The following is a 130,173-nucleotide window of genomic DNA, read 5'->3' on the forward strand; positions in this document are numbered from 1 at the left end:
CTACCGATCCGGAGGTACACCTCAATCGGTTTGAAGGGTTGGTTACGCTGCACATGTACACAGAGGGCATCAAATGCCGCATCTTTTCAACTACGCTTACTGGACCGGCTCAGTTGTGGTTTGGGACGTTGCCCCCAAATTCCATTCACTCTTTCGAAGAATTACAGACTCGTTTTTTACGTCAGTTCGCGAGTTCACGGAGGGTAGGGAAGTCAGCCCTTTCGCTGATGGATATTAAGCAGGAGCAGGGAGAAACGCTACGGGAGTACACAGCGAGGTTCAATCTCGCTGCTCTGGAGGTGCCAGAAGCAGAATCGCAAATCAAGAATTGCGCCTATGTCAGAGGACTCAGGCCAGGAATTTTCTTTGACGAATTGCAAATTCGTCCAGCAAGGGATTTTGATGACATCATGGCAAGGCTGCCGGGTTATCTACAATTGGAGGATGCCAAAATGGCGAGGAAGGTGGAAAATGAGAAACACAGGGTCAAGAAAGCTGAGGAAGCACCCGAAAGACAGAGACATCAGGATAGGGCCCCATTCAGAGGGTTGCCTCCGAGAGTACTCCCACCCCAGGGAGGAATGCCGCCCCAACAACAGCGCACTGTGAATGAGGTTACGCGGTTCACCGAATACACGCCCCTGAATAAACCACAGGACGAAATTTTTCACTTGATAAAAGATCAGCAGTTCTTTCGGGCACCAGGAACCTACCGGACTGGGCCGCCACAGGAGGGGCCTAATAATAAGTTATGTGAGTATCACAATTATTTCGGGCATTACACAAAATACTGCGGCCATCTTAAGCACCAATTAGAGCTACTGGTACGACAGGGATACCTCGACCAGTTCATTGATAGAGGAAATGAGGGTCAGAGGCGGAATGATCAGATGGATCAAAGAGATCAGAGGGATCAGCGGGATTAGAGGGATCAAAGGAATAATCGTGATCACCGACACGAGCAGGGGAACAACAGGGATCGCAGAGCGGATGATAACCGCGATAATCGCAGAGAGGGGGCAGATAGGCAAGCGCCTCCTCCTCCCCCGTTTAGAAGGGAAGTTCACATGATTTGTGGGGAGAACGGGATGCCCACATCAAATAGGGCTAAAAAGCAAGTCGTCAGAGCAGTCAAAACAGGGTATTATTCTAAAAGGGTCATGGAAGTCACCAACGCGGCAGAGGAGCCGGCGATCACTTTTGGGACAGAGGACATACGTACATTAATGTACCCGCATGATGACGCACTGGTCATAACGGCAGACATCGCCGGTTGCATTATCCACCGTATTTTTGTGGATTCGGGCAGCGCTGTAAACATCTTGTATAAGGAGTGTCTCCAAAATATGGAAATTAACGCTCATATTGAGCCGACAAATGCTCCTCTGTTTGGGTTCGGGGGAGAAATGGTCATGCCTCTAGGATACGTAGAGCTACCATTGATTCTTGGCAGTACAGTTGCGGGCAACAAAACAAGGATGGTACGTTTCTTAGTGGTGGATATGCCTAAACCCTCGTACAATGTCATACTCGGCCGGCCTGCCTTAACGGCGTTCAGAGCAGTTATTTCTTTGTTTCACCTAAAAATGAAATTTCCCATCGAGGGAGGGAGAGTGGGAGAAGTTTGTGGTGATCAAACGGCATCAAAAGCATGCCATGTACAAATGCTGACACAGTCAGCGGGGCAGAAAAGGGAAAGATTGACAGAGGGGGCGGATAGTCGGAAGAAGGGGAAGGTAGGTGAAGTGCATGCCCCAGCCGAGGAGCGCCAAGAATTGACAGATTTACTGCAAAGCAGAGACTCTACAGGGAAAACCGCGCTGGTATCCACCAGTGATATGTGCAACATGATCGAGTTATTTCCAGGGAAAGAGGGTTTCCAGACTAAAGTTGGATCGGCCATGAGCGATCAGGTCAGAGAGGAGCTCATTGGTTGTCTTCGACGAAATGCGGATGTGTTCGCTTTCAGTACCTCAGATTTGAAGGGAATCGATAGAGGGTTGGCGGAGCATTGCCTCAACGTGGACCCTAAGGTCAAACCGGTAAAGCAACGGACAAGGAATTTTGGGGCTGAAAAGGACGCTGCCATCAGAGAGCAGGTCTATGAATTATTGAAAGCTGGACATATTGTGGAAGTGCAATATCCGGAGTGGATTTCAAACGCGGTAATGGTACCTAAGAAAACAAACACCTGGAGGATGTGTGTAGATTTCAGAGATCTAAATGCTGCCTGCCCAAAGGACCACTATCCTCTGCCGAGGATCGATCAGCTAGTGGATACCACTTCCGGGTGTGCCTTATTGTCCATGATGGATGCATATCAAGGATACCATCAGGTCAAGATGAATAAGGGAGACATCGCCAAAACAGCATTTGCCGTCTGTTGTGGAGTATTCGGATGGAAAAGTATGCCTTTCGGCTTAAAAAATGCGGGAGCTACATATCAACGGATGATGGAGAAAATTTTCAAAGAACAATTGTCAAGGAACATTTCAGTTTACGTGGATGACATGCTTGTGCGAAGTGTCAGGGCAGAGGATCACGTGGCTGATCTGGAAGAGATCTTCACAGTAGTCAGAGATCACAAACTCATGTTGAACCCAGCCAAATGCACTTTTGGGGTTACAACAGGGAAATTCTTGGGGTATAAAGTCACGCCAGCAGGGATTGAGGTCAACGCCGACAAGGTCAAAGCTATTTTGGAAATGACACCGCCCAGAGGAATCAAGGAGGTACAGACCCTGAATGGACGTATCACTGCTCTGAGCAGATTCATCTCGCGATCAGCAGAGCGGAGCATGCCGTTTTTTAAAGTGCTGAGGAAGGGCAGTAAGTTTCTGTGGACAGAGGAATGCCGAGTGGCATTTGAGGATCTTAAAGTGTACCTAGCGAAACTCCCTACTCTGACCAAGCCGGTCCCGGGAGAAACGTTATATCTATATATAGCGGTGGGAGAGGATGCGATCAGCTCTGTGCTTATCAGAGAAGAAGGAAGCCATCAGAAGCCCATTTATTTTGTCAGCCGAATTATTCAAGGTTCCGAATTGAATTATACAGAGATCGAGAAGGCTGCTCTGGTAGTCATGATTACGGCAAGAAAGCTGAGGCCTTATTTTTTGTCGCATCGGGTGGTGGTGCGCACTGCTTTACCTTTCAAACAAGTTTTGGGACGCCCGGATTTGTCAGGGAGAATGGTTAAGTGGGCTGTGGAGTTAGGAGAGTATGATGTGGATTATGAACCGAGAACGGCGATCAAGGCGCAAGCGCTGGCAGATTTCCTACAAGAAACAACTCGGCGTCCCGTGCCAGAGTTCTGGGTTGCTTTCGTAGATGGATCAGTAACAAAAGAAGGGTGTGGAATTGGGGTTTATATTACTTCGCCGGGTTATGGGACATACCAGTTCGCCATCAAATTCACCTGTCGATTATCTAACAATGAGGCGGAGTATGAGGCCGTGGTCAGAGGGGCTCAAATCCTTTCAGAGCTTAAAGCTGAGTGTGTCATTATAAAGACAGACTCCCAGTTGGTTGCACAACAATTCTCGGGAAGTTACAGTGTCAAGGATCAGAGGATGAAGGCGTACCATACCAAAATTAGCGAAATGAAAGAAAAATTCATGGAGTTTAAGCTCGAACAGATTTCTCGGGAGGAGAACACGAAGGCCGACCTACTGGCGCGCATGGCTAGCGCAGTAGAGCAAACTTGGAGCGACGAGATTATTTTACTCTGTGATACCAGAGAGATGGAAACTTCGCAGGTGTTCTCGGTAGAGATCAGAGATGATTGGCGGGCTCCGATTATACACTTTCTGAAGACAGGGGAACGACTAAGTAGAGAATCCAACCAAAGGGCCCGCTATGAAAATTATTGCCTAATCAATGATCAACTCTTCAAAAGATCTTTTACTCAACCTCTGCTAAAATGTTTATCGCCAGAGGAAGCTAACTTTGCTCTGAAAGAGATTCATGCAGGTTGCTGCGGCGGGCACACCGGATTTCGAGACCTTGTACGCAAGATCATTCGGGCAGGTTTTTATTGGCCTCACATCAACCAGGAAGCCAGAGAGTTTGTCCGCAAGTGTGAAGCTTGCCAGCGGCATGCCGGGAAAATCAACATACCAGGGGAGCCCATGGGTGTAATGTACGCTGCTTGTCCGTTTGATAAATGGGGCGTTGATATAGTTGGGAAGCTGCCTACAGCACCTGGAGGGAAATGCTTTCTCATTGTGGCAGTGGACTATTTTTCCAAATGGGTCGAAGCTGAGGCCGTGAGCAAGATCGATGAAGTTACAGTGGAACGTTTTATCTGGAGGAATATCTGTTGCAGATTCGGAGTGCCACGCATCATCGTGTCTGATAATGGGACTCAATTTACAGGGCAACGGGTTGCGGACTTCTGCGATCGAATGGATATCACACAGCGGTTTGTCTCGGTGGCTCATCCACAGGCAAATGGACAAGTGGAATTGGCTAACAGGACCATATGTGAGGGCATCAAGAAGAGGCTAAATCAGAGCAGAGGGAAGTGGGTGGAGGAGCTGGATACCGTTCTTTGGGCTTACCGAACTAGTCCAAAAACGGCGACAGGGGAGGCACCATTCACACTGGTGTATGGATCCAATGCGGTGATACCAGCAGAGGCACGACTAGAATCATACCGGATTACCACGTATGACACTGAGCACAATGAGGAGCTCCGCCGAGCAGAGCTGGACTTGGTGGAGGCACAGAGGGAGGAAGCCCGTGTCAGAGCGGCCAAGTACAAAGGCATTATCAAAGCAGGATATGACAAGAGAGTCAGAGTGAGGAAATTGGCAAAGGGTGATTTGGTTCTCAAACGAGCTGATGCGTTGAAGGCGGTGGGCAAGTTCGAAGCCAATTGGGAAGGGCCATACATCATCACAGAGGTCTTGGGAGGCGGTGCATACATACTGTCGGATTCAGACGGCAGAGCTCTCCCCAGGCCATGGAATATAAACACACTTAAAAAGTTCTATGTATAACTGCTTCTTAGCAGGAATGACCGCTTTGTAGACCGGATACTCTTTTTCCCCACAGGGGTTTTAACGAGGTCCGGGGCCATAATATCAATAAAACAGATATGTGGTTCTAGGGAATTACCTGGTGTCGTTTTATTTACTTTATTTATCGTTTTCTTACATTACAAATGCCACTTAACATGTTCATGCAGAGCATTGCACATGTCACCAGAGGGGGGAGTAGGGTGTATACCCGTAATCCTCAATTTACAAATTCAAAATAAAAAACTGCTTCTTAGCAGGTCAGAGGGAAAACAAACATCAGGGATGAACACCTTTTCTTCCACGATCCAACACTCCGAGTTCTTCTTCGTGGCTGGGACACGCTCACCTCTCAGATCTACTTCAACTCCACTTTGTGTCTGCAGAATACCAAGAAAAACAACAAGTCAAAATGCCAAAAAGAAAGAATACAGAGGAGGAACAAACCAAAGGCCAGATCTGAGGAACCAACGCTCAAATCCGGAAACCCAACGCCCAGATCTGGGAAATCAACGTCTAGATCTGAGAAGCCTGGTTATAAAACACTCAAGCAAGGGAACTCCACTCGTTACAACCACAAAGTTAGAGATCTACACCAGAAGCACAGGGGAAAAGGCGGAGCCCTCAGGGATGTGAGTGTTTAGAGGGGAAATTCCCTTACTTGAGTGCCTTACAACCGATCTAGGGAGGCAAAACATCAACAGATCCAGGGTTTGAAGGATCGGAAGAGGATATATATAGAGGCGATACTGGGCTTAAGAAATGGGCTAAGGGGTAATGGGCCCGCATGAGCTTATGGGCCGGAGAAGGGAGTAAGAAATAATTGGGCCAACATGTTCATAACAGAGTATTGCACATGTCACCAGAGGGGGGAGTAGGGTGTATACCCGTAGGTCCCAATTTTTAAATTCAAAAATTGCTTCTCAGCAAGACTAGGGCAAACCAGAGGAATTACGCTCCACCAGAGCAGAGGGGTCATGCTCAACCAGCGCAGAGGTTGCTGACAATCGTAAGCCGCGAAAGTTGGTTGTGCCACTCGGGCCCTCCATGCTCCGCGCAGAGGTTGCTGACAATCGTAAGCCGCGAAAGTTGGTTGTGCCACCCGGGCCTTCCATGCTCCGCGCAGAGATAGCACTTAATCGTAAGCCGCGAAAGTTGGTTGCACCCCCCGGGTTTTCCATGCTCCGCGCAGAGGTTGCTTTAACCGTAAGCCACGAAAGCTGGTCGCACCCCCCGGGTCTTCCACGCTCCGTGCAGGGTGTTCCTGACAATCGTAAGCCGCGAAAGTTGGTTGTGCCACCCGGGCCCTCCATGCTCCGCGCAGAGGTTGCTGACAATCGTAAGCCGCGAAAGTTGGTTGTGCCGCTCGGGCCCTCCATGCTCCGCGCAGAGATAGCACTTAATCGTAAGCCGCGAAAGTTGGTTGCACCCCCCGGGTTTTCCATGCTCCGCGCAGAGGTTGCTTTAACCGTAAGCCACGAAAGCTGGTCGCACCCCCCGGGTCTTCCACGCTCCGTGCAGGGTGTTCCTGACAATCGTAAGCCGCGAAAGTTGGTTGTGCCACCCGGGCCCTCCATGCTCCGCGCAGAGGTCCCTGACAATCGTAAGCCGCGAAAGTTGGTCGTGCCATCCGGGCCTTCCATGCTCCGCGCAGAGGTGGCACATAATCGTAAGCTGCGAAAGTTGGTTACACCCCCCGGGTCCTCCATGCTCCGCGCAGAGGTTGCCCTTAACCATAAGTCACAAAAATTGGTCGCACCCCCAGGGTTTTCCATACTCCGTGCAGGGTGTTCTATTAATCGTAAGCCGCGAAAGTTGGTTGCACCCCCCGGGTCCTCCATGCTCCGCGCAGAGGGTTACTATTTAATCGTAAGCCGCGAAAGTTGGTTGCACCCCCTCTGGGTCTTCCATGCTCCGCGCAGAGTGTTCAAGCTGGGATGGCAAGCAGCTCGGATGGGAAGCAGCTTGGAAGGGAGGCGCAAAATCATTGACAGAGAAATCAACCAAACCCTCGTAAGAGGAGGCGGTGAAATCCCTATCATAAAGGTCAACCAAGTCCTCGTAAGAGGAGGCGGTGAAGCCTCCACCATAGGGGTCAACAAAACCCTCGCCAGAGGAGTCATCAGAACCCTCGCCAGAGGAGTCATCAGAATCCTCGCCAGAGGAGTCGTCAAAATCCTTGCCAGGGGAGTCATCAAAACCCTCGCCAGAGGAGTCATCAAAACCCTCGCCAGAGGAGTCGTCAAAACCCTCGCCAGAGGAATTGTCAGAATCCTCGCCAGAGGAGTCGTCAGAATCCTCGCCAGAGGAATCGTCAGAATCCTCGCCAGAGGAGTCATCAACAAGCAACGAAAACAATATAGGCAACAAAGATAAAAGAGGCGAGGAAGGGAAAGAAATTTCATTAAAAACGCGCCCGGAAGGCAGAGCTATACATCAAAAAATGAAGGTAAGTGTTTAGCTGGTACAAATTAAAAGAGTTACAGAAATTTCTTTTGGGTAAAGACAGGAGCATCAAGAGGGAGGAATAGAGGCAGCTTGGGCAACAGCAGAGGAGACAGGAGCAGAGACAGATGGAGCCGGGGAAGGAACACCACTTGCAGAAGCATGACCAGAAGCGGTTTTCTCTGTGAACACGGGCAACAGGCCAGTTTCCTTCACTTGAGGAAGACGAACTCCCAAATCCAACAACTTTGCAGCCTCCTGCACATACAGATCCTCATTTTGGTACAGGTCGAACAGCTGTTCCACTGCAGCGGGGGAAGAGGCAGAGTCGGTGAAGACAGAAGCCGCTAAGTCAGAGGGCAGGGGAGGCTCCAAAAACTTGTTCGCTAATATTTTCACCACGCCGCAAGTATACGGGTAGTTGTAATATATGGAAGCAAGGTCGTATCCCACAAGGATTAGTAGTTCAATCTAGTGATTATCCTAATTCATTTTACTCGACTATTTAGACTAAACGATTGAGTGATTGGTTTGATTATCTAACTAAATACTTAACAAGTGCAAAGACAAATAAAAATCAAATAAGCAAAGTGGATAAATAAGATGATTAAGGCGATTTAGGGACTAGGCATCGATAATTAAGCAAAAGACTTCAATTATAGCTCAATATTAATCTTGACAATCCTAATTATCTAGAGTGATCTCCCAACTAGTTCTAGCCCCCTCCCGGACGACTAGAACGGTAGATTACGGGTCATAGTTGCCGTCCCCGGTCAACTTCTAACCTATAACTCCCAAAAGCACACAAAGATCGACATACTCTCACCCAACTCTCAACCTCCCGGTTATCGAATTGATATGTTTCAAACACCTTATCTATTGCAATTATTCTCTCCCGATTCAAATTGCAAATTAGAAATGCATAGAATGTGGCCAACAAACCATACAAGAAATAAAACAAGGGTTTGAAAAGATAATGTGCAAAGGAACAAACAAGATTTATATTGAGCACAAATAATCAATCCATTACAATAATCATCTAGCCTAATCCCCAAATCAAAGAGAAATTTAGCCTATCATGTTCAACAATAACATACCCAATGAAAAGAGAAACATAAATGAAAAAGAGAGAAAGAATGAACAAATCCTATTGAGAAGCTTGCTTCAATCTTCTCTCATCTTCAATCCTTCTTCAAATGGGTAGGAATGAGTATGAATGTTGGGGATTAGGGCTTGGATATGGAGGTAGGAATGTTGGGGATGATGAATAGTGTGAGGAAAAGGGGGAGAAAGGGGTTTAAGGGCTGAAAAACCCGACTGGGGCCCACTTGGGGAGTCTCCGCTCTTTTCCCGCGGTCCTGGCCCGCGCCCGCGGCCGGCAAACGTGGGGGAGAGTCAGGGGACCCGCGGTCCCGCCCCGCGGCCGCGGGTGGTGACCGCGGGTGTCTCCTGGAGCCGGGAACAGCTGACCCGCGGTCTCACCCCGCGGCCGCGGGTGGTGACCGCGGGGTACTGGGCGTTTTGCGCAGTCCGCTCGTTTTGCTCCGTTCTCCCTCGTCCGGACTCGGATTTGGTCGCCGTTTGCGCTCACGGATTCCTATCGAGACGTACTTCAATCTCATATCTTCAAAATCCTCCAATTAATCCTTTATGTTTCCTGAAATTACTCTAAAACTACACCAAGATATCAAATCTTCATAAAACTAAATATTCGGGCACAAACAAGCATTCACAAGCAAAACATGAAGGGAAATGACAACAAAACATGTGGAATTAAGGTGTGAAAACCATGTTTGTCAAAGGCAGAGCTATACATCAAAAAATGAAGGTAAGTGTTTAGCTGGTACAAATTAAAAGAGTTACAGAAATTTCTTTTGGGTAAAGACAGGAGCATCAAGAGGGAGGAATAGAGGCAGCTTGGGCAACAGCAGAGGAGACAGGAGCAGAGACAGATGGAGCCGGGGAAGGAACACCACTTGCAGAAGCATGACCAGAAGCGGTTTTCTCTGTGAACACGGGCAACAGGCCAGTTTCCTTCACTTGAGGAAGACGAACTCCCAAATCCAACAACTTTGCAGCCTCCTGCACATACAGATCCTCATTTTGGTACAGGTCGAACAGCTGTTCCACTGCAGCGGGGGAAGAGGCAGAGTCGGTGAAGACAGAAGCCGCTAAGTCAGAGGGCAGGGGAGGCTCCAGGCCGAATTGGGAAAATGTTCGGGAGCTCTCGCCAGAAGGATCCCGCAGCCGGTTCACAAAGCGCACCAGGGAAGCAGAGAACGCAGGTGCATACACGGGAGTAGAGGGCAGCGAGTCAAATCCAATCCCAAGAGAAAAATAGGGAATGGCTTTCTCTAGTACTGGGTACCACCACTCTGGCTTCTCTGGAGAGTGCGCAGGGATCCCCATCCGCTTATTTATCTCCTCATCCTGGAGGTTATCCATCAGGGCTCTGAAATTCAAAGTGGCAAGTTGCTCTGAGGTGGCCCCCGCCATCTCCAATGCCTTGGAAGCTGTTTGCTCTATCACATAAGCAAAGAGGGGTCCAAAATCCTCCAAGTATTCGGGAGTCTTTTTGAAAGCCTCCAGAGTGCCTTCCAACATCAACCCCAGGAAGTGTTGACCCCGCGGAGACAAGAAATACTCCAGGCGTTGATCTCGAGCCCCCAGGACGAACGCGCGGTTCTGAGCTTCCACAAGTATCATTTTCCAGCCCCGCCTGGCTTCCTCGTAGTCTCTTTCATAACCAGCTTTGAACCTGGCCAGGCATTCATGGCCCTCTTTTGTGGCCCTCGACAATTCGGAGGCCAAGGACGCTTTCTCCACCTCCACCTGAGCTAATTTAGCTTTCAACTCAACAACCTCCGCCTCAGCCTTGCTCAAGCGCTCCACAACTCCAGCAACAACATCATCGCGCTTGGCGACCTCTACCTGCTCTTTTTCTCTTTCCTTCTCTGCCATATCATAGTCATGGATGCACTTAACAGCACCCCATAACCGTGATTCCACCTGCAAGCAAACAGAAGGGGGCCCGACAGAACAATAGAGAGGTTAGTAACTCGAATTTTTTATGGCAAAGATATAATATGCAGGGTACCTGAAGAGCCAGCTGGCATAGCTGAGTAGCCAAAGACGCCCGAGACAAATTCTCCACTTTCTCCTGGTCCTCCGAGTGGACACGAGCTATCAGCGCATTAATTAATTCCTTACCCGATAAACTCGAAATTGGCCCAGGAACAAGATCCTCTGACTCAGCAGCCGAGGGCACCACAACTTTGCCCTTACCCTTTCCACCGGCAGAGGGGAGAACCTTGGAACCACCAGCTGACTTCTTCGCTGGCCCTTTGCCCTTGTCCCCAGCAGGAGGGAGAATCTTCACACCACCAGCAGACCTCCTCGCTGGCTCTGAGGACTTGCCAGCCTTTTTTAGGCCCTCATGTCTCTCCTTCTCACCCACAGAGATCAGGGAACCTCTCTTCCTCTTCTTCGTAAGATCGGCAAGGGTGGCATCGGGAGCCGAATCAGGTGAAGGAACCTCATCGGTAATATCCACGACTTGGATATCTTCTTCACGGGTGCCAGCGGCATCACCAGCACTGGAGTGCCTACCTCTGTGAACAAGAGCCCCCGCATCAACTTCCTCCGCATCAAAGGGGCGCGAGGCTTCCACATTCCCCTCTGGGATTTCAACTACAGGGGGAATGGGGATCAGTTCGGACCCAGCAGGCTGCTCCGAGGGACTTGTTCCGGAAGCAGAACCGCTTGGGCCAAGTGCTCCGCTGCCAGCAAGAGAAGGGGTGTCAGGCAAATTGTCCCCACATTTCGATCTCCAAGACATATCTGCAAACCAAAATTTCACATCATTAAAAGCAGGGTAACAAAAGCTAATGTGTTTTCTAATGTATATTTTTTACCTATTGATCTCTCTGGATACAGGGGAAACAGACCATTATATGCCAGAGAAGAATTGTTCTCGGCCAGGTACCTACAGTCTAGAGGCTGGGCCTTATTCATAGCATTAAGGTGAGCTATAATACTCTGGTCACGGGTAGAAGGGACTTCGAGAGAGGCTGATTTATAAGTAGTGCGACTTGTATGCCATTCCAGCTCCGAAGCACCATAATCGCGCCAGTTGCCGAAAAGGGTGCGCACATAACAATAATATTCCAGGAAGCCCTTATCCAAGGAATTCAGGGAGGAAAGAAAAGTAGTAGGATATTTAGGGTGAGAGGCAAAACTATACAAGGGACTGCCATGCATGCTAAGGGTCTGGGTCTGACAAAATAGCTTGGCGGTGTCCCCAACACCGTTAGCCCGGCACAAAACATGGAAGGCATATAACCTCCGGATAGCAGAAGGAGCGACTTGAAAAAAGGGGATGTGAAAGTAATTACAAACGTCAACCAGCAAGGTAGGGGGAGGGAGCCTTAAACCAGCCTCTATCTGGGCTTTCCAAACAACTATCAACTTGTGATGGTGAAGGCTCTCGGGAGGCGTTGAATCCTTAGAGAAGGCCTCGAACTTCAAACCTTCAGGACGTCTACATTTGCTTTTCAATTTTTCCACCTCCGCGACACTAAGGCGGGATGGAGGAACACTTTTGGGGGGTTGGCGGGGCTTTTTCCCTTTTTTCTTAGGTGGAGAAGGAGGGGGTGCAGTTTGAGATTCGTCAGAAACAGAGGGGGAAGGAAGATTTTCAAGATCTTGCCGCGATGGGGAGGAAGATGAAGGGTCTCGGGCAGAAGGAGAGGGCGAGCGAGAGGGTTGAGGGGCGGAGGTGCAGGCCATGATGGGAAATGCCAACCCTAGGGTTTCTAGCACGCTCAATCAGAGCACCAACAGTTATACCACTACACTACGATTAAACACAAAATTGCAGTGAAGAGGATACGCGAGTTACCTAGACCGGAGAAAGATGGACGGTAAAACCTAGAGCGGAAGGGTCGTGGGAGAATGCCGGAACAGTGAGGAAATCGCCGGAAAATGCAGAAAATTCGCTCGGAAAACTTGGAGAAGAAGAATAGTGAAAAAAGGGGAGTTCGAATCGGCTAAGTAAGATTGTACGCGGGTAACCACCAGCACGCGGGATGAACGGCACGTGGCATACGGAAGAAATCAACGGATGAGAATTTCTACGGAAAGGCGAAAGGACGCAAAGGTTAAAAAGTAACCTCGGGGTACGGGGAAAATACTGTAGACTGGGCAGACATTTAATGCGGATGACGTCATCCACGCGGGCGAGTCCTCTGGCTGGTTGCATCTCTCCAGAGTGAACTAGCCAGACCAGGGGGCGGGAGTAACAAAAACGCCAGAGAACAATTTACAGGGCTTCTTTTTATTTTCTCATAATGTCAAAATGCTTATGTCTTTATGATTTACAGGGGTCAAGGAAAACAACAAAGTGTTGATGCTGATAACACACCACTGGTTGAACACGAAGAATACCCGGTTCAACCAGACTAGAGGGGGGAGTGGTTGGTGAGGAGCAATATATGCAGAGTAGGGAGAGAGTACAAATCAGAGGAATCACTCTCATCAGAGGAGCCGTATGGGTCAGAAGAACCATTTTTACCAGAAGGATTTCATCCATCAGAGGAATGACTCTAGCCAGAGGAATCATCCGCACCAGAGAAGTCATTCTTGACAGAGGAGCCCTCTTCTCCAGAGGAGTCATCCGCGCCGGAAAAGTCACCATCGCCAGAGGAGACGCCTTTACCAGAGACGACGTGTTTACCAGAGGAGTCCTTCATGCCAGAGATGTCAACATCACCAGAGAAGACGCCTTCGCCAGAGAAGACATTTCCATCAGAGGAGCCAATAAACGCGCGGGAAGGTCTCCCGCGTATTATCGGAATTACCATTGTACCCTTCCATCACGCAAGACGCATGCGCCGAAGATGTTTTTACTATTTTACCCCTCTGCTTGTAAATCTATAAATAGGGCCCGAGCTCGTGTATTATTTTTTACGCTATCTCACATTTTCAAATACAACTGATATTTTCTCCTTTCGTGCAAGATTTCCAATTGTTCTTTACTCCGTCTGCTTCCAGACATCACACTAGGTATAGTTCATGGTTTTTCTCCATAGTTTTAGGTGTTGGTTTCATTAAACACCAACAACCATTAATATGAACTCTAATAAATAAAATTTATATATATTGTGATATAAAAAACAGTTATAAATGACATGGTACTATTATCCGCCAGTAAAAAGTATCCGCTAGAAGTAGCCGCTTAGGGTTTCTTTCAAGCGGCTAATTCTAGAGGATACGTATGTGGTAGGCTCTATAATATTTTACTATTTCATAATATATGATTATATATTTTTTTTATCCAACATTTTCTATTATTTTATGTGTTAGGCTATATTAATTCATGTTAAATAAAATAAAATCAAAAATTCGAGACTTATTACACCACTATGATCCAAATTTGTCTAAATACAAGCCTATTATGTATTTCTACTTCATAGAATATATTTTAAAAAAAGAATACAAAATTAAGGTAAGTTTGTGTATAATAAAAAAGTAATAGGAGGATGTAAAAAATTGTACTTTAAGTATATTTGAAAACAAAAAAAAATTCTGAGCCTAATGTATATATTATCCGCCAGTAAAAAATAGCCTCTAGAAATAGCCGTCAGGATAAAAAACCAGGCGGCTATTGAGAGCGGCTATTGTTTACTGGCGGATAATGTATACATTAGGTTCAGAATTTTTTTTTTGTTTTCAAATATACTTAAAGTACAATTTTTTACATCCTCGTATTACTGTTTTATTATACACAAACTTACCTTCATTATTTTCAAACTTAGGGCATTATACGTCAATCATCTTACAATAATTGCACATTTATCTGGTTTTGTGCATTTTTAACTACCTATCTTACACATTTTCTTACACAATTGTACTTGTGTAAGAAAAGTGTAAGAACTTTTACAAAAAACCAAGCAACCCATCACCATCAAGTGTACTTTTCGGCTTTGACTTTCAAAGTGGGTAGTTTTGCAAGACATTTTATTGATGTTGGTAGATTTAATTCCACCCCTAACTTTTATATATATAAATTCATCAATATTCAATAAAAAATTAGTAATTCATAATCAAAATTATAATTTAATCTTCATATATATAAAAAGCAAAGTAAATGTAAATAAGTTCAATTAGAAGGATATAATTGGAATTGGAAAAAATAGTAGTTAAAAAATAAAAATAAAATTCAATATATTGTATCTATTTTAAAAAAAAAATTGCCAACAACTAAGAATAATTAGAAACCGTCAAATTCCATTTCAGAAAAAAAAGTAACCGTCAAATTCAATTAATCTTTTATTTTTTATCTTTTTTTATTTTATAAATGGAATACATTTTTTTAAAAAAAATTAAAGCAATTATGTATTAGATAAAATATGTAATTGTATCTTGAATGAAAGCTCACGAAATGACCTTTAATTTGATATATAATATGTAAAAAAATAGATTTAAAATAAGCAAGTTATGAAAATTTAATTAAAATAATAATACATTATATATATATATATATATATATATATATATAGTTCTATGGAGACCACTTCTTATATAGAGAATGAAGACCAAATCTTGTGCGTCGATCTTGCTTAATCTAACGGTGATCATTCGTCCATTAATTATTGTAATTTTTTCATATTTATTTATTTCCCTAATTACAACTAATCAAATCTTTTATTTATGCTCAAATCTCTCCCTCACTGTTCCGTCCCTCTCTCCAAACTCACGCTCTCTCTCTCTCCCCCACACGTTTGTAGAAAATACTAATGAACATACTAATGTTCGTTGATATGTTCGTAGAAAAACAAACGAACATACTAATGTTCACATAGAAAATACTAATGAACGTACTAATGTTCGTTGCTATGTTCGTAGAAAATTTAGTATGTTCGTTTGTTTTTCTACGAACATATCAACGAAAATTAGTATGTTCATCAGTATTTTCTACGAACGTGTGGGAGAGAGAGAGAGCGTGAGTTTGGAGAGAGGGACAGAACAGTGAGGGAGAGATTTGAGCATAAATAAAAGATTTGATTAGTTGTAATTAGGGAAATAAATAAATATGGAAAAATTACAATAATTAATGGACGAATGAAAATAAGTTAGATTAAGCAAGATCGACGCACAAGATTTGGTCTTCATTCTCTATATAAGAAGTGGTCTCCATAGAACTCCACCCTATATATATATATATATAGGGGCGCGCTCCAATGAGACCCCCTATTTTTCGTGTAACATGAGAACAATGAATAAGACATATAATACTAATGAACAAGATGTATATACTGATGAAAAATTAAATTTAAAAAATTCGTAATGAATAAGACATATATACTGATGAACAAGCCGTATATACCGATGAACAATGCAGTATATACTGATGAATAACAAAATTTAAAATATTCTGCTCCCTCCAGGATTCGAACCCTGCAAAAAAAAATCACCCTCTAAATACAATATCAGCCATAGGATTGATAAAATAAACGCATCAGATCGTGCCCTATATCTCACTAAAATTAGGGGGTCTCATTGGAGCGGCCCCCTATATATATATATATATATCACAATAATATTTCTTCAAAATGTAATGTTATTTAACTTGAAATCAGAATCGCATTTGAGTTTTATAAAATTGGTTATTGCCATAAAATACATCAAGTTTGTCAATTTTCTGATTTATATCATCACTTTTTTTTTTGGCCAGAAAATACATGAATTTATAATTTATTCGCAATTGTCCCATCATTTTTAAATTCGCCCAAATTAATCTGAGGTAGCAGTCGAATTGCCAACGTGATCGCCGGAATTGCCAACGTGGCTGCCGGAGTTGCCAAATTCTCTCTTTCTCTCACATACACACGAGTCACAGACTCGTCGCCCTCATTCACCAACAGATTCGTCGGCTTTCCCACCAGCAGAGCCGTCCCTCCCCCCTTCGCTGCCCTCCTCCACGAACAGAGCCGCCGACCTCTTCTCAAGCGGTGGCGGCAGCGGCGCCCTCTGCAAAACCACATCCCCCAAATCGCCTCATCTGCTCTAGGTTCTGCCGCCGCCCCACGCGGCGCCGTCCCCTTCATCAGCGGCGGTGAAGCCATCGCCACACCCCCTCAAATCTCCCTCAAATAATCACTCAAAGATTCCACCAACTCCACCTCTCCTGCTTCGATTACCCGGCAAAGGGCGTCACCTCCGACCACCGCCCCTAAGCCATCTCTAAAAAATCACAGAAAACCACAAATCTCTCTCAGAAAATCACAGATCCGGCCAACCTCTTCCCCTTTGCCAGCCGCTCACCCAATGGTCGTAGCCCCTAAGCCATCTCTGAAAACCCTAGGCACCAACAGTCGTTCTTCCCTCTTCGAACCCACGACCATGTCCGCCACCGCGACGGCCCCTCTTCCAGCGAGGGCAGAAGTCTGAACGGCGCCGGATGCCGCTGTCGGTCAACGGAGGGAATATAATGAGATGGGGAAGAGAAAGATATTTCCCTCTCTTTTCCTTTGGCTTTTCGAATACATTGAATGGGTTGGGGGAAGGGGAGGCTCCGCTGGGCTATGGGTGCGGGCAAGGCCGAAGGGGTAAGGTGGGAGAGGGGGGTCGATATGTGGGAATTGGGATGGGTGGGGATGTGGCAACGCATCGTCATCAATCTCGTATAAATTAAATGCCACGTAAGCCACGTAAATGACACATAAGTTTCGATTTCGCTGGAGTTATTCACCGTGGAATATTTAAGAATCAATCTTAAATTCATGTATTTTTTGACAAAAAGAAAAAGTGATGATATAAACCAGAAAATTGACAAACTTGATGTATTTTATGGCAATAACCCCTTTATAAAATTATCAAACTATGCATTTTTCTTTAATTTATAACAAAAAATATTAATAGCATATTATGTAATTATCATAAAATGATAATATATTATATATTATAATTTATTTTAGGGAACACTAATGCAATAATCTTATGTAATTAATTGAATACTAAATAAATTTTAAAAGTATAAATTATAATTAGAGGTACACGATCTTTCTCAAATTCTTATCAAGTAATTCTTCAAACTGTATGTTTAAAAAATGTATGTACATGTACTTTCAAGATAAAATATTTACTGTCTCCAAGGGGACGTACACCAAGCGGTGCGACCTCCTGTCTGTGAACAGTGAGGTCTCATATATATATATATATATATATATATATATATATATATATATATATATATATATATATATATTAATGTATGTTATTTCAAAAATTCAGATGTTTTAATTTTATTTGTTATTTCTTTCTTTATTATATAAAAAAATGCAGGCCTTATTTTTAATCAAATGTTATATTTTTGCGTAAATTACATTGATTATATTAAACTATTAGATCAATTTGTAAATAATAAATTTGATATTAATTTTTTTTTTACGTTATACTAATAATTATTCTCTACGCCCACAAAAATAGTCTATTTTTGCCATTTAAGGACGTCCACAAAAATTATTCTCATTATAAGTTTGGAAAGTTTGCATCAGGTGATGGATTTGATGAATTTTTTTCTTCACTCACAATATAATTAATTATAATTATTTACACTACTTTTTAAGTATGATCCTTTATTCATTCACAATACACTAACCATTTTTATTAAAATTTGTATCATCTCGTTCTATGACTATTTTTTATGAAAAAAGAAAATATAAATTATATAAACAATTTATGCAAGTCTAAGATCACAATCACCACGCATAGCACGGGAGATACACTAGTAATGGCTAATGTACGATGAATGTATCGGAATGTATCTCCTTTTCTACTACTATTATTATACATTTGTATTGGCGCCATTGTCGCTGCTAGGACTGAGCATTTGGACAATTTGGATTAAAACCAAATCAGGTTGAAAAAAATCGAACTCGAATCACCCATAAATTTTGAATTTAAACCAAACCGTTTTAATGGTTAAAATCGAACTAAATCAAACCGTAATTTTTTTATTCGAGTCGACATAAACCGTTTCTTTTTTAATATATATTTATAAATTCAGTTTAAAAATTTATAATTTAAAATTTCACTATATATATTTATAAATTCAGTTTATGAAATTGGATGAAATTTAGTTTATAATTTTAAATGTTTAAAAATTATATATATATATATATATATATATATATAGTAATATTTAATTCGGGCGAGTCCGGATTAAAAATCGCACCGTTTTTTCAAACCTGAAACGAACTAAATGATTTTTTAAATTTCAAACCGATCCGCATCATTACATGTATAAAAATCGAATCAAATCGCTATTTTTGATTTGGTTTGGTTTAATTTGACTGTTCTGGTTCGATTTTGCTCAGCCCTAGTCGCTGCTGCTTTCCCTTCTTTGTGAACCGAAGTTAGAATTATTGAGTTTTATATATTATCAATTTATCACTTTCATGACACAGTGCTAAAATTCGTTATCATGTTACTCTTATAAACCGTTTGACATAAAATCTAACTTGAGAAAGCATTACGTTTAATACTTCTAAATTTATATGTTTGATCTAATTTGAATGTAAGAATCTTTTCATTTGAGAACGACAATAGTACAAGTTTGTCATTACCGTCCTAAGGTAGGTATATTGATTATTTTAAAAAAAAAATCATACTATATGTGAAAATAGAGTATTACTAATACATCGTGAATAAAATTAAAGTTTTAGAATTATTTGATTGAAAAAAAATTGAGTTTAATATTTATAAAAATTAATGATTTTTCAATTTCGGCAACCCATATTAGTTCTTTTAATTTTTTGTAATTCAAATTCTTGAGTTTTACAGAAATTACTTAAGCTGTTTAGGAGCTTATAAGCTTCTTTAAAGTGTTTGGCAAAATAAGCTCCTCGCCAGCTTATAAGCTCCCCAAAAAATAAGTTCCTCCACCCAACTTATTTTTTTATAATCTTATATGCAACAATCTTTTTACAAATATTTTTCAACTATAATTTATTATTTTCATCATATATCATTTAAGTTCATTTTTCTTCGATTTTCTCTCTCTAACAAAAAAAATTCTCTCTCTAGCTTATAAGCTCAATTATCCAAACACTTTGACAACTTATAAGCTCTTAAAAATGATATCTTATAAGCTCTTGAAACATCTTATAAGCTCTTGGAGCATATAAGCTTTTTAAAATAAGCTTAGGCAAACACCCTCTTATAAAAGTTAAAAGTGAAGTTTGAAGTTAAAGAGTTGATTTAAGAAGTTGAATTCGATTCTCAAAGTAAGCGAATGAATGCGGATCAAAATAGCAGACGTACATGCGCTACGATACGATTGGTAGACAAATATGTTTTTTTTTTTTTTTTTGAAGCTGATTGGTAGACAAATATGTTAATTAATCAAATAATGTACCGTCCCAATAGTAGTGCCGTTGAAGAAGCAAGAATTTACAGTATTTTATTTTTAGAAGAACCAAGAATGTTTACTAGTACTACATATAAAAAGTGGAGTGACACGCAAACCGAGGGGCTCTCTCTCTCTCTCTCTCTCTCTCCGTCTTCCACCACCGGAAGGAAGTTCCTCCGCCGCCATTAGCTGTAACTTGTAAGTGCTGACTGCTGCTTCACCTCTCTTTCCTTTTCATGTCCACCTCAGGAATTAAATGCTCCCAGATTGGTACACTTAAATTCTTTGTGACTTAAGGGAACATTTACATTTGATCCTCGATTTTCTTCTTGAATTTATGTTTTTGATTTTTGAATTTATCCTTGAGAGATATCATTCCAATGACAGAACCACCTACTTTCCTCAACTATTTAATTCAAATTTATTGAATAATGAAAAGTCTGAGTCATCATCGTCGACTTTGTCTCACTTCAAACTTACTAGTAGTATTTGTTTACTTTATGATTAGAGAGAAAGAGGGCGTGATGAGTCTGCGCAGTATCTCAAGGCGAAAATGTTGGAATGCATATCTCATGATGTTCTCACCCATCGCTCTCCTCTTGATCACATCTTCATCCATTTGGTCGCTGCGCCCTCAAATTCCCGACCTCAAGTCGTCTCCTCCGCCTCCGAGGAGCTCTCCTTATCACGACTGGGAATTTTTCAATGCAGATTACGAGGAGATGTTGAGCAAGCTAAGGATCTACGTGTATCCTGATGCCTTGAACGCCAACACTTCATCATCTGCTGTATTTCTCCCCCACCCCGACCCCCTCAATCCCAAAATAGGGAACTACTACAGCGAGCACGCCTTTAAGCTGGCGCTGCTGCGGAGTTCCCTCGTCACCCAACGCCCTAACCACGCCCACTTCTTCTTCATGCCCTTCTCCATCAACATGATGCGCTATCACCCCCTCCTCCGTTCCGAGTCCTCCATTTCCACCTTCGTTGCCAACTACGTCACCAAAATCAGCTCCCAGTCCGCTCACTGGAACGCCTCTGGGGGCGCTGACCACTTCTTCGTCTGCTGCCACTCCGTTGGCCGCGAGGCCACCTCCCAACACTCCGCCCTCCGCAACAATGCCATTCAGATAACTTGCTCCTCCAGCTACTTTCAGAGGCTCTACACCCCGCACAGAGACATAGCACTGCCTCAAGTCTGGCCTCGACCTGACCACCAAACCCTCATTCCTCCACATCAGAGGTCAGTAATAATCTCCAACTCCTTGCTTCATTGTTTCATTCAGTTTTGTGATGTTATGAATGCGTGATGCAGAAGCAAGCACGTCTTCTTCGCCGGTAGAGCTCAGAACTCTGTCGCTCGGCAGGAGGTGTTGCGGTTGTGGGGGAACGATTCTCTGTTCCGTATATTCTCGGGGCATTCGTCGATGCCGTACGAGGAAGGTTTCATGAGAAGCAGATACTGCCTCCACATCAAAGGGTACGAGGTGAACACAGCCAGAGTTGTGGATGCCATCCACTACGGCTGTGTGCCTCTTCTCATATCAAATTACTACGATCTTCCATTTGCTAATATTCTGGACTGGAGCAAGTTTTCTATCATAGTTAACCAAAATGATATTCCTCAGTTGAAAAACATCATAACATCCGTGCCCGAGCAGACGTACCTTGACCTCTATCACAACTTGTGCGTGGTTAGGAAGCACTTCAGGTGGTCTGCTGTGCCTCAGAGTCAGAGCTACGACGCCTTCCATATGACTGCTTACCAGCTGTGGTTGAGGCGAGGCTTGCACCGCGTCGCTTCATGACTTGTATGTGTAAAAACCATGACATTTCTTGATATTTTTCATGATCACCGTGTGCATTTTCTACAGTGTATAAATACAGTCGCAGTGATATAATAACAACACATGACAAAGATTCTTCATAGAGAAACTATGCTGGTACGGTTAGCACCATTTTCATGTGAACAGAAATAACAGATTGTACATATGTCTGATACCAAATTCCAAGCATTACATTTCTGTTGCACACACGTAAAATAATTTTTCAGACACGTTAGCAACCAAATAAAAAGCAAAGGTTTATATTACATAACTTTTAAGCATGAGCTCAACAAGTATAGATGAGGGAAACAACAGCAATGATTTACATTGGGTTTTCAGTATTATTTGGTTGGTAAGTGCGGCGTCTCAACTGTGACTCTGCGTTTGGCTGCTGCAGGAAAATTCTAGTAGGGTCGCTAGGATCAACGTATCTGCAACATACATACAGTTTCTTCTCTCATTAGCAGAGCATGATGTAAAAACTGCAAAGACAGCGATAGTGTGTAACAGGAAGAAAACATACGCGTGTCTCATCATCTCATCAACAGGAGTTTGTGCTGCTTGGAGAGGATCCACTCGAGGCTGTGCTGCAAGATGCTGGTTATATTGTCTGACAGAACTAATCAAGTTGAAGAAGAGTGGGACGAATGTTCCACAACCGCCATCCTTGAACAGAATCTTGAAAGAATGAGTTGAATAAAGGGCCCTATGCTCATTATCGGGCACAACCTGGAAATGGTAGCAGAAACTTCAGACCCGCTCAAGTGAAACAACAGACCAGAAACACAAGTTCTAAAGCTTACAGGTTCCACACGACCAGCGATGTTGTTACAGTAGAAAATTGGCTGGTGGAATTTCTCATCATGAACATGGAGCTGCATTGTAAATCCCAAGTTGAAATAAGTGCAATCCATTCTTAGAATTCATCTACAAATTTGCAGGAAGAAACATGTAACAACTAACAAGTAACATAATTCATTCAAAAACTATTTCCACAATAGAGAATGTAGCTCTTGATCGCATTCCTCGTTAACAATCTTATTATCCTTCCCTACTCATTTTATTTGCAATTTGGTCGGATATCTTGGAGCTTCCAAAACCTATAACTACTAATGTATAGTGGTGTGACCTATATCGACTCATACAATTTCCCACTTTATCATAGGGAAGCAAAACCCAAATCCACCAGCCAAAATGAATAATAAATGAGGTAGATTAACATTTCAGGACAGCTCCGACTGGCTTTTTTTTTCCAATAAATGAAATCCCTGAAACAAAATGTCCAGGACCATCAAATGAAGATTGACGTTGATATGCGTCTCCTACCAAAATTAGCAGAGTTAATGACCAAATGGTTTGACATACAGGTTAATATCCTCTAGTTTTGGCAGAATCCTGGAGGCAAGTAGTGAGGAAGGAGCTATTAGGTAGAGGATTGTGTGCACAATGTCACACTCACACCGTGACATCACACTTCAAGGAACCCCAGGATAGATATTCCATCATATATTGTAGAGTTCAGGCATCAAATAACATTCTTCCCTTATTATGCCACATCATGGTGAAATCTGATTCAATCCCACTATCTCCACCCCTTCCCAAGTGATGAAAAATTTATCACTAAAATAAATAAACAGAGCAACATCAAAACCGTCATTTTAGAACGATATATCAACCCATATTGACACTTAGGAAATCCCAGAAAACCATGGATGGATGTGATGATAGATGTAGTTCTTTGAGCACTTTTGTAAAAGCAGGCAAACAAGTAGAACTTATGCATACCAGGGGCATATCAAAAGCAAAAAGATTCCCAACAGGTTTCTTTGCAACGAACACCATGCGGATATTTGACAAGTAAATAGTTCCTTTTGCTTTAACTGTTCCACCTTGAGTGCTGCGAGTGTGAAACATGAAAATTGAGTGCTGTTGTGATTGTAAACCTCAATAATTCAGAATTCAAGTTGGCACAATAGAATATGAATGGTGCAGGAGCTTGCTAATAAAGATTGGAGGCATCAAATAGCATATGAGTAGATAATAGATCAATCAACCAGGCATAACCAAATTTATTGATAAAAAAATGTATCTCAAATTCTGGATGGTTCACAGTTTTGAACTACATTAAGCTAAGCAACAACAAAGTCGGTGGTGTCTCTTATTGAGTTCTATTCTTAAAATGCATGCTTTTCTTTCTGCAGGAAAGTGCCTCAATATTCAAAACCAGAAACATAAAGATATAATACTACTATTATCTAGAAATACACCACCACGCTGTTTGAACTGTGACTCCGTGAGGGAAGAAGATAACCCCAACTCAACTCATAACTTGTTATACTTCACCTTAGCCTTCACCACTACTCTAATTGCACTTTATCTGCATTAATTCAAGTCCCCCAAAAAAACTAAAAAATAAAATTCCCAAACATACTTTCCCTCCGTTGGACCCATAACAATATCTAAGCTAACAACTGATCCTAAGAATACTGGGGAGGTTCCAAAGTAAAATGATGGACTACGAAAACCTCCTATGGCCACTAGACTAACAAAATGATGCAGAGAACAAAAGAAAGGCATCAAATTTTGGGCTCATCAATCAGAAAGAGATCGTTCTCGGGTATCCCTTCCATAATTGGCAACGTAATTCACATTAACTGAACGACAGTACACGGCCATCACCACATTAACGCGAATTGAACAAAAGAATCTTAATATAAAAAAATCAACTCCTAAACAATAAAAGTACTTGAAAAAAAAGAAGAAAAAAAAAGTGGCAATTCCATACGACGTGTTATCTGATCAATCAATACCACGATCATGCCGAGAATTAAGACTCCATTCATCTACCATTCAATCAAAATCATAATAGCAATTCAAAATTGGTCCGAATTCCATATAATATTAAAAAAAAATGGGATAGGAAAGAAACCCGGGGATCTTGTCGATCTCAAATTCGACGCCGTCTCTAGCCAAGACGAACATCTCGTTGATGAAGGGCACCGGCATCCCATTGGGGAAGAGTTGAGGATTCAGAGCCATGCTTTCTGTATCTAGATTCAACTCCAAGAGCTTTGGGTGCAGGGTAGATTATGAAGAATTTTTGAGTACGCAAATACGCGATGATCTCTAACTATAAAACGCGTGGGCGTCGCAAACTACTACCATATTCTCGAATTTGTAGAAAGAATATGTAACATCTCCTTTTGGGCTTTAATTAAATTAATTGTTAAAGATGGCCCAATAACAGATAACCCAACCGACTACGCTAATTCAATCAATTCTATGATAATTTCTCCACAATTTCTCAATATTTAACAAACCTAATCATTTTTCACATATAAATTTACACGGTAAATTTATTTCTTTCTAGTCGGTTGTCATCTGATGTAGTTTAATCGGTGAGATCCACCGTCATCCGGCCCTTTCCTCTCCTCCTTCCTTGACGACAGCCAGGCATTCAATATCAATTTCGTTCATCATTTACCATTAATTACGTTGATGTTTTATTTTGCCAATTATTCTACGACTCCACCGGTCACGGTAAGAAATTAGCTTGTACAAAGATTATAAAGTAGGTACTAATATTCCTTGCGATGAAATTGGAGTATATTATTACAGACAGTACTATAAAGTTTAAACACAGTATGGAGTGGTGTGTAATTATGATCTGATTTTAGTTTAGGCATCCAAGTAAAATATTTTAGGCTTGGTAGGAGGGGTGATCTCGACCGTCCCTTCAAGCATCTTGGCGACCTTCCCCATAGACGGCCTGATCTCGGGCCTCTCCTGCAGGCACCACATGGCTGTCTTGACCATCCGATTCACCATATCGAAGTGCGCCCTGCTGTCGTAGCTGTGCTTGATCCGCTGATCCAGCACCTCCTCCACGTTCATCTCCTTGAACACCTTCTCGTACGCCCACCCCGGCAGGAACCACTGGTCGCTCTCCACCTTGGAGTCCAGCTGCGCGAAGTTCCTCGCCCCGCTCACCATCTCCAGCAGCACCAGCCCGTAGCTGTACACGTCCGCCTTGGACGTTATCTGCTCCGGCCTCGTCCACTCCGGCGCCATGTACCCCGGCGTCCCCCTTACCCTCGACATGCTTATCATGTCCTCCTTCTTCTTCAGCTTCGCCAGCCCGAAATCCGACACCTTCGGGCAGAAGTCGTCTCCCAGCAGTATGTTCTCCGGCTTGATGTCGCAATGCAGCACCCACTCCAAGCACTCCTCGTGCAGGTACGCGATCGCCCTCGCCACCCCCAACGCGATCCTGTACCGTATGTCCCAATCCAGAATCGGCTTCCTCTCATCCTCCTCGCTTTGGAACAAGAACTCGTCCAGTGATCCGTTCGGCACGTACTCGTACACCAGGATTCTACTCCCCTTCTCAGCGCAGAACCCCCACAGCCTCACCAAGTTGAGGTGGTGCATCCTCGCAATGATGGTCACCTCCGCCCAGAAATCAGCGTCCCCGCCGCCGATGTTTTTCAGGGTCTTCACGGCCACCACGCGCCCGTCGCTCAGCTTCCCCATGTACACGATGCCAAACCCGCCTTTCCCGATCGGATTCGAGAAGTTGTTTGTGGCATCCTTGAGCTCGGCGTAGGTGAACCGCTTCGGCCCGCCAGCCGGCATCACCTCCAGCCCGAACATCCTCGCCATGTCCCTATACTTAATATACTTGTTCAGGAACGTCCAAAAGAAGAATGCGCCACACAGAAGCTCGGCCACGAACAGAGTGCACACAATCGCAATGTTCCTAGTCATAGCCCTCGACTCCTCCGGGGGCTCGGGGAGACTTATCCTCACCGGGCACATGGTCTGCATCAACGACGTCATCCCATTGAAGCCCGACACATCGCTCTCCGACTCATCGACCCTCAAGAACATGGCCTTCTCCGCCCCCGGAGACCAGTATCCATCATTCATCCTCCCCAGCTGCAGAACACAGAAATTCGTCCCATCGTACTTGAACATGAACCCCAGGCAATCAGGTTTCCGCAAACAAGAAGCCTGGCACGTCGTGAAGTTGGTAGTCTCGATGTCACTTTGGTTCAATCCACCGGTGAAATTCACAAAATCCAACCTCAAGAACTTGGTCCTCGCCAAACTGCTCAAGGGGGTCTTCAACTGGCACGAGTCCCCGGCCCCCCTCGTGTAGCCCGGAGGGCAAACGCAGGAAGTCGAGAAGTTGGATGCATCGTATATGCATATGGAGTTTGCACCACAAGTGCCATGAACCATACACAACTGGAACAAAGCTTGCCACCTAACAATCCATTGACTCAACCCCACATCATAGCTATACAGCCTAAGGTTCCCATCATCGTCGAGGCTCAATTTTCTCAGCTTCTTGACTCCGAAATCGGAGGCGTAATACATAGCATTATTACCATATGCAATCACCCCCAAATCATCCAAACTCATGAATGTAAAATTTCCAAGATTAGTCCAATAGTTATCGTTCCTACCAATGAAAACAAGCTGCCTAGAATCAAACTTATACTTCCCGTTGCTCGAAAATAGGGTAGTCCCGTTTATCTGTTGATTAGGGAGAATCGTATTGGTCGGAAAATTAAAGCTTCGAAAACTGCCGTAAACGAGATTACCGTTGGAAAGCAGCGAGAGACCGCTTCCGTTCACGATCGCGGGCCATAGATTTGTGGAGTTAGCAGAAGAGCTGACGAGGCGGAGCTCGCCGGAGCGGGAGATGAGCAGCGAGGCGGCGGCGGAAACGGGGGAACGGGTGGCGTTCCAGACTACGGCGTTGAGGGAGACGACGTTGCGGAACCAGACGGAGAAGGTGTAGAGGCCGGGGGAGTTGGGGACGGGGAGGAACCCGGCGGCGAAGGCGGCGTCGGGGGAGAGGAGAGTCTGGTTCTGGCCGGGCAGCCATGGGGAGTTGGAGGAAGAGAAGACGGAGATGTTAGTGGGCTGTGCTTGAGAGTGAGATACATTGAGGATTGAGAGCGTCAAGCAGAAGAAGAAGAAAGGGAGAAGATGGGTGAGAGAAGACATTGTGGTGGAATGGGGTTGTTTGAAGGTGGGTTTGAAGAATTTTAATGGCGGCTTTCATGTGCCGTGTGGAATGGAGGAAGACAGTCAGCGTTGACTTCCATAGAAATAAACTGTAAATGGTGGTCGTTGGAACTTGCAAGTTGGAACAAGATTTTTTTCGCTAAATTTTTCTCCTTACTATACTATACGAATTTACATTTAATACAGAATTAATATTGTAGACAATTAAATTTGTCGTCGAATTAAATCGTGCCACGTGTAAATTCATGAATTAAATATTCAATTATATTTTCTATTTTATTAAATGGGATTTTATTCCTAAATTAAATGGATATATATGATTAATATTTAATAAAATGAATTAATAGGCTTATTGGCCACTTAAAGCCCTAAGGCCCATGCATGGAGGCCCAAAGCCCATAAAGCCCACGAAGCCCATCTCTAAAATCTATAAATAGAGGTGTTGGGAGCTCATAAATGACAACGTGAAGGAACGGAAAATCGAAGAGCACAAAGAATTCTCTCTAGTATCACAAGTAGAAGAGGCGGAGAATTGGAGAGTTCAAGTATTCTTCCAAGTATTCAAGTATCTTGAAGAATTCTATCTAACGTTCAAGTCTCCTTCAAATCTTCAATCGTTTGAGTATTCAAATCTTCAAGTATCCTTCGAATCTTCAAGTATTTGAGCATTCAAATCTTCAAGTATCCTTCAAAATCTTCAAGTATTCAAGTATCTTCAAATCTTCGAGTATTTCTTCAAATGTTCAAGCATTCCTGCGAATCTTTGAAGTGATCTTCAAGTATCCAAAGAAATCAAGTTCAAAAGCTTCAAGGCGTTCTTACAAATTCTAAGGACGTTCTTCAAATCAAATAAAATCAAATCAAGTTCGAAAGCTTCAAGGCGTTCTTACAAAATTCTAAGGACGTTCTTCTCAAATCAAATCAAGTTCAACGTTCAATCCAAAATCACGACTTAAGTCCTTTGGATTGGCGTCACCAAAACAAGTATTTCAAGAACCTTCGAGCTTGTTCAAGAATCAAATGGAAGAGAAGAATCAGAGGATTAACTAGAGATTACAATCCGCCTAAATCTATCTTCAAAATCTATCAAATTATCTTTGTAACGCGTTTTGTATTTTATCAAATTGAAATACAAAAAAATTTGTGTTTACAAATATATTTATAAATATAGAAATACTATTTTTGCATTTAATTATATGAATTAGCCTTAATTCATTATTGAAAAGTTTGTGGTGATAAATTAATAAATTATAGATAAAATAGATCAATTCGTTATTAAGAATTTTCGTAGTTATAAATTATACTCCATGTGATCAATTCATTATTAAAAAATTTCGTGATTGTAAACTGTAAAAGTATTAATAATGACTATTTTTTATCTTAATAATTATTTTTTGTCAATAGAAAAATAAATATATTTTTTTTGCAATAAGAAAAAGAAATATTTTAGTAGTTCAATTTCAATGAAACGGGATATACATGATTTCAAATATTTTAGTATTTCCATTTGGTTTACTAGATATTTACATGGAAATTATATGTTAAAAAAAAAAAAAAAAAACAATCGCAATTTAATCAAGAAAAAAAAAAACAATCATAACTGTTTTTTTTTTTAAATCCAAAACAATCATAATTGTTGTGTATGCATTAACTGTTTCCAAATTGTCATAAAGTAATACAAGTGGAGCGATCACTTTTGACTAGTTCAAAGTCGACTCGCATAGTTGTATTATTCTTTAGGCATTCTGGACCGTAAATACATAAGTTTTTATTTGGAGGATGTCTTGAATATAATTGGGTGTATCGTATAATCGAATTACACTTTAATTCATATTCTGATTCGAACCTGCATTCTGATTCGAACCGTGTAATTAAAGATTATTTTGTATATAAATGACACTACGTATAAATGATACTTTTTTTTTTATCAAGTAAAATTTTATTAGAAAAATGACAAGGTACCAGCAGTACCAATGCTAGAACAAAAAGGGGATCTTGTACTCACAGGAGCACCAGGTAGAGAAAGAAACATTTTCTCCCACAATTTGAAACCCCTTGTTCCAACTCCACAAACGACCTTTGATTTCTAAAACAAGAAGATGAACTTCCCAAGCCTTACCCTCGAACCTACTCTCATTCCTACTTTTCCAGATCAGCCAGATAGTCCCAACCCAAAGAGCCTTAAGAAATTTTCTGTTTTTTTTTTCCCCTTCCACTGTGAATGAACGAAGTAAAGTGTTGAGATAAACCTTGGGGCTTCGCGGTTTTGATGTTGATCCACTGTTGAATTTGATCCCAAACTAACTCAGCCTTCAGACAGTGTAAGAATATATGCTCTGCCGTCTCTTCTCGTGTCACGCATCCGTTGCACCACTTCTCTTCAATTCCGATGCACCACTACGTATAAATGATACTATAACATTGTAAATGACACTATGCATAATTGACACTATTCAGAAATATAAATGACACTTCCTGTAACTGACATTATAAAATTGTAAATGAGACAATAATATTTTAAATGACACTATAAAATTGAAAATGACACGATAACATTTTAAAATATTACAGTTTCATTTATATAATCGAATAGTGTCAACTATAGGCAGTGCTATTTATATAACCGAATAATGTCATTTACACGATTTGAGTCAAGATGCGGGTTCGGATCATAATGCGGGTCATGATTTGGGTGCGGGTCAATTCGATCATATTCAAATTTTTGTGTTTAGTTAATTCATGAACTATACATGAGTTTTAGTTTTAAATCACGAATTGAATTTTTTAAATTTAAATCAATTTCAAAGTTAGTCAAACTAAAATTCACAATTTTGAAAAAAAAAAACAAGCTAATACATGGGACAAATTCAAGCTTAAAAACAAAGTCAGTCCAACTATATGAGTATCGGGTACCGAATACCCGCTCGGATATTGGGTCCGGATCGAGAATACTCGATGCCCATTTTGAGACCCCTAGATTTAAGAGCACATGATAATTTTAAATTCTACATGACACTTCAAAATAATTTTATTTATAATGTTCTAATTTTTTTTTTTCATTTTGTATCTTCTTAATTTCTAAAAGATAAAAATAATAAAGATATTTTTAAACGCGACTTTACTTTTATTTGGTATCATTCTCTCCAGTTATTTGTTTCGTTAAGTTATTCTTAGCTTACTCAGTGCTAGAATATTATCTGATTAATTTTACAAATTATTTATATCTTCTTCATATCTTGCATTCATATAACATTAATCTTAAGACGAAAAGCTCTCTCTCTCTCTGAAGGTCCGAAAAAAGCTCTCGGTCTCGAGCGATGAAAAATTGAGGCGGAGCTTCTCCGCTCAGTCGGCACCGTCCTCACCTTCTGCGCGGCACGGCGGCAGGCCTCCCGACCCTCTCACCTCTCGGTCTCGGCGTTTCTTTCTCAGCTCAGGCGCGGCGGCGCCCTCACCCTGCGCAGCTGCACGTCGCTGCCAGCCCTCTCCGGCTTCCAGGTCGGTGTCGTGACCTGAGGAGTCTCGTCAGCCTTGAGTCCGGTGGCAATCGAAAGCTGCTGCAATCCATCGGCGGTGCAGCAAGTTCTTTCAATTTTCCGGAGAGAGGAAAGGGGATCTGGCGACTGCACGCAGCCGCCGCCATCGCCGCTGCTCGCCTCCGTCGCTGATTGGTGTCGCCTCGCCGCTTTGGCGATCTGCACATAGAGGAAAGGGCGAGCACAGAGAGGAAAGGGGATCTGGCGAGCACAGAGGAAAGGAGACTTGGCCAGCACGCAGCCGCTGCCTCTGCTCGGCTCCGCCACAGCTACTCGCCTCCGTCGCCGCTGCTCCCCTAGCCGCCCTAAATCCTAAACTGTCGTTCTCCTGTCGGTGATGGATTCGAGCTCGCCGGAAGTCCATCGTGACAAGGGGGCCCTCAATCTTCCCCTGGTCTCTTCTAATTTTGACAGGTCCCCTGCCAATGTTCCGTCTCAGCACCCGCCTCTCGTAAAGCCGGGTTATTCTTCTGGCGCAGTGGTTGTTGGGCAGCGCTCGTCGGGTTTTTCACCGGCTCAGACTTTGAACGGTGATCCTAACCAGGCTATCCCTGGTTTGATACAGCCGCTGCCGTCTGTTGTTACTTCAGTAGCGCAGGTGACGGGTTCTGCTCCGGCTGTTTCTTTCGCTGCGAAAGTAGCTGAGAAAGTCCAACCCAAATCCCTTAAGAAGCCGGATGTTGCAGCGTATGGCCTCCGAGGCCTTCCAATACAGAGAGAAGGAGAGGTTGTCACCCTCTCAGTGCCCAAATCGGAATATCAAACAAAGTTGGAAGAGTTTCAATTTGCACTAATCGGTAGACTTATCCAACGTAAAGGGGACAAGCCACGCACGTTCGCCGACCTCTCTCATGAACTTCGAACCATATGGCAGTGCGCCGACTGTCAACTGGTGCCCATGGCTAAGGGATTCTTCGTTGTTAAATTTTTGACGATGGAAGCGAAAAAGAAAGCTAAGGGAAATTCTTTTCTCCAACTGTCAATCGGCCACGTACGCTTCCGTCAATGGACTAGGTATTTCGATCCGTATAAGGAAGTGTCGTCTCTGGCTCAGGTATGGGTTCGAATATATTATCTCCCTGTGGAGTTATGGACTCCGGTTATTATTGCTGGTATAGGTCGTGTGCTTGGTCATCCTCTGCGAATTGATAACGCCTCCGCAACTGGTCATGTGGGACACTTTGCGCGGGTTTTGGTGGAACTTGACATGGCTTTGCCTATTCTCAATTCGATGTACATTGATGACGGCGATAGATCGTTCTACATTGAGTTTGGTTTTGAATCTATGCCCCTTTTTTGCTCGCGTTGTAAAATTACAGGTCATTCAACGGATAAATGCCGGAGAGCTGATAGGGCAACGAGCAAGCAAAAGATCACTGAGCCTCCTGCTGTGGTTGTGAAGAATCTTGATAAGGGAAAGGGTCCGACTCCTGCATGGCAGCCCAAAGTTGATTTTCTTAAACCTCTATCAGGTCCTGCTCTTCTAGACGCGTCTTCAGTGCCGGTTAGGAAAAATGATCTCCCTCTGGCGGGGGATGCTAACCGATACCAAGCGCTTGATGAGGATGAGGAAGAGGAAGTGGAGGAGACTATCATTGCGGACTCCAATTATGAAGCAGAGGCTTTAAATGAGGAAGAAAATGATAGGTCGCCTCACACATAAAAGGATAGTGATAAGGAGGGCTCGAATGTTGAGGGAACTTTGGAGTTGGATCCTGGAACGAATAGTGGAGCTGTGGTAGAGCAACAACCGGTAGTTGGGGCAGAAGATTCAGCGAGCCAGCGTGTTAATTCGCCGATTAATGAAGTTGATTTTGATAAGAAATCCATTCATTCTCCGGATGACATGGCGAGTCGTATTATTAGGTTAGAGGAACAAGTTAATCAGGGGATGCAGTTGCTCTCGGAGCAGAAGCGCGGACGTGGTCGTCCAAAGGGCTCGGTAAAGGGACGAGAGCCTGTTCATGCAATTCCGGAAGGTTGTATTAAAAGTCGTCTCAGGAATGCGGAAGAAGTGGGTCACAAGCCGATGGAGTTTGTGGTTGACGTCACCAATAGGCCTAGTATGATTGCAATGAATAATGTCGTCCATAGGCGTTGGTCGGATGAGATGGATAATGATCCTGATTTTCCTTTTTGAGTTGTTCTCCTTTGCTTTTTTTTGGTTTGTGCCCTTTGTCTGCATCTTTGTGCTTTCAAGGGATGTTTTTTCTTTTTCACTTTTTAATAAATCTCAATTTAATAAATATAACATTAATCTTTAACACATCTTTAATAATAATGATTGTTGAAAAAGTTATATAAGGTTTTGATTGATATTAAAACCTAAGTATCAATTAACATGAAGTTTATTGTCAGTGCTCAACAATTTAAAAGGTTTTTATGTTGTTACTTTTCATGTAATTGGTGATGTAATAAGCTCTTACCTTAGATTGGGTAGTTATTTTTTAAGAGCATATTTAACGGGGCTTGTGGAGCGGTGCCCCGGTGGTGCGCTCTCGCCTTGCTTTTTGGCGTCGGGCTCAAGAGGAGATAGAGAAGGGTACGTGCAATGCACGACCGAATAGGAATACTCATGAAGAAAAAAAATTAAAAACCTAGCACAGTTGAAAATTGAAAAAAAAATCATATTTTTTCCCTTATTATATAGCCGTTGCAACGGCTATGTTCTTTTCTTTTTTGATTTATTTTTTTTTCTTTATTTTTTTCTTCTTCTAGAAATACTACAAGTCTACAATCCTCCACTTCAATTTTCACACTACTTTCGTATTCTATTCATCTTATTCATTCTATTTCAATTTATTTTCCTTTCATTTTATTGTGCTCGAAAAAATGGAGGATAGTTGGAAAAATTGGTGAAACAACTTCTCCCAAAATTCGTCGCTGGGCAACTTAATTTCGTCTGATGGAGCCTTCTTACCGTTCTCTCAAGAATCAAATGTCGCGCCTAGGGCGGGTCTTGAGGGAATTAACTTGAACGCCAATTTTGCAGCGAACGATGATGTGGATGAGATACCCGCCATCCCGACTCTGATGACGACGAAGCAAAGAGGCAGCTATACTCTAGTCGAGACGACGTTCGTATGTCGAGGCTACGCTCAACGCCGTGAAGGGAGCCGATCAAAAGGTTGACGTCTATTGGGGCGACATTGTCACCAAATACAACGAGCAATGATCCGAATGCACCATTCCACGTAACGTAAAGCAAATCAAGTTGCACTTCCAACGCGTCCAAAAGGGACATTGTTGGGGTCCCGGAGGGTTGACTGACGGGTGTATGGGGGGGAGAATACACCCGTGGGCTATTTTTTGCAAGTCAAACAAACTTAACCAGTTTCAGTTAGAAATAGGTTGTAGACTGATACTGAAGATACTTCAGTGAGTTGACAACAGTCGAGCACTAGGCTTAGTTGATATCCAAGTAAGGCTTCAGTCTAGTTTGTAAAACATAGTATAGTTATTAATCTCTCTTACTATCAGTCATCACTAGGATTAATAACTCAGCAACGAAATTTAAACTTAGTGCGAATAACCTTTAGAAAATGTTTGTTATTTGTAAAATCCTTAGTTACACTTTTCAGTTAATCCAGTTCAGTTGAAAATAATTAAGCACAGATAAAGGAAATAACTGAAAGCAAGTAAAGAACACAAGGATTTTTAATGTGGTTCTGAGACATCTCTCCTACATCTACAGCCAGATTATTTGTCTGACAAACATTCTGGGCTTATGCTTTAGAGGTGCACAGCAAACCTACCAATCCACCCTGAATTGGATTTAACACTTAGCACGCCCTGACACTGTCGTGACCACTCAGCTAATGCTAAGGTAATTGGAGCCACCACCTTTAAGCTGAACTTTCTCTTGGCTTTCTCGGTGCCAAGGAAACCGAACAGTTTAGTTTTGAACCGGTACTAAACCACAGCTAACAACAATTTAGTTTTCTGGTACTAAACAACAACAACTTGGCTTGACTGGTGCCAATGAACCATTTGTTTAGTTTCTTGGTACTAAACAACCATTTAAACACACTTTCCTCTTTTTGAAAAGAGGTTTGAACACTTCCAACTTAGATTACTGAGAACATGCTCTCAGATAATCTATACTAGGCTAATGATACAACATGAGGTGCCTAATCTATTAAGAGAGTTTTGATAATCAGCTAAACTGATTTTACAACGATGATTTACTCTCTTCTTCGATTCGAAATTTGTCTATCTATGGAAATGCTGGCTCTTTAATTCGACAGAGCTTCAGCGTATGTCTTCGAATCGGTCATTCCCAGGTTGAAGGTTTTCCTCGAGCTCTATTTATATGCGAAGTCTTGAATAGATCCGTTGGAGAGATGGTCTTCAGGATTTCTGTCGTTGTGAGACATTCCGTACTTTGGGCTGAGGCTTCAATCTGCTTTGCTCCTAATTGGTTAAGAGTTTGAGTCCTCTTTGTCCTAACTCCTAGGATCATGGTGCGTCAGTACTTTGGCACCAAAACGGAAGGTTGGTGTACTGGAAAGGACGATCTTCAAATCTGATGCATTTAATGTCGTTGCAGGAGCATTTAATGCGAATCTCTGAGCTTCAGTTCGAAGTAGGAGGTTGACTGATAAGGCTTGACACATCAGTTGTTCAGTCATTGACTTCAGTACAGATGTCCTTTGTATCACTAGTATCTTTCCTCTGTTGTTCAGTCTTCGGCTGAGCTTTGATCTTCAAGGTCTTCAGTCTTCAATTTCTTCGGTCTTTAACGTCGAGAAACTACAGCTATTAGTTACCTTCATTTCAGTCAAGAGATTGAACTCTAACAGTCAAGTTCAAGCATGAAGACTGGAGAAACTAAGTCTAAGAATTTTGGGATCATCAAAACTGGAGTCGGATATTTCTTCTATTTTCCAACAGACGTCAATGTGTGGGAGGCCATCTACGATAAATGTCGGGGTGAATTAGGCCTCCGGCATGAGCGATGATCAAATCATTGATCAATCAGAACAGTTGTATGCCTCTGAGCATGGGGGTGTATTCAAATATCCCCATGCTTAATTGGCATGTGCTATGTGGAACTTAATAATTTACGTCTATCGACAAGGATCTTCACTTTACCAAACGTTCGAAATACTCGGACGATCGCTATACGACGACTTCTAGCGAGTCAAGCATCTCAACGAGCCCCCAAGGCCAAAATGAGGCGAAGAGAGACAAATAAAAAGACAAGAAGAATGCTGAGTCATTGAACGAGCAAAAACGAGTAGTCGAGACCAGGGAAAACATGGTGAAAGTGATGGATATTTTCTCCAAAACTCAACAGGACCTCGCCAACTCCATTATCATAGCCAAAGATACGTCGCAAATGAACCCTGACGAGTTGGCGTTTCATTTGAAAAGGGTTGAGGAAATCAAACGTCACAATGAACTTAAATTTTAGGATTGTAGTTTTTTTTAAATGTTCTTTTAATTTGAATTAATTTAGACTTTTATTTTTATTATAATGTAATTTTAATTTTTAATCAATGTAGTGTTAAATTAATTGAAAAGAACATTAAAAATAATGATAAAATGGAAAAGAAAATTTAAGAGCTCAGGTGCAAATAGCCCAAATGTTGGGAAGATGCTGAGAAATGGTGGAGACCATTTAAGAGCCACTTTGGGGGCTCTCGGATGTGGATGCTCTAAAGAGCTCAACTTTCTTAATAATAGATAACTCATAGGGAACGCGCTAAAGAAAAAGACTTGAAGATTGACTTATGATGATCTAATCTTTGAATATCAACCAGCAGTGAAGTCAACACTCGGTCAAAAAGACTGAAGACTTGAAGAAAATGAAACTTTCCCAAGCGCATCTACACATGCGAAACATTCACGTCATCTTCTTATTTCACTATATAGTTAGGCAAAGGTTAAAGTCATGTCCTAAGGTTTTTTTTTTTTTTAGGGTTAATAGTGTTTTATGTCCCATACTTTCAATATTTATCATAAAATGTCCCGAACTTTAAGTTTATCCTAAAAATCCCTGAATATTCAACATTTTTCATAAAATATCCCAAACTTTTAGCGCTTTTTCATACAATGCCCGAAGTTTCGTTGAGAACTGAAAGAACGCGAATATAGTTGAGAATTTTGGGAACTTTGTATTAACGGAATTTGTGTGTGCATAAGTAATGAGATGTAAGCGATGACCCTTTACATATATTTATAGGCTAAAACATTGAGAATTCTAGTAGGAATATGACTCTTTTTTATACTTATAATATAGCTATAATTCTTCAAGTTTATCTATTTCTTTGAGATAATTCCCTTCTTTATCGGACACGTGATAACCTTCAAGATAGCGCAAAATCCCAGAGAATCAGAGTCGTTCTCCTGCCAACAGCGCCGTTATCGGCGTAGTTAGGTTGAATTTACTTTAATTTTTTGATCTTAAGAGGATACATATTTTTGTCCTCATCATCACCTATAAAACCTCGAACTTTTAAAATCTTCTATAAAATGTCCCGTTATACAAAATTTGATGACTGAAAGATGACTTTAGGTTTTTTATAGCGGAACATTTTCTATGACCGAAAGATAGCGGAATATCTTTCGGTCACCAAATTTTGTATAGTGAAACATTTTATGAAACACAACGAAAGTTCTAGGTTTTTTCAGGAAAAAACAATGCTCGGGATATTTTAATGGAAAACGCTGAAAGTTCAGGGGTTTTTAAGAAAAGCCGAAAGTTCGGGACATTTTATGGAAAGTACTGAAAGTTCGGAACATTATATGGAAGACGTTGCAAGTTGGAGACATAAAACACTATTAACCCTTACTTTTCATTGTAACTTTTAGTGTGCATTGACACACACGAATTATAATTATATAGACACATCTCGAAAAAATTATTATTTCCTCCGCCCCGGCAATGGTGTGACGTTTCTTTTGGGCACGAGATTTAAGGAACTAGTGTTTAGTGAAAAGTGAAATGTAAAAGTGAATGAAAAAAACAATGAATGAAAAAATAACTTTAATTTACTCTGAAAAGGAAAACCACTCAATTTCATTGGAACACCCCAAAAAAACTTACTATTCAACTTCGTTGGGACAGAGAGAATATTTTTTATTTTGAATGATAGTGCCGAGTGTTTCGTAGTTTTCTTTTTACGTTTGAAAACTTTCATTATACGAAACATACATTTTTTGATAGATATTGTGCGAAGATATTCATGAAATCGTGAAGTTGTTTAGCCAAATTTTCTTACCTTTTTTATGTATCTGATCGAATGAAATATTTCCCACAAGGATTTATTCTCTCGACTACTTTGTAAGATATTTAACATAAATAAATCTCATTATCCAAAATGTCCAAAATAAATATACAACCTCTTTTTTATAACAACAAATTAAATATTTTGAAAACGTTTGGTAAAATACTTTAATTCATAAAAGAATTATTTTTAGCGCCTCAATATAATTTTGAGTGCTTATGAATTGTGGAGGGGGAAATATATCGAAGAAAGGCACTATTGGGGCTATTCTGCCGAGTGCTCTCTCTCTCTCTCTCAACCCACACGCAACGCAACGCAAACGGTGTGCGGACACCCAAACTTCTCACTCCTCCGCTCCCTCTCATGGCTCCCAAAAACCTCGCATCCAGTAAAAGAAGACCCAAACAAGACGATATGCCAACTCCAGCTTACGCTAAAGAGCAATCCGACCAAGGAGCCGGTTCCAATTCCGCCAGCGGAGCAGCAGGAAAAGCCGCCACGATACTCGTGCCGGCGAAGAAACCCAAATTCGCCACGCCCTTCAAACAGCCAGCACCGGAACCCGTCGAAAACGGTTCTGCATGCTCCTCACCATCCGCATCCGGCTTCATTATAGCGCCCTCGCAGAAGCCCCGCAGGGAGAAGAAGACCACCCCCGTGGCCAAGGTATTCACTGACGACGATGTGATTTCGCTGCTGAAAGGGCTCGCTGTTTTCTGGGCGAATGGCAGGAACAATAAGTGGGCGGAATTTCACCACTTCGTCAAGGATGATCTGCCGAATCAGTTCACCAAGACTCAGGTATCGGAGAAGATTCGGAACCTGAAGAAGAAGTTCGATGCTAATGTGGGGAGAGCTAGGGCGAATGGGGGCCGGATCTTTCTGTCCGACCCTCACGAATCGGCTGTGTTTGAGCTGTCGAAGGCCTTGTGGGGAGATGATAGCGGCATTGCGCAGGAAAAGGGGGGACTGAGTGAGAATGGGGATGGAGAGGTGCTTGAGAATGATGAAGGAAGTAAGAGCAGGAAGAAGCGGAAACAAGTGGGTGAGCACGGTGAAGAGACCGAGAAAATGAGGAAGCGGGAGCACGGAATAGAGGAGGTATTTAAAGAAGGAGGCGAGGGTGAAGCAGCCAACGCGGTATTGGAGGAAGGCGACGTGCGTGATGCAGCCAACACGATTCTCAGCATAAGGAAACTGGTCGAGAAAGATGGCGAAAGCAGCAAAAAAAAGAGGAAGAAGAAAAAGAAGAAGAGGAAACAAGGGAATGAAATAGCGATGGAAGGGATGCAGGTGGAGGGGACTGATGAGGGAAACAAGATATCCACCAAACAGAAGCAAGTCGATGGGAGTGGTGAAAGAAACAAGAAGACGAGGAAAACAAAACTAGTGGATGAATGTGGAGAAGTTTTGAAAGGGAATCAAGCGGATCAGCATGAAGAAGAAGAGTTATTGATAGAAGGGAAACAAGTAGATGAGCATGAAAAACAAGATAAGACATCTAAGAAGCAAAAACAAGTAGATGGACATGATGTGGAGAAAGATTTAGCTAAACAAGGGAAGCGAGCGGATAACCACCGTGAAGAACACGATATACCATTACCTGCAAACCAAACACAGAAGATGGGGATTAGTGTCGATGATTTTCGGTCTGCATGCCCACTCTTGTATGCATCATTTAACATCTTTGGCCCCAAGTTTGCCATGAAGGAATGTGTTTCCATTAGTCCAGAGAATGCACTTGAGCTTGAAGAGAAGTGGAGGAAACTCAATGCCGAGTTGCATCGCTTGGAGCTTAAAAAGCTTGATAGGAAGCACAGAGTATGTTTGTTTTTAACAGGTATGACCATAATACGTTGCAGTTCATTAATTTGTTTTTGTGTTGTTTTGGATGATGGTATGCATAATCATGTGACCATGAGCATTAGTAACTAGCGTAGGGCTATAGAATCCAGTATGTACTCGGTGAACCAGTATAATATCGTTATTGGCTGTCTTTGGAAGAGCTGCTAAGCCGTTCAAAGAAGAACAAGCAGTTCCCAGCTTCGCGGGACCGCAGTCCAACTCCTCTAACGAAAGTTGAAAATCCTTTACATGCCGGAAAAGCTTGATAAGCACTCTCTACTCCGATCTCTCCTCAAGAGAGAGGATCAGTTATGCTTGGTTGAAGGCTTGATGGCTGAAGGAAAGACTTCCTTTCTTGAGAAAAAGAAAAGATATATCAATGTTTACTTCAAAGCTTTGACTGATTGGGAATGTGTTCCCTGAGGGATCGTTCTTGGAAAAACCAAGACAAGATTGATAGAATACAAGTCTCTACTCGTTGGGGGCTTTTCCTGTTCACGACTCTGCTGCCATTTCATCCGCTAAAGTTAGCTCGAAAGCGAACTCAGGTGTCTACCGATAAAAGGATTAGGCAGAAATCGGTTTTTGGTGATCTCACCTCTAGCATTGCTTACTTACATCTCAGACCGTCGTTCCCTCAAGTGGCGTGGGGCTTTTGGATATGGGAGTTACCTTATTATTTGAAAATGCACTAAATAATTATCCTATGAGGCTATGACTGAGCTAAAACTAGCTGTTACTTGTGAATCTAAAAGCTGTGTGCCTATTGTTTTACTAATACATAGTTCTGCTGTATTGTAACACTTGTTTGCCTGATTTCATTTTTAGTGTGACTATGGTATTGAAGTTGTAAGTCATTAGTCATCCTAGATTAGTTTTCCGTAAATTACACAAAAGATAAAACATACTCCTTCCGTCCCACTAAAAGTGGCCTGTATTCTGTTTTGGGCCGTCCCATTATAAGTGGCCTATTTCCACAAATGACAAAGTTTAACCCTTCAAAAAGTGTGGACCTTACCAACTTTAACACATTTATACATTCTTCTTAATTCTCGTACCGAAAAGTTTTGAGTCACTTATAGTGTGGGACGGAGGGAATACATAATAGAAGTGGAAAAGAAGAATGAGAAGAGATATACAATAGGGAAAGAAGTAGATAACTAATAAGGCATTGTCCTTAGTCCTTACTACGGATGCTTGTTTTCATCTTCTTCTTCATTCACTCTCCAACTGTATACCTTGTCTGTGATTTGATTTACTGGTCTGTTATTGTAACTTCTATTATTGGCATCCATGCATCAATTCTATTTTGATATTAATTTTAAAGAATTAGGGTTTGGTCATTATAGATTTACTAGTTCACAGCTTTCAGCTTGGTGCAACAGAAATCTTACGCTGAATAACATTGAGTATTCCAAATTTTAAGCCTATTTAAGTGAAACAATGCTCTTGTGAACTACTTACAATTTCGAATAACATGGACTGCTAAATATTATTTTCACTTATATCGTATTGAAGCTTTATACAGATAAGCTTGATACTGGAGCAGAGCTATTGGAACTTGAAACGGTTTCAATAAGATATTTTAGCAGTCTTCCTGTTCTAGTCTGAGGTTGTTCTTTCTCGATGCATTTTCAACCTCAGTTTTGTGTTCAATTTATTAGGTCATCCAAAAATTATAATGCTGGTATCACATTCATTATGGTGGATGCTTGTAGGAACTATGTATTTGTTTCAATCCATTCCTAAACTATCATTTAGGTTTGCGGAGTTGCAAACAGGGAATTTGTCTAAAGCGGAGTAGCTACTTCTGTATTTTAAGTGTTAAATAGTACGCCCTCCGTCCATGAAACATCTTCCTAAGGGGAGACGGCACGGGTTTTAAGAAAAGTTAGTTGCATATTTGGTGAGTGAAGATGGGGTCTCACAAATTAGAAAAAGTGGTGATAGTTGGTGGGGTTATTTTCAAAAGTGGTGGGTACATTAGTGGCAATGTGTGTAAATATATGAGAATGGTAAGAGTGATAGTTAGTTGAATTATTTTCAAAAATGGACTAGGAAGTTGTTTGATGGACAGACGAAAATGGAAAAAATAGGAAGATGTTTCATGGACAGAGGGAGTACATTGATTTTCTCACTTTCTTATAGTCTCTGATTTCATTGATCTTCATGCTTCCATTGCCTTAATAATTATATTTGGTGTTGGGTCATTTTTATATATTCATAATCTTGCACTCTACCAGCATCCTGGTACAATTTTTCGGAAATGCTTCTGCTGATATATTTATGGTCGTAATTTACAGCTTTTCCATTATGTGTAGAATTTATGAGATGTGATACTATTATATGTTTCAGTACAATTCTATCACGGTCTCTTGTTTTAGATTTGTCGTTAATTGTTTATTCTTTGAGCATGCAGCTGCTCATACCATCATCTCGACTTAGTAGTAAAGACATTCTTTGTTGTGATGACCTTGTAACATTTGCAGTTTCCTGAGGTTTGGCGTTTGGCTTGGTTTTCGTATAATATGATACAAAATCCAATGCGTCTTATGATATGTTTCTCTCTGCTGTTTGTTGCAGATCCAATGGTTGGTTCTCTTTAAGCATTGATGGATTCCCATTTCTGTGACTTGTTAGGTGCTCTTGAAGATATTTGGATTAGTGTATTGTGAGGTGTAGATTTTTGGGATGATCATGATGCTGGAATCCTTGTTGGGATTTCTGGAGCTGCTGCTAGGCATGTCAATATGATACTATCGGTAAAATGGAGCATAAATTATGGATCGCTGTCAATAAATTTTATCTTCGGACCATTCGTGTTAGTATCCTCTAGTGCGTCTGTGTTTCTTGAATGTATTTCAAATATTGCATAAGATGTGGATGTCAATTATCAATAATCACTAGAGAAGATAACCATTTCGAGTCTTATCAAAACTATTTCAAAAACTTAGGATGGAAGATTACTTAGATCTCACTTGATGAGAAAGGTATAAAATGATGAATTGCAATTTTGCATGCATTATTTGTGTATTATGGATATACTGAAGAGTAAGAATAATTATGTGGTTGCTATCTATAAAGAATTAGTGATATGAAGTGTCCATGTCTAAGCTATATTGGATGGACAAAAAAATATATCGCCGGAAAAACATTGCTCTCTACCCAATAACAATACATACAGCAAAAGGAAAGCCTTTCACTCTTCTCCGCCACCTTTCGTTTAGCTTCAATCTTCACCAGCCTATCACACAATGTATATTACTCAACAACATCATCAATCACAGAAAATTTGTCAGAATTTATGAAGAAACATATTTGGGTTAATGGCCGCAGATAACACAATCAGTACCCACACTTGCAATTACCACACTATTTTTTAATATTTTGCGATTCCAACATCCTCAATTCTTTTGAAGATATTTGGCACTAAAACGACGTCATTTGGCTGCTAAAGGAATTGGGATGTTGTAATTGCAAATTCAGGTTAAATGTTGTGTTATTTGCGGCAATAAACCCAACACATTTACTCACATCAAGGATTGAACAAACTTGAGGTGCCCATGTTCATCGCTATAAGGACTGTGATACTTGTAATAATGGCAAGCCAAAACAAAGTTGATCCTGAAAATTAGAGACGCCGGTTGCTTTTGAATGAACAACATATTCTGAAAAAGAAGATCAATTAAAGAAAACAAGCACCAAGGAATCGGCTAGTCTTAGAAGAATACCTCGAGAACCACCCGAATCACTAGCCGGAGTTTGCTGTGCAGACACAGAAGTGCGCTTGTTTGGCTCGGTTGCACCGTTGTTGGCTCCATCATCTGGAGACTTGTTATTCATGGTGTCTGATGCTACTATACCTCGGAACTCCTCACTTACTAGCAGTGCTGCTAAAACATTCATGAAAGACTCATTATCTGGTGCAATTACGTATTCCTTCACACGTTTCTTAGGAATTGGGATATCAGGTTCGTCAGAATCAGACAAGTCATCCTCGGATGTCTCTGTATCTGCGAGTACTTTGTTGGACTTTTCATCTTCTTCATCCTCAACATATGCTTTGTATGTCAAACGCAGCAGAATTTCTCCAGCCGATCCATTTCCAAATGGAGTCCAACCCCCACGAAGTATTACTATCCTGTCTGCAGGAACTGTATCTTTCAGAGATCCAAGATCAATCTGCAAAAAGTATTCCAAACGATTTATATTAATATTCTTGGTTATGATGTTAGCAAAACCTTAATGGGAGAAGTGAATGCTAAGTTGAATAACATTTCCTTCTATCTATAGACTGTTCACAAGTTTTTTCACTAATAGTGGATATGCATATACAATTAAATGACCGTCCTATCCCTACTTACACAATACTGTTTGTATTATTGTATATTGTGTTTAACCTACTATAATGTCTGCTAGACATCATAATTGTTTTTGAGATTCTAATTTGAGGCATTCCGATCTCTAAGCAGAAATTGGGCCGAGTTTAAACATTTATAATGTCATATAACAAACAAATGTGTACGCCTGCAAATTTAAGAGCCTCACCTCTGCAGTACCTACAGTCAGGTCTGTGAATCCAAGAGAATCCCTTACTTCAATTGATAACTTATTCTTCGTAGGGTCGGAAACTAACATATCAAAATCCTGTAAGATGTAAAAAACTGAATATCAGTAATTGATCCAGAGCCTCTCCTCATAAACCACACACATCATAAATACAACAGTTAAAGAACTCACTTGATTCCAGATTGGCTCACCAGGAGGCCCAATGACAGTAGTTTGGCTGTTTTTTTTACTACGTACAACTTGATCTCCCAATCTTAAAATAACATATGGATCTGTTTTGCCTGTAAAATTGTGAGACAAAATTTTGTGACGATACATGAAAATTTATGTGAACCAGAAGTAGCAGAAAAAACTAGCTGATCATTTAACTAAACGATAACAATTGCAGCCTAAGAGAAGCATTAGAATTAGGATGAGTAAAATTCATACCATAAAATACATAATTAAGTTTACGAGCATCCAGAAGTGTCACGGACAATTCTCCCGCAAAGTTACTGTTTCCCTCTTGAGTTTCTCCAGATTTGGAGTCCTTCGGAACAGGTCCAACAGCCTTTCCCTTCTGAAAATCTAGAACTATCTTTTTGGGACGCACAAATAGCTTTGGTAAGTCCTCAGTGAGAAGTTTTGTCAAAAACCTGCATAAGTGTTTAGCGAAGCTTGAAGAACAGAAATAAAAAGATGAAACAGACGACAGTTAAGAAAAGCTTGAAGAACATCACTTACATTGAAAGGACGGGTATCGCTGAATATTTCCCCAAGCACCAACGCAGAAAACACCATTAGAAACAAAAGTTAGAAGGCATCTGACATATGAAATCAAAGTACTTCAGATGCAATAATTGTGCATAAACATTATGTTTCAAAAGCTTGGATTAAAAGAGATCTAAGTAATTTAAGACAGAAAGCAAGAAACTGGCATTTTTAGTACAAAACTGTCCTACTTCTGTTATGTAGAAACTAATCTATGCATCCTTTATCCTATGTTGACCAATGACTGTTAAAATCTGAAACCAAGAAATTGTAACTTCCTGGGTAGTCAATTACGCAAAGAGACCAATCTAACCTTGAGTCTAAGAAACTGTATCTTTAATCTTTATCATTTCTGGAAAGTCTAACAGAGTCCACACTCCAAGTTCAATTGATTATTTGTAAACATTTCACAAATTACAAAGCAAAATAGATATACCCAAAATGCTTAGTCAGTTTTCCCGAAAGATGTCTAAGATATTTCAATTGATCCTCAAATTGATATTTTTTCACGACTTTCAGTTTTCATTAGATTATACTACTCGCAATTCATGATGCTCAAAAAACAAGTCATTATTGAGAGAAAATTCAATGGAGAAACTGAACCTACCCATCAAATTAAACAAGCGAAATGGTGATAACTCAAACTTTATCTTTGGAAGAGAGACAAAGGCCCACGATACAGCTCCCACCCACGGCTCTGTTGGTATGAGTCGCAGTTTCACCCATAGTTCCCCATCAATGTCAAAGTCCCGCACACCAACAGGCACAACAATGGGAAGGATGCCAAAGTTAAGTGACAAAAGTAGAAGCATACGCGCACCACCAGTGTACCGAAGTCCTATCTGGTATCTTTTTACCAGGAAAAAAAATATCACCAATATCAATATGCATTCAGAGTGAAAAAATATTTGCATCATGCAAAATAACTACAGATTCTGGATAAATGTTGATAAATCATTAAAAAGATTAAAAGATTCTTCTCGCTACTCCATTTCTTCCCAGACTGCAGATACAAAACTAATTAGAGTTTCCGTTCTTGTCAGAGTTGAAAATGATACCAATGTCAAGCATGCAAAATCCAACCAATACTGGCACAGAAAATAGGAGATGTACAGAATTGGTCTGAAACAACACACCTCATCAATATATCAAGCAGAGAAATCTATTTTTAGTAAGATTCACAAATTGGTTCTTCTAAAAGTTTGGAACAGCAGAAGCTTTCGTTTTGCATGAATTGGGTTAATATGGGTATGAACTTCAGTATTGAAAACTCCACCTGGTTGTCAAATCCTTAATACTGAAAAGGTGGTTTTGCAGAAAATCAATTCTTCATGGAAGCTACCAAATTCTCTTAAGTGCAAGCAAACTAACAACTAATATTGTTTGCTAATAGTTACAGATTTGCTTTGTTGTCCTATCAATTGATCCTCGTCCTTGGAAGTGCTCTACAATACTTTAATAGTGACACATATCTGCTTCAATATTTTTTGGACTCAAAGAATCCACAAACAAATAAGTTCTTACATCAGTCTTGCAAAATGGAAGTCATCGAGCATGGTTCATTCAGAAATTCCTACCTCTTGATCTATCTGGAAAAGTTTCTCGGTTGAGATGCAAAAGATTTAATAGCTAGTTTCAACTAAAACCTTTTTTCTGGTTAAAATCTAACCTTTCTTTCTATCTTAGAAGCTTCTTCATGTAGATGAAAATGATAGATTTTTTCACGTTATTACTCAGACAGCGTATTTACTTCATGTATTTTTCAAGCTTCTTAGGATTCTTTTAAATAATCTTTTTTATGAATGAAAGGACTATTTTATTATGGTAGCATGCCCTACTGCAAGAAGCATTAATCCACTGCTAACACATCATTTCAAACTAAGTGGTTGCAATAGGCAAAAAAGAGTGCTCCATGACTGACTAGGCACAACTTAAGAGTATGATGGCAAAACATCGGAACTTCCAATTTTAAAAATTAGCATCTATTTGGTTATCAGTTATACTGAGGGGTTGATATGCAATCCATGAACCAACATATTCATTACAGTTGATATAACTCTTTTACAATATTGCTAGCTGCACAACAAGAACTCTAAAAGACGAGAAACATTCAATTCCGCCCATTCTCAATCACCTTATTACACACAAACTAGCAGAAGATCAATCAAATGCGAAAATGGTTTCATATAACTGAATAAACATGTATTGCAAAGGGAAAAACTCACTGCAAGTCATTAGCACGGCGTGAAGTTCTGCGCTCTACGCTCCTAACAGACAACGGCTCATCCCCCAAAGAGAACTGCTTGATCTCCACCCTCTGCACATAATCCGGCTTCTTGAGATTGTCAATGACAGGCTGCAGCAACCCAATGATCCAATTCTCAAGCTCACCCCTATACACCTTCCACAACTTCCCCAACACCATATTCACCCATTCCACCGACTCTTTCCTCTGCAAATCCTTCTCGAGGAACAACGACAGCCCCGTCGGCACCTTCTGCCTACTCCCGGGCTTACTGTCGCCACTTCCCGCATCCGTCTTCTTCCATGTCCAAACCTTATCGAATACAACACCCACAAAAAAGAAGAAAGCAAAAAGGCCGAAAATACTGCGATTTATGGGTGGAGATGGAATAGGATGGATGACCCCGAGCTGACTCCTAAGCTTATTTACAATAGGGTCCTCCCCAAAACTCGTGCTGTAATAGTTACTAGCTTTAATACTTGAATCAGATGTAGATGGATAGTTTAGCTCCTCCTCATCGGAAAACCGCTTCAAGACTATGTTTCTGGCGCCCCTTCCGGCGGCGGCGGCGCCGAATTGGTGTGGAGGGTTTCCGCCATTGATGCAGGCTTGAGCTTGAAACAGAGCCCATCTTACATTTTTAACGGCTACCCCTCTCCTCCGATGGCGGAATCGGCAAAGGTAAGAATCTGAAGCGCAAGGGCATAAACCTATGAGAGGTAATTGGGGGAGATATAGGGTTTTTCTGTGTGTGAAATCACAGCAGAGAGGTGAGGTGTTCGTAACCGAATGCAAAACCATTAATTTGTAGGCGGCCAATATGGAAAACGAGCAGAGGAATGAGCGGAAAACATGAATGAATTAGACGGAGTGAGCAAGTGGAGTTCGTTTATGAGCTTGGATGATTGGTTTCAATGGAGGCCTGAGAGAAAAGAAACGGTGAAGTTTGCAAATGGTGGTGGTGATGATGAAGAAGACGACAAAGATAGGTAGGGTAAGGTTTAAATAAATTTCGATTGTAGTTCACCAATTTGAATTGCGTTGTGATTTTGGGATGGAAATATAGTCCAACTCAATTCCTCATAAATTGGGGAGAAATCTACACACACACGACACACGCATGCCGCCTTCCCCTCTCTCACACACGCACATCACATGCAACTTCCACCAGAAAAACAAACCTCTGCAATTTTTACTTTTATGCTTTCGTATTTTCAGTATCCACCACATACATCGATTATAATTTAGGGTTGAGATAATTGTTTCTGCCACCAACTTCCATTTTTTACTTTGTGAAAATCACCATTAAAAGTTTAAAACATCAAATTTTGGAAGGGGTGATTTTATATATTAATACACTAAATATTAATTAAGTAATGGTTTGGAAAAATTGAATTGATGACCCCTATTAATTGAGTGACTATTTTTTTCGATTAGAGATCTCAAATTCAAAAATAAATATCAGTTCACTCTTGCAAATGCATTTTTGATTGGTCTGGTTAATAATAATAATAATAATAATAATAATAATAATAATAATAATAATACTTCCACTGCTTTGTTTTAGACTTTTAGTGGTAGGTTAGGCAAACGTAGGAAAGTTCGAAAGTGTGTGTTTGAATATACTATGTTTGTTCTCTCAAAAAAAAAAGAAAAATAATATACTATGTTTGTGAAGCCAATTAGGCACGTGGGATTAAGCACTAACTAATAAACGTCACATGGGTCGGAACCGACGCGCTTTATCATCCCCACCGGGCACCGGCTATAATTTATGACTGCCAAAATAAGAAATAAAAAATATTTAGAGCATTCACATCGGACTTGACTTATTCTTTAACCCAATTTAATTTTAACAATGAGTCAATTAATATAGGATGGGGTGACTCGAAACTCGACTCATATGAGTAAGCGTGATTCATAAAATTTTAAAATTTTTTATATATGGTGCTCGAATCGATTTGACCGATGAGTCAACTGATGCAGCATACGAGTGACTCATCTCAATTAATTCATATGAATCAACATGATTGATGAGTCAATCCAATACAACACTTGACTTATAAATAGGTGTGGTATATGGATGAATCAAGTATTGATTCAATCAATATGTATGCTCTTAGCCGTTTATTTTAAAAGTTGAGTTTTTATTTAAACTAGTTTACTGGTCCCGCAATACACGACCACCATAAAAAGTAACATTTTTAACAAATAAATATAAACATTAAACACTACCGTCGTCAACGAAAAAAAAATTATACTTTTTCTTTTTCTTTTTGTGACGTCCATAAAAGAACTTTCTACATATATTTAGACTTCACCCCATCACTTGTATATGTATCTCATTTACCCTTAGGGTGTGTTTATTTTTTATCCCTCTAAATGGAGGGATAATATAATAAGTATAAACTTAAAATGGGGACCACATTTGTATATCTTATTTAGTTTGAAGAATAATATATTTATTCACTCCTTATAAGGTGCTATAAAATTATACCACTCATTCTTAGGAATAAAATTATATATTTCCCAAGGGATAAGGGGCTGTCCGAAAAATTATACAATCTGTCCGAATTTTTGTATACATCAAAACAAACGAAGTATAAAGTGGTAAATGTAGTTTATCCCTCCCTTATACTTCAAAGCAAACACATCCTTAATTTTCAGCTTTTCATTACTCTCACTACTAATTAAAATATTTTTTCATCATTTTCAATACTCTCAATAATCTTTTCTCCATTCTTAATACATTCAATTATTTTTTCGTTAAAATTCGTATTATTGCCTTTTATAAAGTTATTTTGTGTATGAAGGGAGTACAATTTATTTATTTTTTTGAGGGAGAGGGAGTATAATTTATAAGTAAACAAACTATTAAGAATTCACCGAAAAGAAAAATAAAAACATAATACTGGAGTATTATATACTACTCCACTATTCGTGTATTCCTATATTTGTTGGATGACAATGGGGCAACATATGATTGGTAATATGCCTATATCAGATTTCGTAGTGGAAGGTCCAATCATGGTCATATAAATTGAATCAAAGTCTAACCTATTGTTTCGTATGGTCATTATAAGTCTGAGCTTCACATTTTCAATGATTTTACTCTGGCTAAAAAGACTATTAAAAGTCTAGTTAAGGGTTTCAAAGAAGTAGCATATATTTTTTTTTCTTATGAAAAAAAGAAAATAAAACCTACGTTAAAAGATTTGTTTTGGCCGGAGTTAGATTATTTCTTTATAAAATTTTGAAGGAATATAGAGAACTATATAATTTTTGAAGTACTATTCTATAATATCGTATCACTCAGTCGAAATTCAACCGAAAATCAATTTGTGTTGTCATTTAGATCATTTTATATTATTTTTATCGTTATAATATATTAAATAGTTTGTATGCATATATACATACATATATATACATATACACATACCATGAATTCATCCAATAAGGTGATGAATCAACCGTAGATCATGATGATCTAAGGGTTGAAAACAATTCATATTTTATATGTTAAGAGGTGTTTTTATTTTAGTCCACCTATATATATATATATATATATATATATATATATATATATATATATATATATATAAGAACCATTTTCAGCTCTTAAATCATCTAGATCTACGGTTGATTCATCACCTTATTGGATGAATTCATGGTCTTGAGTTCGAATGCCATATGTAAAAAGTGTCTAGTTAATGTCAATGGTCAATCATGAAAGATGGATGTCTCAATTCTAGATTGCAACTTTTATTATGTTAATATGTTCATTTTTTTAATATTTTAACTATTAAACACACCTGGGGATGTAGCTCAACTGGTAGAGCATTCAAAAAAACTACTCCCTCCGTCCCAATCAAGATGATACATTTCTTCTTCGGCACGGGATTTAAGGAGTTGTAGATTAGTGTTTTAAATGTGTAGTATAAAAGTAATAAAGTAGGAGAGAGAAAGTAATAAAGTGATAAAGTATGAGAGACAAGATAATAAGAGAGTGATTAATTGGTTGTAATTTTTTTCATATTTAGAAATATAGCATCTTTGTTGGGACGACCCAAAAATGAATATATAGCATCTTCGTTGGGACGGAGGGAGTATTAAACACACCTCATCATATAAAACAAAGACGATAATCAAATATTTTTGTTTGAACTCTAGAAGTAACCATTATACTCCATCAAACTAAACATTTGTTAGTTAAACCTAAACATAACACCTATATATGTAGCATTGATACTATTCATTTCCATTCATATAATACAATCCAAACTGTTTTATTTTTTTAAGGTAGGAAAGAAGCAACATTGAGAAGTCTCGGTAGAAAAAAGAGGAGCGATAGTCTTAAATCAAGGGCAACACTGATAGTTTAATTTCAACGTTTCGGATTTGATACACTAGAAGTGAATGTTGAAAGTAATTGATTTTATGCATGGATGCTTCCATCAGTTTTTAGGGATTGATTATGTTTTTTTGACTTGGTACAACTATAACTACTTGCGACGATATATAGTTAGGGGTTGAAATCAATTTGAGTACGGGTTAATTGAACCAAAAAATTGATTAATTATACCCAAAAACAGGCAGATTAGCTAACCACAACCAAACTCGCAAATTGATTCGATTGCCCAATTAAACGATTCAGTTAATCAGATAATCCATAATAACCGAAAACACAAACAAGCAGCGAGTCGGACCCGGACCGACCCGTCGGGTTTGTTGGACCGAAATTTTTGAAATGTCGGACCGACTCGAACCGATTTCTGTGTGTGGACCGACCCGGGATCGGACAGAACCCGAGCAACGGGTCTGGTTCGATCCGGGTCCGACCCACCGATAATCTATTTATTTATTTTTTTATGTTTTGCACATAATTTCTCTTAATTTTGTTTAGTCATCTCCTATTTCCATTATCATAGCCCTTTATATATATATATATATATATATATATATATATATATATATATAGGGAGAGGTTCAAGAAAGAACCATAAATAAAAAAAGACCGGAGAACCATTTTCAACCATTCGATCATCAAGATCTACGGTGGATGCATCATCTTGTTGGATGAATGCAGATCCTGGGTTCGAATCCTGAAGGGAGCATTTATTTTTTATTTTTTTAGTGCATTAATTTTAACAGCGAATGCATTAATTTTTACAGTGGATGCATTAGATTTGATGGTTCTCTCGTTCTCACAAATAATGTAGTTCTCTCTAGAACCACACCCTATATATATATATATATATATATATATATGAAGAGGTTCTAATAAAAACCTCTGTTAAAATGAGAACTAGGAACCTAATCTTGACCTTTTAAATATTAGATCTAATGGTTAGGATTTAGTCAACAAAAGAAACTGTGCATCTATTATATTTTAATGTGCACTTAAAAAATATGCAATTTATGCAATTGAAACCAACAATGCAAAATACTCAAGCAAATCGAAATTGTGCATCTATGCAATTGAAACTGTGCATCTATGCAATCGAAATTGTGCATCTGTAGTTTAATCTCAGCCATATATTTTATTTAAATCAATGGCTTTAAATTGGTTCCTAGTTTTCATCTTAAGAGGGTTTTTATATTAACCCTACCATGTATATATATATATATATATATATATATATATATAGGGGAGGGCCACAGTAGAAACACTTCTTAAAATATAAATATAAACGTTTTTTAATGTACGAATTTTATCCAACAGGGTTACGAATTCATCCAACATGGTTACGAATTGTGAAAAATAAATTTTTGCTATCTTTGGGATTCGAACTCAGGACCACGAATTCATCCAAAAGGGTTACGAATCAACCGTAGATCTTGATGATCTAAGAGCTGAAAATCATTTATATTTTATACACTTAAGAGTGTTTTTATTCTAGCCCTCCATATATATATATATATATATATATATATATATATATTATTACAATTAAAAATCAAGTATAACCTGCTGTAACCAAAGTATAGAGTTTATTGGATGAAAAAAGTGGATGTTAACCCTCACTTTCTAGTAAAATTGTGTTTATGGCCATGGACTAACTCAGAAGAATGTGAGTAAAAAATATTAGCTAAACTGGAGGCCGTAAATGATTCTTTAGAAACATTTTTAATCAGTTTCTACATTTACACACTTAGGGTTAGACGTGGGCTCACTTAGAAATTTGAATTTGAATTTTATTAATATTGTTATAAATATTAAATATATAAAATAAATAATTAATTTATAAATGTATGGGTCGGTCCGGGTTCGGCGGGTTCGACCGAGTTTCGACCCGGACCGACCCAAAAAAAATCCGATCCTAGAAATTGGACCCGACCCGGACCATACATATATAGTGGGTCGGTCCGAGTGGGTTCGGCGGGTGGTTCGATTTGAGTTTGCTCACCCCTATTGACCTGTTAAGTTTCGACCTCTGGTCTTGCAGGTGGAGTAAGGGAAACTTATCCACCACACCGCTTGCCCTTGTTGTGTTTTAGTACAACATACTACTATTACTTTATACAAAATTGTAATTAAAAAAAATAAAAATGAAATGGAGCAAGTTCGAACAATATCTTGCTCGTCATTTAGAATGCTCATGGTTTCCAAGAACTAAATTTAGAACAATCATTTTCATTTCAAATAAGAGATGGTGGCGCTGGAGGGCTGTTGGCTCACGACGAGGGCGGAGGCAACAACTGTAGGGTCACGTCGCGCTTTGGGAAGGCAAGTGAGGAAACGTGTTCTTGCCTCACGTCACGGTCGAACTCATTTTAATTTATAAATAATTTTTGTTACAATAATTTGATATACATTGTAATAACAACACGAATTATCGAAAATATTTTTCTTAAACCTTGAACTATAGATCTTGTATCAACTGCACCCTCAGTCCATTTTTCACCCTTTGAATTTTCAATTAGTAAGGCATAAATCGACGTCGTTTTATACAATATAAGTTTTTTTTTAAAAGAATAATTCTAAATACACTATGGCATCTGGCGAGCCAAGTCAACTTTTTGTAGTCGAAAAATAAACAAATGGTACAATTGATACAAAATCGATAATTCAAAATTTTAAAAAATATTTTCAATAATTCAAGATATTATTGATAGTGCATTTTGCTATTTATTCCATCTAATATAAGAATACTCAATAATTCTCCTGTCATACAAGAATAACTGAGAATTATCTAAATATATTTAACTTAAATATAAATTTCGATTCTCTCTAAATATTTGGCATATAAGAACTTAAATTTTTGTAACTCCCTTATTTACTTTAAATGAAGTTGTGGTCTTCTTCACTTATTTACTTTATATGATTCCCTATTTCTCTCTCTTCTTCTACTTTTTCTTAAGGGCAAAGGTGCAGATTAGTCCATGAACTCGACCCCCTAGAGCGTTTAAACCCCCATAATTGATCAAGGCGCGTTGACCTCCCCAAACTCCCGAGAAAAAGGTACAAATAAACCCACGAACCAAACGGCCGATAAACGCCGTTTCTTCTAGTTTTTTTTTTAAGTGGGCCCCACATCCAACGAAAATGCGCGGGTTTCTTAAGAATGGCAGAATGTAAAGAGTTTTCTTCACATTCGAAAACTCTAACTTTGGGAGACGAATTTGGAGAAAGAGTCGACGATTCTTTGCAAAATTCTTCACAACAATCGATTGGTACGAAGACCTTAAACACATAAGCATCTCTCGAAAATAGGTAAGTGATGGCTAAACCTGAAAGTATGCTTGTTTTTTTATAGAGCATGCAATGCAATGGAATAGTAAGATTTTTCGCTTTTTTAGGGGTTTTTTTTCCTACAATGTTTTTACAGAGCATGCAATTCATCGAACTTAAGTTGTTTTCTTCTTGTTTGTGTTATTGTGCAGCATGCTGAACCCTGTTGTTTCCTTTATTTTCAATTGGTGGGGTATTTGGAAAAGAAATGATGAAAATGGTCAATGGATGTATGATGGTTTTAATAGTAAGGAAATAAATGACACAATTACCAGTATGACTCTAGAAAGAATCATTGCTGAATTTGAGGAATGTTATGGGTCTAAACCTAAGGCAGTATATGCGTTTGATGATGACTATAGCATAGATAAGGGCTTAGTTCCCCTTAGAGATCCAATCCAGTGTCAGAAGGTTATTGATTATCTAGAATTACTTGACCACAGTAAGATTGAGTTTTTTGCAGATCATGAGTGTGATCCTATGCCTATTTTTGTACCTATTGATATGTTTTTAGAAATGAAAGACAATGAGGATTTAGAGGGTAAACATAGGGTTGAGATTACTATGGATGAGAGACCTGGTGATGGGGTAGAGAGGGTGGTGATAAAACTAGTCATGGGGTAGATCAAAATGTGAGGGCAAAGGCTGGTGAGAGACCTGGTGATGGGGTAGATCAAAAGGAGAGGGCAAAGGGTAGTGAGCAACCTGATTTGGAGGCACACCAAAAACCAAAATGAGGCAGTAGGTATTGATGATATTGATTTGAATGATAGTTGGGTAGAAGATGAGGCAGCTGACAATGAAGGTGTTGAGAATAAGCAACCTGGGAGTGATGAGGCAGTTGAAAATAAAAGGGGTGAGGCAGTTGAAAATGAGGGTGTTGAGGCAAATATTGATCATGATGAAAACTCTAGTGTATACAGTGAAGATGAATGTGAGGTGGTTTATGAAGTCAAAATAATGTCAGAATGCAAAAGGTATGATTCTCAAATTGAAAGTTATTATATTTTAAGTATTAAAAGGTTGTTTTAACTTGTATCTTCCATAGGGATTGATGGAGGCTGTCAAGGAAATTACACCTCTTGTTGAGCACAGGTGGTGTGCAAGGCACATATATGAAAACTGGAGCAAGAAATGGAGGGGAGAAGAGCTCAAGAAAAGGTTTTGGAATGCAGCCTGGAGCTCTTACCCGATGGAATATAAGTTGAACCTAGCAAAAATCTCAGCAATCAACAAGAAGGCTGCTCAAGATCTTCTTCATTACCCTCCTGAGAACTGGTGCAGAGTTTTTCAAAGCTCTAGATGTTCAATATACATGGTAGACAACAATATTAGTGAGTCATTTAATTCAAGTATTTCAGATGCTAGGCATAAGCCAATAATATAAATGCTAGAAGATATTAGGGTAATGGTTATGTCTAGGATAAGGGATAGAAAGTTAATGGTCAATCATTAGAAAACTGAATGGTGTCCCAATGCCATAAAATTGTTTGAGGCAAACAAGAATTCATCGATGGAGTGTACTGTATTGTGGAATGGGGATTATGGATATGAAGTAAGCGATGGAAAAGACAAACACATAGTGTTTGTAGATACTAGAAAATGTACATGTAGGTTGTGGGAATTAAATGGTGTACTCTGCCCTCATGCAATTGCTGCATTCTACTCAAGTTCCATGGATCATCTCTCTGTCATGAGCCACTGGTTTCCTAAGGATATGTACAACAAATGCTATAAACATGCAGAGGCGGGGCTAGGATAATGTAGGTCATGTGCGAATTTTTAAATTTGGGCCCTTTATTTATAATTAACTCAAAAAAATATTACAAAAGTATTTGATTAGATAATACATTTTTTTTATCAAATTATTTAATAAATATATTAAAAACTATGTCATTCACTTAAAAAGTATTTCTCTGTTTGCAAGTTTCGAAACAAAATAATTTACAATACATACAACTTAAATATAAAATTAGAATTTCATCAATTAAAATTAATGATAATTATTAATAAAAATAAAAAATTGAAATATATAAAATATAATTAATTTTTTAAAAAATATTATATTGCTTTAATCTCTAAAATTGATAGATCCACTCAAAAGAATAGAGGAGATGAAAGGGGAGATTTAAAAGTTAAAAAAGCGGCTACCAACCAAAAATTGAAGTTAATCGCTGATATCTGAAATCACAGATTAAAAAAATGTTTAAAAAATTTCTGATTTAACATCAGGGGGATTTGAACCCGGGTGAATATTCACTGAAAAACGGCCTTCACCATTGCGCTACCTTACATGTTCATATAATAGAATCAAGGGTTAAGTATCAATTTGGCCCCTAACGTAGAGGCCCCTGTAGCTATTAACACCCTATGGGCAGGGGTGTGTCAACTAAGCCCCTGAAGTATCTAATTTCCGCCAATTAACCCCTTCGACTTAACGGACGGTTAACACCGTTAACTATTTTAATTTTTAATTTTATTTTATTTTATTGGTGGTGGGACCCACACCATCTTCTTCACCAAGCTCGCCGGAAACCTAATCCACCCCTTCCCCGAAACTCCGGCGTCGCAGCGGCGACAAGCTGCGGTAGCCTATCTCACCAAAGTGGTTGACACCATTCCAAATCAAGATTTTCTGAAGAAAAATATTATGAGGGATGGCCGCCGCCTCCGGTCAAACCAGCACACAGCGGCGATTAGGCCCCACGCCCTTCGACGTGCCGTGCGCTGCCGCCGGACCCTGCGTCTCTCACCGCCACCAGCCTGACTTCGCTTCAAACTTCGACAAGAAGCGGCGAGAAAGACCAACTGGATCTGGAAGACCGGCCGACAGGGAGACTGGATCTGGAGGAGCGGCTGGATCTGGAGGGAGACCGGCCGAAAGGGGGAGGAGCTGCGGGCTGTCAAGGAGGTGAAGGGCAGAGGTGGGGCGGGGGAAGCCTCGACGATGCGGCGTCTACAGGTGGGGGGAGGGGAATATATGAGGGTTTTGGGGGAGTCGTGGTGTTTCTGCAACGGTGGGGGCAAGTCGGAGAGAATGAAGGGCGCCATTTTCTCCGGCAAGGCTCCAGCCATGGCGAGAATCAACGGCGGCAGCACGGGCTTCCTGATCCATCGCAATCTGCTGCTCACAACCCACGACAATCTCGCATCCATAGCCGCCGAGATCCGACTCCACAATGGCCTCTCCGCAGCTTGTCGCCGCTGCGACGCCGGAGTTTCGGGGAAGGGGTGGATTAAGTTTCCGGCGAGCTTGGTGAAGAAGATGGTGTGGGTCCCACCACCAATAAAGTAAAAAAAATTAAAAAATTAAATAGTTAACGGTGTTAACTGTCCGTTAAGTCAGAGGGGTTAATTGGCGGAAATTAGGTACTTCAGGGGCTTAGTTGACACACCCCTGCCCATAGGGTGTTAATAGCTACAGGGGCCTCTACGTTAGGGGCCAAATTGATACTTAACCCTAGAATCAATTTTAATTATATATATATATATATAGGGGCGCGCTCCAGTGAGACCCCCTATTTTTCGTGTAACATGAGTACAATGAATAAGACATACGTATATCTAATGAACAAGATGTATATACTGATGAAAAATAAAATTTAAAAAATTCGTAATGAATAAGACATATATACTGATGAACAAGGCCGTATATACTGATGAACAATGCAGTATTTACTGATGAATAACAAAATTTAAAATATTCTGCTTCCTCCAGGATTCGAACCCTGCGAAAAAAAATCACCTTCCAGATACAATATCAGCCATAAGATTGATAAAATAAACGCACCAGATCGTGCCCTAGATCTCACTAAAATTAGGGGGTCTCATTGGAGCGGCCCCCTATATATATATGGATATCTATATTTTGGGGGCCCCTATTTTTCCGGGGCCCTGTGCGGTCGACCACCCCGCGTAGGGCTGTGAACATACCATTCAACCAGTGCATGGTATAAAGTTCTGGGATGTCAAGTTTAAAGATGCCATTATGCCTCCACCGGTGGAGAAGAAGGTGGGAAGGTCGAAGAAGAACAGAGTTAGAGTTCCAAATGAGCCCAGGCTAAAGCATAAGCTTTCAAGAAAGGGTAAAACCCAGCATTGCAGTATATGTAGAAGTTCAAGCCACAAGAAAAACTCATGCCCTCAAAGGCCTAAAGAGAAATCTCCTATTAAGCATATGCAGTTAATTTTCCTATGTCACATACTTACTTTATCTTTGATGAATGTAGTTAAGCAACAAATCAGAGTCTTCTACTTCTGCAAAAACCAAAAAGAAAGTGGTTGGAGTAGGGCTTTATGTCAATCTTGACAGTGGAAAACAGATTCTTAATGTAATTTTCAATATGCATTACTGTATAATAATGACTTTGATTTGTAATGTTAAACTAACTACATATTGTATTGGTTGCACAACCCGGATGACCACAATCAATGGTAATAGATGAAGGCACGCCAAGGGAGGCAAACCCAAACACAAGATACCCCATACCTAATGAAGCAAAGCTAAGGAGGGATAAGAGGAATAGAGGGGAAAACACCTCAACAGTGAAAGAGAATAAACATCAAAGGAAGCCATTCAAAGCACCAAGAGGAAAGACAAAATCTGTGGATCAAGAACCCATCCTTAGAAGAAGTCCTAGAGGAAAAAATGTCATTTCAACACTTGGATCCACATCCACTAGTTGAAAAGGCATTTTGCATTGGATTTTGCTAGTTTTTTTTTTTATCAAAACATAATGTTTATGATTAGCTAAACTATTTTGTGTTTTACAACTTTGAGGGTGATAAAACAGTTTGTGGATGTTGAAACACAATATTTTGTTTATGAATTTCATAATACAATGCTCAAAGTCATTTTGTCTTTTCAGATTATTGTGTGAATTTATGATTATGTCACTCATTCAACCAACTGACTGAACTTATGTTTATCTAATTCATTTCAGATAATTTTGATCAAATTAGCAGATTGAATACAAGATAAATTTCATTCCTTCATTTCAAACAAAAGCAAGATACATCAACTTAGGCATAACTACTTTCAAACTATAAGAAGCTTCATCATCACAAACCAATACAAGAAATCGACTTTTCCTTCTAACAACCCTTGGCTCTTCTTTCCAAGCTTCAATTTCAGTCCAAAGATGACCAATTTCTGCTTCAAAATCCATGGGTGGGGTCGAATTTTCATGCATTTTCACAAGCTTCATGTTTTCCTTCTTTAAATGGTTAATAACTTCTCTAGCTCTCTCAGACATTGGTTCATCATACCAATAAAAAAAACCACAATTTTGGGTCTGCAAAAGGTATGAATCAGTGTTATTTCCACCAATATACCACAACCAAATTAGTGATGAAAACAAGTTATGTACCTTCCAATTTCTACACCCATAGAACATTCTCTCCGGATTGTCGTCCGTCCATGAAGTCATTCTCGTAGCTTTCAACCTCTTGCTTCCAAATTCACAATAATAATACCTGACCTCATATTCGTTCTCCATCTGCAGGCGATCGCGCGACGAACAAGACCCGAAACTTGAGTTCGAACTCATGATATAGTTCGAATACTAATATCCCAAAGAAACCTTAACCTAATTCCGCAAGAATTCGTTGAATTCTCTCAATTTCTGAAAGAACCATTCGAAAATTAGGGTTCTTGCTATTTGAACTCTAAATTCTAATTACATTACCGTTGCAATTCGTTGGATGTAGGGCCCGCTTAAAAAAAACTAGAAGAAACGACGTTTATCGACCGTTTGGTTTTTCAATTTATTTGTACCTTAGTCTCGGGAGTTCAGGGAGGTTAATGCGCTTTGACCGATTATGGGGGGTGAACGCTCTAGGGGGTTGAGTTCAGGGACTAATATGCACCTTTGCCCTTTTCTTAATTATGTTTAAAAGTTCACTCCATTGCTTAATGCCCCTCTCTTAATTTTTGTGTGTGTGTGTGTGTGTGTGTTTATTTTTGGGAATATTATAATTGGGATGGTGAGAATAATTATTATAATACTCCATCCGTCCCAATAATGAAAACACGTTTTATTTGGACACGGGAATTAAGGAGAATTGGTTTAGAGAGTTTAGTGTATGTTTTAACTTGTTTTAAAACTCTCTCATAAGCAATTAACTAGATATCTCTCTTATCTTCTCTCTGCTACCCACCGACCAACACTATGCTGCCGACCACAATTATCACCATAACCGTGAACTCATACAAGCAAACTGCGCAATCAAACCAAAAATTGATCCAATCTAAAATCAAAATCGATCCAAAATGAATTCATAATGAAAGATTTAGTTTAATGAGAGGGAAATCAAGAAGATGGGGGAACTGGGCTTTGTCGGACCTAGGGATGAAGAGAGGACAACGGCGACAATGCCTAGATAATGAGAGAAGTCGGGATGTAGGGCTAGGGCTCAGGGCGGTGGTGGTCGTGCGATGGCTGCTGCCATTGGAGAAAGAGAGGACGGAGCTGCGGCAGTGGATCTAGTTGAAGAGATAGGAGAGCCGGAGGATTTGAGTGGTAGAGGAAGGGCGTGGGAGGGTGGCTTCCGTTCTGGTACAGTGGCGACGGCGCGGCATGCGTTGAAAATATTTTATTTTTATATAATGAAATGAAAAAGTATATAGATAAAGATAAAACTTAACATTTTTTTTCTTCATAAAATTACATAATTATTTTAATTTTACCAAATAATCGAACCCTAGGAGTAATTTAAGTAGTTTGGGCATAAGATACATTTTTCTTTTATAAAAATTGATATTTTTCATATAGTAAAATTTAAGAAAATTGGCATTTCATTTCATTTATGAATTTGAAAAAGAATATTGAATTTTAACGAAAAAAAAAAAAAAACAATTTCGCTACAGTCCTTCCGCATTACCGGATTTGAGAACACGTCCGTAATGAGAGAGGGATAATGAATTTATGATACACAGTGACAGCGATGGCCGGAACGCCGCCGAAATCCCTATCTCCGCCGGAATGGGACTCCCTAATCGACGAATACAATCTCGACGGCGCCGCCCGCCTCCATTTCTGGACAGGCGGCGCATCCGTACTGGACCTCTGCCTATCCTCCCTCCTCCGCAAAGACATCCCTATCCAACTCAAGCTCAACATTCTCACTTTTATCGAGCACCACTCGCTCGAAGATTCGCCTCCACCGCCGCCTACCCTACTCCGCCTCCTCGACGCTCTCCGCTCCGTCATCCAGTCCCCCAGCGACCCCTTCTCCCTCAAGGACCAATTCCTCATCTCCACCACCGCCGTATTCGTCACATCGCTGTCCGAGAGCGACGAATTCGGCGGCGGCGCGCCGCCGCTCTGCGGCCTTGTCGAGCTGCTGTTGACTATCATCAATCGCCCCAACCACGGCCTCGATCGCCACACGCGCGGCGTCGCGTGCGAGTGTCTGCGGCAATTGGAACTCGCTTTCCCCTGCTTGCTCTCCGAGATCGCTCCCCATTTGTGGTCACTATGCCAGAGCGAGCGCACGCACGTTTCACAGTGGTACGTTTTGTTGCTGTCCACTGCTATACTCAATATTGTGAAGCTGAAGCCGAGTGAGGCGAGTATTGCGTCGATTGGTAATGCTACGATCCCCTTGGTCCCGTTCAGCCTACCTCAGTTTTTAATTGACAGAGTTGCGGCAGATTTCGTGTGGAAGGAGAACGAGATTTGCTACAAAGAGTTGAGGAAAGTGGTTGCATTTTTGCTTGACTGCCCTCAGTATCTAACTTCATTTGGAGTGGTGGAGTTTATGGTTGCTGTGATTCCATTAGCTGAAGAACTGGAACTTCAGGCTTCTTTGTTGAGAGTGCAGTTCTCATGGCTGCTATACACATACAAGCCATTGCTCTGCCACATTTTCTTGGGAATGTACGTGAAGTTTTTGGATTCATTTGATGGACAAGATTTTGAAGTAGTTTCAAGATTGTTGTTATTGTCGAAAGAATCCCATCATCATTTGGGTTTTCGGCTGTTGGCACTTCACTGGATGTTGGGCTTCTTTGCTTTGACTGTTGGCGAGGACGAGGGAAAAAAGAGAAGCATACTTGATATGAGCTTAAGGTTTTATCCTACGATATTCGATCCGCTGGCTATGAAAGCCTTGAAGCTTGACTTGCTTGCGTATTGCTCTAGATTGCTCTCTAATCTTGGAGATGCAAATGTTATCAAGGGTGTGGAGGTGGATAAGGAGGTGTATGAAGTCAAGCTGTTCAAAGATGGCCTTCTTGCAGTATCATCTTTTAAATGGCTGCCCCCGTGGAACACGGAAACTGCAGTGGCATTTCGCACCTTCCATAAGTTTCTGATCGGTGGATCACCACATTCTGACAGTGCTACTTCTTCCATTGCTGCTCTTATTGAGTCTAACATCTTTGACGCCTTACAGGTATGTAAACACTACCATATTTTTGTCAGGTTCTCTTTCTAGGCTCTGTTAAGTGTGTCCAATTGTTTTATAGTATTTATATGTTTAATACCAGCATAGATGATAAACATGAGTTGATGCCGATATTATTTAGTGTGTCTTCCTATGAAGCAATATCCGGTAGGTATGACAGCCTCTGTATTATGAAAATTGTGAGCTCATATTATTTTTTTCTTAGTTTTTGGTTTGTACTCGATGTAATGGAGAAGACGAAATTACTGTAGAATAGAATAGTTTTGGTGTAGTTGTATGCAGCAGTTTAACATTTTAAAGGGAAACCTTAATTTTGTTGGTGTTTGCCTGTGAAGTCCTTCAGCTAATTGTCTGACAGCTAAGTGGCTGTCCAATTGTTTTATAGTTTTTATATGTTTAATATCAGCACAGATGATAAACATGAGTTCATGCCAATATTCTTTAGTGTGTCTGCCTATGAAGCAATATCCGGTAGAGTATGATTAGCCTTTCTGGCAGCTATCAGTTCAAACCTACGTCTTTTCCAACTGAATCTGATTCAGCATAAATAGGCATTGTAATTTTCACTAGTTTTACATCTCATTTTATTGCTTGAGGTGGGTATTCTACAGTTCCCAATGGACCATTTATCTCAAGTATCCTCAGTCAAATAGAGCTCTTGTTCATCCAAACCTTTTATTAGTTCTGAAGTTGGATAAATTTTATTATCATTATGCCTTAATAGCTGCAAGAAGAATCTTTTTATGATCTGTCTGTGGAACCGCCTTGTATTCATGTATTCACTGTTTTATGCTGTAGAATGATAGCACTCATTACTTTTGCATGCATGCTGAGTACTTGATGCAATGTTTGGTGTTATATTAGGGGATTGTCTTTAATCCCAAGAATTTTTACCCAAAAACATCTTTATGTTATCTATAACATATTTCAGAAAGCCTCTAATCTTTTTCACATATAACTATATAAGTAAAATCTTGTATATGTAAATATATGTACACAAATGTATGTAGTTTGAGTATTTTAGTGTACGTCAGAATGTCTCAAGAGCTTTTCATAATTCATGAAAGAAATCAGTTTTTTAGTTGTTGAGTTGTAGTTCTCTATACTTTCACCCTAGAAGAACTGATGACTCTCAATGCATGTTATATAAATTATTTGAAAGTTTTGGCATCTCTGACACATATGACCTTCTTGCTTTTAATCTTTAATTTTGATATTTTTCACTATTGGCAAGAATAGGGTGAAGTTTTGTGCATTATGTTTATGTTCTCATCTGCAGAAGAGGCTGGTGGACTCAACTTCAGAATTTAAGGGATTGGTTCCAGTAGTTGTTGCATGCATTGATCGGTTGTTAGGATGCCACAAACACCGCTGGTTGGGAGAGCATCTCCTCAAAACATTAGATAAACATCTGCTTCCAAAACTAAAAATAGACTATAACCTGGGATCTTACTTCCCCATATTTGAGAGAATTTCTGAAAATGACCAAGTCTCACCTAGTGGGCTGTTAAACCTTCTCTTGAGATTCATGGTTTTTCTTGTAGAGAAACATGGTCCTGATAATGGTTTGAGATCTTGGCATCATGGCAGTAAAATTCTTGGCATTTGTAGAACAATGCTGGTCCACCATCACAGCTCCAGCTTGTTTACTGGATTATCTCATCTTCTGGTCTCTATTTGTCTTTTCTTTCCTGATCTGGAGGTTCGTGACAGTGCAAGGTACACCTTACAGTGCCCCTGGCCTATCTTACCACCTACTTTTGCATGACCCGATTCTAAAACCTCCTTTTTATTTAAAATTTTTGAAATATGAATAACATGGGTAAATTTTTACTCTCTGTAAACATTATGTTCCTATTATCAAGTAATTTTATTTTGCTCCTCATGTTCATAATATCAGAAATTTCATGGTTCATTTCAGATTTTACCTGCGAATGCTTATTGGTATACCAGGAAAGAAGCTCAAGCACATCCTGAATACAGGGGAACATTTACCTGGGCTATCTCCATCTACTCATTCTGGCTCATTCTTTAGTCTTCAGTCCCCTTCAACTTTCCCTGATCTTAAGAAGTCTAGCAGTATTGCTTCTTGTATCCACATTGAACGTGCAACGTCATTACTAGTGAAGCAGTCATGGTCCTTGTCACTGCCTAATTTTGGCACCAATCCTGATGTACCTGGTCTTTTTGAAGGCATCAGGGATAATGAACCCGCAGGCGAGGAACAGGTCCTTGAGATAACTATGAGTGGTGATGCTATCTTAGAGAATGATTTACCTCATCAACAGAAGGGCCTTTTATGTGTGATGGATGCAAAAAATTCTGAGATTGTCAATGAACTGAGAAGACATTTTTTATCTATTCCTGATTATAGACATATGCCAGGGCTCAAGATTCAGATATCCTGTAATTTGAGATTTGACTCAGAGCCATTGGTTGATGAAGTGGAGAAAAATACAGCAGCTAATGCATTTGACAGAGATGACCAACTTCCTGCGCTATATGCTACAGTGCTTAAATTCACTTCGTCCGCACCATATGGACCTATTTCCTCATTTCATATTCCTTTCCTTCTTGGCTCACCACCTAAAACTGACAAACTTTTGAGCCAAGCTGATTCATTAGCTATTGTTTCTGCGGAGAATGGCCATGAAGAAGAAGAAAACTTCAAAGCTCCTGTGTGTATAGAGTTGGAGCCACGAGAACCAATGCCTGGCCTGGTTGATGTTTTCATTGAAACTAATGCAGACAATGGTCAGGTAATCAAAGGACAGCTTCATAGCATTTCAGTAGGGATTGAGGATATGTTCCTCAGAGCAATTGTTCCAGATGACATTGCTGAAGATGATGTATCTAGTTATTATGTGAATCTATTCAATGCATTATGGGAGGCCTGCGAGACAGCATCTAGCACCGGTAGAGAAACCTTTGCCCTGAAAGGAGGAAGAGGTGTTGCTGCTATAAGCGGGACGCGATCAGTAAAACTTCTTGAAGTTCCAGCGACAACTTTGGTTCGAGCTATTGAACGACACCTGGCACCTTTTGTTGTTTGTGTCATTGGTGAACCACTTGTTGACATGGTGAAAGCTGGAGGTGTGATCAAGGACGTTATATGGAAGGATTCCAGTTCAGATTCTTCATTAGATATTACTAGTTCACCAACTAGTGCTCGAGGGGCTCTTTATCTTAAGTACTTTGGTGATGAAGAAGACGATGGAGGGACTCAAATTACAACTAGTAGACAAAACATTGGTTACTGTCACATTTTAATATTTCTTCCACCAAGATTCCATCTCCTATTTCAACTGGAGATTCATGATTTTTCAACTCTGGTCCGGATTAGAACTGATCATTGGCCATGCCTAGCTTATGTTGATGACTATTTGGAAGCTTTATTTTTGGACTGAAGCTTTATTCACAACCTTCAAGTGGATTATGTTTTGATGACGCTCTTCCGGACTTGACTTCAAATTCTTTTATTCTTGTTTACTCAAAAATAAGGCATTGTTGAGAATGGTGTATGAAACAGGTACTGACACTTTTTTCTCTTCAGTTTACTTTTATATGTTTGCTTCCTATGCTGGTCTCAGTTTTCTCTGCTCGTTTAGTTGCATGTGTCAGCTATCATATTAACTTCTGATTGTATCCTATTTTACTTCTTGTTCCTGCCTTATCTAATGACATGTGGCTGTCAATATGAGTTATAATTCCTATGGCTGCTTGATATGCTATGTGAAGAGCTTAGTTTCTTAGAAACGACATGGTGTTTTAGAAGAAGAATCGTCCAAATTTGGTCATGAGATTAAGAAACATTCTCTGCTGCTGATTTTGGTCATCACATGAGTCTTATAGGTTGCCGTGTCAGAAATCTGTAATTCAGTAGAATGTTGTCTTATCTCCAAATGTGTAACAACTAACGTGCTTGTTTTGCTTTAGTTCTCACATACCTACTACGTTTATGTGCCCGTCTCTGTTGCTCTTTTCTTTTGGTTTCTAGAAAGCTTTAATTGAAACTAACTGTACAGTCTCCTCAAACAACAGCGTTGTCAAGAACACAGCAATGGGTGTGCATGAATTCTTAGTATTGGAGAAATATATCTTGGTTGAAGCCACAATTCGTATCCAGTAACTGAAGACGGCTTAGAGAGAGCTCCTTGATACCTTACATACGAGCTTTTGGAGTATTCAAGAAAACCAACTCGGCCCACATGTTAATGTCGGCTTGCTTCTTCACCAAAACGGCAAGTTAGATATTCAATCTGTGGTTTTCTCCTACAGTGAGAGATGCAGGAAGGCGAGACAGTGGGAACGAAAAAGAGGCATTGACCTGACAAGATGATGGCATGAGACGAGCACGACGGAAGTGAATGTGGCCTTTGGACAGAAGATGGAGCTCAATCTCTGTATTCAGATGTAAGCCCTTTTCCCATTCGGCCTGAACAATATCCGGCGAGTTCCAGTAGATTTTCGATTTTTTTTGCCTTTTCTTTTGGCGGAAACTATTTACACTGTATTTTCTTACACAAATGTGTTTCGTGTGTATTAGTAGGTAGTATAGTAGAAGCGTAGAAGTGGCGTTTAGCTCTAATAAAGTAATGTTCTTTCCAACACTGTCAGTATACTATTTGTATAGATAATAGTATTGTTTTGTTACGTGACCAATTACTTTTCACGATTCATAGTACTTTGTATATCCTTATTATTAGAACATAATTTCTATAATTAGGGGGCGTTTATTTTTAGAGAAAATTGCATGTAAATACACAAACTTTACTCAAAATCCATATTTGACGTGAAGTTATAATTTTACAATTAAATACATCAATTTTGTAAGTTGTTCAATTTTAATTCCAATTTCATTTTTTTCAAATTTTAAAATGATGTAGCTCCTACGTGGCTCGCCGGCACACACCTTTTAGTTCGCCGGACAATTAACAAAACGAAATGAAATGAAATCCTAACTTCACGTCATTTTTTCCGATCATCGGAAATAAAATTGGCGTCGAAATTGAACAACTTACAAAGTTGATGTATTTAATTGTAAAATCCTAACTTCACGTGAAATATGGATTTTGAGCAAAATTTGTGTATTTACATGCAATTTTTCCTTATTTTTAAGGATTAGTTTATATTGATAATATAGTAATATTTTTTTTGTTTTTTTATTTATTTCAAAGATAATATAGTAATGTTAATCGATGAATTAGAAATTTGGATACCCCAAGGCCTTTTGATAATTTTATCATTTAAGCTGATTTTGTTTTATTTATATTTTATTGAAATAGTGTGATTGGGGATATTCTAATTTTAATGATAAAAATAATCAAATTATTTATTTGATCAATCTTGCAAAGTAAATACCTCTTTAAACTCTTCCAGTAAGATATGAATTAATCAAAAATTCATTTAAATGATACTCTCTCCGTCCATGAATGTTGTCCTAATTTGTCATTTTGGTCCGTCCACAAAAAATTGTCATAATCTATTTTTAGTAAATTTGTGGATCCATTTCTCCATTTACTAACATGTAAGTCTCACTCTCCACTCATTAACTTAATAACTTTTTCTATTTTTCTTTATTTGCGGGTCCCTTTCTTCACTAACTAAATAAACAACATAATTTTTTTAAAAATTTGTGTCTCCCTTCCTAAGGACAATATTTTGTGGACGGAGAGAGTAAAAATTATCAAAGGTTTTGGGATATTTCAAAATTTCAATCTGTCTTAGTAAACAATGGTTTAACTTATACTTCCTCAATGTCAATTGACTTGACCTATTTCTTTTCGGCACTGCTATTTATGTAAAAATCAAATGAAACATGATAGGACAACATTAAAGATGTATTTCCAATCAACCAATTAAGCAATTGATCCAACGTAGGCAACTCCTTCAATTAAACACAAACACGAATACAAAGCACCAACCAATTAAGCAAATCCAAATCAACCAATTAAATAAGCTAAATCAACCAATTTTATTATAATCCAAATATTTTGATCCAAAAATCCTTACAATATTGACTTTGATTTATCTAACAATATATGCTAGGCTAAGAAAAACCAACTTCATCCTACTTTGATAATAAGAACAACCAATAGCACAAATTCTTTAGATTATCCTACAATGATTTAGTCAATTTCTTCGTACCCTCAGCCTTTGCAAAAGCTTGTTTGATTTCATCTTCGCTGAATCTGCCACACTACTCCATCAAGCTTCGATTTCTCAATTAATTGCTTTGTCTGTTTCAAACTTCACTTTTTGGAAAATAAGCTCGTAATAGGATCTAAGCTCTAGTCAATCCACTTCTATAGCCCACAATCATCAAACTACAAATATTCAAACAATTTATATGAACCAACAAAATCAAAATAAACATCAAATTCATTTTTTTTGGCAGATTTCACCCCCAAAAAATTATATTGTTAGTATTAATGGGGCTACTTTTTACAGATTGTGCACGAATGCATGCTCACTCAAAGTGGCGTGTTTTCGTGCGTTCGTGCATACTACTTTGTATATAATATAGACAATGCGCGATAATACTCTCACACAATATGACGTGCTATCGTCCATTAATACTATGGTAGTAGGGCTCGCAAACTCCACCCACAGTAATCGTGGGACCCAAACTCCACTCACAATAATGCTCACTATTATCCATCCTTTCCTTAAAATTCGTATCGTCCACAAAGTGTCAACGATATTGTGGATGGAGGGAGTAATTGTTATAGAAAATAATAAATATTTAAGACAAAATTAGGAAAAGCATTAATAAGGGTAGTTTTGTCTCTTCATCTTCAAAGTGAGTACTTGTTATATGTTTTTATTTTTGTGGCTATTATTTGTTTTTGCTATCCCCAAACGGTTATTTGTTATGATTAGCCCTAAAGATGAAATACATAACTAAAAATAGAATTATATGTTTAAATAGAGAGAATAAATGGAAAGAGAAAAGAAATTAAGAACAAAATATTCATAGGAAAAATCAAATATGAAGAAGAAGAAAAAAATAAAAAATATAGTAGATACCAAAAATAAGAAAAGAAGTTGATTTTCAATTCTGAAGGTTGGTTCCAACTTCCAACTTTCACATTTCACCATTGAAGGTGTAAAAGTTTTAATCCATATTTGCACCCACCGTTGGAGACACCCTTATGTGTGTTCGGTATCCATAATATATTAGATAAATAAATCTAAGATGGATATTGTGAATATGAGATTAATATTGTATTTTATGTGTCTGGTAGATGGGATTGAAAACTCATATAACATAGACGGGTTGTTTGATATCATTATTTAAACTCATTATTAAGCTTCAAGTTTACTAAATTAATGGTAAGCTTGATAAAATAACCTTGATAAATTAATGGTAAGCTAAAAAAAATTAACATCACACACCGCAATTTATCTCCACTTTCTTTCTCTCTAACTTAAATATTGAACACACTGTCACATCGTCGAACACACTTTTCCTCTCTCAATTGAATTCTATCCAATTTGTAAAATATAAGAAGAAATTCATAAACCCCTCTGCAAAACAAGGGATTTATGAGAGAAATCTCTCTATCACCACTCAATAACGATGAAGAAGACGACGAAAAATCCAATTAGAATCGATTTTGAAAAATTGGAGTTAGCAGTGGACTCGAAGTCACAGCTGGACTCAGCGATTGTAAGTTAGATGGAGTCGATGTCAACGTATGAGTCATTGGGATAGAGGTCGGTGAGGAAGGGTGATTTTGTCTTCTAACATTCTAATCTGTCACATTTTTATAGTATTTACTAAAAGATGAATAATGAAATAACAACATGCTTGCTTTATTCTCGAGCTTGAATGAATATATATCTAGCTTACCAAACAAGGACATAAGGGTACACTATCAAGCATGTCCTTAAAATGAAATCCAATTTCTATTTTTTTATGGCTCGTGTATAAAGTTGCGTGTAATAGTGAGACTCATATAAGAATTATGTATAATAGTGAAATCCATATTAAAGTAGGTTAGAGTGAAAAGTAAAATAAAAATTGGTGGCCTTTTGACTAGATATCGTGGAATTAACTTGTATAAAAATTGAGATTATAGATTCATGATCATAAACACCAAACATGTTAATGGAAATTAATAGCGTTTGGTGTCGGGGATGATCAAGGTTATCGGCAACGGTGTTGATCGGGGCGGTGATAGTTAGTTGTTGGGGTTTGTGATAGTATGAGATTAAACTTTGTGGAACTCATTTGATGCTATTTAAAATTATATTGATTCCGTTTTCAAAAAATAGTCATATAAGAGTACAATAAAAAATTTATTAATTATATTATGAGTGGAGAAATCTCTCATCTTAAGAGTGGTATAGAGTGATTAATTAATATAATATGTGAGTGGAGAAAATAATTCACTATATGAGAGAATAAAGAGGAAACTTATGTAAAAAAAATACCACCTTTTAAAAATAAAATAATAAATTGATAGATTAAGGATAAAATATATATATATATATATATATATATATATATATATATATATATAAACAAAAATGAAATAATTTTATGAACGTAAATAAGCTATCTTTGGACATAGATGAAATATACTTTTGGCTTATCCAATTGCAACATTGACTTAGGGTTGTCTAATTGGTTATTGGGTTTTGGATAATCCGTTAACCGAATCGAAATTTTCGGGTTTGGGTATCCAATAATCGATTTTTTTGGGTATCGGTTCGGTTTCGGGTATCATTTTTAGAAAAATTTCGGGTATCGGTTAACCCAATAATCGAAACGGGTTAACCGAAATAACCGAAAATTATTTAATATATATATTATATATATTTTAATTATTAATTCATTAATTTATTTATTTTTTATTTAAAAATCGAGTCTTAGCTAAAATAAAATTATAATATGTTTAAAGTTTAAGAATAAGCTTTAGTCTAGTGGATAAGTTGCTTTGTGTATTTTCTAGAGACTAAGATTCAAATCCTCTATCTAGCAAATTATTTGAATTAAAATTTTTTAAATGAATATTTCGGATACCCAAATAACCGAAGCAGTTATTGGGTAACCGAACACCTAAAACGGTTCGGGAACGGTTAGTGAAATATGGCAATTTCGGGTTCGGATAACCGAAAATTTAGGTATGGGTAACCGAACCCGAACCGATCGACAACCCTAAACATTGTCGTTGATTTCATTTCACCCCAAGAGTTTCATTTGTTGTACATGTGGACCACATCATACTAATTCTACTTCATTTTTTCATGTGTCTCATGATCGCAAAAGTTTGTTGTTGTTTTATGTTGTAAGTTGTAACTTACAAATATATAAGTATTCTAGTTTAATAATATCTCTCTCTCTCTCTTTTTTTTTTTTAATAAAAGTAAGTAATTATGATGCAAATGTCATTTTTTTTTTAATTCCATAACCGTCGCCGTCGTCGTCGCCTCTATCAAGAAATCACTGTCTTGCAGGTTTTGCTACCGTTGGATTTTTAGCAGAGGGAGGCGGCGTCGCCTTCACCATCACCAAGGAAGGAGGCGACGTCATGTGGGTAGCGTCGTCGCACTACTACAAAAGTTTACATACATAACAGTACATAGATAACGGTTTTTTTCAAAAACCGTTATGTATGAGCGCACTTTTAGGAATAGATAACGGTTTTTCGAAAATCCGTTATCTATGTAGTGTTGTCTAAATGTATAGATAACGGTTTGAACAAATGCGTTATGTTTTTGCGTTATGTATTAGTTGCATACATAACGGTATTACAAAACCGTTACGCCACCGTTATCTATGACCATCTTTTATAACAGTTATTTATAACGCTAAAGAACCGTTATGTATAAGAGTCATTTACAACGGTTTTTGAACCGTTATGTATGAGCGTCTCTAAAAACTGTTATGTATAATTTTTTTAATATTAATTTTTTAAAATAATATTATATTATATGAGAAAATAACAAATGAATTGTTGATCCTAAAATCAGAATCTATCTACCGTCTCTCTCTCTCGTTCTTCCTTCTCCGGCGCATCTCTCCGTCTGCCATTTCACCCTCATCGCCTCTCTCTATGGCCTCTGATGAAATCCGGCGAGCCGCCGCTTTCAACGGCTCTATGCTCTCTCTCCCTTCTTTGTCTTCCAATGAACCCCCACCTCCAAATCTAGAACCCTAGGACTTCGCCTTCTCCGTGCCGCCCTTTTCCGCCGATCTTTCCGCGCCGCCTTCTCTCCCCGTCAATATCCACGGACGCCTCCTTCTGTTCCGTCACATCTCCCCCTCTCCCGTCGCCTCTCTCTCTCTCCCACGTCCAAATTTTAAACCCTAGGTCGCCGCCCCCGCATCAGATCCTCCGCCCCGCCTTAGTGCACGGCTGCGTCGCCCCCACCCACCTCCTCTGGCCTCGGCGCTTCTGTTGGTCCGTCCGGTGACTCCACTATTTTCCTTGAATGCCTCTATTACCCTCGGCTGCAATTCAGTATACAAATCTTAGATTCACAATCGCTGCCTTCGTTGTTATCCGTCAATACTTGTTGTCTCCACTTCACCGCATTGCGTTGCAGTTATCCACAATCAATTCGTGAAATTGAGGTAAGTTTTTTGGTCCGATTGTTTGATTTCAGTGTAGTTGAGGCTTCTTCTGAAAGTTTATTAGTTCTGAACTATGATTATCGGATAGTAGCGGACGGATTTCGTTTGTGTAATTTGGTCGAAAATCACTTCCGGTTCATTTATAGAGTCTTTACATTTGTTTTCTGATATTAGTCTTTGAGAAGTCATAGTGTGGATGCTGATAGTTGCATTTTGTTGTGAAGATAATGGTAATTGGTGATGAATTTTGTCATAGAGAAGTATGGGTGACATCTTCAATTGGTGATGAGTTTAACTGCTTTGGGAATATCCTTGTTTGACTTTGATAATTCTCACTAATCAACATGAATTAAGTGCAATTAGCTACAATTTTTCATATTATTTATGTTAATGTGGCTATGCGTTTAATAAATATTAATAGAGGAATATCTGGATGATGTATTTTTGTTCTCTTCCTATGTCAGGTTCAAAATTCACAGAATATAAAGTACAATCGTATGCCTTAGATGATTTTGATTATACTTTGTTTTTGTGCCTATTGAAGAATTAGTCACGTCATTTATTATTGTTTTTTTTTAATTGATATACATGTTCTGTTTTATGTAATTAGAAAATGTGAAGCTTATTATCTGGAGAAAGTATCTCATGACACATACTTATTAAAGGAAAAATAAATCTGATGAGATCATGAGATTATTCATCAATTGAAGTACTTCGGTTGATTAAATTCTTAAAATTCTTTCCTTGTTTCGAAGCAGGAGATGCCATAATAACTGGTTTTCCACGGGTTATGTGATTATTGCACTGCTGGACAATGTTATCTGATTGTTTCCAAATATAAAAATCTTTCTATTTAACTCTATACGATAATGTCCATTGGAATTTTGACATGATTAAGGAACTTCCACTTTCTGAAATGCATATTAACATTAGAAACATAACCATGATGCTGTGGAGCAATGACTCAATAGTAGGAGGGTTAAGATTTGTGAAAGAAAATGCTTTATATATTCGGACATAGGATTGTCTCCTACCATATCTGATTATTGGCGTCACCAACTTGATTTTATCGCTAGTGTGATCATTGACCGATTTTGCTCTGTGTATCATATTCTCATACTTGTATCTGTTGAGCTGCTCTTGGTGTTTAACAGTTGTTTGTAACATTTTAATGCTTTGTAGTATGATCAACATGTCCTTTTGGCTATGGTGATATCTTTTTTTCATTAGTAGCTGGCATGTCTGATCCCCCGGGAAAGAGTTTCGAACTTTAGTTTTCTAGTATCTTTATATTGGTTGTCTTGCTATTGAGATACAGTTGGGGCTAATCTGAACATTGATAGCTATTTCTCACAGAATGCGTTTTCTTTTCCTTCTTGTCACCCTTTAAGTTTTTTATTTTGCTTTTGGTTGCAGGGGTATATTATATTTATATCAGCAACAAACTGGAAATGGTAAGTTCATTGTTCTTGTACTAGTTTTTATAACTTTGCTTTCTCTCGCTCGCTCGCTCGTCGTTGATTCCTCTAAAGGTCAAATTTGTAGTTAAAATCTCAATTTAATGCAATACCTACTTCAAATCGTCTCTTGTTTTGCTTGGAGAGGTTAGATGATGGCGGTGTTTGAATTAGTCTGGTGATTTGTGGTTGTTTTAGCTTGGGCATTCCTTTTAATTTCTTCTACTTTGTTTATCCCCTTTTTTTTCATAGCGAGATTATTCGATTGTTAAGAGGATTTATTGTTGCTTAGTGTGAAACTGTTTTTGGTGTCTCAGGATGTGAACCTAAATATTTTACAGATGGTGTTAGTGTTGCAAGTGGTAATTTCCTGGCAGCTAAGGTTAGAAGACGTCTTCTTCGGTTTCGTATCTTGTTCAATATCATGTCATTCCTACAACTCATTTGTTTCTTGATCATTGGTATGCTGAAATTTGGTGTCCTTGGCTTTGCAGAGAAGAGGAGTAGTAGAAGGAATTGATTATGGATCAACGGGTGAAGTTAAGAAAGTAGATGTTTCTCGTATACGTGAGTTTTACCCATCTCCACTTGCCTTGACATATCTACGCTTTCATAATTTATGCATCTATTTTTATTGTATGCTATTAGAATTCTTCATTGAGTTCCTTTCAATATGACGATTGAAAGAGCTCCAGCTCTTCTTGGAAAACTATGCACTTTTCATCTTAATCAATTATGTAAATTTTTGGTGCAAAACTATTGGGAAAGATTTTTGTCCAATCGGGAAACAATATCAGGTCTGTTTATTAATTTGGTTTGACATTTCATACTATTTGTCAGGAATTACATTCATTATCTTTACTTCTGGGGGATTCTTGAGCGGGATTCTTGGACATTTGCAGGCTCTGCTAGCTGCTCTTGCTATTATGTCGGATCTATGTTCGACTTCTTGGGAAGGTGCAGTAACGAAGCCCTCAAGGAAGAGATGGAAGAGAAAAGAAGGGCTCAGGTGCACTTTAAGTTATGTAATGTGCTCCCTCAGACGATTGCCTATTTGGTGCCTATTTTTTTAGTTTGTCACTTTAATAATTCTGATGGTAGCGGTCATTCTTCATTTTTCACTAAATCTCTATTGCAGATTACTTTCACAAGGAAGAAGGATTTCAGGAAAGAGCAACTAGTTCTTGAGGACTTAGTGCTAGAATACATAGTATGATAGATTTTCGTTTTAGCTATAAGATAGTTGGTACTTTTAATTTTGAATCGAATATGCAATGATGATGTATACTTGATACTTGGTTCATTTGGATGGTAATGTATGAATATTTTGGATGATATATAAAATTGTTATTGTTGATTTTATCATTTTGTTGTTTTAAAGTTATTTATTTATTTTTTGAGATAAATAATATAAAAATCGAGAAAAAATATTAAATATACTACTTATAGTTGGAATACATAACACTATAAAAAATACAAAAAAACTGTTATGTATTTCTATCAAAGATAACGGTTAAAACCGTTATAAAAAGTACAAAAAACTGTTAACTATGATAGGAAAAAAAACAAAAAAAATACAAAACATAACGAAAAAATCCTCATACATAACGGTATAAACCGTTATGTATAATCATTATAGATAACGGTTTCATACCGTTATGTATGAGCGTCTCGTACCGTTATCTATTCTCACATACATAACGGTTTTTAAACCGTTGTCTATGATACGTATCATAGATAACACCACTATACACAACGGTTTTTTTGCTCATAGATAACGGATTTTATCCGTTATCTATGAGCGTTTTTCTAGTAGTGTCGTCTGCTCTCTATTCAAGATCCCCATATCCAAATTCCTCAATTGATCTGAAACTCCATGCCCAGATCTGAAACACCCTCCCCACGACGTTCTCCCCACCCTCAACATAAACCCTAGCGCCACAATAAAACAGATCTAGGACGTTAGGGCTTCGATTGGAAGCAAATCTTTTTCTGTTTAGAGTTGGAGCAAGAGAGGTCGGAGACGAGGGGCGTCGGGCGCGCGGTGGCTCTTTCGCCGTCGCCAAGGAAGGAGGCGGCACACTTCGGTGTGAGGTGTGTGGGTTCTGTTGTTTGAGGGAGAGAGAGTTGAGAGGCAAGAGAGATGGAGGGCCGTTCAGCCTCGTTGGAAATTTCAGTCAGAGGTCAGAGGGAGAGAGGTTTAAATGTGTGTGTAATGGGTTAGAGAGATTGGGTTGGGTGCAATTAGTTTTTTTAGTTAATATTTTAAATTGTTTAAATTTTATCAAAAAAGGAAATGCATCAACTTGGTTGAAACGACCTAAAAAGAGAATAGAGTAAATTTTATGAACATAAATAAGCTATTTTTGGACATAGATGAAATATATTTTGGGTTATCGAATTGCAACATTGTCGTTGATTTCATTTCACTCCAAGTTTCATTTGTTATACATGTTGATGTGGGCCACGTCATACTAATTCTACTTCATTTTTTCATTGCAAAAGTTTGTTGCTTTATGTTGTAAGTTGTTACATACAAATATATTATTATAGTTTAATACTTTTTTTTTTCAATAAAAATAATTGATTATGATGCGAATTTCAATTCTTTTTTTTAAATAAATGAAAAAATATGTTAAAAATCAAAATTAGTTTATAGCTCGTATCTTTTTAATTTTTTATTCTAAAATTTATTTGTTTCTTTCTAGCGGCCGTTGGCGATTGCTCCTTGTCTGTGGGGGAGCGGCGCCGCCACTATTTGTGGAAGGAGCTGTGCCGCTGCTGTTTGTGGAGGGAGTCTGTGAAAAATAGAGGAAGCAAGGGAGAGAGAGAGAGAAAGAGAAAGTCCAAGGAGATGGGTAACAGACGGCTGCCTCGCCGGAGGAGGAGCCGCGACAGCGAAGCTTTGTGGGAGGCGCGAAACTTCTAGCTGAAAGAGAGGGTGGATTCTGAGTTGAGAGTGACATGTATGTATGCCACATATGTATAAAATAAAAATTAATGTCGCATAGGCTTAAAATTATGTTAAAATTGCCACATGGATTTTTATTTCTAACAAATTCAAATTATGTTAAAATTGAGATTAAATTTAAAATTAGTGTATTTTCTGGCAAAATTTTAAGGTCGTGTTCTAAATGAAAAAGTTGGCAAATTATGTGTATTTTTGGGCAATAACCCCACTTATCACAATGTTTTTTTTTCTTTTTCTTTTTTATTTAAAAAATAGGTATCGCGAAGGATTTGGATAATGATGAACTTTGATTATGATTAGTTGATTACCCAGAAACTAATTATCCAAATTTGAAGACGCCAGCTGCCTTAATTGTCTAGACGTAGACAACATTTTTAATGGTCTGTCTAAAAAAGCCATTACAATTATTTATTGTATTCTACATTCGAATTAGAAATTATACGCCATTTTATAACATCCACCAAACATGTTATCAATACTATCTTAAAAATTAAAATACATATTTTCAAAAACAATTAAAATACATAATTATACACTGTACAAATAAACTATAAATCTGACAAAATTTACTAAATATAGTAATTAGAAGTATAGGTAAGTAATATCAGTAGCATAATTTCCAAAACCCCAAAACCTCCCCAAACCCCAAATTGGCAAATTCTTCGCTGCATTTGAAATTCACCGATTAGTATTCATGCTGTGGAACGATCAGGAAGAAGCAAAATAATGATCGATGGTGGCGATGATGATGCCTCAGCATCAGAATCACGGCAATCCGCCGCCGAATTCCGCCGCCGCTGGTAGTATTAGATCCCCCCAGAACCACCACCTCCCTTCGCCGTCCCCTCTCTCTCTCGACGCGCCCTGCAGAGTTCGCCTCGCCGACATCTTGCCCTACGATGGAGCTCCCATGGCTCCCTACTTGAGGGCCGTGGATGCCTTGTCCGCCTCCCTCATGCGCCACAACGCCGCAGTCATTGAGCTCGGCTCCGAAGATGCTGCGTTGCTCCGCTGCGCCCTGGAGTCCGCCCGCCTCTACTTCCGCACCAGGAAGGGCGGCCGAGGGGTTTATACCTACAGGGCTGGAAGGTTTTTTCTGAGTTTTTTTATTTTTTATTTATTTATTTTTTCTTTGCTTACAGTGCTTGGTCATTGTTTGTAGTCACGCTTTGTTGCTATTACTATATGTTTATTAGTAGTTGCTAATATTGGCAAACTAAAGAAGTAGTGTTTGAGTTGTGGAACTGAAGATTTAACGTGTATTATTATGGGGAAATGGGAATGGATACAATGCATGAGTAAATATTTTACTATATTTTTACTACGCCGGGAAGTCATTGATGCCCTTACATACGAGGTGAGGAGAAGATACTCTGGAGTGATTTATATGATTCTGTTAAATTTTCAGAAATTTTGAGATGCTGGAAAAAATTAATGACATACTTAAGATGTGTAATCTTAAGGGTAATCTTCTAGAATAAGGGTATGGCGACAACAGAAATGTCAATGCAGACTATTTAAGATGTGTAATTTACAAAAGTGAAATCTCTGAAATTGGTTAATTCCAGTGGATGTACAATTCAGAACCTTTTCTATTTTTAGTATACACTCTTATTGTTTTTCATTTCATTTTACTATTATAACCTTCTGGTTTCTTATCCTCCCCACCCCAAAAAGAAGAAGAAGAAAAAAAGAAGTTTATGCTTTAAGATAGCAAGTCTCCAGGGATATTCAAATATGCTAGTATTATTTATACTTAGGGAGCGTTTACTTCATAGATAAAAATAGTAAGGCTAATCTCTTGTTTACTTTGATGGATTGAAACTTTGGGATATTCCAAGGCCCTTGATTATTTATATCATTCAAACTAGTTTTGCTTGATTCTTATCCCATGGAAAGGGTGAGATTGGAGAAATCCTACTCTTGAGGATAAAGGCCCTTGATTCTTATCCCTTGATTCTTATCATGCATATAATCAACCATGAAAAGTAAATGCCCCTTAATGTACTGGCAGTTTAGTTTTCCGTTTCATTTTCTAATACTCATATAAATTGTTATAGTACTTGTATTAGTTGTTCACTTTTCAGTTTGCACTCTACAAATTTATAATGAAACCAAATTGTTCTCCTGCTTCATAGTAACTTAAGAAGTCTCTTCGTGAGTTTCTCAATGCTGGTTTCCCATGTTCATCAATCATCAGACAGTAAGTTGTGTTTATGTTGCAACTGACACATTGATATTCCAAATTTTGCACAGGCCTCTGGAAGATGTAGATTCATCCCCACCATGCTTGTCTGACATCTTCAGATGCATGGGAAGGGCAGCTCGTGCTGCTTTATGTGCTATATCTAGGCATCTTCGGCTGCGAAGCGAGTAAGAATAGTGCCGCCCTCCCCCCTCCCTCTCTTCCTTTTTCTTTTGCTCTTATCTGTGCCACAGTAGCATTTTTGGTTTGCTCTTACTAGCAAATTCTTGAAACCTTTCAGCGTATTCAATCACTTGCTTGATGATAGCCCATTGCCTACTAGCGAGCCGTCTTCATCAATTCTTGTTGCAACATTTTCCCAGATATCCTCTCAGCCAGGGAAAATTGCACCTGTGGGAGGGAAACTTGCTTCAAATTGTGAAGTGGAGAAGGGTTTGTTAATGCTGGTATCCTCAGATGCTCCTGGTTTTCAGGTATACTTCTCATCTTTAATATGCAATTGCGATATGTTATTGGCTTGGAATCTTTCATACATCTCTTCAAATCTAGAAGATCCTCTTGTCTATGATTCATTCTTCCAACCATAGGTTTGTGACCCCAATGGGCGTTGGTACCAAGCAGATGGTAGCTTGTCTCCTGGGGACCTTTTGCTTCTAACAGGAAAGGCTCTCAGCCATGCCACCGCAGGACTTCGGCATGCTGCTTCCTATCGGATCATTTCTGATAACTTTCTGATCCCACCTTGTGGTGGAAGGTAAAGATCCTGGAACTTGTTTTGTTTGTTACAAGCGATTTGCTTTACAAGAGACTGACTGTATTTATCCAGGACATCACTGGCATTTAGGCTAATGCCACAAAGCAGTGCAATTTTGGATTGTACACCAATTGCAGCAGCTGGGCATGTGATTCCTCAAAGCTATGTGCCAGTATCTGTAAGCCAGTTCATGGATGATCTCTCTGCCGAGGAAGAAGTATTGTGTAATCATGCTGATTATGTAAGCACTTACTCTTTGATGCATTTATTTTTGTGTGACAAATGACTTAGTTCAGTTACTTCTACCTGATTTAATCACCTTTTGTTTCCAAGGTTCTGGTATTTTCAATGTTTTTTACACATGATGGCTGGAATTTCAAGGTTTTAATAATTAACTTCTACCTGATTTAATCACATTGTTTTTCAAGGTTCTGGTATTTTCAATGTTTTTTACACATGTTGGCTGGAATTTCAAGGTTTTAATAATGAACCTTTTCAATTTGTATATCCGAAGACCATCTTTAATTCAATAATTATATTTTCTCCAGCTCTAGATCTGTCTATATGTATATACTATTTGTTTATTTCCTTGACCTGTTGTACAGTATATGACACGAAAGTACAACTTCTCCTTTTGCTTTGAGATAGGCTCCTTTAGGATAAATTGATTTCTTTTTTCAATTGCCTGTAGTTTGATACCTCTAGATAGATTTTCTAGAAGTTTGTGTAATTTGAGCAAAGCATGTGATGATATGTCCCATTCTCAGTTTGGGTTTGCTTCAACAGGTACCTGCAGATAATTTAAATAGGGAGCCATCACTAAGAAGTGTGCTCTCAGATCCCATATCGTAAGTTCGACCACCGTGCACTAAATCTGCTTCTTTTCATTACATCTTATGCGGTTCATATCTAATAAAAATATTTTACTCATCTATTTGATGTTGTGCCAAACATTTCACCAGTCTATCAAAATCATGATGTACATGGATATTTTGTTTTCACTGTACAAATCTCCATTCTAAATTTTCTGTTTGAAATCGAGGATTCCAGTGGCGCGTACCTTGAGGATGCTATGCTAGTTTCTTGCGGACATTCATTTGGTGGTCTTATGCTGAGAAAAGTCATAGAAACTGTAAGTGGAGCCAAGGATGTATTTTTGGGTCTGGGATTCTATTGTGAAACCTGAAGCATCTGTCACTTGTGTGTTGCTTGTGTTCTGAAGTTGCATTTACAGCTTAAACCAAACATTCATAAATGGGGCTTGTTGTGTCGTGTGTGGCTTATAAATAGTTTTTGATGTATGTCTTTGATGCAATCCCATTGAACGGGCACTTATCTTCTTAGCTGTAGGCAGATAGGTGTCCTAATAAGGCTACACCTTACAGTTAGCTGATGTTGGAGGCATCTTTATGAAAATTAAAAACTTCTGGGTCTTAAACCAGGGTGGCGTACTATTACTCCATGGAAATAAATCTAATGAAAGAGCAGCTTCTTTTAATTTACTTTTGTGGGCTTTTATCCAACTGAACACTATTGCTTGTATAGATCCTTTAGCCAAACAAAGATTATGAGTTATAGTGATCTGATTACCCAAGACACTGGTTTTCTATTAACTCTTGTCTCCTTTAGGCTTCCTGACTGACTGAAGTCATCAAGTAGAGACAAGAAGAGGAAGGATGCTTTCTCTATTTTAAATAATACTGAAATGGGAATCCTGCAAACTTTTCAAACCTTCAGTCTTGAAATTTGATCTTTAACATCTTAGTGTACTGCATCGGGTAAAGAGCATAGAAATGGGGAAAATCTGGACCTCTTCTGCTAAAACATCCATGGCAAGATACAAGTAAATTTGGTTTTTGCTTACTTGTTTTTTAAATGGATTTATGAGAAATTCGCTAGGCAACTGTTGCTGTTAGTTAAAGAAAACATGTTTCATGGTTAAGCTGATGGGGAAGGGCCGAACTTGGCCGCAAAAAGTTCGAAGCATGAACTATTGGACTGCTAAGCTCATTTGTTTCCAGCTTTTTCTTTTTTAAAATGCTATATATATGCTTAAAAGTATTTGGCTCATACTTATGAATTGCCGTGACTCAGTTTTTGTGCCATTACAGTCTAGATGCACGCTCTGCAATGGAGAAATTGATTCTGGGTCATTGATCCCTAATCACGGTAATGTGTACTCTCTCTCTCTCTCTCACACACACACACAGAAAAAAAAAATAATAGGAAGAAGCATTCTAGCGTGTTGTCTGAAATTTCTCCAGTTTAGGCTGCTTATGTTCTTTGTTGGTTTTAATGATAATTTCCTCTAATATATCTACAGCTTTGAGAGCTGCAGCTGTAGCAGTCAAGCAAGAGGATGACCGCAGACTATTCCATAATGCAGCTCTGAGGAAACGCAGGAAAGAAGCAAATGAGCATAGGGTAAATTTTGTAATTGCTTTCATTTACTTTGTTTGTGTCTGCTTGAAAATTAGCATCACTAATTAAAGAACATAACCAAACTAAACTTCAATTGCTTAATCCTTTGGTCAGAACTCCAATGTCACATGTGGTTTTATAGCATGTCAATAAGCTGCAACAGTACGATTTTTTTTTATGGATACTCCCATCTAATAGGTACATACCATTACTTTCCCTAGTTGTAGCTATTCTTTTTTGTTGTTCTATAAGCCTTCTGCCTTTCTGCCTAAATAAATTTTATGGATACTCCCATCTAATAGGTACGTAGCCAGGGGGGGCTAGAGCCCCCCCCCCCAAATTTTTTTTTTTTTTTTTTTTAATAATATGTCTAAAAATGTTGTTATTATTATTATTATTATATTTGTATTTTAGTAAAAAATGTCTAAAATGTATTGAATGCCCCCAAATTTTTTTTTAGTAAATGTTGAACTATATTATCTATGAAAATGTTGTTATTATTATTATTATTATATTTGTATTTTAGTAAAAAATGTCTAAAATGTATTGAATGCCCCCAAAAAAAATTTTAGTAAATGTTTTGAACTATATTATCTATGAAAATGTTGTTATTATTATTATTATTATATTTGTATTTTAGTAAAAAATGTCTAAAATGTATTGAATGCCCCCAAAATTTTTTTTTCGTGAACCCCTGTAACAGTTCAGCCCCCCCCCAAAAAAAATCCTAGCTCCGCCACTGGGTACATACCATTACTTTCCCTAGTTGTAGCTATTCTTTTTTGTTGTTCTATAAGCCTTCTGCCTTTCTGCCTAAATAAACCTAGAAGGAAGTTAGAATTTTGACATTTAGTCTCAAGCCCCGACTTAACAAACAAAAGAAAGTTGGTTCTAACTATCAGTCCACTTAATGTCTTCAGGCTCCTTAGTACTTCTTGTAACTACAAAGATATATATTCGTAATATTTTTACAGTTCGGCATATGTCTGTCTCTTAAATATCATAGATCGATATTTCATTTTCCTAGAAGTTATAGGATCTTTAGTATAAATATAGTTTTGCCCTCATTTTTGGATTTTAAAAATGAGGTATTCTTGAGTTATGAGTCTTCTTTGTCTATCTTTTCCTGTATACTTAATTTAGTTGGATCTTATCTGATGCTCTTTTTCCCAACTCAGGAAAATGGTGATATTACTTCAGAAAATGGATCGCATAGAGGTGTGCAATATCCTTTCTCAGTTAATGAGAAGGTTATTATCAGGGTAAACTATCATGTCAGCCTGTTATCATTTGTGTTTCACTTACAAACACCTGACTGAAGTTACCATGCAATACTGTACAGGGCAACAGGCGGACGCCCGATAAGTTTGTTGGAAAGGAAGCAGTGATAACTTCACAATGTCTTAATGGCTGGTTAGTTTCATAGACAACCTCTATAAGTGGAATTGGACTATTTTGATTCAGAACCAGGACATATTTTTCGATTACTCCTATTGGGCCATTGTTAATTGCATGTTTTACTGATTCTTTGTGCTGATGGTCTACTGCATTTTATGAAGGTATTTGCTTAAGATTATCGAGACTGGAGAAAATGTCCGTCTACAATACCGGTCCTTGAGAAAAATTCCAGGTTCCAATGATTCAGAGAACAGGTGTGTATCTGAACCAGTTCAGAGTAGCAGCTGAGCTGATGGTAGGCCTACATATAATTTTGAGATATAGCATGCAGGAATATGTCATGTCTTGTCTCGTCTCAAGCGCTGCATATGTTACATAGTAATTATTTCATTGAATGCTCTAGTTTAGAGTTAGCGATAGACAAGGGGGGAATTCTTGTCCCGTTGTGTAGCTCCATGTTGATATCAGCTTTTGCTTTTGTTCCGGTGGAACGGGACGAAAATCCCGCCTTCTTAGTGGAAAGATGGATCACAAGTTCACCAAGCAACGTAGATAACGTGATGTCCTTCAATTTGATGATATATATGAAAGGATGGATGCATTTTGAAAATTTTGTCATTTTACTTTCTTGGATGAGAATCAAAATTACAGGACAATATACAAACGAGATTACAATTTAAAGTGGAGAAAATACAAGAAGATTCTGTTTCCAGAAAACAAAAAAAGGTAGCAAACAAATGGAGGCAAACAAGGTATGTATAATAATGTATAGGGGGTGGGGGGTTAGCACAATCTGGGAAGTGGTCTATTATGTTGAGGAGCAAGCTTCACCATTCTTGCCATCTGACCCTTCATCTCTCTGCACACTTTCTCCAGTTCCACCACTCTCCACTGCATCCTCTCCAGGTTCGTTTTCATCTCCTCCTTGTCTTCGCTCGAGCTCTCCGTCTCAGTCTCCTCATTTTTGTACACCACCAGCTGATAATCCTTCCCTTTCTTGTTGCCCGACTCGTCATCAAATTCACTGCTCTCACTCTGCACATTGGTACGTTGAGAGGACAGTGCTTGGATCGCGATTCTTGGAGGTATTCGCGGGTTCTTGGCCAGGTCCTTGCAGGCTTCCAGGCTTAGCTTCTCGTAGTTTAGACATCTACACAATCTTGATCTCTCCTCTAATGAAAGAGAGGGATGAGCCTGCATAAAAATATATATCGTTAATCTTTTTGGGTTATTTGTCAAATAATCATCTAAATGTTGCATTTAATATGCGACACAAATACAAAGATAGAATATTAAAATATTGGCATGACTAAGCAAAGTGCCCATCACACATGCAATCAATCTATCGAAAACGTCCACTAAATACAAAAATACGTAACGTGAGTCTATTGTCTTTATCTATGGAAAAATCAGGCTCATATTATACCTACCCCTCACGGCATGATAAATAAATTTCAGGCATATCTAGTCAATGATATAAAACACCCACACACATTAATATAATATATATAAAAAAATCGCAACAATTTGTACTAGGAAACAACGTAGTGTCCCGTGATACTACAAACTGTATATTATTTCTGAATTATGTGTCATCATGGATATATATTGATATACACAACTTGTTTAATTTTGCGAAATAAAGTATAGCATATAAAATAGGAGGAATATAACTAAAGCAATTATTCTATAATTATAGGTTCTGGTTGTACACACACCAGCAATCCATTGCTGACAAATAAAGCTGCTGGTAGCTTTTTTAATTAGTCGACGACAACATGAGTCATGGAATATTAAGCTTTTTGTTTAATTAGCATAGATAATGACAATTAGTATTGTCCTAACAGTTGTAGGATTCACAGGCAGATATAGATCACTCCACACAACAACAAAGGAATACATGTAAAATGCAAAATACATCCTGGAAGAGAATAATTAGTATACCACTCAGACTTAATCACAGCTTAGTTGTTTCTTCATCAACTTGAAAGGTTTCATAGTAAAATAAGTGGCAGATTTTTGGGGAACTCAACCATATAAGCTTCAAAATAACTGGTGTCAAATAATTCAAATTCAATAACTTATTTGTCTTGTATATCAATTTTATGCATTTGTTTGTGTCCTCAACCATTCCACACCACAAAATCCATTTACCTAGATCTATCCAACATTCAAAAAAATAGCTAGAATGAAGAGATGAATATTACCTGAAGATATATATCAATTGCTCTATAAACTTGATCAAAAGAATCCCTTGCACAATCAGGCAAACTCTCAGCAACAGCAAGAAACTTAGTGAATCTGAGGGTAGGATCAGGCCCAATCTCCCCCAAATACATATCAATCAGAAACCCTACTTTCACCATCCTCTCCATTGACATGTTATCATAGTGATACACGAACAATCTGATCAACCTCACCACCAAATTCACATCATACACTCCGCCTCCGCCTCCGCCGCCGCCGGACACCAGCAAGTCGTCTAGCTTCGCCTGATCGAGCATCCCTCCGATCAGCCGCTCCAGCGCCGCCCTGCTCTCCCGGCTGATCCCGAACCCGGAGACTAGCTTCAGCACCCAAAACAGCCCCCTGCACGAGAATGCACTCTTTCCGATCAGCACCACCCCGTGCACGGCGGTGTCGGCCAGCCCGCCGTACTCCGCCGGAGTAGGCCTAACGCCGGCGTTGCTTTTGAGATATTGCAGTAGGAACCTTGTGAGGACTAGGTTGTTGTTTTCAGCTCCGTACGAGCCTAATGCCTTGAGAAAATGGTGTATGATTCTCGGATTCAAAGCTGTCATATCCTGGAACCACCATGCCCAGGGTTTCCGAGACGACGGCGAGCTCGCTGTCTCCGGCGAGGAGGAAGACGAGGATGACGAGACGGAGAGGAAATTGACATCGGAATTCTGCGCGATCTTCGCTAGCAGAGCGCACATGAGCTTCTCAACTAGGCCGCACGTCTCGGCGTAGTCGAAGAAAGGCTCGCAGCTCTTGAGGCTGGTCACCACGTCGCTCCATGACCAGTAGAAGATTCCTTCCAGGAACTCTTCCGTCTGAGTCAAAAGATTGAATAATGAGACCTTCTCGGTCATGCCGAGAAAAACCGCGCAGCAATGCAAGAGCGCGGCGTTGGAGACGCTGATGGGGACGGCGCCGTTGCTGTAGCAGAACCTTGAAACGAGTTCGAATCCTGCGGGACCGCCGGGGAATTGGGCGATGTCGATGCCGGAGCTCCTGATCTGAGTTCTTCTCTTCTCTTGCTTGATTATCTTCCTCAATTTCCCACAATACTTGGATAGAATCCTCTGCGAGCCGAGCGACAAAGTTTCTCATTGTATATATATATATATGTATATGTTCACACACACACACACACGCGCGCTAACAAACACATTTATGGAAAGATGTTAATTACCTCGGAGAGGAAGAATGTGTGTTGGCCATTGATGTGAATTTGGAGATCGCACATTTCTGACATGGTGGGATGCTTTGCATTAAATGATGATTTTTTCGAACTACTAGTTGTAAAAGGTGATGTATATATGTGAGTGTGAAGAGTTTATGATATTATATAGATACAATGTGTGAGTGTGTGTTTTCTGCAACATCACGAGCCAGTTAAGCTGTGTATGGTATAAATAAAGAAAGTGATGTATTTATGACAGTCTTCATGTTTCCTATTTTAAATTTTTTATTTTTCGTTTATTGATGGCCCTACTGTTTTTTGTATAAAATTGTTTCCGAGATAGGGATGAATTTCTTGCTCAAATCTGTGGCTTCTCTTGCAAATCCAACTGGATAACATGATATATATTCGCTTTCAAGTTTTCTGATGAATTATTTTACAATCAATTATCCATATTTTGTGAAAATATATGATCAATTAAAAGAAGCTTGTTTTGATTCTTAAAAAAATGATGATTGTTTTTTGGTTATCTGCATTAATTATTCTTGCGAGTGCAATGAACATAAAAGAAAATGTAGGGAAATTTGTCTCATGTATTTAGACAAATTCTGCGAGTCAAGAAGGCTGCAAGTGTAATTGCAAAATTCTTGGTAAAGCAGCATCACATTTATTATGGTCACTTTGCTTTGTTTCTATGTGGAAAAGCACTTCTTGAACATGTGAAACTTAGGAGGGGGCCCTAGAATATTTCTTTGGATTATTTTGGGTCCAATTTCCAACTTCTTGCTCTAGCTTATTGTATTTGTTATATATGCTTAAATTGGATTTAACTAAATTTGACTGAACACTATTATTTGGATTAATAGTAATGTGTAACCTTTATATTGAACATGATTATCATTTCACTTTCATCTAGTGCTAGTATATTACTTTTTGAACTTGTGACGATCAATTCTATTTGGATTTATATTCAATATGAAAGTTCAGTCTTGTAATTTACAGAATAAGCTCATCAAAATATTTTCGAGGCAATCTTTTGAACCATCTTGATTTGCAATCTCATAGATCAAGAGTGAAAATTTTAATTTTCAAAATTTAGGCATTTATATAGTGAATTCAAATGTATTCTACAAAAAATTTATAAGAATTCAGAGGTTCATAATTTATATTTTAAGAATGGTATATTAACTTTATGTTAACTTAAAGTGATTCTATCACAATTCATTTCACTAAAGTTAAAGTTGGGTAAATATCGCTTTCTGTCTCATCGTTTCACTGAATTTAAAGTTGGGTAAATGTCATTTTTGATTTTTTCTTTTCAATTCACGTAGGCAAGCCACGTAGGAATTTCGGCAATCCACATGAATTTCCGGATGTCGGACAATTTTAATAGGACACAAATAATATTTTTTAGTAGATTTGTAATCCTTTTATCAATATCAGTATTCGCTAAAACAATGAGCTGTACACCAGTAGAAGAATGATTGACATAGAATAGAAGAGGTGACTTTCTTCTTGAGTATGTTTCTAAATCGCACGAGAATGTATTATACGCTCGAGCTTGGTATTATGTGATCCATTCAAAAATTTATGCGCTCATTAGTAATATGTATCACGCGCTCGATTTATTTTTTATAATAATATTGTTGTAAATGGGTTCCAGATTATATAGAAAGGTGTTTGTAATGTAATTTTCGCTCTAGGTATGTTTGTAAATGCGCTCCAAATTACTTTTGTACTATATTTGTATATTTGTAGAATGGAATAATTTCGTTCAATTAATTTTGTAGAACGATATTTATAATATAATTTTGTAAAATTGTGCTTAATTAGATAAGATGTGTTAGGCTATGCGTTAATTAATTAGTAAAATGCGCTATTTTTTTTTAGATTTATTAATTTATTTGTGAAAGATAATTGAATTAAATGCATTCTATTATATGTATACCAATGCATTGGTATATAATTATATATGAAACGCCCTCAATTTTTTTTAGAATTAATTGCATTTGAAGCCAATTAAGTGTGGTTTATATTTGCATTTGAAGGAAATTGATATATTATTTGAGAATTTTTGTTTTTTTTTTTTTGTTTTTTTTTTTTGGCATTGCAATTAACTTTTTTTATTTTGTTGAGAGTAAAAAATTGATTATATTGACAATGTCATTCGTCGGAACACGTCAATTTTTAATCGTCAAATGTTTTTTGTACGCATGTAAGCAGGATTAAACTCAAAACCTCTCATAAAAAAGAATCTTTAACTGTCTTAACTTTACCACTTGAGTTAGGAGTGGTTGACACCCATCATATACTTATGAGACGTATATACTTGTTTCAAGTTTTAATTGTTCATGATAACATTTATTGCAGTTCATTATATTAGTAATAAATTATTAATAGGATATGAGTGAACAGGAAATATCGAGACTGCAGATACGGCATGCACTTCAAATTTATGCTATTTTCCATCGAAAAAAAATATTTATACGAATTTTCTATTATTATTATTATTACTGATATCGATCTCGCACTATTGGAATGTTTACGAATATTCATATTATAGTTGTAATTTTTTTGAGACCAACCATATCATAAATTTTAAATACATGTAATCATATTCGTGGATTTTAGATAATCTCAAAATTACTAATATTTTGAAGAAAATCAATGGCGGTTTAGAAAGAAGAGGATGAAGCAAAACAGTTAACCTTCCATCCGTCCCACTCCCACAACAGCTCGAGCTTGCAATTTCGCTTATCGTTTAATTTGTTCTGTGAAAATGGCGGCGGCGGCGGCGGCGGGACTGACGTCTTCGATTTTGCGCATCAAAGCTTCGTCCAGCACTTACACCAAGAGTAGGAGAGTTCGACGCCCGCAAAATGTCGACGGAGACTTGTTCGTCGGTATCGAATCTTATCTGATTCTGAGCTGCATATCATATCAGCTCTAACTTATATATGCATAATTATCTTTTCGTGGAGAAGACTGAAAATTAGATAGAGAGCTGAATATACCGTTAATTTTGCCTCTTTCAGTATTACAGTGAAAGGCACCGTATTCGACTTTTGAATAGAAAGCTGATTAACTTGCAAAATAGCACTTGTACTCATTTCTCTCTTTTATATTACGTGTTGTGTAAGCAGATGATAAATGGTGGAGGCTTATTGTTTCTGACTCTTTGCTGGTTTAGTTGTTTCTGATAAGTCGAGCTTAAGTAACATAGAATTGAATGTCTTCTATGTTGCAGATAACACATGCATAGACTGTGACACTTGTCGTTGGATGGCTCCGGTAACACTTCTGAGGATATTTTCAGCTTCACGCTTAAGTTATGGACTTGAAAATTCATAGTATGATTTAATTTGTTGAGTTATAAGAAGAAACTGTTTCATTTTCTTTCTGAATGCTCAGAGATGCAGGGACTAGTGTATGGTTGTTATGTAGCGTTAAAGGGTATCTATTAACTTATGAAGTTCCTTCTAGGCTATCATTGCTTTAATAATTTTGTTGCCTATGGAATGTTAGTATGCACTCACACACAACAACACCACAGTGCAAGAAGATTTAACACACTTGCTCACACAAGTAATTCAGGGAAGCAATACGCCACAACTAAAAAGACATGATAATCTACACCACCATTGTGAACTTTGTTTTTTGGATCATGATTAGGGATGTGTGCAAGAGTGGTCTTCTTCCACACTTCTTTTTAGGATTACTAGCTGGTCAATCATAGATTATGTGTTTCCTTTGAGAATTGGAGCATGGTTTTTATTTTGGGTGATCTCCTTCTCTTAGTTGAGATTATTTAATAGATATAGAGAAATGTTCACAATCTGATTCTGGAATTGTCACCTGATAGACTTGAATGGGTGTTTTTAGTAACTTTTATAGTTTTATTTCAGTTTTAATACCTATCTTCTAGTTAAATGTGGTAATAGATTTGGTATTCTTCCAGCAGTCAGCTTGTTCTGAATGAAGGGGAAGTACTGTTTAGTGATTACTGAAAACACAATAAATTCTTAGGCTAGGCTATTGAAATCTTATAGGATGGCATTTGTACAATTTTAGTTGGACTAAAAACTTCAATTCGTTAGAACATACTGTAGAAAAGTGTGACGAAGATAGAAGTCCTTGCTAGTTGAAACTGCCACTGCAGAGATACATGAAGCAGACCATGGCAATGAAATGATAACGTTTAGTTCATTGAGTAAATACATGGTTTTGTTGGTTATGACCTATCCACATTTACTTCAGGAAATATTCAATAGACAGGATGGCATGTCTGCAGTACTTAAACAGCCGGCATGCCATGAAGAGAGAATCAGAGCTCTTCAGGTAACTTTCTCACTGCAGTGCAGACTGTCCAGAAAGTCTAACCATAGTGTATTTTCGGTTAAGTCTCTGAGGTATTTGAATTTATGGATCTCATTTGACTGTCTAGTTTGATCACAAGTGTCGACCATCAACATGAACATTGTGGAGTCTAGAATGCTTAAATAATGATTCTGTAAATATGAGACAACAGTGGGGTCAAGTCTTATTGGTTAAACTTAGGGTCCTCTCTTATCCTATGTTGTGTTAGTGGATTAATCTGGCATTTAGGATTTTAATTTCCAAGAGAGAAACTCAAAACTGCATCAATAGGAGACATGAGATCCAAACTTAAACCCTTCTAATTTGGGTAGAAGTAGAACTACACTGACTCTTTTGAAGGAGGGGCAACCATGTGGCAAAGATTGAAATTGTGTTCCAGCTGAAAATGAGGAGTGAGTAAATTGCATATTCCTAATATTCAGAAGACAACTCATATCCCATCTAATCCTTAGAGTCATACTTGCTGGCAGAGCTGAGATATGCGCTAGGGAATATGTTTCGAAAGGTGATATCTTAAGTGGGACATAGCTTAATGATTTACTCTATAGAGAGAGTTTTATTGACTAAAAGTTCATTTGAAAGCAATGAGAGAGTATTTCAACATCAGCTGTTATATTGATGTACTTGTTGTGATCATCCTTAGATTAGTTTTATGCCATGCATGATTTCATGTTGATCTTAACTGTTTGTAAATTGATTCAAGGCATTACTTTCGTGTCCGACCAACTCAATCCACACAGAACAGCCTCCTCGTGATATTTTAGCAGTTCATAAAACATTCCCGATTCCAATCGATGAACACAAAATTCAGGTACATCACAGATTTATTCTTGAATTTTGGTATATGAAGTATATGAAAGACCTCTTCAATTTCATTATGATTAACTGAAATTAGATAATTACATCTGCATAGATCATGCATGAAAGATGCGTAATATCTTGTTGACCATGTTTCATTAATTTTCAAATTGTATAAGCTAGATCGCGTCTCAGATAAGATAGTTTTGTATGTGTACAGACCCTGTTTCCATAGTAGGTTCGTGGTTTTTTTTTTTTTTTGGTTATCTCAGGACCAGAAGCTGATGAAAAGGAAAAATGACTAACGAGGTATATATAACAAGTTGCCAATGGTGCGATGTAAATGACAGAATACTGAAGTGGTGTGACTTGTGCATATAAAAGAAGAAAGTTAACAATGTATCTGACACAGAGTTTAGTTACCGTAGCTCGACTTTTTTTTACTTTTGGATATACATGAACAAAGTTTTCTATAAGTACAAGGTGACTCGCCATTTGGGATTAACTAGCAGTGTGCAAGTCCATCTTCTTATTATCATTATAATTTTTGTATGTCCATCATTATTAACATACTATTGACTTGATATAGAGCTGGATGACTTTTGATTTTGCGGTCACCAACTAATTGATTTCAGGGAGTATACCACTGTGGTTACCACTCTGACAAATCATATGGAGCAACGTCCTATTTTATTGAACGACCCGAAGGGAATATATTAATAGACAGGTAATCTCACTTGTGGTAGCACTGGATCAGCATACTTTTTTTCACTTGAAGATGTATTTTCAGTTACATACTCAACTTCTTATAAAGCAGTATGAATTTACATTTTCCCTTCGAATTTGTAGTCCTAGATACACAGAGAGACTATCCAGCAATATCAAGAAGATGGGTGGAGTCCGCTTCATGTTTCTCACCCACAAGTATGCAACATATGAGTGCCCATTCGTTCATATATACCAGTTCTCATATAATTGCTGGTTCTACTCCACTTTCAGGGATGATGTTGCAGATCATGATAAGTGGTCAAAGGAGCTGGGTTGTTCTAGGATTCTTCATTCAGAAGAAGTAAGATGATTAAATTATGGCCACCTTTTTTTAGGATCCTGTTGAATTGGATTTTTCTATAGCGGTTACTTGATTACTTATTGCACATCAATTTCTCAGCATGCTTTTGGCAACTCCCCACTCCATGCTTTTCACCGTCCATTTCTTATCCTTTTCTCCAATATTATCTAATGACATATGCAAGATAACTATGCTGCACTCTTGTGCCTATCTTCTTCTTCTTTTGGTATATCGGGTAGCATCTTTGTGCTTTTGAAATGGAGTGGTTTTGAATTTAGAAGTAACTCATCTCAATGGTAACTTCACCAGGTGTGTGATTCAACAGCTGATGTGGAGATCAAGCTTGAGGGGAACGGCCCTTGGACCCTTGGCAGTGACATCACACTTATACACACCCCAGGACACACAAAAGTGAGCATATCCTTTTTGTAACGCGTTGAATATGTCCTTTTAATGTGGATAATCCAGTGCACTATCATGCCGCCTTGTTGATGATGATGCTGTTCTCCTCTGTGAACTACTGCTCTCTTTCCTTAAATATTGCAGCTTCAACTCAGCCAGGATTCAATACCTTTTTAATGACAGGGATCTGTCTGCTTACTCGACAGAACTAGGAAGGTCCTCTTTACCGGTGACCATCTTTTGATGGATGAATTTGGATGGAGCATAATAGAACAATACAACTGGTTTTCAGGTTTGCGCAATTTACATTATCTTCTGTTCACTGAATTGGATTTATAGCCTGTATAGAGCTGGTTCATGAATAGAAATGGCTGCATGTTGAACTGTTTCATATGAGTAAAGCTAGTTGCTCTATTATGGCAATGACCTCTTAACTATATACTTATTCTCCCCATCTTGTTTGTTTGGCAGTTTCTGAACAATTGAAGAGCGTTCAGAAGTTGCTTGAGTTGGATTTTGAATGGATACTACCTGGTGAGTACTATTTTAGCATCGCTAATGGCTCTTGTTTCCTGTGATATATTTTTGGGCAGTTGCTAAAGGACTCAGATTTTGTAGCACAAATAAATCATTTGCCACCCAAACCATTTTATTCTAGAAATGATAATAACTTCCGGAAGAAATCCAAGAATTTATTGGGAATCCTACAAGATCGGTTCGTTCTTTTTTCTCTGATAGATGGTCAGAACTTCGTCTGGGTTCGAATCCTACTGAGAGGTCCACTCTCCAAAACGGAAGTGCCATGGATTCTCTTAAGGCCCTTCAAGGATCTATAGAATGCTTAATGAGAATTCCTATCAAAGCACCAAGCCCCTAACAATTCTGCCAGGAATAGGAACAGAGTTTAGTAATTTTGAGATTTCATTACATAAACAAGAAATGTGTTCCTTGTCCAAAAATCTAGAAAATGTTGTGGCACGGGAGGGCGTACTGCATGTATCATGTTTGTTAATAATATTACTCTTTTGGTGAACATGACACATTCAACATTAACATCAGGACATGGGAGGAGAGCATCATTTAATAATGCCCAGGAGAAAGATATGGTGTTGCAAGCTTTCTTGGCTACCAAAGGTTTTCAGGGGTAGGCCTCTTACATTTCCTATCATTTTCTCTTCAAAAGATAGCAGTAGAAATGTAAAACCCACATTGTGTATTTGAATGAACTTTTTCACAGAACTGAATCTTGTCTTTTATGATGAACAAATGCTGTATTTGAATTTTCTCCACATTTGCTTATTAGAGCTTAGCTGCTACAAAAGTACAAAAATATGCAAGTAACTCGAATAGGTAAGAAGATGAAGAGCTGGAATGTACCATAATCTGAAATAAGAACATCTTCACAGTAGAACCTACAGATGTAGATAGTTAGAGGGAAAGACTACAACTGCAATACGGGGTCGGGAAGTTGATAACTATACATATCAGCAGATGAGACACGATGACAAAAAGACCTCAGACTCCGAGTCGAGGTTGCAAAACATGGGAACGTCCTTCTGTTGCACTACAGCTGCCAATCTATTGGAGACACTCCCATTTTCTCCAAGATCTGGTTTGTCCGAGAAAAGTGCCTAACAAAGTTTAAAATCAGTATTAGTATCACAAGACTGAAACTCTAAACCCACTTCCTTGGCCAAAAAAAGTGAACATATTACTAGAAGCTGGGCCAGCACAGCGACCCCCAACCCCTTACATATTCAGCACGGTTGCTAATTTTATCTACTTTGAAAAGCAAGATTGCCGGCTACCTATAATACAAATCCATCTCCATGCGTATCCCAAAGAACATGTTGATTTATGAGGCACATGAGTTGATATAATATCATCTTAATAGACCATTGTGGTGATCTTGCTGTGGGATATGGTTTTACCTCCCAATTGCAAGTAAAAGCAATTGAAAATATCCAGATGCAAAATTTAACAATTATGCAATCAAGACGACCCACCTGCATCCAAAGAAGCCCCTGTTTGCAGATAAACCTGAAGGATGTGCTGATTTGAGAATATAGTGCTTTGATTCATCTATCAGCCTGCAAAAAGAATCCACCAAAACATGTCAGATGCCTAATCTGATACCTATTTCAGTATATGGATGGTTCTTGCATATTGGGAGAACATTTTCTTTGTTCAACATAAATTTCAACCAAAAAACAGATTAACAAAAGTTTCTGATATAGGCTAAAAGAAAGGTGGAAATAGCATGCAAACCTCAACCACAGATCATCCATCACCATTCTTTTTGTGTTCATAAATTCATTGACACATTAAGCATAGATAGCTTTTCACAGGGAAATCTAGAAACTGGTGCTTCAAATAGTCTTCAAGTACATTATATCAAACTGGTCTCAGGATTATAAAAGAGCTGAAGTGAGCAATTACATTTTGCACGGTCAAATTAATATGCCAAAATTCTGAAAAGTGCCAGCTTAAGCCATAGTGAAAAGGCCGTGTTAAATAACTTTAAGCTTCACATATACTAAAGGAAGTGATCTGATAAGAGCCACCAAATTTTTGTCTCTATTTCTCTTTCTAATGGATAATAAAAAACGAATATTCATAGAACCATGTTTGACCATTACTTAGGCATATATAATGAAATAAATTACCGGGATTTCGCCTGGGCATAGTTTCCCCAAAGGATGAAAACAACTCCTCTTCTTTTCTGTGAAATTGCTCCAATTACAGCATCAGTAAACTGCTCCCACCCTTTTTTGGCATGAGAGTTAGCCTGATGCTGTCTAACTGGAAAAAAAAATAGGATGGCATTTATATGAGACCAGTTAATTTCAAAACACTGTATGCAGTAATAAATTTTATACTGTCCCCTTAGGGGGGAAAGACCCTAAGATTTTCTATTACAGTTCCTTTTTAATCCTAAGGACCAACATAATGATAAGCAGCAAATTACCCAAATCAACAAAAACCAACACATATAGATCAGCATAAAAACAGTTTCCACCGCAGCATATATATGACTTGGTTAGCATCAAAGAGGAAGAAAGAAGGAGCATACCTGTTAGAACAGCATTTAACAGCAGGACACCCTAGAGATCAAGACAACAGAGTCATTTCTTGAGGAGATTAAATTCATATGCACTCAATTGAATGGTGGTTAGGAAATAAAAATTAATACTTCAATGTAGTCAGTCATTGAACCAATGATGCGAGATGTAGACTAGATATAATTACTTTCATCTCAAGTTTTTTAACATACAAGGAAAATAAAGATTGGTGTTACAGCATAGTTTAGTATTGACTTTGTCCCCTTTGATGAACTCATTGGAATCTAAAATTCTTTCTTCCTTAAAAGAGACAAATACATTTGCTCATTTTATTCACCAACAATCAAAGAAACAGTCAGGCACTCAACAAACTGGGTTCTGATGCAGCGTATAATGAAAGATAAATATATCAAAAAAGTGTAAGAACATAACATGCCCACTATATTTAGGCCACCTTAGAAAACAAAATTATAGATATAGAGCAGAAAAAATTGAAATATTTCAGGAGTGAGGGCACACTCCCAAAGAGAAACAACCTTATTTTTCCAATCATAAACTGTAATTTCATGTCATAGCCCCCCAATAAAAGCTCTTTATCTTATGTACTTGGATGTATTCTCGGAAAGAAAAATATAATTACAACCTGTACACTCTGCAGCCCAAAAATATCTTCATAAACATGAATATAAGTGGCCCCAAACACATTGGATACTGACTACCTCATCTTATGTGGCAACAATTAAGACAACAACATTAACATAAGTCCTAAGGTTACAAATTATGGCCAGGAACAGACTATAATGCAAAGAGGAACAGATGCATGCTAACATAGTAAGAGAAAACGGTAACCAGCCCTTGGGAATGCAAGTATATTACCTGTATAGCCCATTTTTCAAGATTCCCATTAGATGGAATTGTACATCCCATATCTTTCTGGAGCTCTTTATATATGTTTTGAAGACTTGAAGGGACTTTGATGCCTTCCGGCACAGAGAAAGAGAGGCCCATTGCTTGGCCTGGTCCATGGTATGGGTCCTGAGGAGATTACAGGAAAAATTTGACTATTTCACAAGTAGAGATGCAATTTCTCAACTTTTAGATAATATAGATTGAGTTCAATGAACAGCAATAACTGAAAGTGGGGGGCAAGTGGGTGAAAAACGATTAGGATGTCATAGGTATCAAATGAGAAAATTAATAAGAATTGTACATATGTATCTATGGTATAATGAAAGGCGAATAGCCAGAAGATCGGAATATTTGGCATATCAAAAGGAATACCCAGATGATGAATACAAAATCAGCCATAGAACATACAAATAATTTATCAGATTATTTGCATAAGCATAGACAAACCAAATAGAAGTATCAAAGAGATAAGATTCTTCATTTTTCCCTTCTAGAACAAATCTGAAAGAGCAGCTAGCCCCAGCAACAAAGTTGCGCTATAGCTACAGAAACACTCGTGACAAGATAATGAAATCAACATATAAAGACAATGCATCTAGCATCAACTCTCATTTTTACTTATTAATTCAAATTTCTTGATTTTCTTTTTGGGAATTATTTTGAGATTCACTTTCAAGGCAAATAAAGTCCTTACCTGTCCAATAATAACTGCCTTTACACAGTCAAATGGGGTGGTGTTAAGAGCATTAAAAATCAGATGCTGGGGAGGGTAAATTGGTGTGCTACCACATATTTCAGTCTCCACAAATTCACACAACTTTCTTGCATAAGGCTTTTGCAGCTCGCCAGATAGCACTTCTGACCAGGTCTGCTCCACCAGTAGCTCCTCCAACTTTACGTACCCCACCCCTTCATTAACCAAATCACACAAGAACATGCAGTTTTAGTTATGCTATATAACATGCATCAGTCTACGAAATTACACAAAAACATGCAGTTCTTTAGTGTTTTGCAGATTCCAAACATGCTATACACAAAAATGTAAACCAAAGTAAAAAAGTAGGGCCCTACGGGTAAGAAATTGTCCGCGGAATGCACATTCAACCTCTAAATAACTAAAACCTCATTGGTACAGTTTCACATAACATGGCTTATGCAGCAAAACAGAGGAGGCTCAAATCAAACCTTTTCCAACAATATGTCCTCCATTTCCACATACACAACTCCATATACTCAGAAGTACTAAGAAAATATTAACTACTGAGACCCAACGGCGAATGTAACTGTTTTAACGTAGGAAAAAATGTGTATATTTTGTATCATTTCATACCATAAGCAAATATGTGCCTCGATCTAAAACTTAAAAAGATAATGATCAAACAAAGAGTGTTAATGAACAAAAGGAGATGTCGACGGAATCTGACTCTGTCAACAAATATACTTGGTATTGAGTTGAAATTAAATGAGAAGAAGAGGATGGTAGACCTGTAGCAACTGCCTTGGATAGTTTATCAGAGCAGAGTTTGAGGTTCCGCTTGGACAAGGCGAGGGCTTTGTTGTATTCCATCCTCCGCTTCTGCTCCGGCGAAATGGACATCGTTGACATGGAGGAAGCGGCGGCAGCGTCGTCCTTATGAGGAGGCGGAGAGACTCTCTTGAGGCGCTTCGCCGCCGGTTGCTGGAAGAAGTCGATTAGGGTTTTGCCAGGGGCCGCCATTGCTGTGGAGATTTCTGAAGCCGTTTGCGCCGCGGGGTGGCGGGAACTCTGGTTTCTTACTGTGGTGGCGCCAACTCCAACAATTGACTCGCGGCCTCCAAAATATGTAATGCAAATATGCAATCAATTTGATATCAAAAATAAACGAAATGAATTGATATTTATAGAGATTTTGGGGTAAAAAAAACCATTTTAAAATATAGCCGTACAATGATTATTTTGAAATTATAAAGAAAAATAAAAATATGCAACGTCATCATCGATAAACACTTATAAATTTTGATTTATTTTCTAAAGACACATGCAATCGTCCTTATTTTTGTTCGTGTTGGGCTATCTGTGAAAAGCCGCCCTTTGAATCGGGGTTGCGACGATGGGCGGAGCTCTCGAGCTTGCCCAACGAGCCTCGTTGTGGATGCTTTCATGCCTTCACCAAACAAAATCGTTAATTTTTATTCTATTTAAAACCCTTACACACGCAATATAAGTTGCTATACAGTGACATCTTCACTTAGTTGCAAAATTTCTAATCTTGGTATCGATTTGATGTTAAATTTTTATTTAGAATAATCACATAACTCATCTCAATTACTGCGTACCATCAAATCAATGCCAATTTGAAAAACTAATTTTTGGGTACCATGGTTCCAAGATCTCTCGAGAGCCATGTCTCTATAGAACTATCTCATACTATAGTAAAGTCGTTGATCTCAAATTACATTGGCAGTGTCTTTCCCACAAGAATATCGTTAAACAACATCGATTGGTTGAGTACATTGATGTCGTTATTTTAGTTGGGCCCCCAAAATAAGTATGTCAGATCCATAGATCTTGATATGCAACCTCCTCGAGGATAATCGTCGGTCGGACCCGGGAATCGGGCCGCGATTTGAGTGATTGGATTTGAGGGATCTAGGGTTTGGGAAAAAATAGGCAACGACTAGGACTGGGTAATAAAGAAAAAGAAAGAGAGAAACGGAGGCACGACTGGTGACTGTGAGGTGGCCGGAGTCCACGGAAGGGGAGCTGACAGTGGTTACATGGGAGTGTATATGTTCTATTGGTTAAGGGAGAAAAGTTGAGAGATGAGCGAGTGGTGAGAGAGAGGGCGAGAGATGTCAGTGGTGGTGCTTGGAGGGATAGTCGAGCGGCGGTGGCTGCCGCCAATGATGCTTGTGAGGAAGAATGAGAATGGTGCGTTTGTGTGTGTCGTGTCTTGTGTTTGCATTCTGTGTGAGGGTTCAGTCTGGGTGTGTGCGTGTTCTATGTGAAAGAGAGAGAGATGGTTGTTGCAGGAAATAAAACACGACAACTCACTCAGCCCAAATTAACTTTCATTGGGCTTAATGTCCAGCCCATATTTCTTTGTTTTGTGCCCTTGACTTAGTCATTGGATGTGAAAAACAAAACACACGTTTTTGGGGGAAGTGGGTAGAGGCTGATTTTTTATTTTTGAACTTTCCTCTCATCTCCAAATAAAAGGAGGCAGCGACTCCAATCTAAGATATAGAAAAAACGGCTATTCTTCTTCTTCATATTGGGCACTTCTTTTCTCTACATTCTGCAATCCTTATTCTCTACATAGGCTGCGAATTTCCTTCCTTTTAGAATATAGATACACCTTTTCTCTCTTCTATAAATTGAAAGCGTCTCCACTCCGTCTTCAGCGAGTGCACGCAATTGACGGATTGCTGTGTTAACCTTGGGAAGCATTCGGCAACGAGACTTGTCACCGGAGGGTCTGCCGAGATAGCTTTTAAGGCAGCGGTGCGCCGCGACACAGTTTCGATTCTTGTTTCTCTTCTTCTACTTTGTTTTGCAAGTTGAGGTTTTTTGTCGAGCAGGTGGTATGCGCAGAGAATTCTGCCTGTTTCTTTTATCGCAGCCAAGGTGTGGCTGTTCCAACAATTTAAAAGCTATCCTAATGGCCCTATCAAACCGTGCTCTGCCCGATTTGTCGAAATTGGAACCTCTGAATGGATCAAACTACAAGAGATGGTCTCAGAAATTGCTAATCTTCTTTGAGCAACTCGAAGTCGATTACGTATTGCTCGAGGCAGCCCCTGCTGCTCCTCCACCCATCACCACGATCGTCGTCGCTGCCGGCGGTACAGACGCAGCCCTGCCTCCTCCACCCGATGACAACGGTCGGGCCAAATACGAAAAAGGACAACAAAACTGTTCGTGGTCACATTCTAAACCACATGACGAATAGCCTCTTTGATCTTTTCGTCAACCGTCGTTCGGCGAAGGAAATTTGGGAGGCTCTGGAAAAGAAATATGGTGGTGACGACGCTGGATTAAAGAAGTACGTTGTCGGAAAATGGCTAGAGTTTCAGATGGTGGACAACAAACCCATCATGGAGCAGCTGCACGAATACGAGAACCTGACCGCTGCTGTGCTCAACGAAGGAATGAAGATGTGTGAAATCTTCTAGGCTAATGTACTCATCGAGAAGTTCCCTCCATCGTGGTCTAAATACCGAAACATGTTGAAGCACAAGAAGAGGGACCTGTCACTTGAAGAGCTCATCAGCCACATGCGAACCGAAGAGGCTAATCGCCTCAAAGATAAGCCATCGAACTTTGTTAATTTTTCGAAGGCTAATCTTGTTGAATCTGATGGTGGTACAGGAACAGGAAAGTCACAAGCTTTTAAGAAGACAAAGCACGATGGAAAGAAGCCAACATTCAAAACAGACAAGAAAATCACAAAGACGAAGGTGACGTGTTACACCTGTGGAGCCCCTGGTCACAAGTCCTATCAATGTCCTCAAAGAAACCAGCAGGGTTCTCAACAACAACCTTTCCGGCCCGCACCAAAGCCTTCAAATCAGGCAAACTTGGCTGAAACCGATGATGACATCATTGCAGCTGTGGTGGAAGCAAATATGGCCGAGAACAAGAAGGATTGGGTGTTGGACACTGGAGCATCAAGACACTTTTGTAGCAACAGGAGCCTTTTTCATGAGTTTGAGGATGCAGCAGAGGGAGAATGCGTCTACATGGGGAACTCCAGCATTGCCGGCGTGCTCGGTAAAGGAAAAGTTTTGCTTAAACTCACGTCTGGAAAAACTTTGAGTCTTTCTAATGTGATGTATGTGCCGAGCATGCGTAGGAACTTAGTCTCTGGTGCTCAGCTGAGCAAAGCTGGTTTAAAAATTGTTGTTGAGTCTGATAAAGTTGTGCTGACTAAAAGTGGGAACTTTGTGGGGAAGGGATATCTTTGTGATGGTCTGTTTGTTCTGAATGTTGATTCTGAAATCGTGAATGAAAATGTTTCTTCTTCTGCTTACTTGATTGAGCCGTTAGATGTTTGGCATGCAAGACTTGGACATGTTAATTATGCTTCTATTAAGAAACTTCGGAATATGGCTTTAATTTCTGCTTCAAACCAAAAGGATGTTATTAAATGTGAAATATGTGTTGAAGCGAAATTTGCTAAAAAATCGTTTAAATCTGTGGAACATAGATCATCTGAACTTCTGGATTTGATTCACACAGACTTAGCTGAATTTAGAAGCACAATTAGTAAAGGAGGAAAGATGTACTATATTTCATTTGCGGATGACTTTTCTCGTTACACTCGTTTGTACCTCTTAAGAACCAAAGATGAAGCTACTGATGCGTTTCTCAAGTTTAAGGCAGAAGTAGAAAATCAATTGAAAAAGAAGATAAAGAGGTTAAGATCAGACATAGGAGGTGAATATAGTACTCTTTTCTTGAAAAATTTCTGTGAACAACATGGGATTATACATGAATTTACTGCTCCTTATTCTCCTGAACAAAATGGCATTGCTGAAAGGAAAAATAGAACTCTCAAGAATACGATTAATGCTATGTTGCTTAGTTCTGGTTTGCCTAACAACATGTGGGGGGAAGCTGCTTTATCTGCGTGTTATATTCTTAATCGTGTGCCTCACAAGAAACTTGAAAAAACCCCTTATGAAATGTGGAAAGGCTTTCAGCCTAACCTGAAATATTTAAAAGTGTGGGGGTGCCTTGCTAAAGTGAGATTAAATGATCCAAAACAAGTGAATGTAGGATCAAAGACCTTTGATTGTGTATTTATTTGTTATGCTCATAATTCTGCTGCATATAGATTTATGTCTTTAAGTGATCATTCTATCTATGAATCTCGTGATGCTGAGTTCTTTGAGCATATATTTCCTATGAAGACTAACACTACTGTTGAGAATGTTTCTAGTACTTCACAGGAAAATCAAGCTGAGGCTTCTCATCGTTCAGCCCAGGAAACTGAGAAAACGTCGGAACCGAGAAGAAGTAAGAGGAGACGAACAGAGACATCGTTTGGTAACAATTTCATTACTTCATTTGTTGCTGAATATTCTGAGAAAATTGATGAATCTGTTGTGTATGCGTTTCTGCTTGAGGAGGATCCTCTTACTTATCAAGCTGCCATGACTAGTATAGATGCTCCACTTTGGAAAGAAGCTGTACATAGAGGTGGCCACGGTTCGGTTCTCGGTTCGAACCGGAACCGGAACCGCCGGTTCCCGGTTCCAAAAACTGGAACCAGAACCGAACCGAAAAATAACCCTCACGGTTTCGGTTCCGAACCGTGAACCGGCGGTTCCGATTCCGGTTCTGAACCGCCGGTTTCGGTTCGAACCGTTAGAACTGTCCGTTTTTTTTTTTAATGTAATTTTTATTATTTTATGTATTGTTGTGTAAAATTTAATGAAATTTGCTTTAATAAAATAAATGACACAAGAAAATATAAAGTTCATATACATTATTTTCTAAATTGAACTTATAATTCAAAGTTATACCTTACAACTCTTGTAAATAAAATTTACAAATTACAACATTTGAATGCTAAAATAAAATTAAGGCAATTTAGTTTACAACTTTTAATTGGGGAAAAAAAGAAATAAAGGAAATAGAACTTGAGCTTCTTTTTCGTTTTTGTTTTCATTTTTTGCTCGTTTCTTTTTCATTTTTTTCTATTTTATTTTTTTTTATTTCTATTCTTCTTTTTTTACAATATTTATTTTACTTTATTTATTTCAAAGCAATTATTATTATGATAAAAATAACTATCAATATGAAAAATTGTAGTAATATTTTTTATAGATTACCTTTCATCATATTAATAGTAAAGGATTTTCTTACGACGATAATTATTTGACCAAATATTTTCTTTATTTTATTTTAGTAAATAATTTTCTTTATTTTCTTTATTTTTTCGTTAATTTTTTATTTTCACATTTTTTATATTTTTTTCTTTTTTTTTTTTTCAATTATTTCATCTTTTCTAAAAATATTACATTTATTCATATCAATTGTTATTTTTTTCTTACGACAATAATTAAAAGGCGGTTCTAGGCACGGTTCCACGGTTCCCGGTTCTAACCGGTTCTAACCGTGGAACCTTCGGTTCACGGTTCCAAGGCGGTTCTGGCACGGTTCCAACCCGGTTCCCGGTTCCGGTTCCGGTTCGGAACCGAGAACCGGCGGTTTGAGAAATCGGAACCGTAACCGAACCGGCCGAGCACGGTTTCGGTTCCGGTTCGGAACCGTGTATCACGGTTCCGGTTCCAGAACCCTCCCGGACGGTCCGGTTTTCCGGTTCGGTTCCCGATTCCGGTTTTTTTGGCCACCTCTAGCTGTACAAAGTGAACTTGATTCCATTAATGATAATCATACTTGGGAATTTGTTGATGTGCCTGCTAGTTGCAAACCTATTAGAACTAAATGGATTTTTAGGAAGAAACTAAAACCTGATGGTTCAGTTGATAGATATAAGGCAAGATTAGTTGTGGTTGGATATTCTCAGAAAAAGGATGTTGATTTCTTTGACACTTATTCTCCTGTTGCTCGAATCTCTACTATCAGAACACTAGTTGCTTCAGCTGCTATTCATAATTTGATTGTGCATCAAATGGATGTGAAAACAACCTTTTTAAATGGGGATCTGAATGAAGAAATTTATATTGAACAACCTGAGGGTTTTGTCGTACCTGGGAAAGAACATAAAGTATGCAAACTGAAAAAATCATTGTATGGTCTTAAACAAGCCCCTATTCAGTGGTATGAAAAGTTTCATAATACGATTCTTTCTAACGGTTTTTCTGTTAATTGCTCTGAATCATGCTTATATTCTAAAACCCGTGGATCAGATTGCGTGTTAATATGCTTATATGTGGATGACATGTTAATTTTTGGTACGTGTCTGGACATTGTGTTGGATACAAAAGCTTATTTGTCTTCTGTCTTTGATATGAAAGATATGGGTGAAGCTGATGTTATCCTCGGGATAAAATTGATTAAATCTGAGCATGGTTATGCACTGAGTCAATCTCATTATGTGGAACAAGTCCTCAAACGCTTTAATTGCAATGAATTGGTTCCCGTGAAAACTCCTTATGATTCTAGTTTACAATTGAAAAAGAATCTTGGTGAATCTGTTTCTCAAGAACGTTATGCTAGAATTTTAGGGAGTGTGATGTACTTGATGAACTGCACTAGGCCTGATATTGCATATGTTGTGAGCCGTTTGAGTCGATATACACATAATCCTAGTAATGATCATTGGTTTGCACTTTATCGTTTGTTGAGATATCTTAAGGGAACTGCTGATTACTGTTTAAATTACTCTAAATTTCCTAATGTGTTAGAAGGCTATTGTGATGCAAACTGGGTATCAGACAGTGATGAGGTAAGCTCCACGAGTGGATATGTATTCACTCTTGGAGGTGGTGCAATTTCTTGGAAATCTGGAAAACAAACTTGTATTGCAGGTTCTACGATGGAATCTGAATTCATAGCATTGGAGTTAGCGAGTCATGAGGCGAAATGGTTGCAAGAACTGTTGGCAGATGTGCCGTTGGGTAAGAGGTCTCAGGCACCTATTTCTCTTCATTGTGACTCACAAGCTGCTATCTCTATTGCTAAAAACAGTGTCTACAATGGAAAGAGGAGACATATTCGGCTAAGACATGCAGTGGTGAGAGAAATGCTTGGTGATGGAGTCATTTCTTTAGACTTTGTAAGGTCTGAGAAAAACTTGGCTGACCCATTCACTAAAGCACTCATCAAGAGGCAAGTGCAAGAGCTATCAGCCGGAATCGGGATGAAGTCATTGAATGGAGAAAGCTAACCTGGTGGATACCTAAAGGTCAAACAAAACCATGTGAGCTTATTTCATTTATATGGCATTTTATGTAATAAACTGTGTTGTTCTACTGCGGAGAACATTGGCCATAGATGAATCATCACCTGTTGAAGGTTATTCCACCGCGGTGGATTTTTGATTGTACTATGATTCTGAGGTTGAGCATTTAGCTCTTAATGATTCTTGCAGTTGTGTTTTGCGAAACACTTTTGATATATTATATGCGTATAATATATTGAGTGCCGTGGCGATTGCACTTTCATTGAATCACCTAAGTGTGTGTGAAGAGGTGGCTCTCTTCCATGGAATTATTTTCTAGAGCATACACGAGATCCAAGGTGTTATTATAGCCAAATTTCTTTTATCGCGGAGACGTAATCTTTAAGGAATGATGTGTGTTGTGGGGGGCAACATGTGATTTTTACAAAGTTCAAGTAGAAATACACTTTATGAGATTCACATGTTTTCTCACTACACTAATATATAAATTCTAATCGCAAGATTATTTGTATTTATGCATCAATGTTCCTCTTATTTCATCCTTTGTCGTATTTCATTTGTGGGGGTCTGTTGCAGGAAATAAAACACGACAACTCACTCAGCCCAAATTAACTTTCATTGGGCTTAATGTCCAGCCCATATTTCTTTGTTTTGTGCCCTTGACTTAGTCATTGGATGTGAAAAACAAATCACACGTTTTTGGGGGAAGTGGGTAGAGGCTGATTTTTGAGTTTTGAACTTTCCTCTCATCTCCAAATAAAAGGAGGCAGCGACTCCAATCTAAGATACATAAAAAACGGCTATTCTTCTTCTTCATATTGGGCACTTCTTTTCTCTACATTCTGCAATCCTTATTCTCTACATAGGCTGCGAATTTCCTTCCTTTTAGAATATAGATACACCTTTTCTCTCTTCTATAAATTGAAAGCATCTCCACTCCGTCTTCGGCGAGTGCACGCAATTGACGGATTGCTGTGTTAACCTTGGGAAGCATTCGGCAACGAGACTTGTCACCGGAGGGTCTGCCGAGATAGCTTTTAAGGCAGCGGTGTGCCACGACACAGTTTCGATTCTTGTTTCTCTTCTTCTACTCTGTTTTGCAGGTTGAGGTTTTTTGTCGAGCAGGTGGTGTGCGCAGAGAATTTTGCCTGTTTCTTTTATCGCAGCCAAGGTGTGGCTGTTCCAACAATGGTTATTGTTATATAGGTAGATTAATAAATTATTAATGAAATCTTAATTATTGCTCAATTTAAAAACATGTCATGAATATTGGGACATCCCAAAAGGAAAAACAGACCATGAATATTGGAAATTTGGAATGAATGAAGTAATGAATTTGGTGTGAAAAATGCATGAAATGAGTTGCTATTTATAAATAGATTTTGGATTAGAAAAAACTGAAAAAAAGTCGTTCAACGATATTATTAAAATAAAAAAATTAAAAAATCAAAAAATTAAAAATATTTTTTTAAATCTTTTTAAAACATGCACGTGCAAGTACATGCTCTCCTCTTTCGCCTTCCAGCCGGGCTCGTCCAGTCAAGCCTCCGATAGAGCCATGAGGCTCGACGGCGCTTTGAGGCTTGCCGAGGTGGGGGCTCAAGCCCCTCGGTCGAGCCCCATTATAGATGTTCTAAAAGATTTCAATTATGATCTCAATTTCAAGGGCCGATGATCAAAGAAAACATAAAATTAACTTTTTTTAGCTAGTAGTAGACAAGAAGTTGGTATTTTTCCTACATTTAAATTAAATCCAACATAGTTAAGTAAAATCTGAAAGATATATATCAACTTTGAACACGCGTACTAAAATCAAGCTTAAACCACACTCCAACACTAGCATAGTGTCGACTTCTGTTATATAAAATGAACCAAACATTTATAATCAAGGCCAGGGGCGGAGCCAGACTTTCGACTCAGGGGGGTCCAAAAATTTTTTTTTCAAAAAAATAATAATTAAATAAAAAAAATTAAAAAATAAATAATACTAATGTTATTTAAATTATATAGCAAGTTAAAAAAATAAACATAATTATTTTTTTAAAAAAAGTCCAATATAACAATTAGCAAGCATATTAATAACCAAACAAGAACTCAAACAAGAATTCAACGAACTCAAACAAATGCCTAAATGAAGCTCGACTGATGCAGATTCAACGAACTCAAACAAGAATTCATCCCTAAAATGTTGAACAAATTATAAACCCTAAAATGCAGAACAAATGCAGAACGAAAATTATCACAGAAAAAATTTGTACTCTAAATCAAAGCTTCATCCCCAAAATCAAAGATACATAAAGGCATCATCCTCCACAAAAATCAAAGATACATAAAATCTTCATCCCCAAAATCAAAGATACATAAATCAAACCACAACTTCCTGTGCCTTGAGCTCGAGAGAAAGAGATCTGAGGCTGCGGTGCGCGAAGCTCACGAATAGAGCTAGATCTATGTCGCCTCACCTTCACCTCTCCGCCCTCACCTTCGCCTCTCCGCCGCCCGCAAAACCTTGATTTCGGCGGATCTAGGGCTTCCGGCGAAGCACACACAACTTCAATCTCACCAACCACGGACGACTCCTCCCCCGCTCAGGTAGCCCTCCCAGAGGTCGCTCATCACCGCAGAACAGAAGGGTCAAGGGAGAAGGCGGCGAAACCCTGACGGCGAAGCACCATGAATGGTGGAGGAGAGAAGAGGCGACCTGACGGCGAGAGACGGCGTGAGAAGAGAGGCAAGAGGCAGGCAGAGGCGGCGACTAGCCCTAATTCATGGGGGAGCGGATTTATAGAGGGGGAAGGGGGGAGACGGAGGCGGCGGCGGCGGAACAGAGGGGGAAGAGGGAGACGGCGCCGGTGGAACAGAGGGGAAGTGAGCGGCGGCGCCGGTGGATTTGCAGAGGGGAAATGGTGGAGCGATTTAGAGAGGGAGAATGAGGGAGATGGTAGAGAGAGAGAGAGGCGAGTAGATGGTGGAGCAATTAGAAAAATTAGATAAAATTAATATTTTTTATTTTTTTAAAATATATTTGTAAAATTACTAAAATACCCCTGAGATTTTTGGAAATTCCAGGGGGGTCCAGTGACCCCACTGCCCCCCCCCCCCCCCCCCCCCCGGCTCCGCCCCTGATCAAGGCAGCATAATGACCCATCAATTTCATGGAGAGAAGGAAAGAATGAAAATCAATTTGTACATTAGTTTCACAAGCATACTAAATTATCCATACAAACAGGCCGTGGCTGCTGCAGGATTCAGGATTCATAACTCACACTCAAAATTCCCTGTCCTCATTTGATGCAACTGCAGCCCGTGTCATCGCCACGGCCACTCTAACTGTTCTAAATCGCCTTTGCTCACATTCCAAGCACCTTGAGCAATCTCAGTATATAGTTGTTCCCAACCCCAGCTAGAATATCCCAGAAAGAACCAGAAATCGCCAACAGATTGGTTTCCAGCTCTTATATCTTCGACTAGGCCAGGCATCGCCAGTTGATCCATCAAGTAGAAGTTTGGCAGGACTTCCAGAGATCGGCCTTCAAAAAATTTGTGTGTTAACGCAGCAAGTGGCATTCCACGCATCATGACTGGGCCGCCGAAAGAAAGGGGTGCCTCCTTTAAATATTCAAAGCTTCCTTCACCAAGTTCTTCAAGAGAGTCCCATCCGATATGTTTGTTAATTATCAGACCTCGAAATCCACTTTTTTCATCCACATTCACTATTAGAATCTTGGATTCGTCAAAGGGGTGAACGTCCAGAAGCTTTTCCGTTGCACTTAGAACACAACCAACAGACAACTGAGGCTTTTCTTGTAACTTTGAAGATAGCTGAGCATCAATCTTGTATTTAACTGCAACATTTTGCACTAGGTCTTTGAGTAGAACTTCGTGGTGTGAGTTCCTAGTCTGTAGTTCCTCTTCGACAGACTTCTGGTCCTGTAGAAAATCTAACCCAGGAAAGGGTATTAGACACCAGAAGCTGAATTATAGTACTTAGGTGTGTCTGAATTTGATCATACAAGTGGAGAAGAAATAAGGAGATACTCTATCTATGTCATGTCAAGGAACAAGGAAAAACTGAAAAGGAACCATTATTTTTACAATTACCTCGATTTGTGATAAGGTCTATTACATGGCTGCCATGAGCAGCCAGAAACTTGATTATATCAGAAACTATAATATCTCCTTCATAGGATATGGTCTCATTCTTCCTTTCAGCGGGGAATAACAGCAAAAGTGGATAAACTTCCCTCTGCAAATTTACGCATATCAGGTGCACAAACCACTATGGAATACAATCAGTATGTTTTAACTAAAAAATAGAGTTGTAGAGGGAAATAAGGCTTGTAAGTCTCAACTCTGATCAGAGACCAAGAACTGATCAGGATTAAGCAGAAACATAGACTTTTGCCATACATGACACTAAATTCATTATACTTCGCCAAGCGCGACTCAGTATCTCTCCTACCTCCAGCACACACACACATACATCTATATGTGTAATCATGTAACTCACACCTGCAGTATTGGTCTAATGATGAAGCCGCAATCATTCCGCGTGCAATCCATCATATAAATAAGTGGAAGCTTCAAAACGACATCAAGAGTATGTTCTGCAACAAATCTAAGCCATTGATCAGAATCAGAAAATATTAGCACGTAAGAAACCCCCAAAACAATGATTAACTTCTAGAAATTTACTATAGCAGGTAAGAAACACAAATTTGATCCAAAATTTCATCATCGGTCACTTCTAGAAAATCCATATAAAAACTTTACAACCAAACAATGTCTAATAGAATAAAAATGGACCACTAAGAACTAAGATTTTTTGACCAAAGAAAAAAAACATCAAGTGCATGGCAAAAAACAAACTTATAACAAAATTGAACTCAAATAGATAGAGAAAAACTGAAACAAATCTTCCTGGACAGAGAAGAATATTACATCACACGCATAAATATGAGCTTCTCACCTGCCGCCATTACCAATTTATCCTTCCTTGAACTATTTGTCTTCATATAAGCATAACTCTTAACAGCTCGGTACACTTCCCGAACAACAAATTCCATCCTCTGACAGAACCCACACCAATTGTTGCTGAAAAGAACCAATACGTTCCTATCCCAAGGACTGGCAGAATTCCTGGGGTCAGATTTATTACCGAGAACCAGCTCAGAGAAAGTATGGGTTGTAACAAGGGGAATAGAATCTGTTTCATGAAAACCCTGATTAACAAACGGAGGTCTTTGAGCACCTCTCAGGCTAGGAACTATAGTAGATGATTGTAGATATGGGTGAAGCTTTCCGGCTAGGAAATCATTAACAAATAAAGATAGCGAAGAATAGCTCAAAACTGATTGCTCATCTAAGACATAGTGGTTCTCAGAAATTGGGTCAACTATGACAACTGATGGAACATTTAATCCTCCAGTTAGAGTTTCAAGTAATCTGTATTGGCCATCAAAAAGGAAAAAGGAAACATTAAAATTGGTGTGCTGTTCATTGTCCTCCAATCCAGAGTGGGCCGTCTCCCTGACATTCAAACCTTGAGCACTATCGGCAGTGATGCTTAAACTATCATCACCTTGCTCAGGTTCTACAGATGACAAGATGTTACTACAGTCTTCTTTTCCTTCTGACACCATATATTCAACATCAGAAGGACTGGATACCGCATTTGGCCTTCTATCAGACTCATCGGCATCACCTTGCTCAGGCTCTACAGATGACAAGATGTTACTATCATCTTCTTTGCCTTCTGATACTATATATTCAACATCAGAAGGACTGGATACCACATCATTAGGCCTTCTATCAGACTCAGTAGGCCCTCTATCAGACTCATCAGCATCACCTTGCTCAGGTTCTACAGATGACAATATGTTACTATCATCTTCTTTGCCTTCTGACACTATATATTCAACATCAGAAGGACTGGATACCACATTAGGCCTTCTATCAGAATCGTCAGCTGGTATTTTCTTATCTATATCAACACCTTCATGATAATCTTCTACAGGTGTTTCTCGAGATGCTAGGTCGGACTGGTCCTCAACATGTGGTGGCTGATGTTCTACAACTTCAATGTCAAAATCTTTGGACAAAAGTTGAAACCCTACATCCTTTGCAAGAGAACTTAGTTTCCGCTCCGCCTTTTTCTTGAGTGCATAAGTTAAGATCTCCTGCACAGACATAAGACCTTGCAAATTGGAGACCAGATTTTCAAGAGTAACTTGTTGGCCATCATTCATGATTGTGATAGACATCTTATCCTCGAGAACACTTTTTTCTGATAATGCAAAATGCTGGAGTCTTGGATGCTTGTGGGTATCTAATGTCTTGTCAGGCCTCGTAATGGCTTGTCCATGGATCTGATTTGGCATCTGAGTGTGTTCTGCCAACTCTCTAAAAGCATTCAGAGCTTCCTGACTCTCCCTTCTTATTTCTATTGAGTTAGATGACCTATCAATAAAAAGAAGCATTGAAGGCCTTTTTGTGGGTAAAACTGCATCAACTCCATGAGGATCATCTCTAACCTGCATAAGACAGGAAGAAAGTATGTGAGCAGATGTGAACATATTGTGATAAAGTTTGTCGGAATGCACGTTTCTAGCCAAATAAAATAAGAAAACAGTATTCAAGCCTAATTCTTAGTAGAAATCCTAATGTTTTCTCATCATTTGCTCTTCTTATCATTTCTTCTAATTTTTTCATATAAAACAAAAGTTTTATAAGTAAGTGAGCAGAATAAGCAGAATTGACAAGATGTCTGATAGAGTAAAGAAGAGAGATTAAAGTAAACCAGAACCGAACTGAATAGTTGACTCACAATTGACTCACAAGCGCTAACGCCGTTTCGATCTTTCACAACCTGACTGCCCTAGAATTGTGACGGCTATAACAATTTATTATGATCTAGTTGCACCAAAAGCCCATGCAAGATCCCGCAACCCAAAATAACTAATAACTAATAATAAGGAAAGAAATAACATTATAGAAAAAAGGAAACTATATAATTAGGGCAGCGCCCTACACCCGCTTCCCTCGACAGGAGGTGTAGACTCAATCCTTAACAATGTCCTCACGCTTTCTCATCTTGCAAAACCTACTCTACAAACATTACAGTGATTACACTCCAGTTTCTAAATGTATAAATATAATTACAAAAAAAATCCTAAATGCGACTTTGAAATTTAACCTCTCCCACACAGAATCAAGAGATTCCCCTTAACTTAAAGACAATATTATGTAAAAAACATGCCAGATTTCTCACAATATAATCATCCAAAGAGATGCCAAGCAAGACATTCTTTTCCACATGAACACGATCTAACATCTCACAGAAGGTCTCTAATATCTTCTTAAGCCATTCTAATTTTGTTCATGTGTGAGCAAAAAAAAAAGGGTATCATCTGCTCTCAACCCTTGACCTTTAAGCACGGATAGTGACTTTGCTTTATTAATTGTTCTACTAAAAAAATTGACCGCACAGGGAAAATGGATATCCTTGTCTTGGCACTTTGTAGCCGATGAACTTCTCTCTTGATCTGCCATGATCATTACTGAGAAAGAGACAATTTTCAACCATCCTTTGATCCATATCCTTCATCTATCCTCGAAATCCTTTTTGCCGAAGAAAATTAACAAATCCCCAATTGACATGACTATACAGTGTATACACCCTGTTAAAGGTCAAACTTGTATACCATGACTTTTTAGAGTTTAAGCACAAAAGACATAACAAAAAAAAGCCAGAATTTGAGAAATAATAAATTTATTAGTGAAGTTATGTTAGATTTAGTAATAGTAACTAGTAAGGTGGTGATCGGTATGAAGGAAAGACATGAGAATGCACAGGTCATTCCTATATCTATGATTGGTTTTGGCATTACTTTCTAACAAGTCAGTAATTCCAATGTCTAAAGATATATTGAAATCACCGATATTGAGAGATCCAAGAAGTTAGAGGTATTAAAATAAAACTTACTTCTGAAACAGGTGAGGGCTGGGATTGCAGAATAGCTTTAAGATCATCAACTTCTTTGAGAACCTGAGAACAGCTCGGACATCCAGCAAATTGAACAGTAACCAAGCCTAAAATCGGCTCTTCAACATTTAACAACGGAAGAAGTGATCTTTCACGAACCACAGCATATCTATACTTCTCAGGAGGTAAGAAGAACTCTCTAGCAACTTCAATAAACTTCTGAAAAGACACTTTGTATCGCTGCAACTCAAATAAAGAACAGGATTCCCCAGCACTAACTGTAACATTTTCTACCTCCTTCAGAAGACTATTATTTACAGTGCTAAACTGATTCGTCCAAAATGGTCCACTAAAACCCTCGTCCCTTCCACAGCTGGGCATGTCGTCCTCCACATCCTATTCACACAGATAAAATAAAGGTGTCGCTTTACCTACCAAAAAAATTCCCATGCACCTCTTGTGACTGTCATAAAGTTGAGAAATAAGAAACTACCATCCACCTTCCTGTTATCCTTCTCTTCTCCCACGAGAGTTCCATTGTTCTCCATTTTGGAGTCTGCACCAACAAAACCTTTTCCTGAATGATTTATTAGTTCTTCCTCTGTCAGAATCATAACAGAAAAGAATTGGAATCACTGTGTGGTTGTTACGTTGCTTTCATTTTATTACAAATAATTTACTCGCATGATCAAGACATACTTGGTCTATTCAAATGCTCCTTCAATTCTACAGAAGTATTACATCGGATGGGAGATAACCACGCCAACCATTAAATGGAAATTCTGTAAATTCTCCAAAAATTGAAGCAAAATGAAGGAAGACACCTTCAAAAATAGGAAAATAACATACCTAGATCACTTCCAGTCGTAGACTCATTCATGGCCACCAATCTTGGAGTCCAACCACAAAGGTCAAAGAGAAGTACAGCCTTGTCAGTTGAATGAAGGAATTCTCTTAATTCTTCTGCAGTGGTTAAAGATTTAAGAGGTTGCTCGTCAGGAGAAAGCTGCATAACGTAATGCACGGAGACCAATATGCTCTGGACTCGAAGTCTTCCCCAATATTTATATGACAGGGAATTATGGTAGTAAAAGACTGTTATTCCATCAGTGGCATCAAGTGCATCGGCTAACGTCCTCTCCACATTTTTGTATAAGACCATAAGTTTTAAGGTACCAAGCCCCATTTCATCTCTGGCAACTGCATGAGCCAATCCCTTCATAAGGGACCGCGACTCACCAGACCCTGCACAAAGATTGAAGTCGTGAAAATTGCTAAGGGATAGAACATCAAAATAAGAGGGATAAAAGTACAATACGTGAAATATAGTGACTTGTGGCACAAACAGAGTATAGACACATCCATGGATTTTGGCCTCAAAACTATAAGAAAATAATACTCCACTAGAGCTAAATGCTGCTTCTCTTTTCGTTTCTGGCAGACGACTTGAACTGAAACAATCAATCACACGTTATTCCTCCTTCATTCTTAAAGTAATTGTATATGCAGGAAAAAACACAACCAACATTTTTTCCTAGGGCAAACATATTTGTCCAGGATTCAATTCTAGCTCAATACGCAGGTAACACCAAACTCTAGCACACGTGCCAAGCGACTAATTAGGTTTCAAATCCAATCGGGAGCACGTCCCAAGAAATGCACAGAGAAATTATTACTATCAATTACATGGTACGGTGACAAGGAGAAGGAGGCGAGGATGAAGGCGAATCTGCGAGGAGTAGTTTAATTTTGTGAGGATCTGCCATTGCACCTCCGCGTGTCCGCCGCCATCACAGTAGACGGTGTGAGAGCAGAAAAGAGATAGCGCCGCTGCCAGCAGCAGCAAACCACAGCGATTGAAATCAGTCATACATACGCACATCTATATGAGAGGTCCAAAATTGTAAGATATGAGTTTGATTTTGCTGGGGAAGAGAGACGTTGAAGTTAGGGATTTGAGAGTAGGAAATAGGAATATATGTATCTCTAGATGGAAAATTCTATCGTGAAGCTGCTTCAATACAGCTACCCGTTAGGATTGTGACACATGTCAAAGGTTATTGTTTAAAAATAATGTGTAAAAAAGGAAAAAAATGAGGTTATCATGGTTGGGCTCGGTGCCTGAGGAAAAAAATTGCGGAAAGTTCCGCCCCAAGAAGAAACCGATCGGTGTCCGAAATTCGTGGAGAGGATTTGGCCGAGAGCAACATTGTTCAACGGCGAATTTAACTTCGAATCCGAATATGTCTTCAGATTCAAGAACGATGGCGTATACAAAAAGTGTCTGCGAGTTTCGGTGAAGCTTGAATGTTCATCAGGGAGTTTCAAATTTTACAAAATTTAATTTAAATATTACTTACAAAGATTTTGAATTCATATTTTAATTTTTATTTTATGCCTGAAACGCCATCTTCGTCTCTTGTTGTTTTAACGGGAGCTTATCAAATTTTATTTTTGAAGGGCTTCGTCTGTTGGGAAAAACTCTTTTTTATCATTCGACGGGCTTGTGACAGAGGTCAGAATTAATTTACTGTGATATCTTTTGTTTTAGTCATTTCATTTGTTTGTTCATTCTAATTCATTTTGGCATTTTTTTAATTTTTTGTCACAGGAAAGCGATAAGAATAAGAAATTTAAGCGTGTGGGTTTTGCTCATTTTGTATTGCTATATGAGATTTTATATGTCGGAGGTTTAGAAAGTTTTGATTTTGAGTGGATACTTTCAGCCCTCTCCGACATGGATCGACAATGGATTGGCGAACCATGTACACGTTCAAGTCATAGACTGTGGCCTGTGAAAATCATCGGATATGGATGGCACTATTAAAATTATTTTTAAGTTTTCGATGTAATGTTTTGTTGTTGGAAAGTAATTAAGTTTTTAATGTAATGTTTTGTTAGGGGGATTGCATCTAAGTATTATGTTCGTCCTTGAAAATCTTGTGGTCTATTAATTATTAATAATTGCAAAAATCTTGTAATTCGAAACTTTTACCAATCCCCAATTATTAATAATTGTAAAAATAATATTGACGAAAAATACTACGGATGTTTGCATGGTACACTGAAGTCATCACAAAAGTATACAAGCTAGCGGGTTACACCTTCACTTAAACTTTGACCCGTACCCTAATTTGAATCCATATCATGACCCAAGTCACATAAATAGTACTCCCTCCGTCCCAGCCCAATAGGCTCGTTTTCCTTTTCGGGACGTCCCAGCCCAATAGGCCCAGTCTTAAAATGGAAATAATTAGGGTTGTAATTAAAATAATTAGCTACTTAATTAAAGAGGATATACACCCCCTAATTAAAATCCTAAATCATTCATTCTCTTTTTTTCTCTTTCTATCTTGCATCTCTCTTCTCGTCTTCTCCCTCTCTATTACCCACATTCCACCGCCGTCATTTCCACCACTCTCGTCGACCACCACCACGACCACCCTCACCGCCGCCGTGATTTCCACTGCCTCCGCTGCTCTCCTTCTCCCCTCTCCCGGCCATGGCGGTCTCCCCCTCCAGATCCCGAAACCTCTGCCAGGCCGCCTTCTCCGTCTCCACCGACCATTCTTGCAGATCTGGAATTGTGCAATTTTTGAGTTCTTAGCAATTTTTGTGAAATGGGTTCTGTAGAATTGTTGCTGTATCCCTGAATTTTTGAGTTCTTAGCAATTTTTGTGAAATGGGTGATTAGCAATTGATTTTTGATGCTCTGTAGAATTGTGCTCTATTGAATTTTTGATGGGAGATGCATCCCTGAATTCATTGTGTTTATTCTTCAAATTAATTGTGAATCAGCCGCCCATTTTGTGAAGAAAGTGAAGAATTAATTCGTTCATTTATTTCAACTTCTTTTTGAAGAAGTTTCATAATTTCCCCCAAATATGATTAAGGAAAAATAAGGGAACTCTTGAAACCTTAATTGTTAGGGGACCACATCATTTACCTACTAAAATATGAGTTTCTTAATCTCCGTGCCGAAAAGAACTGGGCCTATTGGCCTGGGACGGGGGGAGTACTACTTTGGGTACGGATCAACCCGGTTATACGGTACACCTAGGTGTACCCAAGATTTTGTGTAAATAAGTGCACGCCCAACCCTATATGATTATTGTTCAATAACTTCATCCAACCCTATATATAAATTTGGTGGAAGAAGAGATGCAGATAACTTCCTGTACACAAAATCTTGGGTACAGGAAGGTGTACCGTATTTATATGAGTTGGGTTAGAATATGAGTTCAAATTAGAGTGCGGGTCAAAGTCAAAGTGAATGTGTAACCCGATTATACGGTACACCCGAGTGTACCCATAATCATAAAGAAAAAAGTAGATAAGATGTGATTCTCACAAAAAAAGAAATAAAGTGTATTCTTCATCCAACCTAAAATAAGTATGGTAGTACAAAATAAGCTATATAAGTCATAAAGAAAAAAGAATATAAAAGACAAAGTCGATTTAAATGAATAGAATAAAATCTACATGCGAACTTGTTAATTTAATGCATATACTTAAATGTCAAATAGGGAATCATTTTTTTTTAGGATACCAAATAAGGAATCATTGATCTCACTTTTTTCCCCTCTATTTATACCATTTTGTTATTTATGTATTCACAACAAATCTTTCATTCTTCTCTTCAATCTCTTCTCTAAACCTTTTCATCTTCTCCCCAATCTCTTCCATACACTACAGAACGATGGAAGACATCCCCATTCCAAGATACCCAATCATCCGTGTCAATTACCCCGACATCCCCATTCTAAGACACCCGACAATCCTTGCCATGCAACTGTGGTCTTTTGCAGAAGAATTTCGTCTCGTTGATCTTCTTTACGAAAAAGCCAAATTTGTCGAAAGGATTGATACCCACTTGCTCTTTAAGTTTGTAACGGATATATGCTCACTTATCCACATTAGCATCCCCAATTCCCTACCCAAAACCCGCAGCGAAGTCGTAAACAAGATCTTTGACTTGGTTTGTAGGTGCGAGAAGTTCCGGTGGTTGATCCATGCTCCCGGAATAAAGTATGACAAGCATAATCACGCCATTAAAGCCAGCCTTTCATATTTCCTGTTGAGGAATGACCGGATGGTAATGAATTAGGGTTTTACTTACTTTTTAAAGTTTTGTAATTACTGAAGCAGTGATTCCTAATGTTTTCTGTGTTTTTGCAGGAGCCTCCGGACATCAGGTGGATGCGTTACTTTCCCTTACAAATTATTGTAAGATGGCGGACCTATTTTTTAACCGGGAGATTGCAGCCGCCAATTTCCACTTGCTCCTAGCGGAGTGTGCCTTTGATCAGTGATCTGCTTGGCCGGGATGTGGTGAAGCAATCGTGTACTTTTGTGGGATGTGGGTTTTATTTTGTTTAAGTATTGTGGGATGTGGTAGGAGGGTTAAGCACGGTTGTGTAGTGGTTGGATGTTTAAATGCTAGTACATATTATTTCTCATCCAAATTTGATTTGGAGGAAAATTTAAACAAAGAGGGAAAAATTATGTAAAACAATTAAACGAAATTTAAAGAATAAGAAATAAGGGAGCTATAGGCATGGAATAGAAGAGAAAACGTTGAAAATGTTAAGGTTCCCAACAATTTGAATATGAGGGAATATAAATACATTACAATACTACGATTCTAATTAATACATTAAGTATTTTAAAATATAATATAAATTGTCCATCATTTCGAGAAAAACATAAATAGTTCATAAACTACGAATAATAGTCCTTCAAACCACTAGGTCCCATGGCACATATTCGATTCCATGAGCTTCCATAATCTGCTCCATGCGCGCATAGTCCGAAAACCCATCCAGCCTGAAACTTGCTTCCTCCGCCGTCTCCTATATATATAAACAGATAATAATACATTTCAATAATAAGAAAATATCAGGACTAATATGACAATAATATTACTTACAGTTTCCATCGTGAATTTCATTGGGTACACAATGACTTCATTGTTTTCTTAGTCGTATCTAAGGATGTCCTCATGGGCAAGGTACCTTCGGAAGCTGGAAAGCTGGTCCATCGTTCTATGTGGAATCGCACCTTAGAGATGATATCCACCCGAGTTGCTCGCAGACGCGATTGAACCAACCAGCCAATTGCATGTTCGATGGAGTCAATGACGCCGCTCATGAAAGAGGGATTCCCCATATTTGGGTCGTAATCTGTGGCAACATAGTGGAGTATGCCTAACAACTTTTCTTCATCGTACTTGGTCCATGCTCTTCCATTTTGCATCGCCATTACTAGATAGACAGTGTGTTTAGATAGAGAAGTAAGAAAATAGTTCTGTTGATAGGCTATTAATAGGCACATCTTCCTAGAGGGTTATGCACTTATGCGTTCCCACTAATGGACATAAATTAATTGTTACCCACATTTTAAAAGACGCGTCCATACATTCGATATAATTTAATTAACTCACACATTATAAAAGATGCGTCATATATTGAATGTATCGTATCGGTTGGTAAAATCGGAAGAAGGAGTCCATTAATTGAATGAGTGCTTCGGTTGGTGTCATCGGAAGAAGGAAGAACAATTAAAGGTCAACACAGAAACACGCGAGCTAATCAAAGTGCTTCATTAAATGGTCCAAAAAAATTGTGAGAGGTGTTGTAAGGCGTGACCGACTGGAAAAGTAGATGAGAACATGTGACCGACCCAGACGCCAAAATTATGACGGGCACCATGTTGCAGATCAAATTCACGGTCGGCTAAATTCTAAATGAAGAATACATGGAGCATTAAATCGTGTAGAATGTGAAATCGTGAAAACCATTTACACGCATTTATGTAGTATTAAAAAACCCCTCAAAACCGACCCTTCAGCCCCCTCAAAGCCGACCCCTTCGGCCATTAAAAAAAATAGAATGAGGGGTAGAAAAGTAAAATGCAATTAAATCGTGAAAATCATTTACACGCTTTATGTATTATTAAAAAACCCCTCAAAACTGACCCCTTCAGCCCCCTCAAAGCCGACCCCTTCGGCCTTAAAAAAATAGGAGGGGTAGAAAAGTAAAATGCAATGAGAGAGAAAATCAGTTCTCGATACACGTGTAACAATGGTTGAAAAAAGCAACCAGGTTTAGCTATTTCTGCATTAAAAAAAAGTTTTACTCAAATTAAAAATGCTTGCCACGTGGCAAGATCTTAACGGGGAACTGCACTGAAGTAGCTGCACGATAGAACGACCCTCTCTAGATACGCGACATTTGCCCGGCTTTTAGATTGGGATCAGTCCACCCCATCAACTCACACAACTGACTCATATTTATACAATTTAGGAAATTTACGGTTCATAGCTTAGACACTAGTTTTATCTAGCCTCTTCAATATTATCTCAACTCAATTACATTCATTTCGAATGATTTATCCATAACTATCCAACTATAATATTATATGATTATTTTATTTTTTAAACTTATAAAATTAATTATAAAATAGTTGTAGGGAAGAAGTGTTGATTGTTGTGATGTAATTGAAATGTATAAATTGATTTAAAAAAACAACTCATATTCATTTCTTATGTCATTTTCGGGGCAAAAAATAAAAATAAACAAACAAACAAATTACATACATTTCTCGCACTATTTCGGCGGCTCTGCCTAACATCAATCAAAAAAATAAATCGTATGCATCACATAACTATTTTATCTGCCATTAATTAATAAAGCAGCTCACATGCATGACATTATTATTTCGACCTCACATCAATTAAACTAGTAAATCAAATTCATAACTTTCGATTTTTGCAGACATTAATTAAAAAGGCAAGTCACATGCATATAAACATGTCATATCAATTAATAGTGAAATTACATAAAATTAAGGGTTAATTGCATGAAAATACATTAACTTTAGTCACTTTTTCACTCTGCATACTTTTGAAACTTATATTTTTAATCATGAACTTTACATTTGTTCCAATTTTCCTTAAACAGCCGGAAGCTTGCAGATGCTGAGGTGGCGCCTATGTCGTTGTCGTAAGTGTGCCATTTAAACAGTCGGAAGCTTGCAGATGTGGAAACGCGTCGTTCATGCAAAACGACGTCGTTTTGTAAAAGCTAAAAAAAAACTCTAAATCTGCAAAAATCAAAATGCTAATGGAGCCGATTTCAGGTGCTTCGCCTCTCCATCTTCGCTGGCAATGAAGCCCAGAACACGGCCTCACCAGTCTCGTCCTGATCAATCTCCGCCCCATAGCTCCCTCTGCTTGTCGAAGAATGCCTAAACTTCTTCTCACCCATTCTCTGCAAAGCTCACATTTTTCTTCACCTTCGGCCCAACCCCCCACCACGTTGCTTCAACGTACCAAACCACCACCACCGTCCACCACCACCACCACTCTTTCTCATGAGCAATTCACCTTTAGGGTTTTCAATTTCCTCACATTGCTCTGCCTCATCGAGCTCCTCGGTTAACCTATCAATTCTTTCCACCAAACCCCTTAATTTCTCCACATTAACCCTCTTCGAACACCCGAATTCAACATTTCCTAATTTCCTCTCACAACTGGAAACCCTAGATCTCAAATTCTGCTTCACAATCCTCCTCTGCACACAAGCGCCTTCAATAAAATCCAAGAATTTATATCTCTCTGCTCCAAGAAATCTCCCATTTCTAATCATGGGGTCGCCACCTTTCAATAATTAAATCAGACACAATAGGATTAAATCAGATCCAAAACCTAGAAACGAAATAAAATTATAGGCAATTTTAAGCATTTAAGAATCGATATTCCCACCTGAATGACGTTGAGTTTGAGGAGCAAGTTCGCAACTTTACGATAAACGGCGTCGTAATCGAAGTGGGTTTTTTGAGAGACCGAGGATTTGAGAAATCCGAGACTCGACTTGATCGAAGCTAAGTCTTTGAGGTGGCGGAGGGTTATTGATCTGCTCCATTGCCGTGCGCGGCGATGGAGGAAAGAGAAAGAAAGAGAGACAAACGTAGTATTAAAACGACTACGTGTGCCACATCGTTTTAATTAATGACGTGGCACATACGTGTGGCATGTTTAAAGGCACATCAGCTTTTCGGCTGCCAGAGCTTAATTTTAAGGAAAATTTGGAGCAAATGTAAAGTTCATGATTGATGAGGAGTAATATGTGCAGAGTAGGGAAAGAATACAAATCAGAGGAATCGACCCCACTGGCGGGACGAATATGGAAGAAGAGATACACTCACCAAAGAAGTCACCATCATCAGAGAAGTCATCCCCATCAGAGAAGTCACCATCGTCAGAGAAGTCCTCCACGTCAGAGAAGTCATCCATGTCAGAGAAGTCCTCCACGCCAGAGAAGTCATCCACGTCAGAGAAGTCCTTCATGCCAGAGAAGTCATCTGTGTCAGAGAAGTCCTCCACGCCAGAGAAGTCATCCACGTCAGAGAAGTCCTTCATGCCAGAGAAGTCATCCGTGCCAGAGAGATCGCCTCTTTCAGAAGGATCGCCAAAGACGCGGAGGATTTTCCCGCGTGAAGATGAAATTCCTGATATACCCTTCAATCACGTCAAACGCATGCACTAGCATCGATTTTACCTTTTTACCCTCAATTGTAATCTATAAATAGGCCTCATGCTCGTGTATTACATTTTTTACGCTATCATTTGCTCTCGAATACTACAGTTATATTTTGCTCTCAATTCTCCGATTGTTACTTCATCCTTTCCGATCAACTTTACTAGGTATAGTTTACGCCTTTCATTCCGTAGTTTAGGTGTTGGTTTCGTTAATCACCAACTGGCGCCGTCTGTGGGAAAGTTACTGGGCTAGGACGTGAGATCACGGTCGCCGGCGTACGCAGATCTGAAATTCCAATCGGATCTGCGGGCGCTGGCACCAATCGAGCTGATAATTCGGACACCCAGCTGTTTTTAATCGGTTAATTGCGTCTTCTGGTTCAATATACTGATAATCTGCTGTGATGTGCGTTGATTTATGTTTTTGGTGCATGGGGAAAGGTGGCGACGGGCACAAATCATGAATCGGGGAATTCTACGTTTATTCACCGTTTGTTTGGGTTAATTGTTTACGCACGAAGGGTTTCCTGGTGGAATTGATGCTTTCTTCACTGATCTAATGTTTTATATGGGAAAATTGTGGTGTGAGGCTCTGTTTTGATTATGTTGGGTGTTTTTTTCTTACGGATCTAGTGTTTTGCGTCGATGAACTGTGGATTGATCTCGTATCTCTGGTATCTTAGGTTTATGCTGTTTCACGTATAAACGGGATAATTGTGGGTGATCTTCATGTTTTCTCCGATAATCTTTAAATTATGCTTGTGGGTTGTTGAGTATTATTCTGTTTTTGGGAGGATGTGAGGTTTTGTTGTTAATTAGGAGCTTTGCACTGATGAAAGATTATTTTGCATTTTGTCTCTTTTTTCGTAAACTTCTTTACTGATTAATTCACGGGTTTCGCACCGATTAATACGTCGATTAGTGTTTTGATGTTGTTATCATGAGGTTTGTGTTGTTGATGGGTGGATAATTGGCGTTTAAAAGAATAATTATGGATGTCCTTCATGCTTGCTTAAACTAATTCTCGTCCTATGCGTTGAATACTGCTTTACGCTAATAATTTGGGGGACGGTCGTGATAATCCTGTTGTTTATAAGCTTTGTGATTATTATAAGACAGGATCATGTTAATCTTGGGTTGATTGCCGTGTTAATCTTGTTCGTTTCCTTACATAGCTCTCGTTTATCTATCGTTTCTAACGTATTACACTAATAAGTTTGTTGGTGGTTGCCCTGTTTTTGCTTGTCTTTGGATTTCCTATTTTGGTTCTCTGGGTGCTCTGTTTTCTCCGCCGGACTTTGGTGGGGGTTCACGGGGGAAACCACCGTTATCCGGGCTCTGTTTTCTTAATCTATGCCCTGAGTTTATTTCCCAGGGTATAGAGTTACGGCGTGGGGAATTTTTTAACGGTCTCTGTACCGGTAGTCGGGATTTCTTATTGGATTTCTTATATCGGGACTCCAATCGGTAATAAGGGGTTTATTCTTTCGTCATTAAAATGGTTTCTCACTTTGTTTATGTGTAGGTACCATGGGATCCTCTGATGCACACCGCAACCTAGAAAAGGAGTTCGACTCCGCTGCGCTTACCACTGAGGTGCCTACCTCATTGTTCAACAACTTGCAGGGCAACACAACCTTCGCTACGCCACCGGGATTCCCCGCTGTTTCGGTTACTCCGCTGATGGGATTGAATGGTAACTTCCAGAGGTCTGCTCTGGTGACGCCAGGATCAGAGGTGCCGAGCTTGGCCCCCACATCTGGTGGGGGATCGATTAACTTTGGGATAGCAGAGCAGATGATGGCCTTGCTCAGTTACGCTAACATGCGCCAGGCAATGGGAACGCCGATGCTGTCTATCATGCCTACTGTAGCGCCTCTGGTTGGAGCAGCAAATCCGCAGGGCACTGAGGCCCCACCTCCAACTGCCCAGGAGGTAAACACTTTAGCAATCAACAAACAGGCTGCGATGCCTCTGGAAATGCAAGGGGACCCGGCTGACAGGGAAGTGGAAAGAAGACCAGAGGGGAGCCGGGTCAGACTCAACAGTGTGGTCAGAAGAGAGCGGGTTGACGAGTCTGATAGTCAATCCGTCTCCCTGGTGTTTGAAGAGGGGAGACCGAAGGAAAAAGCAAGGTTGAAAAACCAAGTGTCCCAGCTGAAACATCAACTCCAGGATCTGGAGGAATCACTGAGGGAGAAATCCCGAAGGGAGGATAGGGAACAAAGGTCAGGAAAATCGCACCGGGTAGAGAAGTCCCATCGATCAGAAAAATCGCGCTACACAGAGAGATCAGAGGAACGGGAACCGGAGTACTCCTCTGGCAGACCTGAATATAGAATCCACAAGCGCCACGCTCGTGATGCGCCCAGAGACAGAAGGGAGCAGGGGAGGCATACAGGGAACAAGAGGGCCAAGACTTCGCGATTTCACCCCATCAGCAACCGTAGTCCTTTCTCTGAGGATATTCTGGCAGATACCCTACCTAGAAGCTACAAGCCTATCTCGCTGGATTATGATGGCACTACCGATCCAGAGGTGCACCTCAATCGGTTTGAAGGGTTAGTCACGTTGCATATGTACACGGAGGGCATCAAGTGCCGCATCTTTTCAACTACGCTTACTGGCCCGGCTCAGTTGTGGTTTGGGATGCTTTCCCCGAACTCTATTCATTCCTTTGAGGATCTACAAACTCGTTTTTTACGTCAGTTCGCGAGTTCGCGGAGGGTAGGGAAATCGGCTCTTTCGCTAATGGATATCAAGCAAGATCAGGGTGAAACGTTGCGGGAATATACAGCAAGATTTAATCTCGCTGCTCTGGAGGTACCAGAGGCAGAATCGCAAATCAAGAATTGCGCCTATGTCAGAGGACTCAGGCCAGGAATCTTCTTTGACGAATTGCAAATTCGGCCAGCAAGGGATTTTGATGACATTATGGCAAGGTTGCCAGGTTATTTGCAGTTGGAAGATGCCAAGATGGCAAGAAAAGTGGAGAATGATAAGCATAGGGTCAAGAAAGCTGAGGAAGCACCCGAAAGACAGAGACATCAGGAAAGGGCCCCGTTCAGAGGGTTGCCTCCCAGGGTATTGCCACCCCAAGGAGGAATGCCGTCTCAACAGCAGCGCACAGTGAATGAAGTTACGCGGTTTACCGAGTACACACCCCTGAATAAACCACAAGAAGAAATTTTTCATTTGATAAAGGATCAGCCGTTCTTTCGGGCGCCGGGAACCTATCGGACGGGGCCGCCACAGGAGGGGCCTAATAATAAGTTGTGCGAATATCACAATTCATTCGGGCATTACACGAAATATTGTGGACATCTTAAACACCAATTGGAATTACTGGTGCGTCAGGGATATCTCGACCACTTCATTGACAGAGGAAATGAGGGCCAGAGGAGGACTGATCAGAGAGATCAGCGGGATCAGAGGGATCAGAGGGATCAGCGAGATCAGAGGGATCAAAGAAATAACCGGGATCAGCGACAAGAGCAGGGGAACAACAGAGATCGCAGGCTTGATGATAATCGCGATAATCGCAGAGAGGGGGCAGACAGGCAAGCTCCTCCTCCCCCCCCATACAGGAGGGAAGTTCACATGATTTGCGGAGAGAACGGGATGCCCACATCGAATCGGGCCAAAAAACAAGTCGTCAGAGCAGTAAAAACAGGGTACTATCCTAAAAGGGTCATGGAAATTACGAATGCAGCAGAAGAGCCTGCGATCACTTTTGGAGCAGAAGATATACGCACATTGATGTACCCGCATGATGATGCGCTGGTCATTACGGCAGATATTGCCGGCTGCATCATTCACCGTATTTTCGTAGATTCGGGCAGCGCTGTAAACATCTTGTATAAGGAGTGTCTTCAAAATATGGGAATCAACGCTCATATTGAGCCGACAAACGC

At 39.1% G+C, this 130,173-nt stretch overlaps 11 protein-coding genes and 1 long non-coding RNA gene across 33 annotated transcripts; 6 read left to right on the forward strand and 6 right to left on the reverse strand.

The window, feature by feature from the left end:
• Window positions 1-19,890: 19,890 nt before the first annotated feature.
• On the forward strand, window positions 19,891-21,798 carry LOC130993189 (probable glycosyltransferase At5g03795). Of its 3 annotated transcripts, none has more exons than XM_057917968.1 (3): window positions 19,891-20,076; window positions 20,387-21,121; window positions 21,194-21,798. In XM_057917968.1, exons 2-3 carry the CDS (start codon window positions 20,403-20,405, stop codon window positions 21,684-21,686), a joined length of 1,212 nt encoding a protein of 403 aa, XP_057773951.1. In that variant the 5' UTR covers window positions 19,891-20,076; window positions 20,387-20,402; the 3' UTR covers window positions 21,687-21,798. The 3 variants fall into 3 exon arrangements, with proteins under 3 accessions (XP_057773951.1, XP_057773952.1, XP_057773953.1); XM_057917970.1 differs by lacking the exon at window positions 19,891-20,076 and having other exon boundaries at window positions 20,089-21,121; window positions 21,194-21,358; window positions 21,507-21,798; XM_057917969.1 differs by having other exon boundaries at window positions 19,974-21,121.
• Window positions 21,799-21,805: 7 nt separating this feature from the next.
• LOC130993190 (uncharacterized) lies at window positions 21,806-24,971 on the reverse strand. 2 transcript variants are annotated; one of them, XM_057917972.1, is made up of 5 exons: window positions 24,634-24,971; window positions 23,490-23,601; window positions 22,508-22,579; window positions 22,228-22,433; window positions 21,806-22,135 (listed from the first exon to the last, which is right to left on the reverse strand). In XM_057917972.1, exons 1-5 carry the CDS (start codon window positions 24,741-24,743, stop codon window positions 22,027-22,029), a joined length of 609 nt encoding a protein of 202 aa, XP_057773955.1. In that variant the 5' UTR covers window positions 24,744-24,971; the 3' UTR covers window positions 21,806-22,026. The 2 variants fall into 2 exon arrangements, with proteins under 2 accessions (XP_057773955.1, XP_057773954.1); XM_057917971.1 differs by having other exon boundaries at window positions 21,806-22,433; window positions 24,634-24,887.
• A 283-nt stretch (window positions 24,972-25,254) lies between these two features.
• On the reverse strand, window positions 25,255-27,834 carry LOC130993188 (G-type lectin S-receptor-like serine/threonine-protein kinase At1g34300). Its single transcript, XM_057917967.1, has one exon. The coding sequence runs from the start codon at window positions 27,720-27,722 to the stop codon at window positions 25,383-25,385; it is 2,340 nt and encodes a 779-aa protein (XP_057773950.1). The 5' UTR covers window positions 27,723-27,834; the 3' UTR covers window positions 25,255-25,382.
• Window positions 27,835-38,576: 10,742 nt separating this feature from the next.
• Window positions 38,577-43,378, forward strand: LOC130993193 (STOREKEEPER protein-like). Of its 4 annotated transcripts, none has more exons than XM_057917978.1 (2): window positions 38,577-40,351; window positions 42,940-43,378. In XM_057917978.1, the coding sequence occupies exons 1-2, from the start codon at window positions 38,875-38,877 to the stop codon at window positions 42,960-42,962; spliced, it is 1,500 nt and encodes a 499-aa protein (XP_057773961.1). In that variant the 5' UTR covers window positions 38,577-38,874; the 3' UTR covers window positions 42,963-43,378. The 4 variants fall into 4 exon arrangements, with proteins under 4 accessions (XP_057773961.1, XP_057773959.1, XP_057773958.1 ...); XM_057917976.1 differs by having other exon boundaries at window positions 42,997-43,293; XM_057917975.1 differs by lacking the exon at window positions 42,940-43,378 and adding an exon at window positions 41,885-42,907.
• LOC130993191 (uncharacterized) lies at window positions 43,355-49,141 on the reverse strand. 2 transcript variants are annotated; one of them, XM_057917973.1, is made up of 9 exons: window positions 47,901-49,141; window positions 46,283-46,524; window positions 45,649-45,667; window positions 45,355-45,560; window positions 45,097-45,206; window positions 44,905-45,003; window positions 44,088-44,538; window positions 43,891-43,980; window positions 43,355-43,600 (listed from the first exon to the last, which is right to left on the reverse strand). In XM_057917973.1, the coding sequence occupies exons 1-8, from the start codon at window positions 48,719-48,721 to the stop codon at window positions 43,892-43,894; spliced, it is 2,037 nt and encodes a 678-aa protein (XP_057773956.1). In that variant the 5' UTR covers window positions 48,722-49,141; the 3' UTR covers window positions 43,355-43,600; window position 43,891. The 2 variants fall into 2 exon arrangements, with proteins under 2 accessions (XP_057773956.1, XP_057773957.1); XM_057917974.1 differs by having other exon boundaries at window positions 43,355-43,980; window positions 47,901-49,119.
• Window positions 49,142-62,446: 13,305 nt separating this feature from the next.
• On the forward strand, window positions 62,447-68,733 carry LOC130993194 (uncharacterized). Its single transcript, XM_057917980.1, has 4 exons — window positions 62,447-64,049; window positions 65,341-65,780; window positions 65,983-67,590; window positions 68,103-68,733. The coding sequence occupies exons 1-3, from the start codon at window positions 62,598-62,600 to the stop codon at window positions 67,466-67,468; spliced, it is 3,378 nt and encodes a 1,125-aa protein (XP_057773963.1). The 5' UTR covers window positions 62,447-62,597; the 3' UTR covers window positions 67,469-67,590; window positions 68,103-68,733.
• A 7,377-nt stretch (window positions 68,734-76,110) lies between these two features.
• Window positions 76,111-77,468, forward strand: LOC130993195 (uncharacterized). Its single transcript, XR_009091596.1, has 2 exons — window positions 76,111-76,485; window positions 76,598-77,468. It is a non-coding gene; the product is annotated as an uncharacterized LOC130993195 (long non-coding RNA).
• A 2,181-nt stretch (window positions 77,469-79,649) lies between these two features.
• Window positions 79,650-86,463, forward strand: LOC130993196 (uncharacterized). Of its 2 annotated transcripts, XM_057917981.1 has the most exons (12): window positions 79,651-80,163; window positions 81,331-81,447; window positions 81,561-81,753; window positions 81,868-82,034; window positions 82,107-82,275; window positions 82,821-82,882; window positions 83,085-83,166; window positions 84,146-84,203; window positions 84,358-84,458; window positions 85,634-85,717; window positions 85,798-85,868; window positions 86,015-86,463. In XM_057917981.1, the coding sequence occupies exons 1-12, from the start codon at window positions 79,808-79,810 to the stop codon at window positions 86,139-86,141; spliced, it is 1,587 nt and encodes a 528-aa protein (XP_057773964.1). In that variant the 5' UTR covers window positions 79,651-79,807; the 3' UTR covers window positions 86,142-86,463. The 2 variants fall into 2 exon arrangements, with proteins under 2 accessions (XP_057773965.1, XP_057773964.1); XM_057917982.1 differs by lacking the exons at window positions 85,634-85,717; window positions 85,798-85,868; window positions 86,015-86,463 and adding an exon at window positions 84,570-84,664 and having other exon boundaries at window positions 79,650-80,163.
• LOC130993197 (BTB/POZ domain-containing protein At3g19850) lies at window positions 86,455-89,487 on the reverse strand. Its single transcript, XM_057917983.1, has 3 exons — window positions 89,272-89,487; window positions 88,061-89,161; window positions 86,455-87,047 (listed from the first exon to the last, which is right to left on the reverse strand). The coding sequence occupies exons 1-3, from the start codon at window positions 89,332-89,334 to the stop codon at window positions 86,637-86,639; spliced, it is 1,575 nt and encodes a 524-aa protein (XP_057773966.1). The 5' UTR covers window positions 89,335-89,487; the 3' UTR covers window positions 86,455-86,636.
• A 2,324-nt stretch (window positions 89,488-91,811) lies between these two features.
• Window positions 91,812-97,197, forward strand: LOC130993198 (uncharacterized). 2 transcript variants are annotated; one of them, XM_057917984.1, is made up of 11 exons: window positions 91,812-92,165; window positions 92,510-92,553; window positions 93,520-93,600; window positions 94,343-94,450; window positions 95,073-95,164; window positions 95,287-95,361; window positions 95,437-95,506; window positions 95,816-95,917; window positions 96,092-96,200; window positions 96,380-96,442; window positions 96,968-97,197. In XM_057917984.1, the coding sequence occupies exons 1-11, from the start codon at window positions 92,042-92,044 to the stop codon at window positions 97,054-97,056; spliced, it is 957 nt and encodes a 318-aa protein (XP_057773967.1). In that variant the 5' UTR covers window positions 91,812-92,041; the 3' UTR covers window positions 97,057-97,197. The 2 variants fall into 2 exon arrangements, with proteins under 2 accessions (XP_057773967.1, XP_057773968.1); XM_057917985.1 differs by lacking the exon at window positions 93,520-93,600 and having other exon boundaries at window positions 91,849-92,165.
• A 62-nt stretch (window positions 97,198-97,259) lies between these two features.
• On the reverse strand, window positions 97,260-102,029 carry LOC130993199 (uracil-DNA glycosylase, mitochondrial). Its single transcript, XM_057917986.1, has 7 exons — window positions 101,365-102,029; window positions 100,574-100,788; window positions 99,847-100,005; window positions 98,982-99,012; window positions 98,575-98,710; window positions 97,915-97,998; window positions 97,260-97,539 (listed from the first exon to the last, which is right to left on the reverse strand). Exons 1-7 carry the CDS (start codon window positions 101,594-101,596, stop codon window positions 97,473-97,475), a joined length of 924 nt encoding a protein of 307 aa, XP_057773969.1. The 5' UTR covers window positions 101,597-102,029; the 3' UTR covers window positions 97,260-97,472.
• A 9,830-nt stretch (window positions 102,030-111,859) lies between these two features.
• On the reverse strand, window positions 111,860-118,686 carry LOC130993201 (uncharacterized). 13 transcript variants are annotated; one of them, XM_057917987.1, is made up of 9 exons: window positions 118,405-118,686; window positions 117,568-117,963; window positions 117,418-117,444; window positions 117,219-117,319; window positions 116,719-117,114; window positions 113,704-115,267; window positions 113,247-113,341; window positions 112,836-112,980; window positions 111,860-112,675 (listed from the first exon to the last, which is right to left on the reverse strand). In XM_057917987.1, the coding sequence occupies exons 1-9, from the start codon at window positions 118,598-118,600 to the stop codon at window positions 112,044-112,046; spliced, it is 3,552 nt and encodes a 1,183-aa protein (XP_057773970.1). In that variant the 5' UTR covers window positions 118,601-118,686; the 3' UTR covers window positions 111,860-112,043. The 13 variants fall into 13 exon arrangements, with proteins under 13 accessions (XP_057773970.1, XP_057773976.1, XP_057773971.1 ...); XM_057917993.1 differs by having other exon boundaries at window positions 118,037-118,686; XM_057917988.1 differs by lacking the exon at window positions 117,418-117,444.
• Between the last annotated feature and the right edge of the window lie 11,487 nt (window positions 118,687-130,173).

This window comes from Salvia miltiorrhiza, chromosome 7, assembly GCF_028751815.1.
Source record: "Salvia miltiorrhiza cultivar Shanhuang (shh) chromosome 7, IMPLAD_Smil_shh, whole genome shotgun sequence".
In the NCBI taxonomy this organism is placed as follows: Eukaryota; Viridiplantae; Streptophyta; class Magnoliopsida; order Lamiales; family Lamiaceae; genus Salvia; species Salvia miltiorrhiza.

Excerpts from the sequence above, each read along its gene's own strand:
- LOC130993193 (XM_057917975.1), top strand. The coding sequence starts at position 38,875 with ATGGCTCCCAAAAACCTCGCATCCAGTAAAAGAAGACCCAAACAAGAC. Across the intron at positions 40,352-41,884 it reads AGTATGTTTGTTTTTAACAG|ATAAGCTTGATACTGGAGCA; the intron begins GTATGACCATAA and ends AGCTTTATACAG.
- LOC130993199 (XM_057917986.1), bottom strand. The coding sequence starts at position 101,596 with ATGGCGGCCCCTGGCAAAACCCTAATCGACTTCTTCCAGCAACCGGCG. Across the intron at positions 99,013-99,846 it reads TTGAAAAATGGGCTATACAG|GGTGTCCTGCTGTTAAATGC; the intron begins GTAATATACTTG and ends CTTGATCTCTAG. Across the intron at positions 98,711-98,981 it reads GTTAAATGCTGTTCTAACAG|TTAGACAGCATCAGGCTAAC; the intron begins GTATGCTCCTTC and ends TTTTTTTTCCAG.
- LOC130993197 (XM_057917983.1), bottom strand. The coding sequence starts at position 89,334 with ATGTCAGAAATGTGCGATCTCCAAATTCACATCAATGGCCAACACACA. Across the intron at positions 89,162-89,271 it reads ACACATTCTTCCTCTCCGAG|AGGATTCTATCCAAGTATTG; the intron begins GTAATTAACATC and ends CTCGGCTCGCAG. Across the intron at positions 87,048-88,060 it reads CAATTGATATATATCTTCAG|GCTCATCCCTCTCTTTCATT; the intron begins GTAATATTCATC and ends ATTTTTATGCAG.
- LOC130993189 (XM_057917969.1), top strand. The coding sequence starts at position 20,310 with ATGAAAAGTCTGAGTCATCATCGTCGACTTTGTCTCACTTCAAACTTA. Across the intron at positions 21,122-21,193 it reads CTCATTCCTCCACATCAGAG|AAGCAAGCACGTCTTCTTCG; the intron begins GTCAGTAATAAT and ends TGCGTGATGCAG.
- LOC130993194 (XM_057917980.1), top strand. The coding sequence starts at position 62,598 with ATGGCCGGAACGCCGCCGAAATCCCTATCTCCGCCGGAATGGGACTCC. Across the intron at positions 64,050-65,340 it reads ACATCTTTGACGCCTTACAG|AAGAGGCTGGTGGACTCAAC; the intron begins GTATGTAAACAC and ends TCTCATCTGCAG. Across the intron at positions 65,781-65,982 it reads GAGGTTCGTGACAGTGCAAG|ATTTTACCTGCGAATGCTTA; the intron begins GTACACCTTACA and ends GGTTCATTTCAG.
- LOC130993191 (XM_057917973.1), bottom strand. The coding sequence starts at position 48,721 with ATGGTTTTGCATTCGGTTACGAACACCTCACCTCTCTGCTGTGATTTC. Across the intron at positions 46,525-47,900 it reads CGCCGTGCTAATGACTTGCA|ATACCAGATAGGACTTCGGT; the intron begins GTGAGTTTTTCC and ends CCTGGTAAAAAG. Across the intron at positions 44,539-44,904 it reads TGACTGTAGGTACTGCAGAG|ATTGATCTTGGATCTCTGAA; the intron begins GTGAGGCTCTTA and ends TACTTTTTGCAG.
- LOC130993188 (XM_057917967.1), bottom strand. The coding sequence starts at position 27,722 with ATGTCTTCTCTCACCCATCTTCTCCCTTTCTTCTTCTTCTGCTTGACG.
- LOC130993190 (XM_057917971.1), bottom strand. The coding sequence starts at position 24,743 with ATGGCTCTGAATCCTCAACTCTTCCCCAATGGGATGCCGGTGCCCTTC. Across the intron at positions 23,602-24,633 it reads GAGATCGACAAGATCCCCGG|CACTCAAGGTGGAACAGTTA; the intron begins GTTTCTTTCCTA and ends TCACACTCGCAG. Across the intron at positions 22,580-23,489 it reads TTGCTTTTGATATGCCCCTG|CTCCATGTTCATGATGAGAA; the intron begins GTATGCATAAGT and ends TTTACAATGCAG.
- LOC130993196 (XM_057917981.1), top strand. The coding sequence starts at position 79,808 with ATGGTGGCGATGATGATGCCTCAGCATCAGAATCACGGCAATCCGCCG. Across the intron at positions 82,035-82,106 it reads ATCCCACCTTGTGGTGGAAG|GACATCACTGGCATTTAGGC; the intron begins GTAAAGATCCTG and ends GTATTTATCCAG. Across the intron at positions 82,883-83,084 it reads GTGCTCTCAGATCCCATATC|TGGCGCGTACCTTGAGGATG; the intron begins GTAAGTTCGACC and ends CGAGGATTCCAG.
- LOC130993198 (XM_057917984.1), top strand. The coding sequence starts at position 92,042 with ATGGCGGCGGCGGCGGCGGCGGGACTGACGTCTTCGATTTTGCGCATC. Across the intron at positions 95,165-95,286 it reads GGGAATATATTAATAGACAG|TCCTAGATACACAGAGAGAC; the intron begins GTAATCTCACTT and ends TCGAATTTGTAG. Across the intron at positions 96,443-96,967 it reads TTTTGAATGGATACTACCTG|GACATGGGAGGAGAGCATCA; the intron begins GTGAGTACTATT and ends CATTAACATCAG.
- LOC130993201 (XM_057917987.1), bottom strand. The coding sequence starts at position 118,600 with ATGTGCGTATGTATGACTGATTTCAATCGCTGTGGTTTGCTGCTGCTG. Across the intron at positions 115,268-116,718 it reads AGCCCTCACCTGTTTCAGAA|GTTAGAGATGATCCTCATGG; the intron begins GTAAGTTTTATT and ends TGTCTTATGCAG. Across the intron at positions 112,981-113,246 it reads TCATTAGACCAATACTGCAG|AGGGAAGTTTATCCACTTTT; the intron begins GTGTGAGTTACA and ends GTAAATTTGCAG.